Source organism: Chiloscyllium punctatum, chromosome 7 (assembly GCF_047496795.1).
Source record: "Chiloscyllium punctatum isolate Juve2018m chromosome 7, sChiPun1.3, whole genome shotgun sequence".
NCBI lineage: Eukaryota > Metazoa > Chordata > Chondrichthyes > Orectolobiformes > Hemiscylliidae > Chiloscyllium > Chiloscyllium punctatum.
The window spans coordinates 124,958,162-125,102,340 of NC_092745.1; positions in this window are offsets into that span (position 1 = coordinate 124,958,162).

Sequence of the window (144,179 nt, forward strand, 5' to 3'; positions counted from 1 at the left end):
GGTGAAGAAGTTCCTCCTCAACTCAGCCCCAAATCTGCTCGCCTTTATTTTGAGATGATGCCTCTAGTTCTAGTTTCACCCACCAGTGGAAGCAATCTCCCTGCTTCTATCTCATCTATTCCAAGGGACTTCCGATATTAGGTTAAGAGGAGACATTATACAAATTTTTGATTATACAAATTATGCTTGTGTTCTCTAGAATATAGAAGGTTAAAGGATGATCTGATCAAAATCTTCAAGATATTAACAGAAAAAGACAGAATAGGTAAAGATAAACTACTTCCACTTGTTAGGGATTCTCAAACTAAGGGTGTAGCCTGAGAATTAGGGCCAGACTTTCAGGAGAGATATTAAGAAGCACTTGTACACACAACGAGGTTTGCAACTAACTCTCTTCCACAAATAGCAGTAGCTCCAGGATCAGTTGTTAATTTTAAACCTGACGTAGATATACTTTTTTCTGGCTTAGTGGTGCTGGAAGAGCACAGCAGTTCAGGCAGCATCCAAATAGCTTCGAAATCGATGTTTCGGGCAAAAGCCCTTCATTTTGTTGAGCAAAGGTATTAGGGACATGGGCCAAATGGAATTAGGCCACAGATCAGCCATAATCTCATCCACAGTTCCTCCAGTTTTTATTGAGACAACGTTAGGCTGTTAAGTGGCAAGTAATGTTCACACTGCACACGTACCACCAACAAGAGAGAATCTAACCATCTAAACATTCAGTGTCATCATCTGCACATTCCCCTCAGAAAGTCCATAGCTTCATTCTACAGATGTACAAACACAAAGTTTGAATCACAAGGCAATTGTAAAGAATATTTAAGGACACGGACCATTAATTAACGGAATCACAAATATCAGTCTCACCGCTGATGCACGCATCTTATCAACATATGAAAATAAAACTATTCTCACAGGACCCACCTGCATTAGCATTGATCAGAAATTAAACTGCACCAGCCATGTAAATACTATGCCTCCAGTGCAGGTAAAAGACTGGGCATCCTGAGGCAAGTAGCACAGTGGCTCTACACTATCTATAAGCAACACTGTTGTGGTTCTGTTCGCTGAGCTGGGAATTTGTCTTGCAAACGTTTCGTCCCCTGTCTAGGTGACATCCTCAGTACTTGGGAGCCTCCTGTGAAGCGCTTCTATGCTGTTTCCTCCGGCATTTATAGTGGCCTGTCTCTGCCGCTTCTGGTTGTCAGTTCCAGCTGTCCGCTGTAGTGGCCGGTATATTGGGTCTAGGTCGATGTGTTTGTTGATAGAGTCTGTGGATGAGTGCCATGCCTCTAGGAATTCCCTGGCTGTTCTCTGTTTGGCTTTCCCTATAATGGTAGTGTTGTCCCAGTCGAATTCATGTTGCTTGTCATCTGTGTGTGTGGCTACTAAGGATAGCTGGTCGTGTCGTTTCGTGGCTAGTTGGTGTTCATGTATACGGATCGTTAACTGTCTTCCTGTTTGTCCTATGTAGTGTTTTGTGCAGTCCTTGCATGGGATTTTGTACACTACATTGGTTTTGCTCATGTTGGGTATCGGGTCCTTCGTTCTGGTGAGTTGTTATCTGAGCGTGGCTGTTGGTGTGTGTGCTGTTATGAGTCCTAGTGGTCGCAGTAGTCTGGCTGTCAGTTCAGAAATGCTCCTGATGTATGGTAACGTGGCTAGTCCTTTGGGTTGCAGCATGTCCTCGTTCCGTTGTCTCTCCCTTAGGCATCTGTTGATGAAATTGCGAGGGTATCCGTTTTTGGCGAATACCTTGTATAGGTGTTCCTCTTCTTCTTTTTGCAGTTCTGGTGTGCTGCAGTGTGTTGTGGCCCTTTTGAATAGTGTCCTGATGCAACTTCTTTTGTGTGTGTTGGGGTGGTTGCTTTCATAGTTTAGGACTTGGTCTGTGTTTGTGGCTTTCCTGGACTAGCCACACTACCATACATCAGGAGCATTTCTGAACTGACAGCCAGACTACTGCGACCACTAGGACTCATAACAGTACACAAACCAACAGCCACGCTCAGATAACAACTCACCAGAACGAAGGACCCGATACCCAACATGAGCAAAACCAATGTAGTGTACAAAATCCCATGCAAGGACTGCACAAAACACTACATCGGACAAACAGGAAGACAGTTAACGATCCGTATACATGAACACCAACTAGCCACGAAACGACACGACCAGCTATCCTTAGTAGCCACACACACAGACGACAAGCAACATGAATTCGACTGGGACAACACTACCATTATAGGGCAAGCCAAACAGAGAACAGCCAGGGAATTCCTAGAGGCATGGCACTCATCCACAGACTCTATCAACAAACACATCGACCTAGACCCAATATACCGGCCACTACAGCGGACAGCTGGAACTGACAACCGGAAGCGGCAGAGACAGCCACTATAAATGCCGGAGGAAACAGCACAGAAGCGCTTCACAGGAGGCTCCCAAGCACTGAGGATGTCACCTAGACAGGGGACGAAACGTTTGCAAGACAAATTCCCAGCTCAGCGAACAGAACCATAACAACGAGTACCCGAGCTACAAATCTTCTCCCAAACTTTGAACTTATATAGGATTACGATAGATAGATTTTAATGACTCTGTGACACTGCTGCTCCTTTGTCAAGGTTAGGTTGTTTTTTTTTAAGAGGGGTCATAAATGCAGAAGTTCCGATGTGTCTGGTTTGAATGAGTTTTAGGGCCAATTTGATTATAGCTAGTAGATACTGCCTCAGGCAAAAAGTTTTCAAGTGTTTAAAAAAAATTGTACAATGAATGGGGAGTTCTCCCAGCTCGGCTTTTACTCTGGTTTGGTTTGGTTTTAGCAAGCAGTCAGTTTTGCGGCTGCTTTTCAATGAAACAACACCATGCTGATTCTCTCTCTCTCTCTCTCTCTCTCTCTCTCTCTCTGTGACATCTCTCTGCAAGAACCTGTGTTTGATATTACCTTTTTTGCCAAGGGGTAGTTACGGGGATGGTGCAAGTGTTTGGAACAGCATCATTGAATTTGCGATAGAATTAATTGGATTTTTAAATGGTTATATGATTCTGAATTTGGTTTTCTTTTGTTCATGTATAAATACATTTTGTTTTGTTTCAAACTAAATGCTTGAACCAGCTACAAACCTCCTAGAATATCCATGTTACACCTGCTTAAAACAACAAGCAAGGTTAGGGTCTGGGCTACCTTCTTGAAATGTTTTGAAGTTGGGGGTTCTGGCCAGATCCATAACAACTGGGCTGAAAATATTGTGTGTCTGCCTACAGCACGTGCACTGTAGTATCTCAAGAAGGGACCTCACCACCATCATCCCAGGGGCACCTAGGAATGAATGATAAATGATGGCCTAGCCAGTTAAACTCATATCCCATGAAAGAGTGAACCAAAACACTGCACAGTTCCACCTTTGCTTCAAGTTATTTTTTAAAAAAGGTTATTTCCATTCAACACAGCTCTCCAACTTTCATTTTTCAGTTTATGTTTCAAAGCAAAATATATGTGGTCCTTACACTTAGACAGATGAGACCCTGGAAGAAACAACTTCCAGTTGTACAGCACATTTCATAATAGCTGCATCCCCTGAAATGTTTCATATGCGATGCATTATTTTCATAGTCTACTCATTGTTATAACATGGCAAACATGGCAGCTAAATTATGCACAGCAAAACACCATTGTGATAATGACCAAATGATCTGTTTCACTGCAGACAAAAAATGCTGGAAATCACAGTGGGTCAGGCAGCATCCATGAAGAGAGAACAAGCTAACATCTTGGGTCTAGTTGATGAAGAGTCATCTAGACTTGAAACATTAGCTTGCTCTGTCTCCATGGATGCTGCCTGACTCACTGTGATTTCCCACATTTGTTGTTTTCAATACAGATTCCAGCCTCTGCAATAATTTGCTCCTATTTTACTGAAGTTCATTGAGGAATAATTATTGAATGAGTGTAACTTTCTTGGTCTGTTTGCAATACTGTCATCTGACTTTTACATTCACCTAAGAAGCTGATGGATTCTCAAGTTAACATTTCATCCAAGAACAAAGAACAGTATAGCACATGAACAGGCCCTTCAGCCCACCATGCTGTGCCTAGTTGCATGCATGACACCTTCCGAATCTATTGCCTAAACCTTTTGCCTCTACACAGTACATAACCCTCTATTCTCTGCCTATTCATGCATCTGTCAAGATGCCTCTTAAACATTGCTATTGTATCTGCTTCTACTACCTGCTTTGGCAGCATATTCCAAACATTTATAATCTTCGGTGTAGAAAACTTGCCTCTCACATCACCTTTGAACTTTCCTCCTTTTGCCTTCAATTTCTAAAAATTGACATTTCTATCCTGAGAAAAAATCTCCAACAATCGATTCTATCCAGGTCTTTCCTAATTCAAGGGCGGCACGGTGGTACAGTGGTTAGCACTGCTGCCTCACAGCGCCAGAGACCTGGGTTCAATTCCTGGCTCAGGCGACTGACTGTGTGGAGTTTGCACATTCTCCCCGTGTCTGCGTGGGTTTCCTCCGGGTGCTCCGGTTTCCTCCCACTGTCCAAAGATGTGCAGGTTAGGTGAATTGGCCATGCTAAATTGCCCGTAGTGTTAGGTAAGGGGTGTATGTAGGGGTATGGGTGGGTTGCGCTTCGGCGGGGCGGTGTGGACTTGTTGGGCCGAAGGGCCTGTTTCCACACTGTAAGTAATCTAATCTAATCTAATTTTGTAAAGCTCTATCAGAAAATGCATGTCCAACAGTACAGCACATTGTAAGTTCTGCACTGGAGTGCCAGGCATGATCGCATGCTCATGTCCTGGAGTGGGTCTGTGATTGCATGACTGTTTGACCTGGTCAGCACAGTGGCTAAGTAATTCGCACTGCTGCCTCACGTTCCAGGGACCTGGGTTCAATTCTACCCTTGGGCGATGATGTGCGTGGAGTTTGCATGTTCTCCCCATTTCTGAGTGGGATTATTCTGGTTTCCACCCACAGTCCAAAGATGTGCAGGTTAGTTGTATTGGCCATGCTAAATTGCTTACAGTGTGCAAAGATGCGCAGGCTAGGTGGGTCAGCCATGTAGAATGCAGGTTCACTGGGGTGGGTTGGGTTGGGTTGAAAGGCTCTTTAGAAGGTCAGTGTGGACATGATGGGCTGAATGGTCTGCTTCCACACTTTAGGGATTAGAAGACTCAGAGGCAAGATTGCCCTATTGATGTCCAGGCTGTGAAGAGACACAAAGAAGATATCTTCACAGTTTATTATTATTCCAACGTTGCATGTGATGGTTTGGGCACAGGACAAACATGCACTCATCTGCATGCTTTGTTAAGATGTTTTACATTAATGCCACAGTGTTTAAGATTAATGTTCTGTCGGTAACAAATGAAGTGAATTATTAAACATATTATCGTCTCTGATTGCACAAACCTACTTATAGGATAAGAAATTAATTATCCAACAAAATATCTCAGTTGAGGGAAAAGAATAGGCACACTTTTAAACCAACAACACAAAATGCACAGGAACAATGTGTAGCCATAAGGAAAATAAATGTAAATGAAGCAAAAACAGTTTCAAAATGAAAGCATAAGCGATTAAAATGGAAAGAAGAGAGGAGCAAACTATATATGAGACAGAAATAGAGAAATAACTTAGTAATTTACTAAAGTTAAGTTGTCAGGTTGAAGGACGCTAGACCTGGTTTCTGTTCTATGTGAGAAGAAAGAATCTAGAGAGAAGCAATTCTACAAATTAAACGCGTTCATTCTGAAGATAAGTAGATGTACCATTGAATCAATATTTTAACACACACACCAGCCAGTTTCACAACAGTTTCTACCCTACTGTTGTTAGAATAGTGAATGGACTCACAAATTCTTAACATGCGCCTGTACCTGTGTTTTTGTTTTTGCCGCTGTTTCCCTATTATTTACTACCTTTGCTACTTAACTCTATGATCTGCCTGGATTGCTCACAAGACAAAGCTTTTCACTGTGCCTCGGTACACGTGACAATAAATTCAATTCATGAGGAATAGACTGATACGATATCTGACTTTTAAAAATGCAAATAATATCCGAGTTGGTTCTAAAATCAATGTAGATATGATATCTTAAGAGGGGCATAGGAAGAACAAATCTTCTGGGCACTTATCTCAGTGGCTGGAGGAAATTAGTGCAGAAACATGCTGAATGCTGATCTCCATTGGACTCCCAGTGAGATTTTTGTTGGACTGGAAGTAGTTAACCATAGCTGCTGCATTTTATAGAAAGGGCAACAAACTTCACCTAGGCAATAACTTTAATGAGAAACAGCCAGCATGGATTTGCAAGAGGAAGATCCTGCCTGTCAAACCTTCTCTAGGGGGAACGTTACAAATTAGGTAGACGGTGAAAGGCCCAACAAAGTGCTTGATTTGGAATTCTCAGAAAGATCTTGACAAAGGTGCACGTCAAAGATTTCTAAGCTGAGTAGTAAAAAAAACCGCAGGAGCCCAGAGGAGAAATATGATACGTTGGTTACAGAACAGGAAACCATCAATGCTCACAAGAGGTGTAATATTAGACTGCAGATGGGAGGGGGAGGTGTTGAGTGGAGTCCGACACAGGGGTCACCACAGAGTCCTCTGTTCATTTTAATCTATATTAATGAGCTAAATATTAAAACCAAATGGAGGATTGTTAAAATATGCAACTAATGGTAATATCCAGGAAAGTAGTGGGTGCAAGTAAAGTCAAGTTTTTTTAAAAAATAACAATTTAGATTGATTATTTGCATAGAATTTACAGTGTAGAAAGAAAGCCAATCAGTCCAACTGGCCCACATCATTGCTGATGCTTTGCACATGGGTTTTTTTTCCAGCCTTTTCAGGGTAGTGTCCTTGGCCCCAACCATTTTCACCCGCCGCAGCAATGCCACCCTCCATTACAAAGGCAGAAATGGGGATGTTCGCCAATGATTTGCACAATGTTCAGCGCCATTAGCAATAACTCAAAGATGGAGGCAGTTCAAACTCAAAAGTGGCAAGACTTGGACCAACTGTGGGCAAGTGGCAAGTGACATTGAATCCCTACAGTGTGGAAACAGACCATTCAGCCCATCAAGTCCACAACAACCCTCTGAAGAGCATCCCAGCCCATTCCTGTATTTCCCATGGCTAATCCAGCTAGCCGGCCCACTCCTGAATACTATGGGGCAATTTAGCACGGCCAAACCACCTTTCCTGCACGTCTTTGAACAGTGGGAGGCATCCCACCCGGTAATGTTTTTCTACAATCTCTGCCATCTGGGAGAAGGTACAGAAGCCTGAGCACACGCACCAGCCGATTTCGTAACAGTTTCTACCCTACTGCTGTTGGAATAACGAATGGACTCACAAACTCTTAACATTCGCCTGTACCTGTGTTTTTTGGTTTTGCCACTGTTTACCTATTATTTACTTATCTATGTTCTTAACTCTTTGATCTGACTGTATTGTTCGCAAGACAAAGCTTATCCCTGTGCCTCGGTACATGTGACAATAAATTCAATTCAATTCAAGGGAACCCACACAGACATGGGGAGAATGTGCACATTCCACACAGACAGTAACCTGAGGCTGGAATCGAATCCAGGTGCCTGGCGCTGTCGACAGTAGTGCTAACCACCGAACCACTATGCCACATACATGCCAGGCAATGACCATAACTAATACAAAGAGAAACTAATAATTCCCCTGATATTCAATTACATCACCTTCACTGAATCTCTCACTATCAACATCTGGCAACCATTAACCAGAAATGGAATTGAACTAGTCATATAAATGCCATAGGTACTGGAACAGGTCAGACACGAGGAATTTTGTAATGAGTAACTCACCTCCTGACTCTCAAAAGGCAATATAATTGACAATGAAAAAAATCAGAAGTGTGATGGAATACTCCACACTTGCTTGAAAAAGTGCATCTTGAAGAACACTCAAGAAGCTTGACACCTTCCAGGACAAAGCAGCCCATTTAATTGGCATCACATCCACAAATATCCACTCCCTCCAAAACCCACCCTCAGTAGCAGCAGTGCGTACCATCCACAAGATGCATTGCAGAAATGCACAAAGGCTCATCAGACTTTACCCTCCAATGTCATGCTCATTGCTGTTGTAAGGAAAGGGCAGCAGATCCATGGGAACACCATCACCTGCAAATTCCCCTCCATGCCACTCTCTATCTTGACTTAGAAATATACCACTGTTTCTTAAGTGTTAGTGGGTCAGTCTTGGAATTCTCTCTCTAATGGCATTGTGGGTCTACCCACAGCACATGGACTGCAGTGGTTCAATAGGGCAACTAGTGATGGGCAATGAATGCAGATCCACCAGAGATTCCCACATCCTGTGACTGAATAATATTTCAAGCCCCCTGATTATCATATCAGCTGAACATGCACACAAGTAACCATCTGAACTTCATATTCAAAGGCATTAACATTGCTGAATCCATTCACAATCAACATCCTGGGTGCTTACCATTGACCAGAAACCAAAATGACCACAACTCTATCTTACCAGTGATGTCACATCTGATGAAACCTACTCAGTCTTTTCCAATGTCTGGACAATTAGATGAGAATCTCTACAGTGTGGAAACAGGCCCTTTGGCCTAACAAGTCCACATCAACCCACTGCAGAGTAACCCACCGAGACACATTTCCCTACATTTACCCCTGAGTATTGCACTTAACACTGTGGGCAATTTAGCATGGCCAATTCACCTGGTATCCACATTATTTGGAATGTGGGAGGAAGCCAGAGCACCTGGAGAAAGTGCAAACTCCCCACAGATAGCTGCCTGAAGCAGGAATTGAACCATGGTCTCAGGCACTGTGAGGCAGCAGTGCTAACCACTGAGCCACCATGCCACCCTTTGAACCAGCATGCTGCCCTTAGTGCCTTAGAATTCAATTCATTCAGTATGACATTGAGCAAAGGCTGAACACACTGGACCTAACAAAGGATACTTGGAAATAGGAGCAGGAGTTTGCTATTTGGACAATTGAACCTGCTATTGGACCAGACAGCCATAAAATGCAGGAGCACAATTAGGCCATTCAGCCCATTATATCCACTCCACCACTCCATCATGGTTGACATGTTTCTCAACCCCATTCTCCCACCTTCTCCCCATAACCTTGGTTCCTTTGTAATATATGAACCTAGCTGTCTTTGTCTCAGATACACTCAATGACTTGGCCTTCATAGCCTTTTTTGGTAATGCATTCCAAAGATTAACCACCCTTTGGCTGAAGAAATTCCTCCTCATCTCAGTTCTCAAGAGTCTTCCTTTCACTCTGAGGTTGTGCCCTCAGGTTCTGGTCTCCCCTACTAGTGGAAACATCTTCTCCACATCCACACTATCCTGGCCTCTCAGTATTCTGTAAGCTTCAATCAGAAGCCCCTCTTCCTTCTAAACTTCACTGAGCTCTTCCATTCAAACAGGTACACACCTTCACAACACCCTGAGGGTAGGACTGAAGGCTGTGCGCTAGAGATTGACATTGGTCTACTCAAATAACTGCAATACAACTGCCTAAAAATACAAAATGTTCCCTTGACAGGTCATAATCAAGCAAGAACAGGATAAATCTCACTCAGGAAATGACAGCTCTAGCATGGTCCTTCCAATGGTTGCTGCATAAGAAGTAATCAATAATGCAATCAAACATCCAATGCTCACCAATAATCTATGGATTGATTCGAAGTTGGTTCAACTTGGGTTCTCTTAAAATTTACCTGCCCTCATTCCAGGTATAATACACACACAGCCATTGGAGCTTTATGCCAAAGGAAAGCTGATAGTAGCTGCCCACAACATTTAGCAGTAGTCAACAGATTCCTTCAACAAAGAGGTCAAGCAAGCTAGGGATTGGTTAGCTCAGTTGGCTGGACAGCTGGCTTCTGATGCAAAGTAATGCTAATCGGTGTGGGTTCAATTCCTGCATTGGTCGAGGTTACCATAAAGGACTCTGATTCTCAACCTCTCCCCTCACCTGAGATGCGATGATCCTCTGGTTAAAGCACCACCAGTTATTACTCTGTCATGAGGGAGTGTGACAATGGTGACTTGAACAAGGAGTCCCAAAAGGTCAGAGTGAGAGATGGAAGGCCAACTATATGAAGGCAGGATAATTGTGGTCACAGAAGGCAATTTTCACTGCCTTTGGACTTGCCTATATCTTACATTGCTTCAATATCAACCTACCCTCCACTGTAAGCTATCCATTACCCAAATTTTGAAATGACTGATTTAATTGTGTTTGAATCCATTCAAGCCCTGGATAACACTCATACTTGGCCTGGCAACAAAAGTTAATAGTGCCACTTTTTTTGGGCACTGACTGGTCACCTTGAACACAGCCCAATCCCCACCCTAACCAGGCAATTCGTTCTCGCCTTTAATGATAGCACTGGGTGGTTTTGTATCATCAGTTTCTGATGTTGGATACCTCACTGATATTGCTCTAAAAAGATGTGAACAGTGATTGGGTGATCTGTGCTGCTCAGCTTTACTCCTGTTTTCTTGAAGTCCCTTACCATCTACAACGCTCAAGTTGAAAATATGGAGACACATTCATTAGGTGTTTGGGTGGGCAAAGCTGGGCCATCATTTAACAGGCCCGAAAGCATTCAAGACCAGGGTATTTGCTTGATTAATGCCCCTGAGGTGAAAGTGAGGACAGATAAGAGCAGGAACGTTACCAGAGTCCTTCGTGGTAACCTCGACCAATGCAGGAATTGAACACGCACCAAATAGCATCACTTTGCATCAGAAGCCAGCTGTCCAGCCAACTGAGCTAACCAATCCCTAGCTTGCTTGACCTCTTTGTTGAAGGAATCTGTTGACTACTGCTAAATGTTGTGGGCAGCTACTATCAGCTTTCCTTTGGCATAAAGCTCCAATGGCAGTGCGTGTATTATACCTGGAATGAGGGCAGGTAAATTTTAAGAGAACCCAAGTCGAACCAACTTTGAATCAATCCATATGCTGCAGTTGCTGGAGATCAAAGTAAAAAAGTGTGGCGTTGGAAAACCACAGCAAGAACATAAGTTATCATCACCCTGAATCACAAATCTTCTCAAAAATCGCTAAACCATAACAAATCAGGCAGCATCTGAGGAGCAGCAGAGTCAATGTTTCGGGCATAACCTTCATTCCTGATGAAGGGCTTATGCCCAAAACATCGATTCTCCTGATTAGTGTCCCTGCCAACTTTACAATTGCTAACGACTCTGGCAATAATACTCTCAGCTTGCAACCTATCGGGTCTGTTGCCACGGTTCATTGTTGTAACCCTTAGCTTCACTATGTACTTGGAATGTTGGAGGATACATGAAAAGGAGAGTACAATTAGAGAGGAAGTGGTGTAGTGGTACTGTCACCACTCTAATAATACTGTTATGGGGACATGGGTTCAATTCCCACCATTTTAGCTGGTGAACCTTAAGGGTGTTAAGAATCTAGCTTAATGCCAATGATGTAACTATAATTGATTACTGTAAACCCTATTTGATTCACAAACATCTTTTAGGGAAGGAAATCTGCTGTTAGTCTGACTCCAGACCAATAGCAATGTCGTTCTCTCTGAACCGCCCTCTGGGCAATGAAGAATATTCAGAAAATACTAGATGAGCCAATGATGACTGCATCCTATGAATAAATCAACAAAGTCTGGATTTTCTGAGCAAAAATTTTAATCCAATAAAATGACGTCATAAATTAATGAGAATTATAAAAATATATTATTTCAGATATTAATCATGCAGGATTGGTGAATATGGATGGTCTGGAGGGAACAGTAATTACATCGTCATGTAACAGTGGTTTAACTAACGCACTCTATAAAGACTTTATCTTTTCATCTCAGTTTCTTAATTTTAGTGTGTTGCATTTCTGATTTTTATAATGGATCAGCCATTTTGACCAGACTGATTGACATAAGATGATAGAATCAGAGCCAATATTTAGGAAGGTGGAGGCAGAAACTTTAATAAGAAAAATATTATCATGAATGAACAAAGCATTCAGTGAAACAGATCTCTCTGTTGTTTAAACTCCAGATAAGTTTTATGCCACTTTGTGTATATCAACTCACACCATCAACATATCTGGATGTTCCTTCCATTTCAATTGAGGAGCAGTTGAGGACTCTGGGTCTGTACTCTGTGGTGATTGAAATAAGGTCAGACAGACCTTATAGATTATAAGTTCCCTGATTAGGGCTGTTAACCTGATCCAATCAGGGAGCCCTGGTTGACAGATAAGAGCAGGAACGTTTGGCATGTGAATGAAGAAGACACTGTTGCCCTGTCTCATCTGGACGAGAACACCCCCTACATGCCAGATGCTGGCTGCATCAATTCATAGCACTATAACAAAAGATATATGTATTGATCAACAACAAGGAGAATGTTGGGTCTTTAATCTCTCTAATTGCGCTGCAGTAACTATTAGAAACTGGTAGAAATTATAAGTTAGAAATTAGAATCTGTTGCTTTAAACATACACATATCGAATAACTGGGGATATAAAGTCGTCATGTATATTAAAAAAAAGCAGGAATGTAACCGCTGTCAGGTGGTGGTATAGGGGAGAAAGTTTAAAAAAAAAGAAAGGAAAAGAAAACGAAAGAACAGGTGTGTCAGATGTCCTGAAAAAAGAAAAAAAAATGAAAAAAAAAGAGAAAAAAAGAAAAAGGAAAGAACAGGAGTGTAGCCAGATGGTACATAGAGGCAGACCGAGAGCTGGAAGACATGTAGGCCGTCCTCAGCGCTATCATCCTGGGCAGGTCCTAGGGCGGGCTGTCCTAGAGGTGGCCGGAAGGTGTGAAGGGCAGTTAGGGAAGCTGGAAGGTGAGAAGGCTGCCCTGATCACTGTCGTCCTGGGGTGGAGGTTGGGGAAGCAGGACGGGCTGTCCTAGAGGTGGTTGGAAGGTGTGTCAGAGCAGACTGAGAGCCAGAAGAGGCATGGGGTGGACGGAGAGCTGGAAGGTGCTTAGGGGCAGGCTGCCTTAGAGTGGCCAGAAGGTGGGAGGGACGATTGACTTGCTGGATTGCTGAGGGTCTGTATTGTACACATTGTTTTTTATGTAATTGGACTGTTTTGTAATGAGTGAAACTGGATTTTGAGGTTTTTCCTCATTTCCCTGAAAACTGGTTGAACGTTAGGGTTTGGGGCCTGGCTTTGCCAGTTCTCTCCCCTGTAAAATTGCTGTTTCTCTGTATACAGCTGTTCATGTTAATTGTTTTGTAAATTGTGAATTGTTTAATAAAATAAAAAAAAATAGGAGTGTAGCCAGTTGGTATGTAGAGGCAGACCGATAGCCAAAAGGTGGATAGGCTGTCCTCAGCGCTGTCATCCTGGGCAGGTACTGGGGCGGGCTGTCCTAGAGGTGTGAAGGGCGGTTAGGGAAGCCGGAAGGTGGGTATGCCGTCCTGATCACTGTCATCCTGAGGCGGGGGGGAGGAGGTTGGGGAAGCAGGACAGGCTGTCCTCGAGGTGGTCAGAGGAGACCAAGAACTGGAAGAGGCATGGAGTGGACTGGGAACCGGAAGGGGCTTAGGGGCAGGCTGTCTTAGAATGGCCAGAAGGGGCGTAGGTCTTGCTGGGTTGCTGGGGGTTCTGTATTCTATGCACTGTTTTTTATCTATTCAGACTGTCTTGCATGTATTTGTTACTGTTACTGGTTTGTGATGACTGAAAGTGGGATTCGAGGTTTGTCCTCATTTCCCTGAAAACTAGTTGAACGTTAGGGTTTGGAGCCTGACTTTGTCATTCCTCTCCCTTGTAAATTGCTGTTTCTCTGTATACAGCTGTAAATATTAATTGTTTTGTAAACTGTGTACTGTTTAATAAAATAAAAAAGAACAGGAGTGTACACTATGTTGCTGTAATGTGGTGGTTATCACATTAGCCTCAAGCATGAATCTTCACTAGTTTGACACCAGGCAGAAATAGAGAACTGTTGCTTTATCCCTATGGGCTTTGTTTGTTACTGGTTCCCAGGCTACATGGATGTTTTCCTGGTAGTGGAAATCCTGGATAAAATTATTTGCACAATCGTGTCTTCACTGAGTCCCCGCACTTACACACACATGACCCAGGTGCAATGGGGGAAATTAAGCACTATTGCTGTGCAGCGGAACTGTGGGGATAGAGAAAAAAAAATAACAGGCGTGACTCACTCTGAGAAATGGTTCTGAAGGAGCTGGGTCAGAGTCAAGAATTCTCCATGTGTAAATAAAGGGTGACTTGGTGATGGGATACTGGCCCCTGTGGAGTTATTTCAGTTGCAAAAGCACATTACTGAAAAAATTCACTTGCTTTTTTGAGTTGATGGAAGCATTTTTGCCATTATGTCATTGCTTAGGAAGCTTGACTCGTTTGATCCTGTCGTTGAAGATTGGCCTCAGAATGTGAAAACAATGTGTTTTTTTTTCCCAGACAAATGACACTGGGGCAGATGAAAATCAACGAATGATCCTCCTGACAGTTTGTAGACCTGCAGCTTTTTCAGTTATTAGGAGTTTAACTTTTCCTGAGCCACTAGATCAGGTCAGAAGTGGGATGTTCACTGATGATTGCACAATGTTCAGCAACAGTACCAACTCCTGAGATACTGAAGCAGTCTATGTTCAAATGCAACAAGACAATATCCAGGCTTGAGTGGACAAGCGACAAGTTACATTCACAGGTTACAATTGCCAGACTGTGACCACCACCAATAAGAGACAATCTAACCATTCCCCCTTGGCATTCAACGGTGTTACCATCACCAAATCCTCCACTATCAACATCCTGAGGGTTATCACTGACCAGAAATTCATCGCATAAACACAGTGGCTATGAGAGCAGGTCAGAGACTGGGAATACTGCAGCGAGTAACTCCCCTCCTGACACGTCAAAGCCTGTCCACTGTATACAAGACATAAGTAAGGAATCTGATGGAATACTCCCCTCTTACCTGAGTGGATGCAGCTCTAAGAACTCTTGAGAAGCTTGAGGGTAAATAGACAAAGTCTTTTCTCTGGGGTAGGGGAGTTCAGAGGTCCAGGGTGTGAGGGGAAAGATTTAGAAGGGATCTAAGGGGCAACATTTTCACACCAAGGGTGTCTCCATTGAATCCCCACAGTGTGGAAACAAGGCCTTTGGTCCAACACACCTACACTGATGCAGACCCATTCCCCTACATTTACTCTTTCACCGAACACTACAGGCAATTTAGCATGTCCAGTCCACCCTAACCTGCACATTTTTGGATTGTGGGAGGAAACCAGAGCACCTGGAGGAAACCCACGCAGACACAGGGAGAATGTGCAAACTCCACACAGAGAGTCACCTGAGGCAGGAATTGAACCCAGGTCTCTAGCACTGTAAGATAGCAGTGCTAACCACTGTGCCACTGTGTCGCCCTCCCATAAACAGTAGCCGTGGGAATCGCAGAGATGGAGGTGGGTCTGGGTGAGATGCTTTGTGGAAGGTTAGTATGGGCGGAATGGCCTGCCCCCACTTTGTTGGGATTCTAGTAAAGGAACCAAAGGTTATGAAGGCATGCACTTTAGTGGATGTGATGAAAGTCAGATCAGCCATGAACCAATTGAATGGTCGAGTAGACTTGAGGGGTTGAATGGCCTGCACTTGTTCCTGTTTCTTATGGTAAGACCAAAAACAAAAAGTGGTTTAAAGGTTATTTTTGACGAGGATCTTAGAGGACAAAAGTGGAGTCAAGAGTATGAGGTATGGAGAATGGGAATATGAGCTTCACACTTTAGCCACTGAAAATGTCATCACCAAAGGTAGACTGGTGAATATCAGGAATCAACAAGAGAGCAGAATTTGAGGCACACTGCTCAGGAGATAGGGAAGGGCAAAACCAAGGAGGAATTTGCAAACAAGAATGAGAATTTTGAAATAGGTGTCTTACTGAACTGGGAATTAATGTCATTCAGCAAGTACAAAAAAGGGAATGAAGTAACAGGCCGGCGGAAATATCAGGAGAATGGTTACCCATTAAAAGGTTCATTATATTTGGCTTCACCTCACCACAAATCAGCAAAGCATCAATTTTCTCTGGCACGGTGGCTCAGTGGTTAGCATTGCTGCCTTACCGCGCCAGGGTACCAGGTTCAATTCTCAGCCTTAGGCGACCGTCTGTGTGGAGTTTGCATGTTCTCCCCGTGTCTGCGTGGGTTTCCTCCAGGTGCTCCGGTTTCCTCCCACAGTCCAAAGATGTGCAAATCAGATTAATTGGCCTGGCTAAATTGCCCATAGTGTCAGGTGCATTAGTGGGAGGGAATGGGTCTGGGTGGGTTACTCTTCGGAGGGTCGGTGTGGACTGGTTGGACCGAAGGGCCTGTTTCCACACCATACGGAATCTAATCTAATCTTTAGACTGTGGGAGGTAACCCACACAAACACAAGCAGAATGTGCAAACTCCGCACAGTCAGTCACCTGAGACTGGAACTGAACCGATGTCCTCAGTGCTGTGATGCAGCAGTGCTTACCACTGAGCCGCTATGACAGCCCTAATCAGGAAGCTCAGCCTTAAATATACTCACTGCCCCCACTGCTCTCTGTGACAAGGAGTTCCAAAGACTCACAACCCTCTCACAGGAGAAATTCCTCCTCATCTTAGCCTTAAATTTCATACCTTTTATTCTGTGTCTGTGCCCTCTGGTCCTAGACTCTCTCATGAGAGAAGCATCCTTTCAGCAGTTAGCCGGTCAATCTCATTGTGCCCTCTGGTTTTAGGCTCTCTAATCTCTGATCTGCTTTTGTAACTCAGCTTCCTTTTATAACAGTTCCATGAAGAGCTTGAGGATGTTTCATTTTCTTAAAGGCGCCTTATAAATGTGAATGTTTGTTGTTTTCAATCTAAATATTCAATTCCCTATTGAAAGCAGCTTTCGAATTTGCCAGCATCACCCTTTCAGATAGTGTATCCCAGATGACAACAGTATGGCTCATTAAAGATTTACTGCCCATCTCCCCCTTGGGCCTCTTGTCAATGATCTCAAATCTATGTCCTCTGGTAACCATCCCATCCACCAGTGGAGACAGTTCCTCTTTATTCTATCAAATACTCACTTAACGTAAACATCTCTGTTAAATCTTTGCAAAATATTTTTCCATTCGAAAAGGGGCATGCAAGTATTTGAGTCACGTTTTCTATATTTCTGGCAGGGTTTCATGTTGCGATGCTGCTGCTACAGGGCAGCATCAGGGCTCCTCATTCACCATTTGTTCATGAGATCTGTAATTCCTATTATGGAGGTGGTCAAAGGGACGGGGGTGGTCAAGGGGAGGGCTGTTGAGGAGGTTCAAAGAGGAGGGGGAGTTGCATGGGAGGATCAAAGGGGGGGGCGTTGAAGGAGAGGGGTTATCAAAGGGGATGGGTATTCAAAGTGGGAGTCGAAAGGAAAGCAATAAAATCATTTTCCGAATGTTTTGGATGAATTCAAGCCTAAGATCTCCTTTTGCTCACAGCCCCACTCCGAATAGGTTTATGCCACCTTCCCCCCCTGACCCCGCCTCAACCTGACACCTCATTGCCTCCCTCCTGCTCACTACCACATTGACTCACTGCTCACTGGGGAGGGTGGTTGAAGGGGAGGGTGGTTGAAGGGGAGGATTGAAGGGGAGGGTGGTTGAAAGGGAGGGATGGTTGAAGGGGAGGATGGTTGAAGGGGAGGATTGAAGGGGATGGTGGTTGAAGGGGAGGATGGTTGAAGGGGAGGGTGGTTGAAGGGGAGGATGGTTGAAGGGGAGGATTGAAGGGGAGGGTGGTTGAAGGGGAGGGTGGTTGAAGGGGAGGATTGAAGGGGAGGGTGGTTGAAGGGGAGGATGGTTGAAGGGGAGGGTGGTTGAAGGGGAGGGTGGTTGAAGGAGAGGGTTGAGAAGGAGGACCAAAGGAGAGCAGTCGAAGGGAAGGGAAGTTTGAAGAGGTGGGGGGTCAATGGGAAAAAGGTGCTGTTGAATGCAGAGAGAAAGCGGTGATTGGACTGACACTGTGAAATATGAAACTGAGCAGATTCAGTGCTGGTTCCTGTGACCAATTGCATGTTGATGATCTCAAGTGGCACCAAGGTCAAGTGCCAGTGTGGTGTCAGGTGATGCCCTGTACTTTGGTGCAATCCCACATGATTAACAATTTATTAATTTATTTATGTGGGTTGAGTCTTGTTTTGCTCAACTTGACTATATCACAGACTGAAAGAAGCATTTCACAGAATCACAAAATTGTTCCATGGGAGAAGGAGGCCACTTAGCCCATTGTACCCTCTTCAAACAAGCATTGTTATCTTCTACCAAATCCCTGCTTCCCCAGTACCTTTGCACACTATGTCTGGATTTCTATACCATCTTCTACTTCCTACCTCTCTCTTTTGGATGAGAGATTAGCCCAGGTCTCTCTGATGAATGTAAAAGATACCATGGAAACCAGTTTGAAGAATAGCAGGGGAGTTGTCCCTGGTGTCTTGGCAAAATTTATTGCTTGACCAAAATTGCTCAAACAGATTATCTGATCATTATCGTGTTGCTGCTGGTGAGACCTTGTGGCACACAGATTAGCTGTAAAGTGCTTTGGGATGTCCTAAGGATGTGGTAAGTACCGTATATCTTCATCTGATATTTACTTCCACAAGAAAATCTCTGCTGTATTTCTGCAGCTCTCCTTTTCATACATCATTCTCTTTGTTTCTCAGTGATTTAGAGACCACATCCTTCTCACTGCTTCTTCCTCTCTCTTTCCCCAACTCTCACCATTAGAAAGAAGTGCCAAGTAAGTGTGACAAACACAACCACTTTGTCCACAGCCACTGAAGAGATTGTGTGCGGTCAAGGTAATACTGCCAGCCGAGTAAGTGCGCAGTCAGAAAATCATTATATTCTCCAGAAACTATGGGCCATAGATATTGTCCAGTTATTGAGTAAACTGTACGTTTGATCTTGTTAGGAGCAGTGTTGGCCTGGCATTGTAAAAGATGTATCTTAATTAAATCTGGCTGTCATCAGTGCCTCTTGCCTGATCGTTACCAATTGACAGTGTCAGGGAGCTAAGTTCTTTATTGCTGGTAAACGCTTAGAAACATTTGCTTCAATGAAAATTTATGTTTTGCATGAGTCAATTTGCAGAAACTGAAGTATAAGTTTGAGCCAAGGGTCATTGACCCTCTGCTTTCTCCAATGTCTGACTTGTTTCTGGTAGTTTCCTTTTTGTCAGATATTGTGAGTCCTGTGTTTACTGATCTATACTGGCTCCCAGTCAGGCAATTCTTTGCATTGAAATATTCTGATCCTTATCTTCAAAACTTTCTATCGTCTCACAACCCCTCTCCCTCCACTCCTTCTGCTTCTCTCTGTGATCCCCTCCAGCTCAATGTCTGTAATGATTGATAATGAATATGCGTTTCCTGACTGAGGCTGTTCATCTGACTCAATTGGGGAGCCCTGGCTGACAGAGTTTTGCTCACACTGGGAGCCAGCTCTGAGCTAGCTGGATCAGTGTCATGTACTATGCATAAGTAAATAAAGGATGACTTGGTGACAGGGTACCAGTCTTTGTGAAATTATTTCAATAATTCTCTGAAATATCAGCACTCTTTCTGGCCTCTTGAGTAATCCTTATTTTAATCATTCTGTCCTTCCCCACATGTCTTTCACTGGCAGGTTCCTGAAGTGTGCAATTCCTTCCCTGACTGTTTCTCACCTTCTCCCTCACAATCCTGTTTTGAGACACTCCTTAAAATCCATGGTGTGGAGGTGCTGGTGTTGGACTGGGGTGGAGTCAGAAGTCACACAACACCAGGTTATAGTCCAACAGGTTTATTTGAAATCACAAGCTTTCGGAGCGCTGCTCCTTTGTCAGGTGAAGTCAACTCCACTTGCAGGTGACTTTACCTGAAGAAGGAGCAGCGCTCCAAAAGCTTGTGATTTCAAATAGACCTGTCGAACTATAATCTGGTGTTGTGCGACTTAAAATCTATCTTGTTGACCAATTATTGACCATCTGTCCAAATATCTGTCGGAGGCCCAATGTTTTATAATGGTCCTACATTGCCCCTTGGATGTTTAATCCCATTAAAGGTGCTGTATAAATACAAGTTAATGTCATCCATTTTAGCATTTTTACAATGGAATGAATAATCCCAGTACAAAAATAGTAAGACATTGTCCTAGCTTGGACTCGGTGCCAAATAGCATTCAGGCCACACAAATGCCAGGCAATAGCCATCTCCAACCAGAGACAATCTAACCATATTTGCTTGATACTCAATGGTGTTACCATTAATTAATCCCCTACTATCAACATCCTGGGGCTACCATTGACTAGAAACTGAACTAGACTCACTATATAAACACAGTGGCAGCAAGGGTACGTCAGAGGCTAGGATACTGCTGTGAGTAGCTCACCTCCTGTCTCCCCAGAGCCTGTCTGAGAGGGTACAAATCAAGAGTATGATTGAATATTTCTTATTTGGCCAGATGAATGTAGCTCCAACAACATTCAAGAAACTTGGCAATCCAGGACAAAGCAGCCCTCTTGACTGGTATCATATCCACAAGTATCCACTCCCTCCACCACCGATGACCAGTAGCAGCAGTGTGTACTCTCTACAAGATGCACTGCAGAAATTCACCAAAGATCCTCAGAAGGCATCTTCCAAACCCACGGCCACTTCCACCTCGAAGGACAAGGACAGCAGATACATGGAAACATCACCCCCGGAAATTCCCCTCTGAGCCAGTCACCATCCTGACTTGGAAATTATTATTGATCCTTCATTGTCACTGGGTCAAACTCTGTGAATTGTCTTCCTAACAGCATTGTTGGTCTACCGACATTAAATAATCTGCAGTGGTTCAAGAGGCAGCTCAAAGCCACCAGGGATGAGTAATACCCAGAGGGGAGTGGTATGGACAGTGGGCTGGAGGCCCGAGCAGAGTGGGGTGGCCCGTGTGTCCGGAGAGGAGCAGGGACAGTTGGTGGACTGGGGACAGTGTGGGTGGTCAGCGGCTTGTGAACCTAATCAGACAACGTGTGGAAGCCCCTGCACTGACCTACTGCAGACCCTGAAGAGAAAGACTACGATATTTATCTTTTTAACTTTAATATTTTTCTAACTTATACTATGATTGACTGTAAAGTAACATAGCTTTTTTTTATTTCTCTATTTTGTATTTGAGATTTGTACCCAGGTACTTTATGCCTAAGATGGTACTGTGTGGGGTGCCACTGTAAACTTTTCACTGTACTCCTGTACCTGAGTACACGTGGCAATAAAACCTAAGTGTTATCCTAATTCTAATAAATGGTGGCCCAGCAAGTGAACTGTTGTGACACTTTTGTCCTTCCTCCACAGATTCTGAGTGCCCTCAGATATTTCCAACATCTGTTGTACTTTGCTTCTTTTCTGCTTGGCAGCTCAGTAAGCGTGGCCAAGCCCTGGGACCTGGGTTCGACTCCAGCCTCGAGCGAGTGTCTGTGTGGTGTTTGCACATTCTCCCCCGTGTCTGCGTGGGTTTCCTCCGGGTGCTCCGGTTTCCGCCCACAATCCAAACGATGTGCAGGTCAGGTGAATTGGCCATGCTAAAATTGCCCGCAGTGTTAGGTGCTTTAGTCAGGGGTGATATGTGTCTGGGTGGTTTACTCTTCGGTGGGTCAGTGTGGACTTGTTGGGCCAAAGGGCCTGTTTCCACACTGTAGGGAATCTAATCTAATCTAGCCTTTATCGGTTGCTGGATGGATTGCAGTTTGGTCAGTAACACGAAATGGATGTATTAGAAATAAACGTTATAGGCCACTTGCTGACTCAGCTTCACTCAGAGTAAGACTCCCTCCACTGTGCAGAAAAGTCAAACGCTGATCCCTCAATCCACTGTTGCACTGCAAACAACAAATAATCCTAATATCCTTTTCCTTACAAGATTTCTAAGTCCTATTTCCTTGCTTACTTAAGGTGTTTTGAACTATAACAGACAGATTTCAGTAATTTATCAATTTACTGTGAATTGTATAAATTTAAAAATAATTCTACCCATCTATTTCTCATTTAAAAGCACTTCATCAGCCTTGAACTAATGTTAGAATTCATTCGCTGAATATTAATCTTCCCTTCATAAGTAGGATTATGCCTATTGATCTCCATGGAGCAATAACTTATTTTGCTGTCTCCCTATTGTCTTCATTCATCAAAAGTGAGCAATGATTGGGAGCAGCACTCTGAACAATATATCTGGACTGAGCAGGCTGGTGTTGCTTTTCCCCCTAACAATGAGACTGAGAGGTGACCCCATAAAGCTTTCAAAAATAACCGAGTTCTCATTTTCTTAAGCCATCCTCAGTACTCTATCATCACTGACAAATTGTTTCCCCTCTCAACTTTCCATGAGAAACTAAGATCTTGAGATTTAGGAGCAGAATTAGACCATTCAGTTCATTGAGTCTATGCTCTCATGGCTGACATGTTTCTCAACCCATTCTCCTGCTTTCTCCCGGTAACCCTTGATCCCCTTACTCATCAAGAACCTATCTATCTCGGTCTTAAATTGACTTGGCCTCCGCAGCCTTCAGTGGCAAAGAGTTCCACAGATTTACCAACGTCTGGCTAAAGAAATTCCTCTCCATCTCAGTTTTAAAGGGTCAACCCAATAATGTCAGCAAGGTGGACCTCGCAGAATGTGAGCTCCCCAATTGGGCCTGTCCAATCAGGGAGCCCTGGCTGACAGATAGAAACAGTAGCATCAGACAGCCTGGCTGGCTCTGAGGGAGCTGGACCAGTGTCAAGGACTCTCCAAATGTAACTAAAGGCTTTCCTTCAGATATACCTTTCAGCTCCACTATCATTGTCGTACATTTTTATTAATAAATAAGTACGGCTTTTATACCTTAAGATATGTGGTTTTCAGACACATCTGGAATGGAGTAACAACTTGGATTTATGTCAAGTCTTTAATTTGCTAAAATATCTGATTCTCTGGCAAAATGGCCAAATAGAGGAGGGAGATACAGAGAAGTATAGCACTTAGACTGGTCTCTCTGTCTCTGATTTTAGCAGAAAAGCAAATTCTCTCTCTGAGAACTGAATTGACACCTATTAAAATTGCTGAAAGATGATTCGTATAAAAATGAGATTGTAACAAGGTCAGCTAGGTGGACCTCCCAGTATATGAGTTCCTTAATTGGGCCTGTTAACCTAGTCCAATCAGAGAGCCCTGGCTGACAGATATATATAGGAGCATCAGACAGCCTGGTTGGCTTTGAGACCTGGCTCTGAGGTAGCTGAACCAGTGTCAAGGACTCTCCAAATATAAATAAAGGGTGACTTGGCAACAGGATACAGGCTGCTGTGGAGGAAAGCACGGTCTTGTAGGAATTCACTGTCAACAATTACCTTTTAGGTGGGGTCAGTATTTCTGGCATCATGCCATTATTGGGGATGCTTGACTTGTTCGATCCTGCAAATGACATTGGGACAGATGAAAAGCAATGAGTAATTCTCACGTCAGCCTGTGGAACCATAGCTTTTTCAGTTATTAGGTGCTTAACTTTTCCTCATAACAAGAATTGAAACCTTTCTGGACCTGGCATACTAGGTCACATTAGAGGATGACATTTTATTATGGGGAGCAAGAGTGATTGTCCCAAGCAAAGGTCACCACCAGATATTGCTGAACTCCACCAGGGTCTTCCCTGGTGGGAAGATCACACAAAGTTATGTGTGATGGCTGGGATTGGGTGCAAACCTAGTCACGTTGGTGGGACAGTGCCCAGAGTGCCAACAAGGACAAAAATTACCACTTGAAGCTCACTGACATTCCTGGGAATGGCCAGGTAAACCTTGGATTCAGTTACATGTCAATTATGCAGGTCCTTCCATAGGCTCAATGCTCTTAGTCATTATGGACACCCCTTCAAACTGGTTTGACATGCATAGAATTCATTTGTCAAATGTAGAAAAACTGGTCACTTACCAGCAGAGGATTTGAATATTCCCTAAAGTCCAATGGTATTTGACTTATAAGGACAGTTCCATATCATCCATCATCCAATCATCTGGCAGAATGAGCAGTGCAAACTTTGAAGACAGGCTTAAAGAAACAGCCTACAGCTTTACTAGATGCCAAACTGTCCCAGTTCCTGTTTGATTGTAGCATCACCCCCCTCATGCAACTACTGGGATAGCTCCAGCAGAGTTGCTAATGGGGAGAAGACTCCGTATCAGGTTCCGTCTGACCTTCCCAGACCTTGGGGAGGGTGAAACGGCATCAGGAATATCAATTAAAAACTGAAAAACGGACAGAGGCTTTAAATTGGATACAAACACAGAAATTGCTGGAAAAGTTCAATAGTCGAAAAGTGTGGTGCTGGAAAAGCACAGCAAGTCAGGCAGTATCCAAGCGGCAGGCGAGTCAACGTTTCACGCATACGTCCTTCAAATTCCTAATGAAGTGCTTATGAGTGAAATGTCAACCTTCCTACTCCTTGGATGCTGCCTGACTGGCTGTGCTTTTCCAGCATCACATTCTTCGACTCTGATCTCCAACATCTGCAGTCCTCACTTTCTCGTAGGAAAAGCTCTAGGTCTGGCAGCAACTGTGGAGGGCAATCAGAGTGAAAGTTTTTGGACATCGTGTGACACATTGGCTCAGTGGTTAGCACTGTTGCCTCACAGTGCCAGGAACTGAGGTTTGATTCCAGTCTCTGGCAACTGTCTGTGCAATTTGCCCGTTCTCCCCATGTCTGCATTGGTTTCCTCTGGTTGCTCTGGTTTTCTCCTACAGTCCAAAGAGGTGCAGGTCAGGTGGATTGGTCAGGAAAATGCAGGGTTTTAGAGATACAGTAGAATGTCGAGTCTTTGTGGCATGCTTTCGGAGGGTCTGTTTGGTCTCATTGGGCTGATTGGCCTGTTTCCACAATGTAGGAACTCTATGACTCTTCCTTTGGATTGCCAATCCTGGACACAAGACCTTGCTAAACAAGAGAGACAGTTTACTTCAGGGGCCAAGTTTTGGTGCGGGAATCATGGGAATGGTCCCATCCAGTGATGTATAAAGTTCAGGTAGGTATGATGGATCTGAATAAGAACATAAACCACATGAAAGCAGCAAACTGCGCAGTAGCAAAAATGTGCTCGGTTCCTCGACAGTCTTTCCAACTGCTCCACCTATTCCAAGAGGTTCATCCTCTCCGTCAACTGTTGAAGATACTTTGGAATCTGAGGTGGACATGGTGGATGCCTCAATGCCTTTGCTGCCTGAACAAGAGAATGTATTTCTTCCAAGAAGCTCCGAGTGCAAGAGGTGAGTTACTGTGCATTACACACCGTCCGCAACTGAAACAGAGGAGGAAGAACCTGACACTCCGCTAAACACCCCAGGAAGAACTACCAAAAAAAACGAATCAGCCTACATCCTTGGACTGAGGTGGGGGATGCAGTGATTGTAATGATGTCAACCCTGATTGGGAGAGTTATTCTGGTTCAATCAAGGAGCTCTTGCTGACAGATAAAAAGAGAATTGTTCACTGGCCACTCGGGTGTTTCCTTTCTTCCTGGTGGTGGAAATTGAATAAAGATTCGTGCACCTTGTGTCTCTCACTGTGTTTCACACCTGCACACTCACACCATGGTTGCTGGGGAAAAAATAAGCACTACCGCAGTTAGGCGGTAATGTGGAGGTTATATATATAAAAAAAAGAAGAAAAAAAAGAGGAGTGTCTGATCACACAGCATTAAGGAAAAAAAATTAAAAAAAGAAAGAAAAAAAATATACAGGAGTTGGGTCACTGGCCTCTTGGGTGTTTTCCTATCTTCCTGGTGGTGGAAATTGAATACAGATTCGTACACCTTGTGTCTCTCACTGTGTCTCACACCTGCACACACACAACACAAAAAAGAAAAAAAAGAAAGAAAAATAAAAGAAGAGAATTGTTAGGGCGGCACAGTGGCACAGTGGTTAGGACTGTTGCCTCACAGCACCAGAGACCCAGGATCAATTCCCGCCTCAGGCAACTGTCTGTATGGAGTTTACACATTCTCCCTGTGTTTGCATGGGTTTCCTCTGGGTGCTCTGGCTTCCTCCCACAGTCCAAAAATGTGCAGGTTTGGTGAATTGGTCATGCTAAATTGCCCATAGTGTTAGGTGAGGGGGGTAAATGTAGGGGAATGGATCTGGTTGGGTTGCTCTTTGGAGGGTCGGTGTGGACTTGTTGGGCCAAAGGGCCTGTTTCCACACTGTAAGTAATATAATCGAAACAAGAATAAAAAGAACAGAATTGTGAGGTGGCTCAGTGGTTACCACTGCTGTCTCACAGCACCAGGGTCCTAGGTTCGATTCCAGCCTCGGGTGACTATCTGTGTGGAGTCTGCATATTCTCTGCGTGGGTTTTCTCTGGGTGCTCTGGTTTCCTCCCACAGTCCAAAGATGTGCAGGCCAGGTGAATTGGCTGTGCTATAATTGTACGTAGTTTTGATCATAGAAACCTGAAAGGATTCAGACCAAAGATTAAAAAAGAACAGAATTGTCAGGGAGACAGTGAGATCTGCAGATGCTGGAGGTCAGAGTTGAGAGTGTGTTGCTGGAAAAGCACAGCAGGTCAGGCAGCATCCGAGGAGCAGGAAAATTGACATTTTGGGCCGGAACCCTTCATCAGGAATGTCAGGGGTTCTGTTCACTCTGAGAGCTGGCTGTGAGGGAGCTGCATCAGTATGAGTGAAGGACTCTGCTCTTTTTCTTCCTGTATTAAAGAGGAGAGGAGACTGATTCTGTTGGTGTCTTCCCATTGAGGAGGAGTTTATTTTGAAGATTTTGTTTCTTCTTTATTGTTTATCGTGATTGTTTTCTGGCTTTTTTTTGCTTATTTGAAGCTGTGCTCAGCTGCACAGGCAGCTGCTGCTACAGTTTGGGCCTGCACCTACTACTGGAGCCTGGACCTCGCCTGCACCCTAGCACCGCTGCTGCAGCATGAGCCTACCTACACTTGGGGCCTTCTCTGACTGCTGCTGCCTGGACCTGCTCCCACTACTGCTGCCTGGGCCCCACCCGTACCCAAGCCTTCTTCCACTGCTGCTGCCTGGATCCCAGCTCCATTGCCGCTGCCTGGGCCGCACTTGCACCAAGGCCTACTAAGAAAAAAAGAGAGAAAATAGAAAAAAAAACAGGATTGTCAGCGGGACAGTGAGGTCTGCAGATGCTGGAAATCAGAGTTGAGAGTGCGTTGCTGGTCAGGCAGCATCCAAGGAGCAGGAAAATTGATGTTTCAGGTCAGAGCCCTTCATCAGGATTGTCAGTGGTTCTGTTCACTCGAGAGCTGGCTGTGAGGGAGCTGGATCAATATCAAGGACTCTCCATGTGTATATAAAGGGTAGCTTGGTGACGGGATACTGGCCTCTGTGGAGTTATTTCACACACTGAGGTTATGCCTAGCACTCCCCCTAGTGGAAACATCTTCTCCACCTCCAACCTACGCAGGCCTCTCAGATGGTGGTGAAAGGCTTTCTTGAAAGCCCCTTAGTGATTGATCAAGGCCAGTCTAAAAGGCACAGAGTAATCAATCATATTGCTTTGGATCTGAAGTCATACACAGGTCTGCCCAGGCTTGGATGGCATATTTCCTTCACATGGATATGAGACAACAAGATCAGTTTTGACAATGATCATCATTGTTGAACGTAACATTATGTCCCAGATTTATTCAATAAATAAAATTGCTATTTCCTGGCTACCATGGTAAGACTTGACGTCCTATCACTAAAACATTCATCATAGCCTCTGAGTTATTAGTTCCATAAACAAAAGCACCATACCATCATTTTATATGCTGTAGGGCAGATAGAAACACAGAAACATAGAAATTAGGAACACATGTAGGCCACTCAACACTAGGAGCCTGCTCCACCATTCAGTATGGTCCAACTCAGTACTCTGTTCCTTCTTTCCCCACGCATCCTTTGATCTTTTTAGTCCTAAGAATAATATCTCCATATTTCTTGGAAGTCTTTGAAGTTTTGGACCTACTCTCTGGGTGAAGAAACTCCTCTTCATCCCTGCCCTAAAATGCCTCCCCGATATCCCCCTCATTCTTCCATGGTAAATATAGTCTGGACAAATACAGTCTCTCCCAGTGTGTCGGTAATGCTATCCTAAGAAACTGTACCTATATCTACCACTTCCTTTGGCAGCTCATTCCATGCTTGCACCAACCTCTGTGTGAAAATCTTGTCCCTCAGGTCCCTTTTAAATCTTTCCCCTCTCACTTAAACCTGTGCCCTCTAGTTTTGGACTCCCCTACCCTGGGGCAAAAAAAAACACTTTATCTATGCATCTCATAATTTTATAAGCCTCTATAAGGTCACTCCTCAGCCTCTGACACCAGGGAAAAAAGTCCCAACTTATTCAGCCACTCAAATCCTCCAATCCTGGTAACAATCTTGTACATTTTTTTTCTGTACCTTTTCCAGTTTAACAACATCTTTCCCATAGCAGGCGACCGGAATTGTACACAGTCTTCTAAAAGTGACCTCCCCAATGGCTTGTATAAGATGCCCTAACTCCTCTACTCAATGCTTTGACTGATGATGTTAAAAATCACACATCAGGTTATAGTCCGACAGGTTTACTTGGAAGCACTAGCTTTTGGAGTGCTGCTTTTTCATCAGGTAGCTGTGGAGTAGGATCATAAGGCACAGATTCAGACATTCAATCTCTCCACCACTGGTGCTCAGTAGCAGCAGTGTGTACTATTTACAAGATGCACTGCAGAAATTCACCAAAAGTCCATAGACAGAACCTTCCAAACCCATGACCACTTCCACCTAGAAAGACAAGGGAAGCAGGTACTTGGGAAAACCACCAACTGCAAGCTCCCCTCCAAGCCATTCACCACCCTGACTTGGAAATATACTGCTGTTCCTTCACAGTCATGTCAAAATCCTGGAAATCCCTCCCTACCAGCATTGCAGGTCAACCCACAGCAAATGGACTGCAGCGATTCAAGAAGCCAGCTCACTATCACCTTCTCAAGGGGTAAATAGGGCTAGGCTATCAATGCTGGCCAGCCAGTGACACCCAAGTCCCACAAATGAATAAAAAAATACACCAACTTTATAGCAGAAGAACAGACTCAAATCTGATATTAGATATTGCAACGTTGCAAGTTTTGCAGAACATTTCATTTCGTTGTCCTGCTGGGAGGACCCCTTGGTACCAGTGAGGTGATCATCACAAGCAAAAAGCAATCCTCAAATTGCATAAAGAGGCAGCAAACATGTCTGCACCACCAAGAGTACAGTCACGAGAACAACTAAAAACATCCAAGTTAATCAACAGGTTGAAGTGAACAGTCTCCACACTTTGGCACAGATTTCCCAGCATATTGGAACTAAAAACTTAATCACTTGATTTGAGGTTTGGTGCAAAAACTCCATGGAAACCAACACTTCAAGGGAATGACTGATGTCCAGAGATTCAGAACACAGTCAAGGGGAAATCATTTGGTTCAAAGATCCAGGATACGGCCAAACAAAATTCCCTATTTCAGCCGGCAGCTGTGCCCTGCGAAGAAAATGCATGAGATTGAAGGGCTTTCTGAGTTTGTAATGGAGCGTTTGCCAAGTTCAGCAGGAAACATGACCTTATCAAAGGAAACCCAAGAAATGAAAGGTCCTGCAGTTCAAAGAACTTTCAGAAGTCAAACTGTGAAGAACAGTTTCAATGTCAACAATTTTCAATTCACTCCAAAGAGAATGGGTTCTGGAATAATTGTGACTGTCTGTAAAGGCTTGGGGATTGTGGGGCTGTGGTGAGTGTAATGTACAAATTTATAACAATGACAATGGGCAGAAAAGCTTGGGGAAGGTGTTCCGTAAGAGTTTAAGGATCTGAGTTGATAAATGTTAAGGTGTTCGAAAAGCAACACACAATATGATGACATCACATAGGCTTGGCTGAGTGGCTATCTCATTCTTAAAGGAGAAAGACCCAATAGCGAGGTCATTCTGACAGTCTCAGTCAGAATGTCTAACATACTAATGTGACCTGGACTTAGTTGGTATCTTACAATAATTGACATCTTGCTAAAGACAAGAGCCTCTTCCCAACAAGACTCAATCTGTTCACACAGTCCACTGCTGAACTCCCAACTAGCTCTGGACTGAACGGCTCAGCTAGAGAGCTGACCACTCCCCTTTCATTATGCAGGTCACTTCTAAAACATGACCACATTGGCCTGAAGTCTCATCTGATTAGATTACCTACAGTGTGGAAACAGGCCCTTCGGCCCAACTCGTCCACACCTACCCTCTGAAGAGTAACCCACCCAGACCCATTCCCCCTAACTAACGTACCTAACTCGACGGGCAATTTAGCATGACCAATTCATCGAACCTGCATATCATTGGACTGTGGGAGGAAACTGGAGCACCCGGATGAAAACCCTGCAGACATGGGGAGAATGTGCAAACTCCACATAGACAGTCACCTGAGGCTGAAATCCAACCTGGGTCCCTGGTGGTTTGCAGATGACACTAAAATTGGAGGTGTATTCGACAGCGAAGAAGGTTACCTCAGATTACAATAGGATCTTGACCAGATGGGCCAATGGGCTGAGAAGTGGCAGATAGAGTTTAATTCAGATAAATGCATGGTGTTGCTTTTGGGAAAGCAAATCTTAGCAGGACTTATACACTTAATGGTAAGGTCTTAGGGAGTGTTGCTGAACAAAGAGATCTTGGAGTATAGGTTCATAGCTCCTTGAAAGTGGAGTCACAGGTAGATAAGATAGTGAAGAAGGCATTTGGTAAGCTTTCCTTTATCAGAGTATTGAGTATAGGAGTTAGGAGGTCATGTTGTACAGGACATTGGTTAGGCCACTGTTGGAACATTGCATGCAATTCTGGTCTACTTCCTATCGAAAGATGATGTGAAACTTGAAAGGGTTCAGAAAAGATTTACAAGTATGTTGTCATGGTTGGAGGATCTGAGCTATAGGGAGAGGCTGAACAGGCTGGGGCAGTTTTCCCTGGAGCATCAGAGACTAAGGGGTGACCTTATAGAGGTTTACAAAATTATAAGGGGCATGGATAGAGTAAATAGACAAAGTCTTTTCCCTGGGGTCAGGGAGTCCAGAACTAGAGGCCATAGGTTTAGGGTGAGAGGGGAAAGATATAAAAGAGACTTATGGGGCAACGTTTTCACACAGAGGGTGGTACGTGTATGGAATGAGCTGCCAGAGGAAGTGATGGAGGCTGATACATTTGCAAAATTTAAGAGGCATTTGGATGGGTATATGAATAGGAAGGGTTTGGAGGGATATGGGCCGGGTGCTGGCAGGTGGGACTGGATTGGGTTGGGATATCTGGTCGTCATGGACGGGTTGGATCGAAGGGTCTGTTTCCATGGTGTACATCTCTATGACTCTATGACTGTATAACATTGAGTCCTCATCTCTCTGACTAGTGGAAACATTTTCTCCATGCCCACTCTATCCAGGCCTCTCAGTACTCTGTAAGTTTCAAACAGACCCTCCCCATCTTTCTGAATTCCATCAACTATGAAAGAACTCCACATAGCCTGTTATCCCATCACTAAGTCACCCTTTATTTACATGTAGGAAGTGCTTGATGCTGATCCAGCTCCCTCAGAGCCAGCTCTCAGAGTGAACCTTTGATCTCATTACTCATCAGGAACCTATCTATCATTACAGCCCTCCCCCCTTTGAGAGTGAGGACAAATTCAATTTTTTTTGTAGCTCTTCCTGGGGGTGGTTCAGCACTGGGCCAGGTTCCTCTAACAGGCAGTGTGTGATGTGCAGTAGCTCACCTTTTGCGGTTGGAGCGTCTCGAAAGAATGTCATTCGCATTTTCAGCAGCAAAGTCTATCTGCCACATCCACCTCAGATTCTGGGCTTGTCAACTCTACAGTAGGTCACTTGGGGTGCCTGGAATACACATTTTTCCCAACTAAAGCATACACCCACCATGGCAGAAACATCCAAGGACTATGTCCTACTTCTCCAAGTGCTCCTCGTTGGTTTTCCTGGATATTAGCACATCATCTAGATAAACGGAGACCAAGTGTGGACCTTGCAAAATGTTCTCTGTCATCCATTCAGAAATTGCTCAGGCTGATAATACCACAAATGGCAGTCTTGTGTATTGGTACAAACCCTGATGGGTATTAATTGCAGCATATCTCCTGGAATCCTCATCTAACTGCAATTGCAGGTACACATGGCTCATGCCCAGCTTTGTGAAGGACAGCAACCCATGTCAGCCTTTGTGTCCAAGTCCTCGATACAAAGGATTGGGTATTTATCCAGCTATGTAAAGTAGTTTAGCATTTGTTTAAATTTCCCACAAAAGCAAACTGACCCATCAGGCTTCACAATCAGTATGACCGGTGCTACCCATTCTGCAAACTGGACTGGTCTGATGATTCCTTCACTTTCCAGCCTCCTGATATCTGCCTCAATTGTTGCCCATAAGGCAATTGGCACTGGGCAGGCCTTGCAGAACCATGGGATTGCTTCCTGGTCAGCATGCAAGGTGGCCTTGGCACTTTTGACAGTCCCAGACCTTCCTGAAAAACTTCTGAATATTTAATTCAGATCCCACTCGGGCGGCCATTTTCTAATCGAAAAATACTGAGTCAATCAAGGTGAATCTTTCTCAGTCAATTTCATCCCATCAGGCTTGACCCTGAGCCTTTTACTATAATCAGTTGGAACTGAACCAGTTGCTTCTCATACAAGAGCAAACATTGTACCCTTCATCTGTAAAGGTTCCCTGGTACAAGTTCTCAGTCCAGCCAAGGTCCTGCGCACACGTAACGGTTGGATTCCAGGGTGACGGTTGTTGAAGACAGGTTCAGCAAACACTGAAACAGCCACACCTGTATCAACCTCCATTAAACCATTTAACTAGATGTTTATTTTGATTGGTTCTGATTTGGATGTTGCTAAGCAATGTAACTCCTCCAAGCCAGATGTAGGTGGATTTTCCAGGGTGTGCACTCTCTTGCACATCAGCCTGAGTTCTCTTACTCAATTTAGATCTTGTGGGACTGTTTTTCTGTCTTAAGTACGCATACCGGCAACAGCTACAATGGGTTAGCAAGCCTGAAGAAAATGGCAACAACTTGGCCAAGGCTTATCTTTGTTTTGTTTTGGTGTTTTGTTCTGGGCTGACCTAGAGTCCCTCTATTCAGGATATGTTCAGAGTGAGGTTATGCAATTGCGTTCACTCAGGTGGCATTCCCCAAGCTCAGCTAGACTGATCTCCACTTGCACCAGCATACCCTGTAACATATATGCTCCATTTGCTGCATTCTCCAATGATAAAGCCAGTTGTAGAGCCTGTTTGATGTCCATTTGGGTTTCAGCTGGCAGGTGCCTTTACAGGTTACATTACTAATCCCATGTACTAATCCATCACTCAGTATCTCATTAAGGGTTAAACCAAAGTCACATGCCTCTGCCAGTTAGCTTAACCTTGTCAAAAATCCAGACACAGTTTCCCCTGGTTCTCAAAATGATGAGTAAATCCAGTAGCATCTCAGATTTAGAGGAGATTTGGGGTCTTAATATTCCTTATCTCAATCTGTCAACTCTTAAAAATTTTTTGTTTTTTTAAATTCATTTATGTGATGTGGGTATTGCTGGATGTCCAGCATTTATTGCCCATCCTTAGATGTATAGAGTGGTGAGTCTACATTGGTGGTTCGGAAGCGATTGGACAGAATTATTAATAAAAGGATTTATGCACATTTGGAAAAGCATGGCCTAATTAGGAGCAGAGTCGAGATCAGAGTGGTGCTGGAAAAGCACAGCAGGTCAGGCAGCATCCGAGGAGCAGGAAAATCGACATTTCAGGCAAAAGGCCTTCATCAGGAATAGAGGAAGGAAGCCTCCAGGGTGGAGAGACAAATGGGGGGGGGGGGGGAAGGGGGGAGGGGAGGGGATGGGGGGTGGCTGGGGAGAAGAGAACAATAGGTGAATGGGGTTGGGATGGAGGTGATAGGTCAGAGGGGAGAGTGGAACGGATAGGTGGGAAGGGAGATTGGTAGGTAGGACGGGTCATGAGGACAGTGCTGAGCTGGAAGGTTGGAACTGAGATAAGGTGGGGGAGGGGAAATGATGAAACTGGTGAAGTCCACATTGATGCCCTGTGGTTGTGCGGGTGTCCCAGAGATGTTCCCTGAAGCGCTCTGCGAGGTGGCGTACATGGTTGAAGAGCTTCAGGGCAGAGAAGATGACCTGGGGGTTGCAGTGAGAGAGAGACTCACTGAGATTCTTGTAGAGAGAAGAGAAGAACCTCTTCAAGGTAGGCATCCTTGGGGCAGTCAGCATGACTTCGTACAAGGCAGGTCATGTCTGACTAATTCGATTGAAATCTTTCAAGAAAGTGACAAAGGTGATCAATGAGGGTAGAGCAGTGAATGTTGTCTCCATGGATTTTAGTCAGGCTTTCGACCAAGATCCTCATGGTAGGCTCCTCTAGAATATTAAGATGCATGGGATCCATGGTGACTAGGCTGAATGGATTCAGAATTGGCTTGCCCATAGAAAGCAGAGGGTAATGGTAGCAAGGTGTTTTTCAAGCTGGAGGTCTGTGACTAGTGGTGTTCTGTAGGGATCCGTACTGAGACCTCTATTGTTTGCGATGACTCATATGAATATGTAATTGGGTGGGGTTAGTAAGTTGGCAGACTGTTGCGAAGTTGAGTAGAGTAATTGTAAACTAGGAGTCAGGAAGTTAGAATATGGTTTTTGTAAAATTGTAAAATTGTAAAATGCTAGGGGTCATGGGAAGCATTGCAGGGTTTCTTTAAAAGTTGGTGTCATTTCCGGGCTTAGAGATTTAAAATGTCTGTGAGCACAGCAGCTGGAAAGTGCACAGAGAGCATCTGAATTGAAACCCTTGTATCAAAAGGCTATACAGTTTGCATTTACCAATCAATTTGAACCAGGCGATTAGCTATCTAAAACATATTCAATTTACACTTGATGTTTTTGACAACATAGGACCAATTCTATGTAAGAAATGTTGTTATGTCATCAAAGAACATAGAACATTACAGTGCAGTACAGGCCCTTCGGCCCTTGATATTGCCAAGGGGAACCAATCTGAAGCCCACCTGACCAACACTACTCTAGTCTCGTCTATATGCCTATCCAATGACCATTTAATTACCCTTAAAGTCAGCGGCCGTCCTATCTCTGACATCTGTCCTATATCTATCACCCCTCAATTTAAAGCTATTGTCCCTTCATGCTAGCCATCACCATCTGAGGAAAAAGGCTCTCACTGTCCAACCTATCTAACCCTCTGATTATCTTGTATGTCTCAATTAAGTCACCTCTTAACCTTCTTCTCTAATGAAAACAGCCTCAAGTCCCTCAGCCTTTCCTTGTAAGACCTTCCCTCTATACCAGGGAACATCCTGGTAAATCTCCTCTGAACCCTTCCCAAAGCTTCCACATCCTTCCTATAATGGGTGGCACGGTGGCACAGTGGTTAGCACTGCTGTCTCACAGCGCCAGAGACCCGGGTTCAATTCCCGCCTCAGGTGACTGACTGTGTGGAGTTTGCACATTCTCCCCGTGTCTGCGTGGGTTTCCTCCGGGTGCTCCGGTTTCCTCCCACAGTCCAAAGATGTGCAGGTCAGGTGAATTGGCCATGCTAAATTGCCCGTAGTGTTAGGTATGGGGTAGATGTAGATGTAGGCATATGGGTGGGTTACGCTTCGGCGGGGTGGTGTGGATTTGTTGGGCCGAAGGGCCTGTTTCCACACTGTAAGTAATCTAATGCAGTAACCAGAACTGTATGCAACGCTCCAAATGTGGCTGCACCAGAGTTTTGTACAGCTGCAGCATCATCTCATGGTTCTGAAACTCAACCCCTCTACCAATAAAAGCTAACACACTTAACAGCCCTATCAACCTGGGTGGCAACTTTCAAGGAGCTATGTACCTGGACACCGAGATGTCTCTGCTCATCTACACTAACAAGAATCTTACCATTAGCCCAGTAAGCTTTATTCCTGTTACTCCTTCCAAAGCGAATCACCTCACACTTTTCCACATTAAGCTCCATTTGCCACCTCTTAGCCCAGCTCTGCAGCTTATCTGTGTCTGTCTGTAAGCTGCAACATTCTTTCTCACTATCACAACACTACCAACTTTAGTGTCATCTGCAAATTTACTAACCATCCTTCTATGCCCTCGTCCAGGTCATTTATAAAAATGACAAGCAGTGGACCCAAAACAGATCCTTGCAGTACCCCACTAGTAACTGAACTCCAGGATGAATATTTCTCATTAACCATCACCCTCTGTCTTCTTTCAGCTATCCAATTTCTGATCCAAACCACTAAATCTCCCTCAATTCCATGTCTCTGTATTTTGTGCAGTAGCCTACTGTGGGGAATGTTACTGAACACATTACTGAAATCCATATACACCACATCAACTGCTTTACCCTCATCCACCTGTCTGGTCACCTTCACAAAGAACTCAATAAGGTTTGTGAGGCACAACCTACCTTTCACAAAACCGTGTTGACTATCCCTAATCAACTTATTCCTTTCTTGATGATTATAAATTCTATCTCTTAGAACCCTTGCCAACACTTTACCCACAATACTTTACCAACATTAGAGGAATAAACGAAGGGGGCAGTTGAACAGTGACCCCAGAGCTAACTATCAACTACCAGAACTAATGGTCCTCAGCTCTCGAGAGGGAATCATTGGCTCTCACCGTTCTTTGGCTCTCACACGCAGAGGACAAGCAACAAGAGTTCGACTGGGACAACACTACTATTACAGGCCAAGCCAAACAGAGAACAGCCAGGGAATTCCTAGAGATTTAGCACTCATCCACAGATTCAATCAATAAACACATTGACCTGGACACAATATACCGACCACTGCAACGGACAGCTGGAACTGACAACTGGAAGCGGCAGATTCAAACAACTACAAATGCCGGAGGAAACATCACAGAAGCGCTTCACAGGAGGCTCCCAAGCACTGAAGATGTCACCTGGACAAGGGACGAAACATCTGCACCAGAAATTCCCAGCTCGGTGAACAGAACCACAACAATCTAATTACTTGTACGAAACAGTATTTTTGTTAACGACAGAAATCTGATCCTTATTTTCTGTTAACCTGGGTCTGAAAAGGCAAACAATTTGGAGCATTCTGCATATTTTTAAAAGTCTTTAAATTTTGTGACAAATACAGGAAGAGCAGGAAATGATTTCCAATGTGCTCCTCCCAATGCGGCATAACAGTGTGCGGTCGCTATGTATGGAGCAAAGCTTGAGGTGTTGGTGACTGACAAAGATCCAGTGTTGGAGTCACTGGCTGTGACTCATAGAACGTAGAACAGTACAGCACTGGAACAGGCCCTTCGGCCCACGATGTTGTACCATGCCTGACACCAAATTGAACTAATCCCTTCTGCCTGCCCTTGATCCATATCCCTCCATTCCTTTCATATCCATTCCAAGCAGTGAGTTGGAATCACTGGGTATCCACTCTGACTTTCAATTCAGGGATTGTCTCTGCCTAGCTTGTATTCAGCAGTTTGGAATACAGGCAATTACATCTCAATGAGACAAGATAAAATCACAAAGTAAATGAAATTGTAAGTTCAAATATACCAAATCAGTCCCTCACCACTCAGAAGCAAGACTTAACATCTTGACATTCAGCACTTGACTGGGTAATGGTGCATTTTGCTCTTGACAATGGGAAGGTCTGACCACAAATCTCACTTGATTCTCCCCAATTTTCTTATTCATGCCTATGTTGTTCAGTGCCTGGGATAATTTCACCCATTGGAAAAATGCACATGGTTGATGACATTGTTAAATTAAGCATCAAAATAAAACCAAGGACTGTGGATGCTGGAAATCTGAAACAAAAAAAAAGCAGCAATTGCTGGAGAAACACAGCATCTGCTGAGGGAAAGCAATGCCAACATTTTGGGTTCAGTGTTGAATTTAACAATTAGAGAGACACTGGGTTGTAGAGTAGGAATCAGACCTGTGTAATGCGGCATTTTGCGAAAAATCCCATTATCAAATATGTGTCTAATTTCATATTTCACTCAGCAGCTTAAGATCAATAACAATGAGTCTCTGTGAAAAAACAATGACAAGTAAGCTAAACAGAATAGTTTCATCCTATAAAACCAATCCATAGCTCAGGTACAATGGGTTGACTTTTTTTTCTTTAAGCGTGAGAAACAGGAGCAAGATCCATTTCTATGTTCAAACCTATTCCTGGGGTGAATTGAATTGAATTGAATTGATCCAGGCATTTGTTGAAATGTTAACCTGTACATGGGTAAATGATGAGGTAAAAACAATGACTGCAGATGCTGAAAACCAAATACTGGATTAGTGGTGCTGGAAGAGCACAGCAGTTCAGGCAGCATCCAACGAGCAGCGAAATCGACGTTTCGGGCAAAAGCCCTTCATCAGGAATAAAGGCAGTGAGCCTGAAGCGTGGAGAGATAATCTAGAGGAGGGTGGGGGTGGGGAGAGAGTAGCATAGAGTACAATGGGTGAGTGGGGGCGGAGATGAAGGTGATAGGTCAAGGAGGAGAGGGTGGAGTGGATAGGTGGAAAAGAAGATAGGCAGGTCAGACAAGTCCGGACAAGTCAAGGAGACAGTTACTGAGCTGGAAGTTTGAAACTAGGATGAGGTGGGGGAAGGGGAAATGAGGAAGCTGTTGAAGTCCACATTGATGCCCTGGAGTTGAAGTGTTCCGAGGCGGAAGATGAGGCGTTCTTCCTCCAGGCGTCTGCTGGATATGATGGGTAAATGATGGCCTAGTGGTATTATCACTAGAGTATTAATCCAGTGACTCAGGTAATGCTCTGTAGGCCTGGGTTCCAATCCCACCATGACAGAAGGTGGAATTTGAATTCAAAAGAAACCAAGTATTAAGTCGGGTTGCTGATTGTCAGGAAAAGAAAACATCTGGATTACTTTAGGAAAGGAAACTGCTGGCCTACGTGTGACTCCAGAACCACAGGAATGTGGTTGACTCTCAAGTGACCACTTAGCAGTTAGGGATGGGCAAATAAATACTAGCCCTATCCACATCCTATAAATGAATGAAAAAAGTCTTCCCTAACTGGGATGGAGACAGGTTGAACTAGGAGCAGCATGAAGGCTTTCACAACTGGAGGATTGCCTAACTTCAGACAGAGTAAAGAGGAAGTAACCACAGGGTTAATCCAACGTGAAGTTGCCCTCTCAACTGTTTCTTTTTCAAAAACAAATGTAGTTGAAACAATGAGAAAGCAGTTAGGTCATGACTGGTCGGGGAGGATGGAATTCATCAATGGGATAGTCTTTGTCAGCATTTTCACCAGGAAAGCTGCCTGCAGCTTCTTGTTGAGTTACTAGGTGACCGTCTCAAAATAACACCGAGAACAACTGGAAAATCACAGTGTCAGATTTGCCAAGGCACTCAATAAAATCTCACTGATTGCTGCCTTTCAAATATGGTGTTGGGAAACTAGCTCACTAGCCATTGTTTTCAGTGGTTAACCCACTCTCCTGCTGGTATCTGGAAATCCTGCACAAACCTTGTTTCCTGTTGTGATATCATAGAGGTGAAAATGTGTTGCTGGAAAAGCGCAGCAGGTCAGGCAGCATCAAAGGAGCAGGAGAATCGACGATTCGGGCATGAGCTCTTCTTCAGGAATTAGATATCATAGGGGTATAGCATCAAGCAGCCAGAGGGGTATCTGATCCTGAGAATTCTCTGATGGTTTCAAACTGCCCCTGAGATTTGTTCTGTTTTCAACCAGTGATCCTTTCAATGCTCTCCATCTCCCATTATCATTTTATCTTCAGGTCAGAATTCTAGGACAAGATGACCATGAGGGGATGAGAAAAAATTGTCAGCATCTACTAGAGAGGACCAGATCAGTAAAAGTGACTTATTGAAGACTCATATAGCCAAACAAGGGAAGATTATAATGAAACAGTTTTAATTGTTCTGGGCAACTTAGATTTTCCTGGTATGGACTGGGGTTCTATGAAAGGTGCTGAAAATGTGTTGCTGGAAAAGCGCAGCAGGTCAGGCAGCATCCAAGGAGCAGGAGAATTGACGTTTCGGGCATGAGCCCTTCTTCAGGAATGAGGAGAGTGTGCCAAGCAGGCTAACATAAAAGGTAGGGAGGAGGGACTTGGGGGAGGGGCATTGGAAATGCGATAGGAGGAAGGAGGTTAAGGTGAGGGTGATAGGCCGGAGAGGGGGTGGGGGCGGAGAGGTCAGGAAGAAGATTGCAGATTAGGAAGGTGGTGCTGAGTTCGAGGGATGGGACTGAGGCAAGGTGGGGAAGGGGAAATGAGGAAACTGGAGAAATCTGAGTTCATCCCTTATGGTTGGAGGGTTCCTAGGCGGAAGATGAGGCGCTCTTCCTCCAGCCGTCGTGGTGCTATGGTCTGGTGATGGAGGAGGCCAAGGTGCACACCTTCTATGAAAGGTGCACAATATTGACAAAACGATGCTGAAGAGTTAAGTGAAAGGATTAGGCAAGAAAGGTCAACACAGGTAGGATTGCTATGAGACCTGATATTCAGCATCTGCAAGGAGATTATAAGAAGCTGACTAAATTTGGATTAGTTATTCCAATTAATTATTATTTGTGTTACAGGTAGACAGGGTGGTTAAGAAGGTGTTTAGTATGCTTGCTCAGACTTTTGAGACCTTTTGCCCAACCTTGAGTTGGGACATCATGTTGAAGCTGTACAGGATGTTGTAGAAGCATCTTTTGCAGTACTGTGTCCAGTTCTGGTTGCCCAGTTAGAGGAAGGATATTATTAAATTCGAGAAGTTTGCCGATGATAGAGAGCTTGAGTTATAAGGAGAGGCTGGACTTTTTTCACTGGAGGTTGAGAGCTGATCATATAGAGGTTTATAAAATCATGGGGTAGAGATAAGGTGAATGACAGGTATCTTTTCCCTAGAGTGAGAGATTTCAAAACTAGAGGGTATATCTTTAAGGTGAGATGAGAAAAAATTTAAAAAGACATGAGGGGCAATTTCTTTTTACGTAGAGAGTAGTTTGTGAATGAAATGACCAGCCAGAGAAAATGGTGGATATGGCTTCAGTTACAACATTGAAAAGAAGTTTGGATAAGTACATGAACAAGAAATGTTTGGAAGGTTAATAGCCAGGAACAAGCAGGTGGGACTAGTTTAGAGCGGAATTACGGTCAACTCAGACCAGGTGCACTGAAGGGTCTGGTTCCGTGCTGTGAGAGATACCAGGAGTGCTTACACAAACAAAGGATCAAGGGTGATTTTACGGAGGTATACACAACACTAAATTGTAGAAATAAGCTTTTATTATTTTGTTTTTTTAAATTAATTTGTGGGATGTGCGCATTGCTGGTTGGTCCAGCAATTATTGCCTGTCTCTCATTGCCCCTTGAGAAGGTGGTGGTGAGCTGCCTTCTTGAGCCGCTGCAGTCCTCCTGCTGTGGGTTGACCCACAATGCCCTTAGGGTGGGAATTCCAGGAGTCTGACCCAGTGACACAGAAGGAACTACGATATATCTCCAAGTCAGGATGGTGAGTGGATTGGAGGGGAACTTGAAGCTGGTGGTGTTCTCATGTATCAGTTGTCCTTGTCCTTCTAGACGGAAGTGGTCATGGGTTTGGAAGGTGCTTTATGAAGTTTAATATTTCGTTAGTATTATTATTTGCGAATCTGGGTTCTAAAGTGGAGGGAAAATGGATTTTAAATTTTAGTTCTGTGAAGTAGAATGAGTTTGATTTGAGAAGTCAGGAAGTCACTTTGAACATGGAATTAAAAATAATGTCATATGACTTAAGCTAAGTGATAGGAAGCCACCTGAGGAGATAGATGTAAGGTATTTGCTGATGTGTGTTTTCTTCCTCCAGAGACAGACAGGAGCTTGAAGCAGGCTCATACAGAGGTGAAGAGGCCCGTAATCATAGAAGTATTGCTAACATCAGGCTTAAAACATCAAGGCTGGGTAAAGTCCAGAGGGGCGAAGGGATCAATGAAAAGAAAAGACTAGAAGCAAAAGGCTGTGAGGGTGCCAAAAAGAAAGCTGTCCTACAAGGACATTCATGATGGCTTAGTGGTTAGCACTGCTATCTAATAGCATCAGGGACCCTAGTTCGATTCCAACCTTGGGCAACCATCTGTGTGTAATTTGCATGTTCTCCCCACGGCTGCGTGAGTTTCCTCTGCATGCTCTGATTTCCTCCCACAGACCAAAGATATACAGGTTACGTGGATTGCCTACAGTGTTCAGGAATGTGTTGGCTTCGTGGATCATCTAGAGTGCATGTGAGGTGACAGGATACAGTGGGAAGAGCTGGGTCCACCTGTGATGCTTTTCACAGATTGGTGTGGACTTATAGAGTCCTAGAGATGTACAGCATGGAAATAGACCCTTCAGTCCAACCTGTCCATGCCGACCACATATCCCAACCCAATCTAGTCCCACCTGCCAGCAGCCCGCCCATATCCCTCTAAACCCTTCCTATTCATATACCCATCCAAATGCCTCTTAAATGTTGTAATTGTACCAGCCTCCACCACTTCTTCTGGCAGCTCATTCCATACACGTACCACCCTCTGTGTGGAAAAAGTTGCCCCTTAGGTCTCTTTTACATCTTTCCCCTCTCACCCTAAACTATGCCCTCTAGTGCTGGACTCCCCGACACCAGGGAAAAGACTTTGTCTACTTATCCTATCTCTGCCCCTCATAATTTTGTAAACCTCTATAAGGTCACCCCTCAGCCTCCAATGCTCCAGGGAAAACAGCCCCAGCCTGTTCAACCTCTCCCTATAGCTCAAATCCTCCAAACCTGGCAACATCCTTGTAAATCTTTTCTGAACCCTTTCAAGATTCACAACATCTTTCCGATAGGAAGGACACCAGAATTGCACGCAATATTCCAACAGTGGCCTAACCAATGTCCTGTACAGTCGCAACATGATCTCCCACCTCCTGTACTCAATACTCTGACCAATAAAGGTAAGCATACCAAACGCCTTCTTCACTATCTTATCTACCTGCGACTCCACTTCCAAGGAGCTATGAACTTGATGGGCCAAATGACCCTCTTCTGCAGTGTAGGAATTCTATGATTCAAGGCTGCTGAAGGTATGAGTTTAGTTATGAGCTATGAAGGTATGAGCTATGTAATGTAGTAACAGAACGTAGAATAATACAGTACAGAACAGGCCCTTTGGTCCTCAATGTTGCACCGACCTGTGAACTAATCTAAGCCCATTCCCCGACACTATCCTATCATCATCCATATGTTTATCCAAGGATTGTTCAAATCTCCCAAATGTGGCTGAGTTAACTATTTTGGCAGGCAGGCATTCCACACCCTTACTACTCTCTGAGTAATGAACCTGCCTCTAACATCTGTCTTAAATCTATAGCCCCTCAATTTGTAACTATGCTCCCTCATACAAGTTGTTGACATCATCCTAGGAAAAAAACTCTCACAGTCCACCCTATTTAATCCACTGATCATCTTGTATGTCTCTCTTAGCCTTCTTCTTTCCAATGAAAACAGACCTAAGTTTCTCAGCCTTTCCTCGTTTGATTTTCCCTCCAGACCAGGCAACATCCTGGTAAATCTCCTTTGTACCTTTTCCAATGCTTCCACATCCTTCCTGTAATGGGGCGACCAGACCTGTACACAATATTCCAAGTGCGGTCGCACTAGCGTTTTGTATAGTTGCGGCATGACATCACGGCTCTGGAAATCAATCCCTTTACCAATAAAACCTAACACACTGTATGCCTTTTTAACAGCACTATCAAACTTTGGGTGGCAATTTTCAGGACTCCAAGATCCCTCTGCACATCCACACTAGCAAGAATCTTTCCATTGACCCAGTTTTCTACCTTCCTGTTATTCTTCCCAAAGTGAATCACCTCACATTTAGTTGCATTGAACTCCATTTTCCACCCCTCAGCCCAATTCTGCAGCTTATCCAAGACCCCCTGCAACCTGCAACATCCACACTGTCCACTACTCTACTGACTTTAGTGTCATCTGCAAACTTATTAACCCATCCACCTATGCCTGCATCCCAGGCATTTATAAAAATGACAAACAGCAGTGGTCCCAAAGCAGTTCCTTGTGGCACACCACTAGTAACCAGACTCCAGGCTGAATATTTTCCATCAACCACCATACGCTGCCTTCTTTCAGAAAGCCAGTTTCTAATCCAGACTGCTAAATCGTCCTCAATTCCATGCCTCTGCATTTTCTCCATCAGCCTACCATGTGGAACCTTATCAAATGCTTTACTGAAGTCCATGTACACTGCATCAATTGCCCCATCCTCATCCACATACTTGGTCTCCTTCTCAAAACGTTAAGTGAGGGTTTATGAGACAAAACCATGTAGACTATCTGAAATCAAATTGTTGCTTGCTAGATTACTATAAATCCTAGCTGAAAATGTGTTGCTGGAAAAGCGCAGCAGGTCAGGCAGCATCCAAGGAGCAGGAGAATCGACGTTTCGGGCATAAGCCCTTCTTCAAGAATGAGGAAAGTGTGTCTAGCAGGCTAAGATAAAAGGTAGGAGGAGGGACTTGGGGGAGGGGCGTTGGAAATGCGATAGGTGGAAGGAGGACAAGGTGAGGGTGATAGGCCGGAGTGGGGTGGGGGCGGAGAGGTCAGGAAGAAGATTGCAGGTTAGGAAGGCAGTGCTGAGTTCGAGGGATTTGACTGAGACAAGGTTGGGGGGAGGGGAGATGAGGAAACTGGAGAAATCTGAGTTCATCCCTTGTGGTTGGAGGGTTCCCAGCCGGAAGATGAGGCGCTCTTCCTCCAACCATCGTGTTGCTATGGTCTGGCGATGGAGGAGTCCAAGGACCTGCATGCCCTTGGTGGAGTGGGAGGGGGAGTTGAAGTGTTGAGCCACGGGGTGGTTGGATTGGTTGGTCCGGGTGCCCCAGAGGTGTTCTCTGAAACGTTCCGCAAGTAGGCGGCCTGTCTCCCCAATATAGAGGAGGCCACATCGGGTGCACCGGATGCAATAGATGATGTGTGTGGAGGTGCAGATGAATTTGTGGCAGATATGGAAGGATCCCTTGGGGCCTTGGAGGGAACTAAGGGGGGAGGTTTGGGCGCAAGTTTTGCATTTCTTGCGGTTGCAGGGGAAGGTGCCGGGAGTGGAGGTTGGGTTGGTGGGGGGTGTGGACCTGACGAGGGAGTCACTTTCTCCTCAAATATTATAAATCCTAGCTCTTATCATCCTTTCCAAACTTTTCCTCCAGTAGAAGTAAGTCTCACTAGTCTGTAATTACCTGAGTTATCTCTACTGCCCTTCTTGAACAAGGCATAACATTTGCAATCCTCCAGTCCTCTGATACTAAACCTGTAGACAATGACAATTCAAAGACCAAAGCCAAAGACTCCATCACCTCATCCCTAGCTTCCCAGAGAATCCTCAGATAAATCCCATTCATCCTAGGGGACTTGTCCACTTTCACTCCTTCTCGAATTGATAGTATCTCTTCCTGACTAACCTCGATTCTTTTTAGCTTAATATCTCGTATTTCATTCTTCTCCTCTACAATATCCTCCTTATTCTCCTTTTCCTAAGTGAAAACCAATGAGAAATATTTGTTTAGCACCTCTCCAATCTCCACAGGGTCCACACACAGCTTCACACTTCTGTCTTTGACTGGCACTATTCCTACTCTAGTCATACTTTTATTCCTCACATACCTAGAGAAAGTTCTCCTTTATTATACCTGCTAAAGACTGCTCATCTTTCCTCCTTGCTCTTCTGAACTCTTTCTTTAAATCTTTTCTAGCTATTCAGTAACTTTGCATCGCCTCATCTGAACCATCTTGTCTCATCGTCACATAAGCCTCCTTCTTCTGCTTAACAAGAGATGCAATTTCTGTAGTAAACCACGGTTCCCTTACCTTATAACTTCCTCCCTGCCTGACAGGGACATACCTATCGAAGACATGCAATAATTGTTCCTTAAGCCATCTCCACATTTCGATTGTCCCCGTCGCCTGTATTTTGCTACCCCATTCTATGCGTCCTAAGTCTTACCTAATTGAATTATAATTGCCCTTCCCCCATCTATAACTCTTGCCCTGTGGCATGTACCTATCCCTTTCCATCGCTAAACTAACGTAACTGAATTATGGTCACTCTTCCCAAAGTGCTCACCTACCACTAAATCAAACACCTGGCCTGGTTCATTACCAAGCACCAGATTCAGTGTGGTCTCCCCTCTTGTCGGCCCTTCGACATACTGTGTCAGGAAACCCTCCTGTACACATTGGACAAAAACTGATCCATCCGATGTACTAGAGTTATAGTATTTCCAGTCAATGTTGTGGAAGTTAAAGACCCCATAATGACCATCCTATTCCTTTCACTCCTACCTAGAATAATTTTGCCAATCCTTTCCTCCACATCTCTGGAACTCTGCGGAAGCCTTTAAAAACCTCCCAGCAGTGTGACCTCTCCTCTCCTGTTTCTAACCTCAGCCCATACCATCTCAGTAGACAAGTCCTCGTCAAAAGTTCTTTTAGTCACCATTATACTGTCCTTGACTAACAAGTCCATACCTCCCCCTCTTTTACCCACCCTCCCTGTTCTTAATGAAAGATCTAAACCCTGGAACCTGCAAAATCCATTCCTGACCCTGCTCTATCCATGTCTGCGAAATGGCCACAACATTAAAGTCCCAGGTACCTATCCATGCTGCAAGCTCACCTACCTTATTCCAGATACTCCTGGCGTTGAAGTAGATACACTTCAAACCAGCTTGCTGTCTGCCAGCACACTTCTGTGACTGTGAAATCCTGTCTATGCCTTCCCTAATGGGTTACATTACTACATTGGGAACACTTCAGCTGATGAAAAAAGCATCTAGTAAATATGCAATGATTTATTGAAAGGAAACTGATTAAAGCCATGTCAACTAAACACACACCCATTGCAAGGAGATAGGAGTGACTCTACCTCTGAAGATACCTCTGACTCTACAGCTGGGATAAAAGCGATGAATCTTTCTTTTTGATGTTTGTAATCTATCTTTCAGATTTTCCTTATCCAATGAATATCCATGGTTTTATTTTAGTACAAAAACTATATTCTTTCATGAAAAGTTCAATGGTAGCCTTTTATGTATATGTTCGATGAGTGACTTCCACAGTAAACAAAAGAAAAATATAAATGGTACAGTCTATCAAATCAGTTTTTGTCCTGGGATCTGACCTGTATGGTATTAGCATCAACTGGAATCATAACAATATGAGAAGGCTCCAGCAAAAATGACCTTTCTTAAAACTTAACTCTTTGACCTAGTTTGTGTTCAACAGATGCTTTTGGTACAGTGATGATGTGCTTAACTCTGAGCCAGGAGACTAGAGTTCAATTCTAAGTGTTCCAGAAGGATGTTGTAACAAGTTGGTTAAAATGGCTGATGCTCAAGAACTTCATGTGTCCTTCTTTTAGCTCGACATTAGATTGTATCTTTCTTATGATGCTGTAAAGGACCTCAGGATATCATACTGTTTTAAAGGCACTATATATGTTTGCACGTTACTGTGTGAGTAACACTCTGAAGATGACCTTTGCACAGATGTTAGATGATCCACCCGTGCTGTGTGTCCTTGACACTGACTGTATCTGGTCTTGGGAGCCAAATCAAAATCCTGGAATTTCTGCAACATCGAGAAGAAAACAAACCAGTGTTTCACACCTCCAAGTGACTTGAGTTGTCACTTCTAACTTAATTGCCGTCAATTAGAACTCAACAACTTTTGGATAATTTCCTCACAAGGGATTTCTTTCAGACATTGCCGGTGACAAGCTCAATTTCAAACAAATGATGGGAAGTAATATATCTTCCTATTCAGCATAATCATCAATATCTACTCTCTGCAATCTTGAAAATAATTACTGCTCCAGCTTTATTTAGATTTGTGTCAAAGTGCGGTTAATCTGTTTATTTTCAGTCATAGTCATCAAGACATAGAGTCACACGGCATAGAAACAGACCGTTCAGTCAATTAATTCATGCTCACCATAATCCCAAACTAAACTAATCCCACTTGCCTGCATTTGACCCCTATCTCTCCAAACTCTTCCTATTCATGGACTTAACCAAACGTCTTTTAAACGTCGTAATTGTACCCACACCCACCACTTCCTTTAGAAGTTCAGTCCACACATGAGCCACTGTCTGTGGAAAAATGTTGTCCCTTGTGTCCTTTTTGAAGCCTTCTCCTCTCACCCTAAAAGCTTGCCTCCAGGTAGTCCCCCACCTGAGGGAAAAGACCCTTGTCATTCACCTTATCTATTCCCCTCATGATTTTACAAACCTCTATAATATCACCCATCAACCTCCTATGCTTCAGTGAAAAAGTCCCCAGCCTATCCAGCCTCTCCTTATAACTCAAACTTTCCATTCACAGCAGCATCTTGGTAAATATTTCCTGCACTCTCTCTAATTTAATAATGTCGTTCTTATAACAGAGTGACCAGAACTGGACACAGTATTCCACAAGAGGCCTCACCAACATCCTGTACAACTTCAACATGATGTCCCAACTCCTATACTCAATGGTATGAACAATGAAGGTAAGCAGGCTAAATGTCTTCTTAACCACCCTGTCCACAAGTGACACAAATTCCAAAACATTACATACCTGAATGTCTAGGTCTCTCTGTTCAATAACACTACCCAGGGTCCGACAATTAATTGGATAATCATAGAATTACAGAATCCCTAAAGTATGCAAACAAGCCATTTGGTCCATTGAGTCCATGCTGACCCTCCGAAGAGCTTCTCACCCAGACACACATCCCTACCGTTTCCCCGTAACCCTGCATTTCCCATGGCTAATCCATCCTAAACTGCACATCCCTGGATACAATGAACAATTTAGCGTGGCCAATCCTCCATCCTAACCTGCACATCCCTGGATACAATGGACAACTTAGCATGGCAAATCCATCCTAGCCTGCACATCTTTGGACTAAGTCCTGTTCTTGCTTGTTTTACCAAAATGTATTACGTGTCAAGAGCAAGTTAGGTATGAAAGATTGCAGCAATAAAGCTGATGTATTGATATAAAACATCTTAATGTGTTTGGAAATTGCGACAAAAGATCGACACTTAGTAGGAGGCTCTGATTAAATTGTTTCAGTTCCCTATGTGTCCAATGTTCAAGAAGTGGCTCAGTGGTTAGCACTGCTGCCTCACAGCACCAGGGTCCCAAGGTTTGATTCCAGCCTCAGGTGACTGAGTGGAGTTTGCACATCCTCCCCGTGCCTGCATGGGTTTCCTCCGGGTGCTCCAGTTTCTTCCCACCGTCCAAAGATGGGCAGGTTAGGTGAATTGGCCATGCTAACTTGCCCCATAGTGTTTGGTCAAATAGTCAGAGGGAAATGGGTCTGGGTGGGTTACTCTTCGGAGGGACAGTGTGGACTGGTTGGGCCGAAGGGCCTGTTTCCACACTGTAGGGAATCTAATCTAAAACAGCAGGAATTTTCAAGGGTTTCTTAGCCATAGAGTCCTAGAAATGTACAGCATGGAAATACGCCAGTTGGTCCAATCTGTACATGCTGATCGGATACCCCAATCCGATCTAGTCCCACCTGCCAGCAAACTGCCCATATCCCTCCAAATCCTTCCTATTCATATACCCATCCAGATGCCTTTTAAATGTTGCAATTGTACCAGCCTCCACCACTTCCTCTGACAGCTCATTCCATACACATACCACGTTCTGCGTGAAACAATTGCCTCTTAGGTCTCTCCTATATCTCTCATCTCTCCCCCTAAACCTATGCCCTCTAGTTCTAGACTCCCCCATTCCAGGAAAAAACTTTGTCTATTTATCCTATCCATGCCCCTCATGATTTTATAAACCCCTATAAGGTCACCCCTCAATCTCTGATGCTCCAGGGAAAACAACCCCAGCCTACTCAACCTCTCCCTGCAGCTCAAATCCTCCAACCCTGGCAACATCCTTGTAAATCTTTTCTGAACCCTTTCAAGATTCACAACATCTTTCCGATAGGAAGGAGACCAGAATTGCATGCAATATTCCAACAGTGGCCTAACCAATGTCCTTTACAGCTGCAACATGACCTCCCACCTCCTGTACTCAATACTTAGACCAATAAAGGAAAGCATACCAAACGCCTTCTTCACTATCCTATCTACCTGCGACTCCACTTTCAAGGAGCTATGAACCTAATCAGTCCTTGCTTTTCTAAATGCATGTACATCCTGTCCCTCCGGATTCCCTCCAACAACATGCCCACCAGTGACATCAGGCTCACTGGTCTATAATTCCCTGGCTTGTCCTTGCCACCCTTCTTAAACAGTGACACCACCTTAAACAACCAGCAATCTTCCGGCGCCTCACCTGTGACTATCGATAACACAACTATCTCAGTACAAGGTCCAGCAATCACTTCCCTAGCTTCCCACAGATTTCTAGGGTATTCCTGATCAGGTCCTAGGGACTTACCCACGTTTATGTGTTTCAAGACATCCAGCACTTCCTCCTCTGTAATATGGACATTTTTCAAGATGTCACCATCTATTTCCCTACATTCCATGCATTCCATGTCCTTTTCCACAGTAAATACTGATGCAAAATACTCATTTAATATCTGCCCCCACTCCTGCGGCTCCACATAAAGACCGCCTTGCTGATCTTTGAGGGGCCCTATTCTTTCTCTATTTTGCACCTTCTCTGGTAGGTACTTCCACATACTGAATCAGAAAATTTTCTTGTACACACTTAACAAATTCTTCTCCATCTAAACCCATAACTCTATGGCAGTCCCAGTCTATGTTTGGAAAGTTTAAATCCCCTTCCATAACTATCCTATTATTCTTACAGCGAACTGAGATTTGCTTACAAATTTGTTTCTCAATATCCCACTGACTATTAGGGGGTCTAAATTACAATCCCAATAAGGTGATCATCCCTTTTTTATTTCTCAGTTCCACCCAAATAACTTCCCTGGATGTATTTCTGGGAATATCCTCCCTCAGCACAGCTGTAATGCTATCCCTTATCAAAAATGCCACTCCCCCTCCTCTCTTGCCTCCTTTTCTATCCTTCCTGTTGCATTTGTATCCTGGAACATTAAGCTGTCAGTCCTGCCCATCCCTGAGCCACGTTTCTGTAATTACTATGATATCCCAGTCCCATGTTCCTTACCATGCCCTGAGCTCATCTCCCTTCCCTGTTCGGCCTCTTACATTGAAATACTATTTTACTGGGTGTTGCATTCATCAATGTTAAAATCACAGGATTGTGAATGGCACAGGGAGCCATTTGGCCCATGATACCTGCTCCAGTACTATTACCTCGTGCCAATCTCCTGCCTTTTTCCCATCTTCCTGCACTCCATGATCATCCAAGTAACCTTCCAATGTCCCTCTTGAATGCTTCAATTGAACCAGCCTCCTGCACATTTGCAGACAGTGCATTTCATACCCTAACTATTCGCTCCGTAAAGTTTTTTTCTCACATCACCTTTTGGTTCTTTTGCACATCATTTTAAATCTATGCCCTCATATTCTTTCTACTTTTCTAAGAAAGTGTTGAATTTAAGACTACAGATATACCGAAAATTAAAAAGGTGCAATTCATTTTTCGCCGGTGGAAAGAGCGTGCAGTGTATTGGAACAATGAGTAAAGAAACTTTCTTATTCTTATCTGGAGAATCAACAACCATTACCACTCATCTGTTACTCCTGTGCCAATAAGCAAATGCAGTGTAACCTAAAAGAAAATCTATCCAAAACTAGTATAGACAAAAGCTGAAAGAACTGCAGCTGCTGTAAGTCAGAGACAGAAACAGAAATTGCTGGAAAAGCTCAGCAAATCTGGCCCCATCTGTGTAGATAAATCAGAGTTAACATTTCAGATCAAGCAACCCTTCCTTAGAAATGATGGTAGTTGAATGGTAATGGCTACTAACTATCCCCATCAACAGATCATTATTCACTCCTTTGTCTGTCCAACTGTTCTTCTCTCTCTTTGCACTCTATACCCACCTATTAGATACTTCTTCCGCCCTCCCCCCCACCCTTTCATCTGCATATAAACCAGCTGTGAGGCTGCGAGGCGGGTGCAGGACCAAGGGCTTCAGATACCTAGACCATTGGGATGTCTTCTGAGGAATGTGGTTCCTGTACATGAAGGACGGGTTGCTCTTGAACTGGAGGGGCACAAATGTCCTGCGTGGGAGATTTATTTGTGTGCTTCGGGAGGGTTTAAACTAGTTAGTCAAGGGGTTGGGAACCAGAGCTACATATCTGAGAGGGGGGTAGTTGTAGATGGGGCAGTGACAGGATGTCGTGAATCTATCGGGAAGGTTTTTCATGCGATGAAATAATGGGATCGGTTAATGTGTATCTGCTTTAATGCAAGGAGGGTCAGAGGTAAGAGTGATGAACTTAGAGCATGGATCAGTACTTGGGACTATGATGAGGGGGTGTAGCTTTGCTAATCAGAGAGTGCATTACAGCTACAGAAACGAAGGTTGTCAAGGATGGTTGGTCTACTGAGTCAGTATGGGTGGAAGTTAGGAACAGCAAGGGAGTAGCCACCTCACTGGAGGGTCCCTACAGACCCCCTAATAGCAGTAGGGAGATTGAAGAAATCAGAGGATGGCAGATTTTGGAAAAATGCAGATGTAGCAGGTTGTTGTTATGGATGACTTCAACTTTCCCAAGATTGACTGGAATGTCCTTAGTGCAGGTGGTTTGGATGGAGCAGCTTTTGTCAGGTGTGTTCAGGAGGGTTTCCTTACTCAGTATGTAGACAGACCGATGAGGGGAGAGGCCATTTTGGATTTGGTGCTCGGCAATGAGCCAGGACAGGTGTCAGATCTCACGGTGGGAGAGCACTTTGGTGACAGTGATCACAACTGCCTCACATTTCCCATAGGAGAAAGTGAGGACTGCAGATGCTGGAGATCAGAGCCGAAAATGTGTTGCTGGAAAAGCGCAGCAGGTCAGGCAGCATCCAAGGAGCAGGAGAATCGACGTTTCGGGCATGAGCCCTTCTTCAGCCCTTCCTCTCTTGAAGAAGAGCTCATGACCGAAAGGTCGATTCTCCTGCTCCTTGGATGCTGCCTGACCTGCTGCGCTTTTCCAGCAACACATTTTCGGCTCACATTTACCATAGCCTTGGAGAAGGAAAGGAGCCCTTACCATGGGAAAGTATTTAATTGGGGAAAAGGAAATTATGATGCTACCAGATAGGGGTTGGGAAGTACAGATTGGGAGCAATTGTTCCACAGAAAGGGCACAACCGGCGTGGAGACTGTTTAAGGAGCATTTGTTGCGAGTGATGCACAAATGTGTTCCTCTGAGACAGGCAAAAAGGGGTAAGGAGCCTTGGATGAAGAGAACAGAGGAGGTTCTCGTCAAATGAAAGAAAGCAGCTTATGTATTGTGAAGGAAGCAAGGGTCTAGCTCAGCTTTAAAGGATTACAGGCTTACTAGAAAGGTACTCAGAAATGGACTGAGGAGAGCCAGGAGGGGGCAAGAAAAGGGTTTGGCAGGAAGGATTAGGGAGAACCCAAAGGAATTTTACTCATACGTGAGGAATAAAAGAATGATCAGGGAGAAGGTAGGACCAATCAGGGATAGTGGAGGGAACTTATGCGTGGAGTCGGAGCAGAGAAGGGAAGCCCTAAATGAGATTTTAGCTTCAGCTTTCCGAATGAAAGAGACCTTGTTGTGAATGAGAACTTTGAGGAGCTGAGAAACAGGCTTGAACAGATCAAAATTGATGAAGTTGATGTGCTGGAAGGTTTGGCAAACTTTAAGATTGATAAGTCCGCAGGGCCAGATCGCGTTTATCCTAGGTTGCTCCAGGAAGGGAGAAAGGAGGTTGCTAAGCCACTGATGAAGATCTTTGCTTCCTCACTCTCCATGGAAGTTGTACCGGAGGATTGGAGGGAAGCGAATGTTTTTCCTCTTTTCCAGAAGGTGAACAGGAAAATCCCTGGCAAAACAGACCAGTCAGTCTTAGGTTGGTGGTCAGCAAGGTTTTGGAAAGAATTCTGAGGGATAGGATTTATGACTATTTGGAAAGGCATAGCATGATTAAAGGCAGTCCGCATGACTTTGTGAGGGCCAGGTCATGCCTCATAAACCTTATTGAGTTCTTTGAGGAGGTGCAAAGATAAGGTCGATGAAGGTTAAGTGGTGGATGTGGTGTATGTGGACTTCAGCAAGGCATTTGATAAGGTTTCCCATGATAGGCTCATTCATAAAGTCAGGAGGCATGGGATTCAGGGAAATTTGGCTATCTGCATTCAGATTTGGCTGGCTGACAGAAAGCAGAGAGTGGTTGTAGATGGAAAGTATTCTGCCTGGAGGTCAGTGGTGAGTTCTTGGGCCTCTGCTCTTTGTAGATTTTATACATAATCTGGTTGAAGAGGTTGAGGGGTGGGTTAATACATTTGCCGATGACACAAAGGTTGGAGGTGCCGTTGATAGTATCGAGGGCTATTGCAGGCTGCAGCGTGACATAAACAGGATGCAGAGCTGGGCTGAGAAATGGCAAATGGAGTTCAACCTGGATAAATGCAAGGTGATGCATTTTGGAAGGTTGAACTTGAATGCTGAATATAGAACTAAAGCCAGGATTCTTGGCAGTGTAGAGGAACAGAGGGATCTTGGTGTTCAAGTGCATAGATCCCTCAAAGTTGCCACCCAAGTGGCTAGAGTTGTTAAGAAAGCATATGGTGTTTTGGCTTTCATTAACAGGGGGATCGAGTTTAAGAGCCGCGAGGTTTTATTACATCTCTACAAAACCCTGGTGAGGCCACACTTGGAATATTGTGTTCAGTTCTCATCACCCTACTATAGAAAAGATGCTGAGCTTGAGAGAGGATGCAAAGAATGTTTACCAGAATGTAGCCAGGACTGGAGGGCTTGTCTTACAGAGAGAGGTTGACTAAGCATGGACTTTTCTCTCTGGAGAGAAGGAGGAAGAGAGGTGACCTGATCGAGGTGTACAAAATAATGAGAGGCATGGAAAAAGTCAATAGCAAGAGACTTTTCCCCAGGGCAGGATTGACTGGCATGAGGGGTCATAGTTTTAAGATATTAGGAGGAAGGTATAGAGGAGACGTCAGAGATCCTTTACGCAGAGAGTTGCGAATGCATGGAATGCGTTGCCAGTGGTGGTGGTGGAAGCAGAGTCATTAGGGACATTTAAGCGACTGCTGGACATGCACATGGACAGCACTGAATGAGGGGTGCATAGGTTAGATTATCTTATTTTAAATTAGGAATAATCCATGGCACAACATCGTAGGCCGAAGGGCCTGTTCTGTTCTGTACTTTTCAATATCTATGTTCTAAACCAACATTTTCTTAGCTACTATCAGTTCTGAGGAAGTGTCATTCAACCTGAAACGTTAACTCTGATTTCTCTCTACACATGTGCTGAGCTTTTCCTGCAACTTCTATTTTGTCTAAAAGCAGTCCAGGATTGATGCCAGGTAAAGGGTCACAGTTTTTTTGTGAGACCAGTGGACGCAAAAATTGTGGGACAGTTCAATGCTTGAAGAGGCACTTTCTATAGTAGTGGAATCTTGGCAGCAGGTGGCAGCAGTGAAGGAGGGTGCCAAGCAGGGGAGCTCAAGCAGTTTTACTGGGAGCTCCAACAGAAGTGACAACAGTGAGGGAGGGCAGTTAGAGCTGACAAACTCTTTCTGGACAAAGAACTATCATTAAGGAAAGAAGGAACCATACAACAGTACACCAAATCATAGGTCCTTCGGTCCTCGATGTTGTGCCAGTCTTTTATCCTACTCTAAGATCAGACTAAACTACATACCCTTCATTGTATTGTTTTCCATGTGCCTATTCAAGAGTTGCTTAAATGTCCCTAATGTATCTGACTCTACTACCCCTGCGGGCAGTGCGGTTATAGGAGTTGCAGGAAGAAAGGCTGAACATCAAGGGATTTCTCAATCTAATGTAAACTGCAGGCTTCACTCCATGTGAATACTTGCTTGTTTAGCCTTAATTTACCACCAACTTTGTGAAGGCCCAATGCCAGTAGAATGAAGAATCCCTGCTTCATGATCTTTGGACCTTCTGTGTGTTCAGACTGTATCAAATGGACCAAATGGTTTCCTCCAGCTGTATGTATCAAAATCAGTGAATTCGAAAGTCATATTCTGGATAGGATTCCTTGCATGAATCCACTTCAATAAATACCCTGGTCCTTCACATCCAAGGAGGCGTTATTAACCTAATCAGATCTGCCTGTTACCCCACTGGTTTAATGGAGGCATTAAAGTACTTAACAGATCTACATTTGCACAGTGTAATTCTCAGACCCAGCTCTTTCAGACATTACACAAGCAGCCAGAGCAGTGTGAGAAAAGACACATTACAAACAGTGGAACTTCATCATAAAATGAAGTACTTATCGCCTTTTCGATAATAAGCTTGAAGGAGGCCAGTAAATTATTATGTCTTAGTCACATTAAGGCACGTTCTTTCTTTAACAAGATTATCCTGCTTAAGAGATAGTTCTTTTATAGCTTTCTGCTACCTAACTAGCCCTCCGGGATGGATTATAAATGCACCCTGATTTACACCCGATGGTGATTTATTCGATCTCAAAGGCAGCTCTGACTCTTAAAGGATTCATCATAAATGATTTGTTGAATTCATGTTCTGATTACCTTTGATAAAATCTTCATCCTGAATGTTAGTGGAGTGTGTTTTGGATAATGCGATGTGTAAGAATAGATCGTTGCTGAGATTCGGGTGAAATCAAGACCATTTTTAATCTTGCATGTTTTTCTGTTGATTTCCCCACACCAATGGATAAAATACTGTGTCTGTGCAGTACGATGGTTAATGATCTTCTGTACATTGACCTGGCCGTCAGCCGTGGTGATAGCCTAAAACTCAACCAGTTCCTTTGGTGTGGGAGATGGAATGAACCCGAGATTGAACAACTGATAGATTGTCTCCCAGTTGTTGTTATTCTGACCTGGTTGTATTGCTAAAATAAATAATAACTATATTTCTCCCCATCCCTTGCTGTGCATTGTGCTACAACATGGCTGACACACCCAAAATTTTCAAACCAGATTAGTCTCCGTTTGCTCAAGGATGGTGGCATTATGGTATTCAGGCCAAGAACATAAGGGTGAAGAGCAGAAGGAGGCCATTCAGCCCCTTGAGCCTGCTCTGCCATACGATACAATGGCTGATCTCATCTCAGCCTTTCCTGCATGCTCTCTACAACCGTTCAACCTGTTACTAATCAAAAATCTGTCATCTCCTCTGCAAACTAATTCAGTATCCCCAAGCCCACTAGACACTGGTGTAGTGAATTCCCACAGAATTCAAAACTCGAATAAAAGTGTAATACTGCAGATGGTGGAAATCTGAGACAAACACAGAGAATGGCAGAGGAGCTTAGCAGATCTCAGGGGAGAAAAAAAAATGAGTTAGCACATTGAGTCTGGAATGACTTCTCTACAAAACAGAACTCAATTCTGAAGAAAAAGAGGAAGAGTCATATCAGACTCAAAGCTTCAACTCAATTTCTTTCTCCACTGATGTTTCCTGACCTGCTGAGATTCCCTGCTATTCTCTGTGCGTCTTCCACAGAATTCAAGTCTTTTTAATCTTATATTCACAATCTACTGCATCTGTATGCTTACTTTCCAGATTTATTGCTTGTCTTGTAATTCTACCAGATAACGGGGTGACATTAGCACCAATGTCCCCAGTGCAAATCACATTACCATTACCCCAGAGTAGAACAAAAGTAATACATGGAAATGAATATACTGGTCATACTGGTCCTCCACTTTGAAGTGTATGAGTCCCACAGGTATCATTTACTTGTTTCACTGATGCTTACTTCATAGAATCATTGAAGTGTTATCCTGCTGCAGAAGGCCATTTGGCCCATCATGTCTGCACCAGTTCTGTTACTTAGTTGCTATCTGCTGCCTTTTTCCCAAATTTCTGCACAACATTTCTATCCGGATCACCACTCGATGCTTCCATTGAACCTGCTTCCTTCACATTTCCCGGCAGTGCATCCCATACCTTGCTGTGTGAAAACGCTTTACCTCATGTCAAAAGTGTGGTACTGGAATGCACAGCTGGTTTGCAGTCCTCACTTTCTCAAGGTTTTCCTCATGTCACCCTTGTTTTGTTTGCACATCACCTTCACCTGATGAAGGGGCAGCGCTTTGAAAGCTTATGATTTAAAATAAACCTGTTGGACTTTAACCTGGTGTCGTGTGACACCTGAACATGTCCACCCCGATCCAACACCGGTACCTCCACATCATGGCTGCCATTGTTTTGTGACAAAATTAAAAATTTTGAGGCAGCACCTCAAAAGCTAGTGCTTCTAAATAGACCTGTTGGTCTATAACCTAGTGTTGTGTGACTTTTAACATTGTCCACCCCTGTCCAACACTGGCTCCTCCTTATCATTGTTTTGTGAGTGTGAGGTCAGGAGTATTTGGTGGAGCCTAATACACATTCCCATTGGTGAAAAATCTCAACCTATCACAGACCAAAGAGCTGACAGAGAGTCAGTGCATTCCTTTGCCTCAACATGGCTGCCTGTGTGTGTGTGTGTGTGTGTGTGGTTTGTGGAATTGGGGGAGAGGGAGGTGGGGGGTGTTGGCGAAAAACTGTCAGCCAATCAAAGGCCAGCAGCATCCGTGCCCCCCCTGGATTTCCAGTTGAGGCCTACTTTTTAAAGATCCTGTCATGGGATGCTGTCTTGGCCGGCATTTATTGCCCGTTCTTCAGTGCCCAGAGGGCAGCTAAAGCTCATCCACGTGAGCCACATCCACAATAGATCAGGACAACTGATTTCCCTCCCCAAAGGATGTTAGTGAAACAGATGGGTCTTTACATCAATTGACAATGGTTGTACTGTCATCATTAAGCTCACAACTCACTGTAATCAAATTTCACCAGCAGCTACAGTGGAATTTGAACCCAGTGTGTTCGCCTAGAGTTCCAAGTTGTAAATTCATTGACATTACAATGACGTTTTTACCTCCCAGTCAACTCTTTGGAGGATCTAGAGATGAGATGGAAAGTCATTTTCATACTGTTCTTAGGGGTTAGGGTTTAGGGTTAATCATTGACACAGGTTCTCAGATGTTACCCTCTTGCCTCTCCCATCCATGCCTCTAATTTCTCCTGGAGTGGGACAATCTTCTCAACCTGACAAAAACTCAGGCTTCCCAGTCGAGAAGCTACGTACTTCCCCAGGAAGAGAGTCAAGTTACAATCCTCAAGTGGCCATCAATTAATCACTTTCGACTTTAGATTTGTGGTGAAGATTAGAGTGGTGCTGGAAATGCACAGTAGGTCAGGCAGCATCTGAGGAGCTGGAAAATCGACGTTTCGGGCAGGAGCCCTTCATCAGGAAGCACCACTCTAATCTTGACTCTGATCTCCAGCATCTGCAGTCCTCACATTCGCCCTTTAGATTTGTTGTGGCCATGGATCTTCTCTCCAAGACCCTCATGGTTCAGGTGGAGAGGAGGGAGCCGAGTGTCCCACCAGGAGAATATCATCCACTTCTTTCCCTATTTCGCTGCTTCTGGGGAGGGGAACATCGGACCCATCAAGTCTGCTTCCCTCTTTTCGCAGATGCTGCCAGACCTGCTGAGTGTTCCCATTGTGTGCTGCTTTTATTTCTGATTTCCAGCACCTACAATATATCCCTTTTCAGAAACCACTTGTCAGTAAAGGTAAAGTCACCACAGTCCTACCAGACCATAGGGCTATTCTCTCTCATTAGAAGGAGGCAACTGGTGGTGGTTTAACCTGAGGATCATCACTTCTCATGCAACGGCAGAGATTGGGAAAGAGAATTCCTCTTGGTAACCTCAGCTAGTGTGGGAACTGAATCCAGATTGTTGGATTCTGCATTGCAAGTTAGCCAAGCAACTGAGCTAGCCAACAACCTTCCATTAGCTAACCAACCATCTTCCACTATGCTGGCAGTCCCATACAATTGTGAATTGTTCCTCTTGAATCTTCTGAAGTCAACGTTTTGCTTCTCTGTTAATTTTATTAACCTCTGGATAAGTGCACAGGCATGCTCATTCCTGATGAAGGGCTTTTGCCCGAAACGTCGATTCTCCTGCTCCTCGGATGCTGCCTGACCTGCTGTGCTTTTCCAGCACCGCACTCTTGACTCCCAGCTCCAGCATCTGCAGTCCTCACTTTCGCCATGTTGCAAGATGTCCATGGTTTAGCAATTCCATCAAAAATAAGAAGCAAAAATAAGAAGGTATTCTTAAAAAGAAACTCCTTAAAAGTTCAGTCGAAACAGCGAACAGGTAAGTTGCTATAAGTGGACTTACAACCTTGTGCTCAGCGAATGCACAGCGTTATCATAATTGTAAGCACCTTATATACGATTTTGGCGGAACTGTTGACCCATTTCACACAAGAGCAGAATGGGCTGGCGAAAAAAGCAGACAGAAAAGTTTAAGATGCCTTAGGTGCTCATACATATAATCTTGCCTCATCATCAGAGTTGTCAGGGGGATTCTTACTTCAGAGGTACAGTGCCAACATTACTTAGCAGTCATGCTCTATTTATATCAGTTCCAAAAGAAGACGCTGCATGTATACAACAGCAATTCAACATTGAAACGCTCCGAGTGATTTTTAATGCAACCAACCTGGTACATTCAGAGTGTAGGTACTTTTGCGAAGCTGCCAATTTCCACACAGCAAGCTCCCACAAAATAAAGGATAGAAACATGCAAAACAGGAAAAGGCCATTCAGCCCCTTGAGTCTGTTCCGCTGTTTAATATTATCAAAGCTGATATTCCGAGTCAGGAACCAATTACCATGTTTTCCTCACACTCTTTGATCCTTTCAGCACAGAGAAAGTTTGGCAAATGGAGTCCAATGTGAGAAAAAGTGAAGTTGTTCATCGTGGAAGGAAGATGAAAAGAACAAGAGTATTATTTAAATGGAGAGAAACTGCAGAAAGCTGCAACACAGAGGGACTGGGTGAAACACAGAAAGACAGGACACAGGGACAGCAGGCAATCAGGAAGGTGAGTGGAATGTTGGCCCTTACTTCAAGGGGATTGAAATATAAGACAACGGTACAAGGTGCTGGTGAGACCACATCTAGGCTAACGAGGAACCTCGATTATCTGGCAAGCTTGCAATGTCCCAATGCTTGGCTAAACTATGTCATCCAGCATTTGATTGTCTGGAATTTGCTTAACCAAACAAAATACTCCCCGTGCGTGTCCTTCGGATAATTGAGGTTTTCCCTGTACTGTGAGCAGTGTTGGTCCCCTTATTCAAGGGAAGATATCATTTCATTGGAGGCAGTTTACAGAAGGTTCACTAGGGTGATCCCTGGTGTGGAGGGATTGTTTTAAGATCAAAGGCTGGGACTCTACTCACTGGAGTTGAGAAGATGAGGTGATCTCATTGAAATATATAGGATTCTTAAGTGGCTTGAGAGGTAAATGCTGAGAGGATGTTTCCCCTCATGAGAGAGTCAAGGACCAGAGGATAAAGTCGCAGAATTAAGGGTGCCAATTTAAGACTGAAATGAGAAATGATTTCTGCTCTCAGTGCATTACGTGCCTTTGGAACTCCTTGCCACAGAGAGCTGTGGGGATAGAGTCCTTGTGTATATTTAAGACTGAGATAAACAGATCCTTCATCAATAGGGGAATCAAGTTTTACAGGGAAACTACAGGAGAGTGGATGTAAGGAGTGTTGGATCAACCATAATCTTATTGAATGGCAGAGCGGGATCAAGTAGCCGAATGGCCTACTCCTGTTCCTATTTCTTGTGGTCTTAACTATAACTAACTCCGTCTTGAAAACGTTTAATGTTTTGGCCTCAGCTATTTTCTGTAGCAGGCAATCCCACAGACGCAATATGATTGAGCTGGCTGTTGCAAGGTAAATCAAGGCTCAAGCAAGAAACACCAAGGTACAAGGTTCTCTGAATTAGATCTAATCTAATCTAATCTGAATTAAAGTCCTGAAGCATCTGTCTCAGGAATGAGTAAAGGACACTCTCTGTTGTGAGCCATCAACACCATTTGCGACTTTAGATGACTACAAAGCTATAATGGAAAAGCAGGGTTTAGATCAGAGTGGTGCTGGAAAAGCACAGCAGATCAGGCAGCATCTGACGAGCAGGAAAATTGATTGGGGGGGGGAGGTGATGTGTGTGTTTGGGTGTGTGTGCAAGGTGTTGGTTTGGGGGGGAGCTGCTAGTGGGGGAGAAGGTAGCAAAGAGTTGACTAGGTGAATGGGGGTGGGGATGGAGGTGATAGGTCAGAGGGGAGGGTGGAGCAGATAGGTGGGAAGGGAGATTGGCAGGTAGGACAGGTCATGAGGACAGTGCAGAGCTGGAAGGCTGGAACTGAGGCAAGCTGCGTATATAGCCCCGAGGCCATAAAAATCTTGACTTTTGTGGAGATTTGAACAGCAGCAAATCAGATGTCATGAGAAATCACTTTCTTGAAATCTGCCTTTTGTTTCCCCAGCAGTTTACTCAATTTGCAAAGCAAATAACTTGTAAAACTAATGATAACAAGGGCAGGCGATGTGCCTTTTTAAAATCCTCTGTTGCCATGTTTGTCAGTCCCGACACAAAGAGATAGGACTGCTGGGAATGTCATATCGCATTGTCCCTAACCTCTTCAACAGCTTCACTGACAGATAATGGTTCCATTATAAAACTCAGTAATCTTCATAATGCAAATTTAATATTAATATGTTCAGTTTATTCTGTGGAATAGAACGCATTCATGTACATCACCTCCATCCCCCACCCAATCATCCAATAATCAAATGGATATAAGTGATAACATAGGCATCAACACCAGAAGTAATGTGCACAGCAGTATTTCTGGGAGGGAGTAGGGGTGTCTGGTGTTGGGGTTGAGGGGATAATTCACGGACGTGACTAGTTTAGCAACATTAGCTCATAACCTTTCTTTTATTTAACTCCCTAATCACGAGTGAACTAGATTAGGAAACAAATTTATTTAAGTTGAAAGAACAAATAAATATCAGTAATATTTATGCGCTCAGTGGAGATCCTTATTCAAGAAGGAAAATAACAGAACATTGCAATCTCGTAGCTATGCGAAAACAGTTGGAGCATCCACCAACAGTATTTGTAGCTCTGGAGTACAATAAACATGTGAAAATATCTGCATAGCCACAGCAAATTGGATTCCTTCAGACTCATTTTAGCTCAGTTAGCTGGACAGCAGAGTGTGGATCAGATTGGTGCCATCAAAAGGGATTTAAAGAGGGAGAGGACATTCAATTGAATTAAACTGAATTGAATTGATTGTCACGTGTATTGAGGCACAGTATAAAGCTTTGCCTTGCGAGCAATACAGGCAGATCACAGAGTTAAGTTGCATAGATAGTAAATAATAGGTAGACAGCAGCAAAAACACAGGTACAGGCGAATGTTAAGAATTTGTGAGTCCATTCAATATTCTAACAACAGTAGGGTAGAAACTGTTTCGAAACCAGCTGATGCGTGTGTTCAGGCTTCTGTACCTTCTCCCGGATGGTAGAGGCTGTAGAAAAGCATTGCCAGGGTGGGATGGATCTTTGAGAATGCTGGCGGCCTTTCCTTGACAACAGGCCTGGTCGATGGATTCTATAGATGGGAGGCCTTTGTTGTTGTCTGGGCAGAGTTCACTACTCTCTGGAACCGTCTCCAATCTTGAATGGTAGAGTTACCCTATCAGGTAGCAATACATCCAGACTGAATGCTCTCGATGGCGCAAATATAAAAGTTGGCAAGGGTATTCGCCGTCATGCCAAATTTCCTCAGATTGAAGTGGATAGGATCTCAAATGGTGTTGACAATGTGGATGTGAAAAGGATGTTACCTCTAGTTGGCGAGTCCTGAGCTAGTTTAACATTTAGTGGATTCAGTTTCTGGCTCCTTGACTTCCCCATGTTGGGATTGTGACATTGTAGGCAAATTAACCCTTGGCAGAAGTAATGACTGCAGATGCTGGAAACCAGAGTTTAGATTAGAGTGCTGATGGAAAAGCACAGCAGGTCAGGCAGCATCCGAGGAGCAGCAAAATCAATGTTTCGGGCAAAAGCCCTTCATCAGGAATGAGGCTGGAAGTCTCGGGGGTGGAGACATAAGTGGGTGGAGGGGAGTTGGGGCTGGGGAGAAGGCAGCAAAGAGTACAATGTGGGTGGGGATGGAAGTGATAGGTCAGACGGGAGGGTGGAGCAGATAGGTGGGAAGGGAGATTGGCAGGTAGGACAGATCATGAGGACAGTACCGAGCTGGAAGGTTGGAACTGGGGTAAGGGGGGGGGAAGGGAAACGAAGAAACTGGTGAAGTCTACCTTGGTTCCCTGGGTTGAAGTGTTCCGAGGCAGAAGATGAAGCTTTTTAAAATTAGATTAGATTCCCTACAGTGTGGAAACAGGCCCTTTGGCTCAACCAGTCCACACCGATCCTCCGAAGAGTAACCTACCCAGACCCATTTCCCTCTGACTAATATGCACCTTTCTTCCTCCAGGCGTCGGGTGGTGAGGGAGCGGCGGTGAAGGAGGCCCAGGACCTCCATGTCCTCGGCAGAGTGGGAGGGGGAGTTGAAATGTTGGACCACAGGGTGGTGGGGTTGATTGGTGTGGGCGTCCCGGAGATGTTCCCTAAAGCGCTCTGCTAGGAGGTGACCAGTCTCCCCAGTGTAGAGGAGACCACACCGGGAGCGACGGATACAATAAATTACATTGGTGGATGTGCAGGTGATATTTTGATTGATGTGGAAGGCTCCTTTGAGGTCTTGGATGGTGGTGAGGGAGGTGTGGGCGCAGGTTTTGCAATTCCTGCGGTGGCAGGGGAGGGTGCCAGGACGGGACGGTGGGTTGTTGGGGGGCGTGGACCTGACCAGGTAGTCACGGAGGGAATGGTCTTTGCAGAAGGTGGAAAGGGGTAGGGAGGGAAATATATCCCTGGTGGTGGGGTCTGTTTGGAGGTAGCGGAAATGTTGGCGAATGATGCAGTTTATGCGAAGGTTGGTGGGGTGGAAGGTGAGGACCAGGGAGGGTCCTGTCCTTGGAGGGGTTGGTGGAGGTACAGGATGTAGACGAGATGCATTGGAACTGGACTGAAGACGAGGAAGTTGCTCATTTGTGTTCACTATAATATTTGTAATGTATAGTTTGTATACTTGCTATCCCCTTTCTTTATCAATTGGGTCCTCGCTACTGAAAGAGTGCATTTAACTCTAGATATAGATTAGGTGAATGGCAGGTGTCTTTTCCCTAAGATGGGGGCTTTCAAGACTAGAGGGCATTTCTTAAGGTGAAAGGAGAAAGATTAAAATAAAAGGGGAATTTTTTTAACACAGAGAGTGGTTTGTGTGTGGAATGAACTTCCAGAGGAAGTGGTGGATATAGGTACAGTTACAACATTTAAAAGACATTTGGATAAGTTCATGAATTAGAAACATTTGGAGGGATATGGCCAAGTGCAGGGACTAGTTTAGTTTAGGATGAGGGTCAGCATGGACTGATTGGACCATTGAGTCTATTTCCATGATGTATGACCTATGACTCTATTTCCTCTTAGACCAGAGGAGACTCAGGTTTCTTTGTTTCAACATTTATTCCTGCGTGCATTGGAGGTTTACCCTTTAAGAGCATGGTGTAGAGCTCAAGTTCCTGCCACAAAAACAAAGGTTTTGTATTGTTTTTACTGATAACAAGCTTCCAATCAAATATTTCTGTTAATAATAATTCCCAATCAAAACACTACTCAACGAGTTACCCATAGCTCTACCCAACTGCATTCGATAGCTCACATTCCAGTTAGCATGTACAATTATACTTTCCAATCATATTCAAACTAATACATATGATTATATCATTTAATCATATTGTTTGTTGGCTGCAAGTATGTAGTTGTGATTAGCAGAAACCCTAGACTGTTCACTTTATTCCCTTTCAATAGTCTGAAATGCTCGTGAATCCCCATATCTCCTTATTGTCGCCTCCTTTCTATCTGGGAAGGTCTGTATTTGGAGTGTATGTCACCTCTGGATCGAATATCATCGACTATGGCTGGCAGAGACTGGCTGATGGTGGTTCCCTCTGTGGGTGGCACACAGGAATGGCATTGATCTGAGACTGACTGATGTCTTTTTCTTCCAGTGGGCTCTGTTTTTCCTTCACCCGGGCATGTTTTTACCCTCTACTTTTTCCACATCTTTTCTGGCAGCTTTTATCCAGGTATTCCAGTCAGCAGTGAGAAGTCCCCCTTGCACTCACCATGAGGGATGTGGTCATCACCTATTTGGCTCATATGATTCAGACAATGGGAGTCAGCACTGCCTCAAGACAGTGAGTATGCTGGGGGCTCCTGATCTCCAGTTTTGGTGCAACTGTGTCACTTTGGGGGCGGGGTGGGGGCTGGGTATGGGTGGCAATGGTGTTATCGCTAAGCTATTAATTCAGATCAGCTATGAATCAGTTAGTGTTTTGGAGATCTGAGTTCAAATCCTGCTATGGTAGATCAATTAAGAATCTGGAACTAAGAATCTAATAAGGACCATGAAACATTGTCAATTGTCATGGCAGATGGTGGAATTTGAATTCAATAAACGTCCATTGTTGATTGTCGGAAAAACTCATCTGGCTCACCAAAGTCAGTTAGGGAAGGAAATCCAGTCTCCTTACCTGTTCTGTCCTACATGTGACTCCAGACCTACAGCAATGTAGTTGACTCTTTATGCTCTTTTGGGAAATCATGGATAGCAAACAAATACTGGTCCAGCTAGAGATGCCCTCATTCCATGAATGAAGAAATAAAAGACATGTGTTCTGTCCTGTTTCTCTCACAGAGAGGATGTTGTTACCCTGGCAACGACGTGTCCACTCCAGGCAAGTAGAGTGAATTGCTTTGGGTTTTATTAAGTTAGTTAAAAGAAGCATGAGTAGTGAATGGGGTCAGGCCCACACAGAAGCAAGGGGCTTTGGGCTTTGCTTTCAGTTTTGATCTTGAGCTAGCTGGCTGACAGAATTAATAGGCAGAACTTCCTCTCTTTGCTGCTGAAGTCCTAGAGGGCCCAGAGTTTTCTTTCAGTACTTTTTTGTGCTGGACTGAAGAAAGGCAGCACATGAGAATAAAACTGTTTTGTTAAATTACCTTCCCCAGGCTGTGTTTGTAGGATGCTGCCTGTGTTGGAGTAGTTGATGATTAGTGGTTAAATCATATATTATCTTGTTAAGTACTTCAATCGAGTTAAAGTTTGGCTAGATCTTATTTTCATTTATAATTTAACTGTGTTGTAAGAGTAAAGTACGTTTTGATTAAAGCTAGTGGTGGACCAGTCAAATCATACCTGGAACACAGTGCCTTACATTTGTCTTTCAATAAGAATAAAGATTAGGATCTGAGCTCTCTCCTTACTATATTTTGGAGGGAGTTTGATCTGGTCCATTACACAAGGTGGAAGTGGGTACTGCGGATGCTGGAGATTAGAGTCAAGATTAGAGTGCGGTGCTGGAAAAGCACAGCAGGTCAGGCAGCATCCAAGGAGCAGGAAAATCGATGTTCCTGCTCTTTGGATGCTGCCTGACCTGCTGTGCTTTTCCAGCACCATTCTAATCTTGACTCTGGTCCATTACATAGTCTACTTTTCTATTCATCCATTATCCTGTCAGAAGGTACTGACTTTTTTTTTTCTGAGGCAGCAGAGGTGGAACGTGTTCATCTGCTTTTCATGGCTTGCATGAAAGTTGCCCATGCCTCGTGACTGGAAAGAAGGATGCTGATTTTGCAAACCTTGTATTTGCGAAGCTTTGCATTTTCTTCAGGTCTCCTCCCATAGGAAGGATGTTGCGAAACTTTAAACAGTTCAGAAAAGATTTGCAAGGATGTTGCCAGGGCGTTTAGATTAGATTAGATTACTTACAGTGTGGAAACAGGCCCTTCGGCCCACACCGCCTGGCCGAAGCGTAACCCACCCATACCCCTACATCTACCCCTTACCTAACACTACAGGCAATTTAGCATGGCCAATTCACCTGACCTGCACATCTTTGGACTGTGGGAGGAAACCAGAGCACACCCACGCAGACACGGGGAGAACATGCAAACTCCACACAGTCAGTCGCCTGAGGCAGGAATTGAACCTGGGTCTCTGGCGCTGTGAGGCAGCAGTGCTAACCACTGTGCCACTGTGTCGCCCACATGGTTGGAGGGCTTGAGCAATAGGGAGAGGTTGAATAGGTGGGGGCTGTTTTCCCTGGAGCGTCAGAGACTGAGGGGTGACCTTATAGAGGTTTATAAATCATAAGGGGCATGGATAGGGTAAATAGACAAAGTGTCTTTCCTGGTGTGGGGGAGTCCAGAACTAGAGGGGAAAGATTTCAAAGGGATCTAAGGGGCAAACATTTCACACAGAGGGTGGTGCGTGTATGGAATGAGCTGCCACCAAAAGTGGTGGAGGCATCTGGATGGGTATATGAATAGGAAGGGTTTAGAGGGATATGGGCCAAATGCTGGAAAATAGGACTAGATTAATTTAGGGTCTTGGGTTGGCATGGACAAGTTGGCCTGAAAGGTCTGTTTCCGTGTTGTACATCTCTATGGCTGTATGACTCTCTAAGTCTATGTTGTTGGTCCACACTTGACCACTCAACGTAAACATGAAAGCTCTACCCTTGGCCATCTTGGTGCTGACTTGGATGGTTGCGGAGGAATTATTTTAAACAAACAGTAAACCACTTCTCTCAGCTGGATATAAACCCAATCCCTCACACAGATGATTTAAAAGCAAATTTGATATGGGGGCTGTCCTTCACCAAGTTGGACATGAGCCATTTGCAGTTACAGTTAGATGAAGATTCCCAGAGGAATGCTGCAATACCCATAGGGGTTTGTACTAATGTACGAGACCTCCATCTAGGGCATTGTCAGCCTATGCAATGTTCCAGTGGATGATGGTTAACATTTTACTAGGTCTACCCCAGGTCACTATTCATCTAGATGATGTACTAATAATAGGGAAACCAATGAGTAGCACTTAAGGAGCGTGGACATAGTCTTCAGACATTTGTCCCAGGTGGACATATTGCCTAAGAAGGAAAACACGTGTGTTCCAGGCACTCCAAGTGACCTACTTGGGTTACAAAGTAGGGAAGGCCGAGTTACAACCATTGAAAGATAATAAGAGGGTGATCAAAGGTACCCCGGCTTGCACATCTCTCCAGGTCTTTCCTTGAGCTGGTGATTTATTACAGAATGTGCATACATAACCTAGCTTCCATCCTGGTACCTTTGCATCAACTCCTAAAAACCCAACCTGCCTTGGAAATGGTTGCATCGCCAAGTAAAGAAACAGCTGTCATCGCATGTTAGCATGCGATGATTCCAAGTGAGATCTACTATTGACATACGATGCTTCCCTGTCCAGCATCGCGGTAATATTAGCTCAGAGGGGACCCAATGGAGAGGAATACCAATAGAGTATGCATTCAGGCTAGTAAGCCCTGATAGAGAAGGAAGGTTTAGCAGTTGTATTTGGAGTCAGGAAGTTCCACCAATACCATGATGGATGCAAATTTGTAGTAATAATGAACAAGAAACACCTGCTAGGGCGAGGACTTGAAGAGGTTAGGGCCATAACTTCAAGCCAAATTCAGCAGTGGGTTCTAATACTCTGTGCGTATAATTACAATCTGGAACAATGCATACCCCACCCCCCCTCATCCTGGAGACCAAGTAGCAAATGCACATGTATTGAGCCACCTCCAGCTGGCAGATACACCACTGGAAGAGTCCATAATGGTTTGAAATTTTCTCAACATACACCCAGTCACAGCTGACAATATCAGTCTTTGAACACAGAAAAATCTGATCTTGGCAAAAAGAAGCAACTAGTGGTGATGGTGGAAACCAGAGGGACGTCAAAACCAGAATCCAAGCCTTTTTCGACCCTGAGAGACCAGATCACAGTAGAGGATAGTATTTTATTATCGGGGGCAAGAGTGATTGTCCCGAGCAAAGGTCACTGCCAGATACTGGCTGAACTCCACCAGGGTCATCTATGGGTTTCCAAAATGAAGATGTTGGTGAGAAGGTATCTCTGGTGGCTGAGATAGAATGCCAACATGGCTGTGTTGGTGGGGCATTGTCTGGAGTGCCAACAAGGACAGAAATTACTGCCAGCAGCTCCCCCACATTGGTGGGAATGGCCGGGTAAACTCTGGGCTCGGTTACATGGCAGCTATGCAGGTCCTTTCATGGGCTCAATGTTCTTGGTCATTGTGGATGCTCACTCAAAATGGCTGGATGTACATAAAGTTCATTCGTCAAATATGGGCAAGATAATAGAAAATTTGCGAGCACCTTTTGCAATACAGGGGCTCCAGGAAGTATTAGTCACAGACAACAGGCCATCATTTAACAGGAGGGAACTTGAGTATTCCCTGAAGTTGAATGGTATTTGTCATATAAGGTTAGCTCCATTCCATTCATCATCCAATGGGCTGGCAGAAAGAGCAGTCATACCTTTGAGAGCAGGCTTAAAGAAACAGCCTCCAGCTTCACTTGATACCAAACTGAACAGGTTTCTATTGATTTTAGCACCATCTCCTCATGCACCCACAGGGACAGCTCCAGCAGAGTCGCTAATGGGGAGATGACTGCACCAGGTTACATCTGATCTTCTCAGACATTTGGGAGGAGGGGGAAATGGCATCAGGAACACTAGGGTTGAACCACTGACTCTGCTAAGCAAGGGAGACAGTTTACTTCAGGAGATTAAGTTTAGTGTGGGAACCACGGAAATGGCCTTGTGTGGGTAAGAGGCATGGTTTACACAAGGTCAGGATGAGTGAAGCATGAAGTTCAGGTCAGTGTGATGCTCCTGAACAAGCTCGTGGACCATAAAAAAAGCCACAAATTCCCGAACAGTGAGGGAGTAAAATCTACCCAGATCCTCAGAACATTCAGAAAGGCTGTCAGAACCTACTGATTCTCCCTCTCCGTCAAGCATTGAAGAGGTTTCTGAATCTGAGATGGACTTGATGGATCTCACCACATCGATACCTTTGCTGCCAGAAGAGAATGACTGTTTTCCAAGGTGCTCCGGGTACGAGAGGTAAGTTACTGTGTGTTTCACGCCACCTGTATCACAGGCAGAGTTGGGAGAACCTCACCCAGTACTAAAACGGCCCAGGTGGGGCTACAGAAGAAAAGAACCAGCCTATGTCCTCGGACTCAGAGCGGGAGGGATGCAGTGATTGTAATGAGGTCAGCCAGGTGGACCTCATAGAATATGAGTTCCCTGATTGGGGCTGTTAATCTCGTCAAATCAGGGAGCCCTGGCTGAGGAGGATTGTCAGGCACTCTGACACTCTGAGAGCTGGCTCTGAAGGAGCTGGTCTAGTATCAATAGACAATAGACAATAGATGCAGGAGTAGGCCATTCAGCCCTTCGAGCCTGCACCGCCATTCAATATGATCATGGCTGATCATTCCTAATCAGTATCCTGTTCCAGCCTTATCTCCATAACCCTTGACTCCACTATCTTTAAGAGCTCTATCCAATTCTTTCTTAAATGAATCCAGAGACTGGGCCTCCACTGCCCTCTGGAGCAGAGCATTCCACACAGCCACCACTCTCTGGGTGAAGTAGTTTCTCCTCATCTCTATCCTAAATGGTCTACCCCGTATTTTTAAGTTGTGTCCTCTGGTTCGGCACTCCCCCATCAGCGGAAACATGTTTCCTCCTGACAGAGTGTCCAATCCTTTCATAATCCTATACGTTTCAATCAGATCCCCTCTCAGTCTTCTAAACTCAAGGGTATACAAGCCCAGTTGCTTCAGTCTTTCCGTGTAAGGCAATCCTGCCATTCCAGGAATTGACCTCGTGAACCTACGCTGCACTCCCTCAATAACCAGAATGTCTTTCCTCAAATTTGGAGACCAGAACTGCACACAGTACTCCAGGTGTGGTCTTACCAGGGCCCTGTACAGCTGCAGAAGCACCTCTTTGCTTCTATACTCCATTCCTCTGGTTATGAAGGCCAGCATGCTATTAGCCTTCTTCACGACCTGCTGTACCTGTCCCTGCTGTACCTGTCCCTGAAAAGTCAGGGACTTTTCACGTGCAAATAAAGAATGAATTAGTGATTGGATACTAAACGCTGCGGGGTTGTTTCAAATGTGAAATAACTTTTTTCTGAGGTCTTACTGTGTCCAAATTGGCTGCTATGCCTCTGATTATAACAGTAACCGTGTTTTCAAAGTTATTACGTTGGCTACAAGGGGGTGGCTGATGGTCAGGAAAGAGGCTACATAAATGCAACCCACTTCTCTTTAGACAAAGATCTGTGACCCACTGTTAATAATGATGCAGGACCCACTGTAAATTTTGGGGCAATCATGGGGGTTAAATGTCAATGTGTGACTTGAGGGAGCCTGCGAATGTTGAGATAGTCCCAGATCCCCAACATTCTCCTCGGTACTCTGTGCTTAACTCTATGTTTGAATACTGCGCATTGACAGGAACAATTGACCTGCAATGAAAACAAACTCAAAATGGACAAGTTGGACACAATTCCACAGTAAGTGTATGGCTTTTAATTGTCTGCGTGTTATTTACTGGACACTGCATGAATATTTAACTCAAGTTGTATATGTGTAGAACGGGAACCATTGATGTCATTTTCCCATCACCAACGAGGCTCTGAATGGAAGTGTCAGTCTGGAGATGTGTAATGTTAATCTTTTTAATTAATGTTTCACCACATTAATACTGACAAACAGCCAGGGAGAATTGAATAGGCAGTGTCTCTGCGTACAACTATCTTCAAGCATGTTTCTATTTTGAGCCAACACTCAACTTTATTTCAAACTGAGGAAATATTGCTTTCTTTATTAACCTCTTCCTTTACTGGCTTAGTCCTTACTGTGGTAACACTTTTTCAGCTGTATTCTACCCTCAGCCATAACTCTAGGCTTCACAGGGAATATAATAGGTGAGTTCCAGTCGAGCATTTTGGCTGGTTTGGGTTCAGTTTGATGCATGACCCTTGCTGGCTGAATAAAACTACAGAGGATGGACGTCTGTGTGAACAAGACGGAATTAACCTAAAACGGGCGTGAGTTCAGAATGTTTCCAAAATGATGAGAAGCTGCAGGGACCTTGACTTGCTTTGAATCTGGAGCTTTGCACCATTAAAGCCAATTTCCTACTTCTGAACGTTGCTTTTCCAACTTATGAACATACACACAAGCAACAAGTGTAGGCCATTTGGCCCTTCAAGCCAGCTCGACCATTCTATAAGATCATGGGCTGATCTTAACATGGCCGACTTTTTTTTAAAATATATTTTTATTTTAGAAAGAGGCCTTTTTTTCTTTTGAATATTACAACAAATACAACAATTCAAACTAATATTAAACAAAATGCTAATTGGATATATGAATATCAACTAATAAGTAAGCTAGAAAAGAAAAGTCTTAACAATAATAGCAATGATAATAGTCATAATGTAGCTCAGCAAAACAAAGCAATAGCCCTCAATCATCAAACGCATAAGTTTATACTTATTCGTATGTTCATAGTCCCTCCCCTCTGGATACCAGATTCATTACATAAAATTGCCATGGCTATATAAAGGCTCTTAGTATTACGGCAGACAAATCTGTACATAGGCAGTTCAAAAAGGGTCATCATATCTTATAGAAATTCTCAGTTTTATGATGCACCATACTCGTAAGAAAGTCCAAGGGGCTGTGCTCCATGACTAGCTTATACCAGTACACCAGCCCCAGGGGATGTCCCGATACCCACCCCAACAGAATGTTCTTGCTGGCACAAGAAGTGAGAATACTGAAAAGCCTTTTTTTGTGTGCATCTAATGAACAGGAATTAACAAAGCCAAGAAGAAGAGATATCAGGTCCACCTCCACCTCCACCCCCAAGGCCTTCTGTATTGCGCCTAGCACAGTGCTCTAGCATGCCCGCAGACTGTGGCAGGACTAAAGACCAGGTAAGCATGCCCATGCTCACTTTACATTTAGGGCACACTGGAGATTTAGCAAGGTGGCCTGGGGCCAGATGGACCCTGTGGAGAAATTTCAATTGCAAGGCCTGTGTGCTGTCGCAAATCGAGATCCTTCTTGCATTTTCCCAGATATCCTCCCATATTTCAGAAGAGATCTCAGTGTCCAACTCCCTCTCTCATACCTTACAGAGCCATTCGGTCCCATCCGAGGATCCCTCTCCCAATGGATGATAAGTGTTCTTAACAGATACTGTATCCTCAGCATTCAACACCCTCTTCTCCACGTCGGACCTATAAGGATCAATTTGAAGTGTGGTTTCTTTTTGTATTAAGTTTCTAATTTGAAAGAAACGACAGATGTCCCTTCTGGGCAATTCATTTTTCCCAGCCAACTGGTGAAGGACATCAGTATGACCCCTTCAAATAAATCACCCAGGCAAGACATGCCCCTAGCTGCCCATTATTTAAACCCAGCGTCCACCAGCCCTGGCTGAAAGCCTGGCATACCAACTATGGGTGTCAAAAGTGATGTTTTGGCAATATTGCCATCACTTTGACGAATTACTCTTCACGGCCTGACAGTATCAATGACCATTGGGCTCTGGCAATATTCCTTAACCGTTCTCATTTTGTCTAAGAACAGCAGGCTAATAAGGGGGCAGCTTACTTGAGATGTTTTGATTCAAGATCGGAGCGGTGCTGAAAAAGCACAGCAGGCCACGCAGCTTCCAAGGAGTAGGAAAAATCGACGTTTCGGGCAAAAGCCCTTCATCAGCATCACACGAATCTTGACTCTAATCTCCAGCATCTGCAGTACCCACTTCTGCCCTGAGATGCTTCGATGTCCCACCAAAGTGAGTGAGGGTCCCCCTGGGCCCAATCATTCACATAAGATAGCAACGAGCTTAACTGATAGTTTGTAAAACCTGGGAGGCCCACTCCTCTCAGTCTGTAAGGTAACTGCAACTTAGTCAATAACCTGGCTGACTTTAACCTCATCTCTTCATTCCTGCATAGTGCCCGATAACCTTTCATCCACATGGTCATCAAAAATCTATCTCCTCCATCGAAATAGTTAAGGATTCTCCATCCACTGCCTTTTGAGGAAGGGAATTTCAAAGACCCACTGAAGGAAAAAAAATGTTTCCTCTCTTAAATGGATGACCCTCCCAGTTTTAAACAGTGATTCACCTAATTCCAGATTTTCCCACAAGAACCCCGACAGTGTGGAAAGAGGCCTTTCAGCCCATTGAATCTGCACTGACCCTTTGACGAGCAATAACACCCAGACACAGCCCTCCCACCCTATCCCCATACTTACCATGGCTAATCACTGGACACTACAAGGCAATTTAGCATGACCAATGCACCAAATCTGCACATCTTTGGACTATGGGAGGAAACCAAACTACCCAGAGGAAACTCACACAGACACAGGGAGAACGTGCAAACACTACACAGGCAGTTACCCAAGGCTGGTATTGAACCTGGAGTTCTCTGCCACAGCAAGCATTTGAAGTGAAAACATTGAATGCTTTCAAGAAGGAGCTATATATTGTTCCTAGGGTGAAAGGGATCAAAGGATATGGGGAGAAAGTGAGAAAAGGACATTGAGTTTAACAAGTGTCGACAAGTCAGCAACCCGACTTAGATTAGATTAGATTCCCTACAGTATGAAAACAGGTCTTTTGGCCCAACATGTTTCTGATGAAGTACACGACAGGCAATTTAGCATGGCCAATTCACCTGACCTGCACATCCTTGGACTGCGGGAGGAAACCGGAGCACCCGGAGGAAACCCACGCAGACACGGGGAGAATGTGCAAACTCCACACAGTCAGTTGCCTGAGGCAGGAATTGAACCCAGGTCTCTGGTGCTGTGAGACAGCAGTGCTAACCACTGTGCCACTGTGCTACCATGTGCTTTGTACCATTGAGTTTCTTTTTAATTATGTGGAGGCTAGCCAAGACCAGTTGGACTGAATTTCCTGCATGAGGTACTGAATATGTTATACAAATTCAAATTGATGGGAGGAGCAACTTAGGTTGCAGAGTTGGAAGATTTTGTAAACCTCTATAAGGTCACCCCCCAGCCTCTGACACTCCAGGGAAAACAGCCCCAGCCTATTCAGCCTCTCCCTATAGCTCAAATCCTCCAACCCTGGCAACATCCTTGTAAATCTTTTCTGAACCCTTTCAAGTTTCACGACATCCTTCCTATAGGATGGAGACCAGAATTGCACGCAAAATTCCAGAAGTGTCCTGACCAATGTCCTTTACAGCTGCAACATGACCTCCTAAAACTCCTGGACTCAGTGATCTGACAATAAAGGAAAGCATACTAAGCGCCTTCTTCATTATCTTAAGTACCTGCAATTCCACTTTCAAGGAAAAATGAACCTGCACTCCAAGGATTCTTTGTTCAGCAACATTCCCCAGGACCTTACTGTTAAGTGTATATGTCCTGCTCTGATTTGCCTTCACAAAATGCAGCACCTCACATTTATCTAAATTAAACTCCATTGCCATTCCTCAGCCTATTGGCCCACCTGATCAAGTATTGTATTTAGTAACCTTCTTCACTGTCCACTACACCTTCAATTTTGGTGTCACCTGCAAACTTATTAACTATACCTCCCATGTTCATATCCAAATCATTTATATGAATGACGATAAGCAATGGACCCAGTACTGATCCTTGTGGCTATGTTGATTATCCCTAGTTGGTCTTTCCTTTTCCAAATATATGTAAATCCTCTCCCTCAGGATTCTCTCAAACAACTTACCCGCCATGGGTATCAGGCTCACGGTCTACACCTGTGACTATCACTGATACAAATGTCTCAGGCAAGGAGCCCAGCAATCACTTCTCTCGCTTCCCACAAAGTTCTAGGGTATACCTGATCACATCCTGGGGAGTTGTCCACTTTTGTGCATTTTAAGACATCCAGCATTTCCTCCTCTGTGATATGGCCATTTTTAAAGACATCACCATCTATTTCCCTACAGTCTATATCTTCCATGTCCTTCTCCACAGCAAACACTGATACAAAATACTCATTTAGTATTTCCCCCATCTCCTGTGGCTCCACACATAGACTGCCTTGCTGATCTTTGAGGGGTCCTATTCTCTCCCTAGTTACCCTTTTGTCCTTAATGTATTTATAGAATCCCTTTGGATTCCCCTTAACTCTATTTGCCAAAGTTATCTCATGCCCACTTTTTGCCCTCCTGATTTCCCTTTTAAGTATACTCTTACTGCCTTTATACTCTTCTGAGCATTCACTCGATCTATCCTGTCTATTCCTGACATATGTTTCCTTGTTTTTCTTAACCAAACCCTCAATTTCTTTAGTCATCCAGCATTCCCTATACCTACCAGCCTTCCCTTTCACCCTGACAGGAATATACTGTCTCTGGACTCTCATTATCTCATTTCTGAAGGCTTCCCATTTTCCAGCTGCCCTTTGTCTGTGAACATCTGCTCCAATCAAGTTTGAACGCTCTTGCCTAATACCATCAAAATTGGCCTTGCTCCAACTTAGAACTTAACTTTTAGATTCAGTCTATCCTTTTCCATCACTATTTTAAAACTCAGAATTATGGTCGCTGGCCCCAAAGTGCTCCCCCACTGACATCTCAATCACCTGCCCTGCCTTATTTCCCAAGAGTGGGTCAAGTTTTGCACCTTCTCTACTAGGTACATCCACATACTGAATCAGAAAATGTTCTTGTACACACTTAATACATTCCTCTCCATCTAATCCCTTAACACTATGGCAGTCCCAGTCTATGTTTGAAAATTTAAACTCCCCTACCATAACCACCCTATTATTCTTATAGCTAACTGAGATCTCTTTACAAGTTTGTTTCTCAATTTCCCTCTGACTATTATGGAGTCTATAATACAATCCCAATAAGATGTTCATCCCGTTCTTATTTCTCAGTTACACCCAAATAACTTCCCTTGATGTATTCCCAGGAATATCCTCCCTCAGCACAGCTGTAACACTATCCTTTATCAAAAACACCACTCCGCCTCCTCTCTTGCCTCCCTTTCTTCATTTCTGTAGCATTTGTATCCTGGAAAATTAAGCTGCCAGTCCTGCCCATACCTGAGCCACATTTCTGTAATTGTTATGATATCCCAGTCCCATGTTCCTAACCACGCCCTGAGCTCATCTGCCTTCCCTGTTAGGCCCCTTGCATTGAAATAACTGCAGTTTAATTTATCAATCCTACCTTGTTCTCTGCTTTGTCCCTGCCCGCCCTGACTGTTTGACTTGCTCCTTTTCCCAATTGTACCAGTCTCAGATTGATCTCTTTCCTCATTATCTCCCTGGGTCGTTTCCCCCGCTGCCCCCCCGCCCCCCCTCCTCCTTACTAGTTTAAATGCTCCTGAGCAGCTTTTGCAAATCTTCCTATCAGTACATTAGCTCCCTTCCAATTTAGGTGCAATCCATCCTTCTTGCACAGGTCACTTCTACCGCAGAAGAAAGTCCAATGATCCAAAAATGTAAAACCTTCTCCCATGTACCAGTTCCTCTGCTACACATTTATCAGTTCTATCCTCCTGTTTCTGCCCTCACTAGTTTATAGCACCAGGAGTAATCCAGATATTGCGACTCTCAAGGAAATCCTTTTTAAATTCCTGCCTAACTCTGTTATCTTTCTTCAGGATCTTATCCTTTTCCCTTCCTTTGTCATTAGTTCCAATGTGTACTATGAACTCCTACTGGTCCCTCTCCCCTTTTAGAACTTTCTGCACCCTCTCTAAGACCTCCCTAATCCTGGCACTAGGGAGGAAACACACCATTCTGATTTTTCACTGCTGGCCACAGAAACGTCTATCTGTGCCTCTGACTAGACAGTCCCCTACAAAATCGATCACTTGGAACCTGACGTACCCCTCATTGCATTCGAACCTGTCTCGTTACCAGAAACTTAGTTGTTTGTGTTACATTCCCCTGAGATTCCATCACCTCCTACATTTTCCGAAACGGATTACTTGTTTGCAATGGGGATTGCCACAGAAGACTCCTGCACTACCTGCCTCCCTCTCCTACCTTCACTGGAGTTAACCCATCTACCTGACTTTATCCGTAGCTTTTCTCTCTTCCTATAACTGGCATCCATCACGCCACCTAGCTGCTGTAAATTCCTTACTGCCCCTAACTGCTGCTCCAACCGATCCATACACTATGACAGGATTCACAACCTGATACACTTCCCGCTGGCGTAATCATCAGTAATGTGGAAACTCTCCCTAAACTCCCACGTCTGGCAGGAAGAGTATATCACTCTACTAAAGGTCATCTTTCCTCCTTCACAATCAACAAAACCAGAAAATAACACCATCTTATTGCTCTAAAAAAACATTGTTCCAGGCTAACTTTGTAGAACATAGAATAGAACATAGAAAAATACAACGCAGTACAGGCCCTTTGGCCCACGATGTTGCGCCGATCCAAGCCACCTAACCTACACTAGCCCACTATCCTCCATATGCCTATCCAATGCCCGTTTAAATGCCCATAAAGAGGGAGAGTCCACCACTGCTACTGGCAGTAGTCATAGATTATATTTTTACGATTCAATCAAATGATGGATCTCAGAAAACATTTAGTCAAGAAAGAACCCACTCTCCTCACTATTGTAGATTTACAGCAAGTTTACACTTAAAAAATATGCCCTTATCCATTCCTGTGCCTGAGCTCTCCCACATAGGTTCCTCCAAGGTCAGCTGTGAGTTTTGCCGTTTGTTAATTTTTCCTCGATGCACTCTGATGTCCAACGACACTTGAACTCAAATAGCAACGGTAGTCGCCGTGCAGATTCACTGCTGTGTCAAACAGTCATGTAGGTTTCTTTCCCTGATCATGTGGTCACTGCCTTTGTCTGTCTTCCTCCTTTTTAAAGTGCCATTGTTTTGATCTTTTTTCCCCCAAAGTTCCAAAATAATGCAACAGAATATAAAACAGCAATTGCTCCTCCTGGAATTTGAGGAAATCACCTCCAACACCCAAAATACCTCAATAAGGGAGCAGATCTTACAGTTACAATTTTGTCTCATCCTCCATCTTGGATAGTTTTGAGATTTTGCAGAGAGCAAAAGGATGTAGGCAATGTTCTTCATAGAAAGCTATATACTGGGTTGCAATCAGAATAACCTTAGGATTTTATTGAAATAATTTCATAAAACATAGAAAATAGGCTCAGGAGTAGGCCATTCGGCCCTTCAAGCCTGCACCACCATTCATTATGATCATGGCTGAACATGCAATCTCAGTATCCTATTCCCACCCTCTACCCATGTCCCTTGATCCCTTTAGCTGCTAGTGTCACATCCAGCTCCCTCTTGAATATACCTAATGACTGTCCCACCATAACACCCAGGTCCCATTGTACCTCACCTTTGCCTAAACTGCCACCATTCAGATAATAATCTGTCTTCCTGCTTTTGCAACCAAAGTGGAAAGCCTCATGTTTATCCACATGATATTGCATTTGCCATGTATTTGCCCCCTCAGCCAACCTGTCCAAGTCACACTGCATCAGTACAACATTCACAGGCAATGACATGGTGAGAATGTACAGTAGGATTAGATTAGATTAGACTAGATTACTTACAGTGTGGAAACAGGCCCTTCAGCCCAACAAGTCCACACTGACCCTCCGAAGAGCAACCCACCCAGACCCATTCCCCTACATTTACTCCTTCACCTAACACTACGGACAATTTAGCATGGCCAATCCACCTAACCTACACATCTTTGGACTGTGGGAGGAAACCAGAGCACTCAGAGGAAACCCACACAGACATGGGGAGAATGTGCAAACTCCACACAGACTTTTGCAGCCACAGTGTAGTGACCCTCATGTCTAATAAGAGAGCAGCCCACAATCTGGTAAGACAATGGTGCCTTTATCTTACAAACCAAAAGGAATGGCCTTTAAATTGACATGTACTGATCTGACTCATCTTGTAAACATTTTTTTTATTCACGGGCATCGGTGCCCAGGCCAGCATTTATTACCCATGCCTAATTGCCCACAGGCAGTTAAGAATCAATCACATTACTGTGGGTCTGGAGTCACACATAGGCCAGACCAGGTGAGGATGGCAGTTTCCATCCCTAAAGGACATTAGTGAGCCAGATGGGTTTTTCCCAACAATTGACAATAGGTTCCATCATCATCATCATTCAAACCTCCATCCCAGATTGTTTTACTGAACTAAAGTTCCAATACCTGCTGTGGCAGGATTCGAGCCCAGGTCCCCAGAGCATCCTCCAAGTCTCTAGAGTAACAGCCCAACCATGATACCGCTAGGCCATCACCTCTTCAAAATGGGAGCTCCAGTATGAACACTTTTCTTTCTGGGTTTGCTGTGGGTCTCGAGTCATATGTCAACCAGCCTGGGTAAGAACAGTAGGTTCTCTGTCCAAAGGCAAGAATTTAGTGAACCAGGTTGGTTGCAATGATAATTAAATGATCACTGAGAACAGATGCCTTGGTGAGATGGAAACCCATGACCCAGTGAACTAGCGAGGGCCTCTGCTGGATTGCTAATATTAACCACTTACCCACCATTGATGCCAAACTGTTGCTGTCATTAACATGACTCCAGTCCCCCACACTCCCAGCAACCAAACCATTCTTTCAAATTTCTGCTCATTGTAGAATTCAGCTCGTGCTGAACGGTTGTCACATTTCACCAAATAACAAGTTTCTTCAATCCAAAGCCAACTCAGCGTGCAGTACACTTGGAGGCATGTCAACATGATAAGGCGCTGTATGAATCTAGTTTTTTTTAACAATGTAATTGAAAAGTACAATGTCAGAGCTCCTTTACATTAATTAGATAACTATGGTATAACTACTGTTTGTATAAATTTAAAAGAGAATGTTCATTTACAGAAAGCTGGATTATGAAGCCTGAAGCGAAGATTAAAAATGTAATTATAATTCGATTCTCAAACATGTGTCAACTTGGGTCTGAAGAGTAATTACCTTGTTAGATATTAATTTTTTTTAATCTTCACTTTTACTCCTGTAATAGTTGCTGGGAAAGAAAACCACGCAGTTTGTAAAAGGGGCTACAAATCTCTGTCACTCAGAACACGTCTCACCCACTGTATTAAATGTTCAGTTCCCACCAGAAAGAGCACATCAAACTCTTGAAGCACCCATCAAGACCATCATCAACTATTAAATCAGTCAACTGAAACTTGAATAAGTAGGGCAATTATCAGAGAGCGGATTTTGCTAAGAAAGGAACAGTATGACAAGAATAAAAGAAAAGATTTGCTTTTTGATGGTACTTTTCACATCTCTCCAAAAGTTCACCTGTAATTATATCCATTGAGCACAGTGAGCACTGATTTAATTTTCTCATATCACACAGTTCCACAAATAGGGTCCATGTGGAGATTAAGACAGAAAGGCTTAGCTCCTTTAATTCTGGTCTCTTGAACAGCTCTGAATTTAATTGTTCCAGCATTGGTGACCATGTCTTCAGTGGTCGAGACCGCAAACTCTGGAATTCCCTCATCAAACCTCTCTACCTGTCAAGAGAATCCTTACAACCTAACTCTTAGGCCTTGTTTTGCCCATCTGTCTCTTGTTTGCTTTATGTGACCCCCATGTCAACCTTTGTTTCATGCTGCTCCTGCATAAATTGTGTAAGGGAGGTAGAGCACTTTTGGATTAGCTCATCCAGTATCGGTCGTCATTACCCGATTGCCAATGGCCCTACAACACGGTCTTCGGGAGCCGTACATTGTCCTGGCTCTCCAATGACTTTGACAAGACTTTGACATTCTGACCAATATGAAGACAAAGAATACAGCAACTCCTCCAGGCAAACCTTATCCCAAGCTCAAGATTACCAGAATCTGTTAGCAGAGGATAGGTTTGCTAATGTGGGCAGCTCACTGTCTTGAGCTCTCAACAACAAAGGAACATGAGCAAGGATTGTCAAAGCAAGGTAGCCCTCGGCAAATCTGCTTGGGAATGAAGAGTACTCGGTCTACCTGCCAAACTGAAAATCAATAGACCAATAAGGTAGCATGGTGGCTCAGTGGTTAGTACTGTTGCCTCACAGCATTCGGGACCTGGGTTTGATTCCACTGTTAGGTGACAGACTGTGTGGACTTTGCTCATTCTTGATGAAGAGCTAATGCTCGAAACATTGACTCTCCTGCTTCTCAGATGCTGCCTGACCTGCTGTGCTTTTCCAGCACCACACTTTTTGACCCTGATCTCCAGCATCTGCAGTCCTCACTTTCTCCTGCATTCTACCCGTATCTGTGTGGGTTTTCTCTGGGTGCTGTGGTTTCATCCCAAAGTCCAAAGTTGTGCAAGTGAGATAGAATGGCCATGGGAAATGCAAGGTTACAGGGATAGGGTAGAGGGCTGTGTCTGAGTGGGATGCTTTTCTGAGGATTGGTGTGGATTGAACGACCTGCTTCCATACTGTAGGAATTCTATGCTTTCTTACTCACTCTACTCAGTGAATCTTGGACTGTACACCTGCGTCGTGAAAATCGAGAAGGTCAATTCTGCTTGAGCCATCTTCAGAAGGGCCAGCTGATCAGGTGGCTGAAAAAAATACCAGACACTGAGATGCTCGGCTGAGCTGGCCTGCCAAACATTCGCATGATTTCAGAGACAGCACCAACCGAGTTGGGTTAGTGATGCAGGCAGAAAGCCTGACTCATGCTTAGAAAGATGGGATCTTCAATGGAGAGTTCGGATCGGGGTGAGCACTCAGGAGAGACAATAGAGGGGTTGCAGAATTTCTCAGAAGGCTGCATGAAGGAACTTCAAAGAAGGCAGCTCTGCATGACTTTCTTGAGGGCAACAAGGAATGGGGAAGAAGCACTAAATCAACCAGTGACACTCACATCCAATGAATGAGTATTTTAAAAAAATCAACACCTGCTTGGTGAATTGAATTGGAACGACACTTAAGAAGGTCACTGTGATCCTGGATAAAACAAGTTGCATAATTTTCCTGTGCAATTAGAGAGTGAGGTCATAGTTTTTGAATAAGTGGCAGCAGATTTGAAGCAAAGATGAAGACGAATTACTTCTCTCAGTGGGCCACGAATCTGCAAAAGTCACTCCCCCAGAGTATACAGGATGCTGGAATAATGAAAACATTTAGGGAGGATTTAGACAGATCTTTTATTAGTAATGGTTGGCAAAGTTATGGAGAGCAGGCAGGAATGTGGAGTTAAGCGCTCAATGAGAAAACCGAAGAAAGGCGGAGGCTGGAAATAAGAAACAAAAACAGAAATTGTTGGAAAGCCTCAGCATGTCTGGCAGCATCCGTGGAGAGAGAAAAACAGAGTTAATGGTTTAGGTCCAATGACCATTTCTTCAGAAGTGAAGTTGAAGCCTGGATGAGATCAGTCATGATCTTATCTAATGGTGGAGCAGGCTTGAGGGGCTGAATGGCCTCCTCTTGCTCTTGGTTCATATGTTAACTGCATTCTGCATCAAATCCCTCCATCAGCACCCCACTCTTTCATAAGTGCGAAAATTTTATGGTCATGATACTTGACTAGTGATTAGAAGGCCTGGCTAAATAATCCAGGGATATAAGTTCAAATCCCATCGAGCATTGCAAAGATCTTATTTCAGGCTTATTTAAGTAACTGAATTTAAAGTAGATACTAGCAATGATAAACATGAAGGAATTTGTACTATTCTCAAATCAATCTGGCTCATCAGTGAGCATTGGAAATTAATTTGATGCTTACCTGATCTGATGGACATATAATAACAACATAGATTTTCCATGGCCAATGTAGATTCTTAATTGGTCTTTGAAATGACTTAGCAAGCAACTCAGTGTTATCAAAAAATAATCCGATGGAACAGCAGAATCTTTGCAGGGACTGCATTGGCTCAAGAGTCAGCTCTATCACCTTATTGAGGGATAGGAAATGAATGTTTAGAGAGTGGTGAGCAGGTGGAATTCTCTACCACAGAAAATTGAGGTCAAAATAGTGAATGTTTTCAATAAGGAGCCAGACATCGTTCTGAAGAGCTAAAAGGATCAAAGACTATCCTTCTGGCAAGAGAAAGCAGGAACAGGGGACTGGGTTGGATGATCAGTTGAACAGCAGAGTCGACTCAAAGGGACGAATGGTCTACCCCTGCTCCTATTTTTCATGTTTCACATGCTGATCTTGCCACTGACTTCTAATCCTGTGAATAAATTTTTAAAAATCTGTTGTAATGTACTTGATTTGAACAAGAGCAGCCATGTCATAGAGTAATGTTCTGAGGAGTTTGTGACAGTCAAAACATGAAGCTTCCATTAAAAAAAAAGAGACAGGTGGCTGGTTATTCCTCAGCTCCACTTAAAAAAAATGGCATATGTAGTGCCCGTGGGATTGTTATGTGAATATACAGGAGGCAATCAGTGACTTGCACTGTAGATGCCAAGGGCAGTAATTCATGAGAATCTCTGTGGGATATTGTGTCATGCCATTTCACTTGTAGTTGCCATCACACCATATTCCATGGCAAACCTGTCAGTTACAAAATACATTTTATATCTAATTTTGAATTAATCATCTAAAGCAGTGAAACCTTCGGGTGTCAAGCATGCACAAACTTCACATCAGATGTATAAAAAGAATAAAAGAATTTCATTTATGTGATCTGCTTTACAACTCAAGGACATCCCAAAGCTCTTTACAGCCAATGGAATGCTTTTTGAAGTGTATTCATTGCTGTAGTCTGGGAAACTGTTTGATTTGAATTGATTTCATTTATTGTTGTCACATGTACCTGGGTACAGTGCAAAGTTTTGTTCTGCCTGCAGTACAGGCAGATCATGCCATAGAAAGTGTATTAGGGTAATAGAACAGAGCGAGGGTTACAATGTTACAGCTGCAGACAAGGTGCACAATGAGCAAGATCGACATTAAATTTGAGAGGTCCATTCAGAAATCTAACAGCAACAGTGAAGAAACTGTTCTTGAAGCTCTTAGTAAGTGTTTTTAAGTTTTTCTGCCTGACGGAAGGGATTATCACTGGGATGGGTGGAGTCTTTGCTTACGTTGACTGGCATCTCAAGGCAGTGGGAAGCACAGACGGAGTCAATGGATGATAGGCACTTCCTTATAAAGAGGATCTGAAAACAAAATCACCTAAAATAAAACAAAGAAATATGGGTGCTGGATATCTGAAACAAAACCAGAAATTGTTGGAAAAAGCTCAGCAGGTCTGGCAGCATCTGTAGGAGGAAAGCAGACGTTAATGTTTTGTATCTGGAAACTCCTTATCAGCACTCACTGCTTCATCTCAACCAGTTCTGATGAAGAGTCACGGGACTCAAAATATTAATTATGCTTTCTTTCTACAGATGCTGCCAGACCTGCTGAGTTTCTCCAGCAATTTCTGTTTCTCTTTCTGTTTCTGATCATCACAAGTTCATTTGTTTTTAGCTGGTGGTCAAACTATTCGCATCACATTTTTCTGATCTATCCCCATGCACTTATTTTTTGCACATCGTCATTCCCCTCTTAAACATTGCAAAATTTAAAATGTGCTCAAGTGCTATGCAAGTCACTGGAGTTTAGCAACAGTAGCTGTGTCATGTTCTTTTGGGTCTACTAACTCTGCCAATTCCACACAGCCTAATTTCTCAGCCTTATCTCCATACCCTCACCAATAACAATCTGAAAATCCATGTCTTGAAAGACGCAATTGCCTTCTTCAGCAGAGGTAATGGCCTAGTGGTATTATTGCTGGGCTGTTAGCCCAGAGACCCAGTAACATTTTGGGGATCTGGGTTTGAATCCCACCACAGCAGATAGTGGAATGTGAATCTAATAATTATCTGGAATTAAGAATCTAATGAATCCATTGTCAATTTTTGGGAAAAGCCCATCTGGTTCATTAATGCCCTTTAGGAAAGGAAATTGCCATCCTTACCTGGTCTGGCTTACACGTGTCTCCAGACCCACAGCAATGGGGTTGACTCTTAATTGCTCTCCGGACAATCAATGCTGGCCTAGCCAGTGACACCCTCTTGCTGTGAATGAACAAGGGGGAAAAAAAACATTATGAGAGATCTAAAGAGAGTCAAATGCAAAGAGCTGTTTAATTGACAGAAGATTCAAGAACAACGGACACTGATTTCAGATGAAGCCTTGCTAATGTGTGGAAAATCACTTTTATATTTTGTTTAGCTAGGGTCTGGAATGAGATTGGGTTGGGTTGGAGTTAAGGAGTTAGGCTTCGCTTAAGGGGTTAGGGTTAGCCTGGGAGTCTGCTGGAGATAAATTGAACTATGGCTCCTGGCATCTACACCTTGTTGGAGGAGAGACTGATAAGTCTCCACAACTTTTTGTGTGAATCAGTGACACCTGATTCTCTCTGAAAGATTGAACTCTGTCTCTTTGTTCTTCTGTACTCCAAGAGGAAATAATTTCTCTGAATCAACTATCTCCAGTCCACGGAACATTTTAACCACCTCCACTGGGTGTCCCCTTAATCTTTAACATTAAAGAAAGTGTTCACAAAGGCAAGCATATGGAAGCTCCCCTTCTCATTTAGCATTTGAAACACAGCTGTCATTCAGATCAGGCTCTGCTGTACTCAATGTAAGGCCAATGTAGCCTTTGAGGTGCAGTGCCCAGAGCTGAATGCAATGCTTTAGGTATAACCTGACAAAGGAGCCTAACTGACTAATTCACAGCATCTTTGCATTCAAGTTCTTCATCTCGGCCATCCGGGATGTCCTGGAGTGGAATTGCTCCTCCTGGGAGCAGGTATGGTGGAGGCGTATGATGAGGCTAGGACATCCAACTTCAAGGACAGCAGTTTCCCTTCCCATGTGATCAACAATGCCTTCCAGCGCATCTCCTCCATTTCCTGCGCATCTGCCCATCAACCCCACCCCTCCCAACGTAACAAGGATGGAACCCCCCGGTCCTCACCTTCCACTTCACTAACCCCCGGATACAGTGCATTATCCTCTGCCCTTTCTGTCATCTACAATCAGACCCCACCACCAGAGATATATTTCCCTCCCCACCCCTACATGCATGCCATAGAGACCATTCCCTCTGTGACTCCCTTGTTAGGTCCATGCTTCCCACCAATGCAATTTCCACTCCCGGCACCTTCCCTTGTCACCACAACAGGAGTAAAGCCCATGCCTCCCCCACTCACCTCCATGCAAGAGCCCAAAGGATCCTTCCACATCCAGCAGAAATTTTTGTGCATTGTGTCCATTGCTCTCAATGTGATCTCCTTTACATTGGGGAGGAAAGATGCCAACTTGTAGAATGCTTCAGGGAACATCTCTGGGCACACACATCAAATAACCCCAATTTCCTGTGCCGACCACTTCAACTCCCTCTACCACTCCACAAACGATATACAAATCCTGGTCCTGCTCCACTGCTAAATCCAAGCCACCAACATCTGGAGGAAGAACACCTCATCTTCCATCTTGGGACCATATGGCACCAACATTGACTTCACCAGTTTGCTTATCTCCCCTCCCCCCACCTCATCCCAGATCCAACCTTCCAACTTAACACCGCCTTCATGATCTGTCTTACTTGTCCATTGTCCTTCCTTCCTATCTGCTCCAACCTCCCCTCCAATCTACCATTATCAACCCCCACCTCCATTTATCTATCATCTTCCCAGCTCCCTTTCTCAAAACCTACTCCCACCCTCTCATTTGTCTCTTAGCCCCCATTCCCCACCCCTACTCTCCCCCAACATTCCTGATGAAGGGCTTATGCCCAAAATATCAACCCTCCTGCTCTTTGGATGCTGCCTGATCAGCTGTGCTTTTCTAGCACCACACTTTTCGACTCGGATCTCCAGCATCTGCAGTCCTCACTTTCTCCCACCCTAATCCTGATCAAATCTCATTCGAGACCCTAGCCAATCAAAACAAAAGAGTGATTTTCCTTGCATTAGCATAGCTTCTTTTGCCTGTATTTTAAATTAGTGTCTATAGTTCAGGAATCTTCTGTCAATGAAACAGCTCCTCCCAATTGACCTCCCCTAGACTCCCCACGATGTTGAACATCTCTATTAAATCCTTGTCATCTTGTCTATGGAGGGCGGCACGGTGGCACAGTGGTTAGCACTGCTGCCTCACAGCGCCAGAGACCCGGGTTCAATTCCCGCCTAAGGCGTTACTGACTGTGTGGAGTTTGCACGTTCTCCCCGTGTCTGCGTGGGTTTCCTCCGGGTGCTCCGGTTTCCTCCCACAGTCCAAAGATGTGCAGGCCAGGTGAATTGGCCATGCTAAATTGCCCATAGTGTTAGGTAAGGGGTAAATGTAGATGTAGGGGTATGGGTGGGTTACGCTTCGGCGGGGCGGTGTGGACTTGTTGGGCCGAAGGGCCTGTTTCCACACTGTAAGAAATCTAATCTAATCTAAAAAAAAAACTGTCCCAGCTACTCCAATCTACCATAAAGCCAAATTAACCCTCTCAGGAGCCATTCCCAATGCTTTATGTATCATCCTGATGTGTAGAGTCCAGAATTGGGCACAATACTCCAGTTGAGACTAAACTGGTATTTTATCAAACCATAGTACAACTTCCCTGTTTTATGCACCTATTTATAAAACTCAGGATGATGCCTATCTTTTCCCATCTGTCCTTCAACAATTTGTGTAGATACATTCCACTTCTCCTTTTCCGAAAGTTAGTATGCACACACAACAAGTGATTAGGAAAGCAAATGGGGTATTGCCACTTATTGCAAGGCAAATGGAATATAAGAGTAATACATTTTTACTGCAAATGTACAGAGCCGTGGGCATACTGTATTGTCTTATAGTGTACAGTTTTCATCTCCTTATTTGAATAATTTATATATTTGCATCATAACCAAAAACAGAAATTGCCGGAGACACTCAGCAGGTCTGGCAACATCTGTGGAGAGAATGCAGACTTAATGCTTCGAATCCAATGACCTTTCTTCAGAACAAGCTGGAAGAACAGCACCTCATTTTCGGCTTGGGGACCTTCAGCCTTCAGGACTCAATGTCAAGTTTAATAATGTTAGAGCCTGAGGAACTTCTCCCATGTCCTTCAGCCCAACCCGCACTTTGTCAACACAAGGCTGCTTCCACCAACAACCTGTTGTCAGCCACTAATGGTCCCTGATCTAAAGGAGGGTCACTGGACCTGAAACCTTAACTCTGCTTTCTCTCCACAGATAAAGTCAGTCATTTTGAGTTCCTCCAGCAATTTCTGTTTGCGTTTCTGATTTACAGCCCCTGCAGTTATTTGGTTTTTGAACTGTCTCCCATACTGTTCAGAGAAGGTCCGTTTGACTAATTCCTGAAGGGCTGAACTAATGAAGAAAAACAGAGCAGGGTTGAGCCTATTGGAAGTTAGAAGAAGTAGAGGTCATCTTGTTATAATCCTCAGGGGACTTGACAAAGTGGACTCAGAAAATGGTTTGGAAAGGTGAACTGGGGGGAAGCAGTTTAAGATTAAGCCCTCCTTTTAAAAGTAGAGAGCAGGAGACATTTTGTCTCACAGACAAAGTCGGTTTGTGGAATTCTCTTCATTAGAAGGCACTGGAGATTGGTTCACTGAAGGTATTCAAGGCAGAATTTTTAAAAAAAGGAGTCAAAATTTATTGGGAGGGAGGCTAGTTGTGATAGGCAAGAATTGCAAGTTGACTAACAGCCAGATCAACCACAGAGGGGCATAAGTTTAAGGTGAGGGGGGAAAGATTGAATAGGGACCAGTGAGGCAACTTTTTCATGCAAATGGTGGTGAGTGGGTGTGTGTGAGTGTCTGTGTGTGTGTGTCTCTGTCTGTGTGTGTGTGTGTGTGTGTGTGTCTGTCTGTGTGTGTGTGTGTGTGTCTGTCTGTGTGTGTCTGTGTGTGTGTGTGTGGAATGAGTTGCCAGAGGAAGTGGTGGAGGCTGGTACAATTACAGCATTTAAAAGGCTTCTCGGATGGACACACGATTAGGAAGAGTTTACAGGGATATGGGCCAAATGCTGGCAAATGGAACTAGATTAGATTGACGTATCTAATCAGCACGGATGAGTTGGACCAAAGGGTCTGTTTCTGTGGCTGTAGAACTCAATGACCCTATGACTGCAAGATTGTACTGCATGAGAGCAGGCACAAACTGCCGAATTTCCATTTTACCAGTGTGTCTAAGTTAACTTGAAGGTTATTACTATTCTACTCACCACTTAGAAAAATGTCTGATTTGTCTTTCTTGGGTTGAAAATGGATGATCTCGCTCTGACTCATATCAAACTCCAACATCCTACGAGCCTTTGCAAATAAAACTCCTCTGAACGTCACCTCCTTGCTTTGTGCATCAAACTTCGTCTGATTCTCTCCAGCTGCTGATTTATCTACCATTTGAAATAAAACTCTCTTGCTGACAACCCGTTTGGAAGTGGAGGTGGGGGGGAGCAGAGGTTGGTAGTTGAGTAGACTGTACAGCTAGCATCGAGCTGAGAATAATGTTACAATGAGGGATTTGATCTGCATTTGGGACAAAATAGTCTTTGGGCCTATTTGCCTCCTCATCCTACTTTTCTGAAAAATCTATGGCCTGAGCCACAATTCAGCAATAATGAAAGATGCAACCTGCAGGAAAAGAGGATTGACCCTGTTAAATCCTTTTCCAATATTGAATACTTCCACTGAATCGTCCCTTAGTGTTCTCAGTGATTAATATCCAAGTTGTCAAACATCTCATTGGAACATCATGCACCAATCCTTTGATTTGCTTGGATAACCCTAAATAGAGTCAGAGAAATGTACTGGCACAGAAGTGGGCCATTTGGCCCATCTTGTCCCCTCCCACCCAAAAACACCCAGATGCCCTTTCCAATCCCAAATTCCTGCCCACAACTCATAAAACCCTGTAGTTTACAGCTAGATTAATGTTATGCAAATTATTTTTCAATGATACAATTGGCTTGGTAAATTAGATCAATTGAGATCCTGCTCTTCGGATGCTGCCTGACCTGCTGTGTTTTTCCAGCACCACTCTAATCTAAACTCTGTAGTTTACTGTGCTTAAGGTACAAATCCAGATACTTATTAGAAGAGTTTAGGGTCTCTCCCTCCACCACAAACTCAGGCAGTGAATTCCAGAACCGTTTGCAGAGCGAAGCTTATCCTCATGTGCCCTCTATATTCTCTTACCAAATTGTTTGAATCTGTGACCCCTGGTTTTGAACTCCCTGCCAAGGGAAGGTTCCAGCTATTCTATCTCCCCCCCTACAATTTTTAACACCTCAACCATGTCACCCCTCAGCCTTCTCTGTTATAAAGGTATAACTGCCTCTCTACATAAGGGTGACAGTGAACTTGCATGGTCCTACTGGGACAACGGAATGAGGTCATGGCACAACCCAAAGGACTAGCCACACTACCATACATCAAAAACATTTCTGAACTGACAGCCAGACTACTGCGACCACTAGGACTCATAACAGCACACAAACCAACAGCCACTCTCAGACAACAACTCACCAGAACGAAGGACCCGATACCCAGCATGAGCAAAACTAATATCGTGTACAAAATCCCATGCAAGGACTGCACAAAACACTGCACAGGACAAACAGGAAGACAGCTAACGATCCGTATCCATGAACACCAACTAGCCACGAAATGACATGACCAGCTATCCTTAGTAGCCACACACTCAGATGACAAGCAACATGCATTCGACTGGACAACACTACTATTATCGGACAAGCCAAACAGAGAACAGCCAGGGAATTCCTAGAGGCATGGCACTCATCCACAGATTCAATCAATAAGCACATCGACCTGGACCCAATATACCGGCCACTGCAGCAGACAGCTGAAACCGACAACCAGAAGCAGCAGGTACAAATCACTATAAATGCCGGAGGAAAGATCACAGAAGCGCTTCACAGAAGGAGGCTCCCAAGCACTGAGGATGTCACCTAGACAGGGGACGAAAAGTCTGCAACACAAATTCCCAGCTCGGCGAACAGAACCACAACAACGAGCACCCGAGCTACAAATCTTCTCCCAAACTTTGAATGGCCCTACTGGATCACAGGAAAATAACTGGTAATTGTTTAACCTGAGGGTTACCACACTTCAGGTGAGGGCCAAGACTGAGAAAGAGAATCCTGCATGGTAATTTCAGCTGGTGCGGGAATTGAACCCACATTGTTGGCCATCACCTATACAGCAACATTTCAGTGACTTTCAACCTTCTCCAGAAGAAGCTGTCTAGCAATGTGTATCATCTTTTAGCTATCCTCTCACCTTTGAACATAAGACTATAGGATGTGAGAGCAGCAATAGACCATTCTGCCCATCGAGTCTGCTCTGCCATTCACTAAGATCATGGCTGACCAGATAATCTTCAACTCCACTTTCCTGCCTTTTCCCCATGACTCTTGATTCCCTTACTGATTAAAAATCTGTCAATCTCAGCCTTGAATATGCTCAACGACGCAACCTCGACTGCCCTTTGTGGTATAGAAAAACAAGTTCTCCTCATTCTATATTAAATGTGGAACACCTTAATCTGAGATTATGGCTTCTGACCCTAGACTGTCCCTAAGAATCTTATATGTTTCAATAAGGTTACTTCTCATTCCCACAAACTCCAACAAGTGCCAACCTACTCAACCTCTCCTCATCCCTCCTTTGCCAGAAACAGTCCAGGGAACCTCCTTCGGACTGCAGTGTCCATCTATCTTTCCGTAGATAAGGAATAAAAATGCTATGCAGGAATCATCAGCAGTGCTTCACCAGGAGGCCCACTGAAGATGTTACCTGGGAGGGTAACAAAACATCTGGAAACGAACCTTTCAGCTCAGCGAGCAAACCTACATCCAACTGTTAAAAGTATTCCAGTTGTGGTCTTATTCGGGCCTTATACAGCTTTAGCAAAAGCTCCCTACTTTTCTACTCTTATCCCTTTGAAATAAAGGCCAACAATCTATTTGAATACTTTCTTACCCGCTGAACTCGGATGAAATATCCTTGTAACTTACGTACGAGAACCACCAAATCTCTTTGTGTTGCAGCTTTCTGCAGACTTTCCCCATTTAAATTATATTGAGTTCTTTCTTTCTAGCTGTTGAAGTGCAGAACCTCATCTTTCCCTACAGTATCTTCCATCTACCAAGATTTTGTTCACTCACTTAAACTATTGTGCAGTTTTGGTCTCCTAGTCTGAGGAAGGACATTCTTGCTATTGCGGGTGCCCAGCGAAGATTCACCAGACTGATTCCCAGGATGGCAGGACTGACAGATGAGAAAACACTGAATCGACTGGGCTTGAATTCACTGGAATTTAGCTGAATAAGAGGGGGGGATCTCATAGAAACATAGAGAATCCTGATGGAACTGTACAGCTTTGATGTGGGAAGAATGTTCCTGATGTTGGGGAAATCCAGGACTAAGGGTCACAGTCTAAGAACAAGGAGTAAGACATTCAGGGCTAAGATGAGGAAGAATTTCTTTACTCAGAGAGTTGTGAATTTTGAAATTGTCTGTCACAGGCAACTATTTGGGTCAGTTCATGAAATATATGCAAGAGAATATATTTCTCTTGGCTGGCATGGTGGCTCAGTGGTTAGCACTGTTGCCTCACAGTGCCAGGGACCTGGGTTTGATTCCAGCCTCGGGCGACTGTTTGTGTGGAGTTTGCACATTCTCACCGTGTCTGCATGGGTTTCCTCCAGGTGCTATGGTTTCCTCCCACAATCACCAAAGATGTGCAGGCCAGGTGAATTGGTCATGCTAAATTGCCCATAGTGTTAGGTGCATTAGTCAGAGGGAAATGGGTTTGGGTGGGTTACTCTTCGGAGGGTCGGTGTGGACTTGTTGTGCTGAAGGGCCTGTTTCTACACTGTAGGGAATCTAATCTAAGACAGCTGGATGTGGCCCTTGTGGTTAAAGGGGTGTGGGGTGAGGGCAGGAATGGGATACTGAGATTGCCTGATCAGCCTTGATCATATTGAATGCTGGCACAGCCTTATAGGGCCAAATGGCCTACTCCTGCACCTATTTTCTATTTCTTTCTGGAGTCTTACAGTGTCATCCTCATCATTTGTCTTCCCATCTATTTTTTTTTGCCATCTCTAAACTAGGCTACAGTACACTCACTTCCTCCAAGTCATTGACATGTATTGTAAATCATTGTGTCTGTGCATCAAGTTGTAGCAGCTTAGCAGCACTGGCTCCAAGCTTGGAGAAAATGGGTACTGCAGATGCTGGAGATCAGAGTCAAAAGGTCTGGTGCTGGAAAAGCACAGCAGGTCAGGCAGCATCCGAGGGGCAGGAAAATCAACCTTTTAGACATAAGCCCTTCATTGGCTCCAGGCTTGTACAGATAACCCCAAAGATCAAATTGTTAACTCCAGGTTTATGCGCATTCACTCTATGCTTCAGGTGCACATTTGGGAGTGAGTGCATATGACCTTTGACAGATGTGTCCGAGATTATTCTGCCTTCCAATGGACGATGATGTGTAGGAGGTGATGATGATTACAAACTGGCTCTGATTTAAACACTGCCACTCTGAAACATTGCTTATTCTTCTGTATTCATCAAAACTTTTAGTTTGCTGCGAACTTTCCCATGAATCACATACAGTCATCTGTACTCATTGTCAAGTCCAATTCTGGCACAATATGCTTTCGTGAGAACAAATTGAATGAACAATAAATGTGTCTTTTGTGTTGATGATAAAGAAATAAAAAAAAAGAGACATTTGAGAAAAATGAGTCACTGTAATGTTCAGAGATTATACAGCTCCCAGAATTTCTCTTCCAAAACCATTTCATTTGGCAGTCTGACTCATCCTCAAAAACCTCCTAAAAATTAGGTTTTGTCTGTGACTTCACCCTTCACCACCTACGCTTCTGCCCGTTGCTACTTGGCTCAATCCCAGTCTCATTCAGCAGTCCTCTCCCTTATGTTTGAGTGAGAAGTTTGTGAGTTCCAGCCCCACTCGATGAATTGAGCGTGTAAATTGACGTTGACCCCTCAGTGTGATACTGGGTGCACTCTTGACTGCAGCTGCTCACTTGGTACAGTTTGCTCACTCTGATGGAGTTCATACTTCTCCATAAAGGTTGAAAAGAGCTTCCAGCGCACCCACTTCTGGGTTCAAGTCTCACTCCATAGCCTGCGTACAAAAAAAAATTCACAGGTTTATTAATGAGGGAGTGCTGCATTGTCAGAAATGCCATCTTTCAGACCAAATGTTAAAAATTATGGACAGGTCCCGCCCTCAGAATTGGTTGTAAAAAAATCCCACAGCGTGTTCCAATGAAGAGTACAGAAAAATAGAATCAAAGAACCCCCAAGATGTGGAAGCAGGCCATTTGGCTCATTGAGTCCAGACTGATCGTCTGAAAGGTATCCCACCAAGACCCACCTCTCCCTGCTTTTCCCTGGCCATTCCATCTAACCTGCACATGTTCGGATTGTGGGAGGAAACCGGAGCACCCGGAGGAAACCCATGCAGGCACAGGAAGAATGTGCAAACTCCATAGCCTAAGAATGGATTTGAACCCAGGTTCCTGGTGCTCTGAAGATGCAGTGCTAACCACTGAACCGCCTTGGTGCCCCTTAAAAACATAGGAACAGGAGTTGGCCATTCAGCTGCTTGAGCCTGTTCCATCATTCAGTGAAATCATGGCTGATACGTAGCCTAACTCCATATACCTGCCTTGTGCCCTTATCCCTTGATACTCTAGCTAAATAAAGATCTGTATACCTTTGGTTTAAATTTAACAATGGATTTATTATGGAGTGCTGTTTGAGAATGAGAGTTCCAAACTCCCACTACTCTCTGTGTGTTGAAGTACTTTCTAACATCTCTCCTGTATGGCCGGGCCCTAATTCCAGAATCTTCAACCAGAGGAAACAGTTTTGCTTTACCCTATCCTTCTCTGTCAATATCCTGAAAACCTCAATTAGATAAACCTGTAATCTTCCAAACTCTAGAGAATAATGTCCTAATTTGTCCAACCTTGTATCTTAACTCCTGAAGTCCAGATACATCCATCCTGCATATATCTCCCTCCAGGACCAAAACATCCTTCTGAATGTTTTCCAAATCTGCTCACAGTGCTCTAATTGGGCTTTAACTAGGGTTTTGCAGAGCTGCAGCATCGCGTCTGCATCCCTAGACTCAAGCCCTTTTAAAATGATGGCTAAAATTCCGTTGACCCCTTATTGTGTTTGTCCGACCAAAATCCATTCCCTCACATTTCTCTGCATTGAAATTCATCTACCAGATATCTGCCCAATTGGCCAACTTGTCAATGTCCCTTTGAAGTCACTCGGTGTCATCCACGCAGCTCCCTATTCTTCTCAGCTTAGTATCATCTGCAAATTTAAAGATTTTGCCCTCAGCACCCATCAACAAATTATTTATATAAATTCAAAAAAGCAAAGCTCCTAAAACCGATCCCTGGGGAACACCGCTTTCAACTCTTCTCCAATCTGAGAAATGCCCATCCATACTGGGGCCCTCTTTCCAATGTTTTAGCTAACTTCTACTCCACGCTGCAAAGACCCATCAATCCCAAACATTTCTCACTTACTAACCAACCTGCCTTGTGGCACTGTATCAAATGTGTTCTCAAAGTCCAAATATACAATATTTACAGCACCACCATCATCCACTGTCTGTGTCACCCCATCAAATAGCTCAGTAATATTTGTCAGACATGACCTGTCCATATAAAGCTGTGTTGACTGTTTATGTTTAGCTTATTTTTCTCTGATTCTATATTTACCTCATCCTGCATTATGGCCTTCAGCAGTTTTCCCACTATTGATGTCAAGTTGCGGTTTTCTGGATTATCCTTTGTCCCTTCATTAAACAGGGTGTCACATTGGCCCTGGGATTAATCCTGTGTTCAGAGAGACTTGGAAAATTTCTGTGAATAGTTCTGCAATTTACATCCTTCTTTCTCTCAGCAATCTAGAATGTATCCAACCTGGGCCTGGAAATGTTTCTACCTGGAGTGTTGACAGCTTTTTTTAGCACCTCTGCTTTATCTCTTATTATCCTGTCCAGTTGCTCAAGACCTGTTTGTAAGTTTGCTCGCTGAGTTGGAAGGTTTGTTTTCAGATGTTTCGCCATCATACTAGGTAACATCATCAGTGAGCCTCTGGTGAAGCACTGGTGTTATGACCTGCTTTCTATTTGTGTGTTTAGGTTTCCTTGGGTTGGTGACGTCATTTCCTGTTGTGGTGTCATTTCCTGTTCTTTTTCTCAGACGGTAGTTCCAGAACTATGAAGAGCAGAGGAAAATCACCTATACAGTGTAATCAAAAAGAACAGGTACCCAATGAAAACAGTCCACCGATTTCTCAGCAAAAAACCTAAGCAAGCAGACAAAATGCATCCAGAAACCCTAGCCACTCTCTCCTACATCAAAGACATCTCAGAAAAGACTACCAGACTACTCAGACCTCTTGGCATCATGATAGCCCACAAACCCACCAACACACTAAAACAGCAGCTAATGAACTTGAAAGAACCTACAATGAAAACAAGCAAAATGAACATCATTTACAAAACACCTTGCAAGAACTGTAACAAACACTACATTGGACAAACAGGCAGAAAAGTAGCCACCAAGATACATGAACACCAGTTAGCCACAAAACAACATGACCCTCTCTCACTACTACCCTTACATACAGATAAGGAAGGAGACCACTTCGACTGGGACAACACAAGCATCCTAGGACAAACCAATCAGAGACATGTACGAGAATTCCTAGAAGCATGGCATTCGAGCCAGAATTCTTTCAACAAACACATTGTCTTGGACCCCATTTACTACCCTCTGAGAAAAAGAACAAGAAATGACATCACCATAAGAAATGATGCCACCAACCCAAGGAAACCTAAACACATACATAGAAAGCGGATTATAACACTAGTGCCTCACTTGGAGGCTTACTGATCATGTTACCTAGTATGGTGATGGAATGTCTGAAAATGAACCTTCCAGTTCAGCGGACAAACTTATATCCAGAATCTCAATCTGAGCTACAAATCTCCTCAAAGCCACCTAACCCACATTTTCAACTGGACCATTGTCACCATTTTCTAACTTGGTAAAGTCAAAAGCAAAGTATTAATTTAGCTCAACTTCCACACCCTTTGCTTCATTGAACAGTTTACATGCTTGTTCTTTATGTGTTTCCCACTTTATCCTTAACCTCTCCTTTACTATCTGTTGGAAGAACGTTTTATTTTTATTTTAGTGCAGCCTGCCATTCTTCCCTCATGCTTCCTCTGAGCCTTCCTTATTCCAGTCTGAGCCTCTCCTAAAATTTGAAACACTCTCCCTTATTTCTGTGCCTATGCTTGATCCGATGTGCATCATATGCCACCTTTTCTTATTTTTGTCAATATCCTTAGCCATTCAGGGTGCTCGTTATTGGAGACTCCACACTTATTTCTCATGGTTTGTACCCAGCTGGCAATCTACTCACCTCTCGTTTGAAATTCTCCCATTTTTCATCCTTGATTTTATCACCACGATGCATTTCAAACCAGCTTGCTTCAGTTAGACCCCCAGAGTGTTCATGACATTGTCCTTTGTAGAAGTTGACTGCACACATATTGGCTGCATCGCAACAGCGATTAGACTTTTAAAAATACTGAAGAAGGTATTCTGAAGAAAGGTCACTGGACCCAAAATAGTAACTTGGACTTCTCTGTACAGATGCTGCCAGTCCTGCTGAGCGTGCGTTTTTTTTGGATTACTTACAGGGTGGAAACAAGCCCTTTGGCCCAACAAGTCCACACCGAACCGCCGAAGCACAACCCACCCAGACCCATTCCCCTACATTTACTCCTTCACCTAACACTATGGGCAATTCAGCATGGCCAATTCACCTGCCCTGCACATATTTGGATTGTGGGAGGAAACCGGAGGACCCAGAGGAAACCCACACAGACACGGGGAGAATGTGCAAACTCCACACAGTCAGTCGCCTGAGGCGGAAAATTGAGCCCGGGTCTCTGGCGTTGTGAGGCAGCAGTGCTAACCACTGTGCCACTGTGCCATCCACGAGCAGTTTCTATTTTTCTTTTGCTCTGCTCTATGATTTATACAGCGGTCATGAAAAGAGCTCCATAAGTGCAAGTCTTTCTGACTTTCACCTGGATTATTCAGCTGCCTTTTCACTTTACGAATGTTAATTGCCATCATTTCTCAGTTGAAGTGGGTGAGTGTCACTGCAGTCCAGTAGTTATTGTCCATCCCTCATTGCCCTGTAGAATTGCTGGTAGACCAACAAGCATGACGCCAGACTTACAATCATATGCTTGCCTCTCATCTTCCATCCAAAATAACCTAACAAGACACTGAGTTGCATTCAAGAAGGCAATTCACTGCCACCTTCTCAAGGGGCAATTAAGGATGGGCGGTAAGTTCTAGCCATGTCAGTGATACACATATCTTGCAAATGTGTAATAAGGGATAAAGGCTGCAGCTTACCATTTATACACAAGCCAAATCTGGAAGCTCTCCAGATCTTTGCTGTCTTACCTTGTTTTGTGGAATTCACTACCCCAGCTTGCAGTGGTTACCAGGATATTGAGTAAAGTTAAGCAGGAGATAGATGGATTTTTAATGCGAAATGGGGTTGAAGGGTAACAGCAAGCGGGCAGGAAAGTAGAGTTCAGGTCGAGATGAGATCAACCCATAATTGTATTAAATAGCGGAGCAAGCTTAAGGGGTTCCACTTGGCTACTCCTGCTCTTAGATTTTACATTTATTTAAGAAAAAAATATTATTTTGTTGGAAACAGTTCAGAGAAACTTCACTAGGATGCCCCCAATAGGAAGGGATTGTCTTATGAGCAAAAATTAAACTCGTTGTGACTCTACTCACCGGAGGTTAGAAAATTGAGAGGTGATTTCATTGAAGCATATGGGATTCTAAAGAAGCATGACAGGGTAAATGCTGAGAGGATGCATCCCTTCATGGGAGAGTCGTGGACCAAGGGATATAGTCTCAGAATTTAGGGGCGTCAATTTAAGACTGAGACAAGGAGGAATTTCCTCTCTCAGAGGGTTGTGAGTCTTTGACCCTCCTTCTTACAGAGTCCTTGTGTATACTTAGGGCCGAGATAGAGAGATTCTAGATTAGTCCAGGAATTAAGGGTGACAGGGAAAGTGCATGTGAAGCATGTTGGTTCAGCTGTGATCTTGTTGAATGGCAGAGCAGGCTCAAGGGGCCGAACAGCCTGCTCCTATTCCTATTTCATGTGGTCTTACAGTCTGTTATGTTCCTTCTGTAAGTGCACACACAGACAGCTTCATTACATAGAACATAGAACAGTACAGCACAGTACAGGCCAATTGGGCCACAAAATTGTGCCGAACATTTATCTTAATCTAAGACCATCCTAACTTACACACTCCTCAATTCACTGCCATCTATTGCTTGTCGAGCAGTTGTTCAAATATCCCTAATGTCTCTGACTCTACTACAACCGCTAGCAGTGCATTCCATGCACCCACCATTCTCTGCGTAAAGAACCTACTTCTGACATCTCCCCTGAACCTTCTTCCAATTACTTGTTGGGTTCTTCCAATAGTCTGAGGTTCAATATCAAATTGCCCATTTTCCTTTTTCATTCTGCTAAGCTGTTTGCTTCCTTACAATGCCCGGAGTTAAAAAATGATCTGGGCGGTGTTGAGACTCCCAATTTTCCAGCAATTTGGTATGAATAGGTATTGCAATTTATCCATAGTTCTTATTCCTGAGGACCCTTTGTTTTCTTGAGTGTACTGTGAGTTTCATGACATGAAGACAATTGCTTAAAATGCTGCAGATGCCGGAAATCTGAAACAAACACAGAGAGTGCTGCAGAAACTCAGCATGGCTGGCAGCCTCTAAGAAGAGAGAAAAACAGACTTAATGTTTTGAGTCTGATATGACTCATTTCCAGAGCTGAAAGGTGTTGGAAAGCATTTTTTTTAATACTTTTGATGGGAAGGACAAGAGGAACAGATGGTGTAGGGTCTTAGTGCAAAAGACAAAGAGGTTGCTAATTGTTGGGAAAGAGGAAAAGATGAGTGTAAATAAAGATATGAAAGGAAGAGAATCCTCTTCTGTTCTGAGAACAATGAATACAGCATATAAACAAGACAAGGCCGTGAGGCAAGTAAGAAAAATGGAGAATAGATATCATGCTATCTTTATCTTTCATAATGCTGCCTATCTCCTCAAACAGGCTGGAAAAATGCTGGAATCTACTATGTACCTAAACAAAAAGCAATTGCATGATTAAATGCCAGGCTGTGAAAACTCTTACATGGAGCCCATGTCGGTGACAGTCTTGATTGTAATGTAACCTGAAGGGGGTGCATGACAACTCTTAATTATTCTTTCAGTGGATGTCCAGTTGTTTTCATGTAGAGTCAGCCGTCCTTCCAACTATTTGAAGGAGCGGTAGCAAAGGGTCATAAGTTAACGATTGTCGCAAACAGAATGACAGGGGAAGTCAAAAGAATTGTTTACACACAGAGGATTAACAGAACAGGAGCTGGTCTACCTGTACTCTATTCAGAGCAAGGCAGGCAGCATGTCGAAACAGTTCTGCCTGTTTATTTTACTCACTCAGGTAGGCAACCAGACAGCATTGAACATGTTGTTTCTATCGCAGTGCGCTGTTAAGATCTGGAAAGCACTGCCTGAAAGGGTAGTGAAAGCTGATTCAACTTTCAGCAGGGAATTGGATACATCTTGGAAAAAAACATAATCTATAGAGTTACAGGGAAAATACCATAGAGTGACAATAATATAACTGCCGATAATATACCTCCTTCAAAGTGATTGCACAGGCTGGTTGGGCAAATGGCTTTGCTGTCCTGTAATTTCATAATTTAACCTTCACTGTTTTAAGAAGATGATTGAAAGGTATCTGTTCTCAGTGCACAGCACATTACTATGCTCTTAGTTAGAATTAACCTTTCTCAGCAAAAGGTTCATTCGGCTTTTACCTTGAGAATGGTTGTGTCGTGGTTATGTTATTGGATGAATTGTCCAGGCAATTTAACTTCAAATCCAACTTGAGAACTTGAATTCCTTTTTTTAAACTCCAGGTTATAAAATCTGAGAAGTGCAGGGAAGATCTTTCACACAAACAGACTGGGGCTGTTTTCCCTGGAGAGTCGGATGCTGAGGGGTGACCTTATAGAGATTTATACAATCATAAGGGGCAAGAATAGGGTAGAGTCCAGAACTAGAAGTCATAGGTTTAGGATGACAGGGGGAAAATTTAATTGGGACCTAAGGGGCAGGTTTTTCACACACACAGCGGTGCGTGTATGGAATGAGATGCCAGAGGAAGTGGTGGAGGCTGGTACAATTATAATATTTAAAAGGCATTATGATGGCAATGAATTGGAAGGGATTAGAGGGATATGGGTGAAGTGCTGGCAAAGGGGACGAGGTTAATTTCGGATGTCTGGTTGGCATGGATGAGTTGGACCGAAGGGTCTCTCCTGTACATCTCCATGACTCTGTGACTCTTTGACAAAGGGTGCCTGGAGTGCACTGCCAATGGAAGTGGTGGAAGAAGAGACATTAGCAACATCTAATGAGTATCTTGACAGGCGCCAGAATGGAAGGAGAACAGAGGGATCAAAACCGCGCATGGGCAATAAATTGCAGGTCTTGGTGGGCCAAAGGGCCTGCTCCTGTCCTATATTGTATTATATAAAATGTGAGCAACACATAGCCATAGTGTCAAAGGGTTATTGTGGAAACCCAACTGGTTCATAGATATCCTGTAGAGTAGGAATCCTGTATTTAGCACCCTACAACAGTATGACTTCAGTTCTACACCGATGTAATGGATTTACTTTATTCACTCATGGGATGTGAGTGCTACTGGCTGGCCCATGATCTGTTACCAATCCCTACGTACCTTTAAGCTGTCTTCTTGAACAGTTGAAGTCCATGTGCTGTGGGCAGTGTTGTTGGGGAGAGAATCCAGGGATTAAGACCCAGCGACAGTGAAGGAACCAGCACTGAGTGGGCCACATTAAAGGTTATTATGGAAAAAAGTACCTTATTAGAGGGGGAAGGTGATGGCCTAGTGGTATTATCACTAGACTGTTAATACGGATACCCCAAGAAATGTTCTGGGGACTTGGATTTGAATCATGCCATGGCAGGTGGTGGAGTTTGAATTCAATAAAATAAAAATCTGGGATTGGAGTCTAATAATGAGCATGAAACCATTTTTAGGAAAAAACCATCTCGTTCACTAATTCTTTCCCTTTAGAGAAGGAAATCTGCCATCCTTACCTGATCTGGCCGACATGTGACTCCAGACCCACAGCAGTGTGATTGGCTCTCAACTGTCCGCTGGGCAATTAATTATGTTTTGAGAGTGTATTACTGGAAAAGCACAGCAGGTCAGACAGCATCCGAAGGACAGGAAAATTGACGTTTCGGGCCCGAGTTCTTCAACAGCCCATTCCTGATGAAGAGCTTTTGCCTGAAACGTCGACTCTCCTGCTCCTTGGATGCTACCTTACCTGCTGTGCTTTTCAGGCAACGCACTCTCAACTCTGATCTCCAGCATCTGCAGACCTCACTGTCTCCCAATTAATTAAGTGTCCTGACCAGTGACATCCGCATCCCATGAGTGAATACAAAAGAACCTCCCCATGACAGAAGGTTGGCTTGCTCAGATGAAACAAAAAATGCATAAGTGGGTCAAAGTTAAAAATCACACAACACCAGGTTATAATCCAACAGGCTTATTTGGAAGAACTGTTGGACTATACCCTGGTGTTGTGTGACTTTTAACTTTGTCCACTCCAGTCCATCACCGGCACCTCTATGTCATAAATGGGTCATGTTTTCTGGTTGGCAACTTGGATTTTTATTTGTATTTGCTCGCTGAAATGGCATTAACTAACTATTCAGCTATATCAGTGTCATCTCAGAATAACTACAGATGGTCAATAAATGGCATCCTTAGACAATACTGTCCACATTCCAAGACTAAATGCAAAATAAATAGCTGGCCTGAAGACCGTAATAAATTCATTCGCTTTATTGATATCGCTGTTATCAGAATAATGATAAGCGATCTGATTTTTAACATTCAGAACAGATGGGGGAGCACTTTTCCCTGAAAGTACCCTTCCAGTCTTTTCTCTTTTCAATGCAGTGATGCTCTTTCCAAAATAGCTGGAAGTCTTGCACAGAGGGAACCTGTGAAGACTTACGAGAAATTCTTCAATCCCTCTGTGAATTGTTAATTAAAACAGTCACACAGAAATAAATTCCATCTTTCAAATTCATACTGGCCCAGAATGATGTAGCTCTCTTTATTGTCAGGGTAACAGCAGGAGACAGTGTCATCTGCCACTTTGACTCCTCTGCAATACTGGATCAGCACTCACTAGAGTTGATCAAATGTGGAATTGGAAAGGCACAAGCAGGTCAGATAGTTTCAGAGGAGCAGGAAAGTTGACGTTTTGGCTTGGGACCCTTCATCGGGACTGGGAGGGGGAAGGGATCTAGGAAATAAATAAATAGAGGGAGGGAGTTGGGGCTGAGGGAAACAGTGGTCCCTGCTGTTTGTAATTTTTATCTGTTTGTAATTTTTATTAATGACTTCGATGAGGGAGTCGAAGGGTGGGTCAGTAAATTTGCAAATGATACGAAGATAGGTGGAGTTGTGGACAGTGAGGAGGGCTGTTGTCGGCTGCAGAGGGACTTAGATATGATGCAGAGCTGGGCTGAGGAGTGGCAGATGGAGTTCAACCCTGCCAAGTGTGAGGTTGTCCATTTTGGAAGAACAAATAAGAATGCGGAATACAGGGTTAATGGTAGGGTTCTTAGTCAGGTGGAGGAACAGAGGGATCTTGGGGTCTATGTACATAGATCTTTGAAGGTTGCCACTCAGGTGGATAGAGTTTCTAAGAAGGCCTATGGAGTATTATCGTTCATTAGCAGAGGGATTGAATTCAAGAGTCGAGAAGTGATGTTGCAGCTGTACAGGACTTTGGTTAGGCCACATTTGGAGTACTGTGTGCAGTTCTGGTTGCCTCACTTTAGGAAAGATGTGGAAGCTTTGGAGATGGTGCAGAGAAGATTTACCAGGATGTTGCCTGGAATGGAGAGTAGGTCGTACAAGGATAGGTTGAGAGTTCTCGGCCTTTTCTCATTGGAACGGCGAAGGATGAGGGGTGACTTGATAGAGGTTTATAAGATGATCAGAGGAATAGATAGAGTCGACAGTCAGAAACTTCTTCCCCGGGTACAACAGAGTGTTACAAGGGGACATAAATATAAGGTGAAGGGTGGAAGGTATAGGGGAGATGTCAGGGGTGGGTTCTTTACCCAGAGAGTGGTGGGGGCATGGAATGCGCTGCCCATGGGAGTGGTAGAGTCAGAATCATTGGCGACCTTTAAGCGGCATTTGGATAGGTACATGGATGGGTGCTTAATCTAGGATAGAAGTTCGGCACAACATCGTGGGCCGAAGGGCCTGTTCTGTGCTGTATTGTTCTATGTTCTATGTTCTATGTTCTATGCTGTGCTGGTGATTGTTGGATGTGGGAAAGGTAGGTGGGATGGTGGTAGACATGAGCAGAATCTTTCAAACTACCTTCATAGTCAATAAGCCTTGGGTGGGAACGAGTCTATCAGTGCAGGTGTGTAAAAATATCAGAGCATAAATAAAAAGTATAAGAGGCAGGACTGTGGCTCAGTAGTTAGCATGGCTGCCTCACAGCACCAGGGACCCAGGTTCAATTCCAGCCTCAGGAGACTGGTGGAGTTTGCATATTCTCCCCGTGTCTGCATGGGTTTCCTCCAGGTGCTCCAGTGTCCTCCCATTGTCAAAGGTATGCAGGCCATGGGAAATGCAGGATTACACAGTTAGAGTAGAGGGTGGGGTGCGTCTGTGTGGAGTGTTCTTTGGAGAGTAAGTGTGCACTCGATGAACTGAAAGGCCTGTTTCCACACTGCAGGGATTCTATGAAATAACAGCAGGAGAATGCCATTTAGCATCTAAACCCCAAGACAGTCCAGCTCTTCTATAAGATCATAGCTGATCTGTCACAGGTTTCAACTGCTCCTTCATTCTGATTAGGAGTATTGAAATAAAGGAACAAGAGCAGGCCATTCAGCCCCTTGAGCCTGTTCCACCATTCAGTGAGATCATGGCTGATCCCTTAATACCTTTGCCAACAAAAAGAAAATCGGTCGGATTTAAAATTAGCAACTAATCTAGCATCAGCTGTCACTTATGGAAGAGTTACAAACCTCTACTACCCTTGATGGATGGGAGTGCTTCTTAACATCTCTCCTGAACCATCTGGCCCTACTTCTCACTCTGTGTCCTTTATTCTTGAATTCCCAACCAATGGAAATCATTTATCTTTATCTACCTCCTGTTGATAATTTGAAGACGTCTAAATTCTTCATAGTTCTCAACTTTCCCAAAATTAACCTACCTCTCCTTTTAGTATTTGAAGTGGTCTAGCCTCCACAGCTCACTGGGGGTAGAGAGTGGGATAGGTACATGAATGTATGTGTTAATAACAGCAGGATGGTGGGATTCTGCACAGCATTAACTGGATGTCACCTGAAGGCATCTAATTGATGTACTGGACAAGGAAAGTGCAGCATTAATGTTAGCCATGTCTTATCTCTTGGGGCTTTGCAAACCAACACATCTCCATCTGATTCAATGACTTTGTGATTGGCCACTGCTCATGATATCAATTCCATCATATTGTTTTGAACTCTGCTATAAGGTCTTAATCAAAAGATGCAAAGTACACAGGAGCCTATTGGAACTGACCTGTTTACAAATTCATAGAAACCTACGTTGGTCTCACTGCAGTCCATAACTGACCAGTGAACGATCATGGAAATTTTGACTCCTCTACCGTTTCAACAATCATCGATTTCAAGATCGACATTTGAAACAACAGCATGAAATGAGGACGCTTGCTAATTTTCACATCGTGTGAAAAAGAGCAGCAGGAGGAATGATGTCAGCAGTATCAAGTTTCAGATATCCTGCTAATTGCCCTTTCTATCAAATGGAACATTTGTTTTCACTCATGTGGAGTAGGCCTCTCTATCTCATCCAGCATTTATTGCCCATCCCCAGCTATCCTTGAGAACATGGTGGTGAATGACCTTCTTGAAAGGTTGCAGTCTATATGCTGTATGTAGACCCACGATACCAACATGATGAAATATTATCTCTGGTCAGGTAGTGTGTTCAGTAATCACACGATGTGTTAGTTTTAGTTTTACAAAACTGATTAGATCAATGAAAAGTTCCTTTAGGGTGGAAAGTACTTAAGGTAACTGCTTTATTCAGACAGGATGGGAGAGAGAAAACAGGAAACTGTAGGTCATAGCATCTGTCAAAGGGAAAATATTCCAAGCTATTCTAGAAGATATTATAACAGACACTAGGATAGCTTCAAGGAGCTCAGGCATGGTTTAGAACATCAGAACTAGGAGCAGGAGTAGGCCATCTGGTCCTTTGAACCTGCTCCACCAGCCAATAAGATTATGGCTGATCTTTTTGTGGACTCAGCTCCATTTACCTGTCTGCTCACCACAACCCTTACACCCTTTACTGTTCAAAAATCTATCTGTCTTTATTTTAAAAACATTCAACAAGGTACTCTCAGCTCTTTCACTGGGGTTAGGAATTCCACAGATTCACAACCCTTTGGGTGAAGAAGTTCCTCCTCAACTCAGTCCCAAATCTGCTCGCCCTTATTTTGAGGCTAAGCTCCCTAGTTCGAGTTTCACCCATCTTTCGAAACAACCTCTCTAATTGTATCTTATCCATCCCCTTCAGAATTTTATATGTTTCTGTAAGATCCTCTGTTCTTCTCAATTCCAATGAGTATAATCCCAGTCTACTCATTCTTTCCTCATAAGCCAACCCTCTCAACCCCAGAATCAAGCAAGTGGCCCTCCTCTGCACTTCTTCTGGTGCCAATGCATCCTTTCTCAAGTAAGGAGACCAAATTTTGTCAAGGGGAAGTCAAGTCTGACTAATTCTTTGGTGTTTCCTTTAAAGTAATCTGTGCTGTGGATAAAGGAGAATCAATGGACATCCTGTATTTAGATTTCCAGAAAACATTTGCTAACATGCCACTTCAATGGTTCTTGCAGGAAATAAAGTCTCATGGCTAATATATTGGCATGGATAGAAGATGTGGACTTGTTGGGCCGAAGGGCCTGTTTCCGCACTGTAAGTAATCTAATCTAATCTAATCTAATTAGTTGGCTTACAGGAAGCAGAGAATAGAAATAAGTGAGTCTTTTTCAGGCGGCAGGATACCATAGGAGTCAATGCTGAGGCCTCAACTCTTTACAAATTATAGAAGTGATTTAGATAAGACTTGGTAGAAAAATCTGCTGATAATGCAAAGATAAATGCTTGTCTATTATTTGCTATCTATGCCACTTAACTATATGATCTACCTTTGCAAGGCAAAGCTTTTCACTGTGCCTCGGTACACATGACAATAAATTCAATTCAATTCAGTTTGATAGGTAGGAAAGTGCTTTGTGAAGAGGAGCCTAAAAAATGGTATGGACAGGTTAAGTGAGTGGGCAATGATCTGGCAGATGGAGTATAATGTGCAAAAGTGTGAAATAGTTCATTTTAGCAGAAAATATAAAAGTGGATCATCTAGATGGTGAGACATAGCAGAGGTTTAACATACAGAGAGATCTGAGTGTTCTGGTGCATGATACGCACAAGGTTATTCTGCAGATACAGCAAGTAATCAGGAAAGCTAATAAAATATTTTGGTTTTATTGTGAGGGAAATTTAATTTAAAAATAGGGAGTTTATGCTTCAGTTATACTGAGCATTGGTGAGACTGTATCTGGAATGCTGTGTACAGTACTGGTCACCATACTTGTGGATGGATGTTAATTTGTTGGAAGCAGTTCAGAGGAGGTTCACTTGGCTAATACCTGGAATGGATTAGTGGTGCTGTAAGAGCACAGCAGTTCAGGCAGCATCCGAGGAGCAGTAAAATTGACGGTTTGGGCAAAAGCCCTTCATCAGGAATGCCACATCGGTATATGATGAAGGGCTTTTGCCCGAAACATCGATTTTACTGCTCTTCGGATGCTGCCTGAACTGCTGTACTCTTCCAGCACCACTAATCCAGAATCTGGTTTCCAGCATTTGTAGTCATTGTTTTTACCTAATACCTGGAATGAGCAAATCATCTTATGGGGAAAGACTAGAAAGGCCAGGCCTGTATCTTCTGGTGTTTAAAAGGGTTAGAGATGACACATATGAAATATGTAAGGGGACTTGGCCTGGTCAATGTTGAAAGCATGTTCCTTCTTGTGGGCAGGTCTAGAACTGAGAACAATTGAACAATAATAGCCAAAGTTGGCCACTTTAGTGGTCAAAGCTTAGTTAATGAGGCCTATATGGAAGATGAGAAGGCCTCTACTAGAGTGTTTCCTTTCGAAGTAGCAAATTAGTGGCTTTAACATCATGGCTTCAAAATATTCAGACATGAGATGACTTTTTTTTAACTGGAGAGAGAAGCATAGCTGTTTTCTTTTCAGAGGTCTGGTGACTTCTGACGAATTTTCTGACGAATCTGACGTAGCCAATGTGATTGGCCACCTGGGAGCCAATCACATTGGTGCTGGCAGGTAGAAGACTTTGTTGTTGTCAGTGGCTCACCCCACCACAGACCAATCAGCTACCTATTGCTAGCCACATCTCCTTTCATAAATAAGGCCAATTCTTCTGTAGTAAATTCTCCACTGTTTTAAGAAAACACAACATTGTAATGAGTGTATGGGAACTAGCTTCTAAAATGGGCAGTAATCCTTGGTTTTGAAACATTCTATTCCCTTTTTAATCCAAAATCAAAAAATAAGGAAGCAAGAATGGTTACTGTCTTTATACCATAGAAGTATAAAGAAAGAAATGACAGAACATCTTAGAAATTGTAAGGTGAGGACCAATATCTATATACTCCCAGTAAATTTAGTAGCAATGTCTAACTTGTATCTGATTGTTATTATGCAATAAACTACACTTTGTTTAAAACAAGAGCCTATTCTCATGTAGATGCACTGTTGATGTTCATATATCCCTGGATCAGAGTGGTGCTGGAAAAGCACAGCAGTTCAGGCAGCATCCGAGGAGCAGGGAAATTGACGTTTCAGGCAAAAGCCCTTCATCATATACCCCTGTCATACAAGTAGACCCTTCCACCCTATCAAAGAAAGAGGATGATGACAGCAAATTATTCCAGACAGAAGCTGGTTATGATTGGCATCACAGTACATGCAACAACTCTTCCATCTTTCTCTGGTGAAAACAGTCACTTGCTGTACTCCCTGCTGGCATTTATATATGTCTGGGAGGGAAAGGTTGGTGGTGGGAGAAATGAAGTCAAGGCAGGCCCTACCAACCAAATCGTTCACTATTTTTCCTCATTCTGTGTGTGATTCTGGGCAAAATCCAGATCAGAAAACCTACTCTAATAGTGTAAGTGCCAGATATGAAGTTAGAGGGCTATGGACATGGGGCTACAGAATGGGAATAGCTGGGCAGCTCTTTGAAGGGCTGTTACAGACATGAGAGGTCAAATGGCCTCCTTCTGTACTGTAAAATGCTATCACTGTATGATTCTATATCAGATTGGAACTCATTATTGAAATTGCTGCAATATTGGGGAAGGTCTGGTGCATCCCTAAACAACTAACCCGAACCCCACGCTAATTTTCCAGGAATATGTGTTCAAATACCACCACAGTGAATGGTGAAATTTGACTTCAGTTTAAAAAAATGGAATTAAAAACTAGATTAATGCCAATTACCAATAATACCAATCACTGTCAATTGTTTCAAAAGCCTACCTACTTTTTTAATGCTTGTTCGGAAAGAAAATCTGCCATTCTTCCTGGCTTATACGTGACTCCAGACCCACAGAAATGTGATTGCCTCTTAATTGTCCCATGGGCAGTTATGGATGAGAAATAAATGCAGGTCTAGCCACTGATGTTCAATCTCATGAAAAAATAATTTAAAAAACACAAACCCCTGTAATTGAACAGTAAAATAGCTAGAGCCAGGAGGCAGCAAGCTCAGGTATAATCTTAAGAAGCAAAGTTAATAATTTTCCCAGCATGCCAACTCTGAATCCGAATGCTACTACTTGACATTAATTTTCTAATCACTGCTAATTTGTAGCTAATTAACCTCCATTCATTTCATTCCATCACATTTCAGTGCCAAAACTGGACTCCGAGCTTCTGCCAAAGCTAGATGCTGAGCCGTTAAAAAGCCATCTTGCTTGCATCCAAATTGCTAATGAACAGTGCAAGGCAGGAAATGAATAAGGAAGAATGATATCCAGTGTGGTTTGAACCTTGGAGCTTACTCACATCATCTCCATTCATGAGACAAATCATCCAAAGTGGGACAAAAGGATTGATAACAATTGAGGAAAGATAAATTGGGAAAAATAAATAGATTGGAAAGCCCCAGAAGTATAGAACATAGGAGCAAGAGTAGGCTATTCAGCCCTTCATGTCTGCAATACCATCATGGCTGATCATCTAACTCAGTGTTCTGTTCCAGATTTCTCCTCATTTCCTTTAATTTCTTTAGGCTTAAGAACAACATAGACATATTTCTTGAAAGTCATCAACTGTTTCCTGTGGCAGAGAATTCCATAAGCTCACCACTCTGTAGCTGAAGAAATTCTTCCTCATCTCAGTTCTAAAAGGTTGTCCCTTCACTCTGAGAGTGTGCCCTCGAATTCCAGTCTTTCCTACCAGTGGTGATATCTTCTCCATGTCCGCTCTATCCAGACATCACAGTATTCTGGAAAAGCTCAGCAGGTCTGTCATCATCCGTGAAAAGAAATCAGAGTTACCATTTAGGGTCTGGTGACTCGAACCTTCAGTTAACTCTGATTTCTCTCCACAAATGCTGCCCGACCTGCTGAGCTTTTCCAGCAACTTCTGTTTTTGTTTCTGTCTTACAGCATCTGCAGTGCTTTCGGTTTTTATCTCAGTATTCTGTAAGTTTCAATGAGATACCTCTCCTCATTCCTGTAAACTTCATCGAGTACAAACCCAGAGTCCTCAACTGCTCCTCATTTCACAAGCCTTTCATCCCTGGGATCATTCTTGTAAACTTTCTCTGGACCCCGTCCAATGCCAACACATCCTAATGGGCCAAAAAGAGCAAGAAAAGACACAGTTTGTGGAAGTTGATTGGTAACAACAGAGCTATTGCCGACAAATGTGGCCTGAAACAACGTGGGCAACAATAATGGTCAAAAATTGTTGAGCTCAACATTGAATCCAGAGGCTATAAAGTTCTGTTCGGAGGAAGGGTCACCGGATCTGAAACATCAACTTTGATTTCTCTTCACAGATGCTGGCAGACCTGCTGAGCTTTGGGTTTTTTTTGTTTCCGATTTAAAACATCTGCACTTCTTTCGGCCATGAAGTTGAAATGTGATCCTCTATTGTATGTTGGAGGTTTACTGGAACTTGATAAGATACTGAAGGAAGAGAGGCCAGAGTGGGAATTGGATGGAAAATCAAAATGGCAAGTTGACAGGGACAGGTCTTGGTGAGTTTAAATTGAAAGGGGACACTTCAAAGTTTCCAATATTGAGGGCCTCCACACTTCTCTTGATCAGGAACAATTGGACAATATATACATTTGAGAATCTGGACATAGAAGTTTCATGGGTGGAGATTCAGTCAGATGGAGTGCTTGATAAGAAAATGTCAAAGACGGAGGAGTATTAAATAATTATAATCATGCGCTTTACTCAATTATGCCCACAAATCTGTGTCTTCCATGCTATGTAATTGTTTCCTGTCCAAATTATGAGTATCTGATTGCAAAAGCAAATAGAAAAGTCCAGGTCATAATTATGAATAACCTACTCAACAGAATTACTTCTGTAAGCACATGGTTTTACAACTGATTTTCAAAGGAATGGAATTATCTTGCTATAGTGATAGGTATTTCTGTAGAGTTGTTATCCTGTGTGTTTTGATATTGTGGAGCCATGGTTCCTATCATGAACAGAAAATGCAGTTAAATGAGGATGACTTTATCAGATCACTTTGATACTCAGAAGAGAACTCACAGTCTTCGAGGGAGGTAATTGCATATTCACAATTTTCACAAGAAACCAGACATAACAGATTGTGAGTGGAGATGAGAAAATTGGCAAATATCTAACAGCGAAATGTCCAGATCTTGATGTAGTTTAAAATTACAACAAAGACAAAATATTTTCCTAGAGAATAATCACACTCTAATTTTCATACAAATAGCACAGTGGCTCTTTGGGTAAGATCGTACCTAGCTGACATACTGGGAGCAGGGCGGCAGCGGTTCTGTAGTCTGTGGGAAATCTGGAAGAAAGTGTGACTGTCTCTCAGAGGTTTTTATCTCAGCCATGGTGGGATTCTAACCCATCCCACCAGACCATGAGCCTGAGTTTTGCTTTATCGCCACATGCGTTGAGATACAGTAAAAAGTATTGTTTTGCGTAATAACCAGGCAAATCATAGCTTACATAAGTACATCAGGCTAATAGACCTGACTGAAGAATATAGTGTTACAGCTGCAGAGAAGATGTGGAGAAAGATCAAATCTAATACAAGTGAGGTCCGTTCATAAATTTGATAACAGCGGGGAAGAAGCTATTCTTAAATCTGTTGGTATGTCTGTTCAAACTTTTATATCTTTTGCCCAATAGAAGAGGGTGGAAGAGAGTATAACAGGGCTGGGAGGGGTCATCGATTATAATGACTGCATTCTCAAGGCAGTGGGAAGTGTAGATGGGAGGCTAGGTTTTCTTGTGATGGACTGGGCTGTGTTCACAACTCTCTGTAATGTCTTGCGGACTTGGCTGGAGAAGTTGCCAAATCAAGCTATGATCCATCCGCATAGGATGCTTTCTATGGTGCAGCTGCACAAATTGGCAAGAGTCATTGTGGACATGCCGAGTTTCTTTAGTCTTCTGAGGAACTAGAGGCATTGGAGTGCTTTTGTGACTGTAACGTCAATGTGGATGGACCAGGCCCGATTGTTGATGATGTTTACTGCTAGGAACTTGAAGCTTTTGACCACCCCTATTAATACAGACAGGGGTGTGTCCTCCACTCTGTGTCCTGAAGTCGATGACCAGCTCCTTCATTTCGCTGGTATTGAGGGAGAGATTATTCTCTTTACACAATGCCACTAAGCTCTCTATTTCTTTCCTGTACTCTATTTCTTCATTGTCTGAGACCTGACCCACTACAGTGGTGTCATCAGCAAATTTGTAAATGGTGTTAGAGCTGAATTTAGCCACACAGTCCTGAGTGTATAAAGGCTATATTAAGGGGCTGAGTATGCAGCCTTGTAGGACACCAGTGTTGAGGATTGTAACGGAGGAGGTGTTCTCACGTATCCTTACTGATTGTGGCATGTGGGTCAGTCCTAGGTCTCAGAGTTTGGAGATGAGTTGGGTTGGAATTCTGGTGTTGAAGGCTGAGCTGCAGTCAATAAATAGGAGTCTGATGTAGGTGTCCTTATAATCCAGATGTTCCAGGGATGAATGCAGGGCCTGGGAGACGGTGTCTGCCGTGAATCCATTGCAACGATAAGTGAAGTGTAGTGAATCAAGGCAATCTGGGAGGCTGGAGTTGACGTGATCCATGACTAACTTCTTGAAGCATTTCATAATGATGGATGGTAGAGCCACTGGGTGGTAGTCATTAAGGAACACTGCCTGATTTTTCTTTGACACTGGGATGATCATCATTGTCTGATTATTAGTCCAGTAACATGACTCCTGCATAAATGCATCCCTTAGTCATGAAAATGGCTTGGTAGCACAGAAATTAAGCAGAGCTAAAAATAGATATGAAGTCAAAGCTTTTCATCTTGCACTCATCAGGACTGGTGAGCAAGAAACCAAATTTAGAAAGGGAACACCAATTTATATAGCATGAAGAGAGGGTGCTGTTTGGTTGGACCATTGTTGGTATGGAGATACAACTGTAATTTTTGATTTGATTTGACTTATTATTGTCACATGTACCAAGGTACAGAGAAAAATTTTGTTTTACATGCAGCACAGGCAGATCATACCATACAATGTGCATTAGGGTAATAGAACAGAGTGAGGAATACAATGTTATAGCTACAGAGAAGATGCACAAAGAGCGAGATCAACATTAAATTTAAAATTTGAGAGGAACATTCAGATGTCTAATAACAGCAAGGAAGAAGCTGTTCTTAAATCTGTCAATCTTAGCTTGCCAATTAACTTCAGGAAAGTTTCAGGTATCTGACTTGTTTTACCAATGTTTACATGTACTGCATACACAAGGTGGTAAGAAGAGACATATCGAGAATCCCCAGCTGCATATGTCCTGACTTCATCATGACCCAAAACCTCACTTGTGTGTGATCAATCACTACTATTAATGTCAAAGTTAGCTTAACCGTTTACTCCACTAGAATAAGTAAGATTGGAGAAACGATTTCCTCTGGTGGAGTGAATCCACAAGAAAGAATGTGAGAAAATGGCAATCTTAAAAGTAGAGCTCAGCTGTCTCGTACAGACGCCAAAAAAAAAACTTTTTTCTCACAAAAAATAGTGGAGTTCCAGAATTCACTCCCCAATGGATGTCATCTGGAACTGTGAGACTGAAGTGAATGTGCTTATGGTAGATAATTACTTCCACTTGAGATTGAGACCAAATGTCGAGCTCGTAGTTACAAGATAGTGAGCAAAACCAGTGAATTGAATTAGAATTAGCTTTATTGTCACATGTATTCAAATGAGGACAGTAAAAAGTTCACAAGTTGACACTTACAGCGCCATCTTAGGTACCTGGATACAGAATCTTCAATACAAGAGTTTGAGCTATAGGGAGAGGCTGAATAGGCTGGGGCTGTTTTCCCTGGAGCCTCAGAGGCTGAGGAGCGACCTTATAGAGGTTTATAAAATCATGAAGGGCATGGATAGGGTAAATAGACAAGGTCTTTTCCCCAGGGTAGGGGAGTAAAGAATGAGAGGGCATTTGTTTAGGGTGAGAGGGGAAAGACATAAAACGGACCTAAGGGACAACTTTTCATGCAGAGGGTGGTGTGTCTATAGAATGAGCTGCCAGAGGAAGTGGTACAATTATAACATTAAAAAGAATTGAATAGGAAAGGATTAGAGGGATATGGACCAAGTACTAGCAAATGGGATTCAATTAGGTTGGAATATCTGGTCGGCAAGGACAAGTTGGACTGAAGGTTCTGTTTCCGTGCTGTAAATCTCTATGACTCTGAGACTCTAGAAGTTCTTAAGGAAAAAAATTAGAAAGCTAAAGAAATAGCAAGTCCAACATTGCAGATCATAGGAATAAATTAGAAAATACAGAAATAAAATGTTCAGAACAACGGTCCTTCAAAACCAGACCATGCTGGCATCTAGCCGTTAGTCTGCACTGGGCCTTGACTCCAGACAGTGCCAGGCCTCACCGTGAGGCTCTCGAAGTTGGGAGACCACTCTGAGATCACCTCAAGGCTAGAGGTTCATGCTGAGAAAGAACACCACATCGGTCTACTGGGAGACTGCCACATGGTGCCTGGAGATTGCCGCGCGGGATGGGGGGGATCATTACTCTGGGTCGAGAGACCACCACACTGGCTGGGTGACCAGCATTCTGGGCCGAGAGACCATCACACTGGGCTGAGAGACCACCACACCTGGCTGGGAGTCCACCACGTTGGGCTGAAAGACCACTATGCAGGGCCTAGTAACCACTACACCAGTCCGGCAGACTGAGAGACCACCACACCAGGCTGAGAGACAATCATGCCAGGCCGGGGGGCTATCTCACCAGGCTGAGAAATGTTATTGCACACTTTGGGAACCTGAGCCTCCTGCTCCATAGCTAGGGATACTACTACTGCACCATGAGGGATGAGTTTAATCAACCTGTCTCTGTGTTATAGATCCAGCAGCTCTCGCTGTGCCATTGAGTTGACATGCAGCTTCTCTGCTCTGAGCTGGGATCCGTGAGGTATCTTCATTGCTGAAAGATTGTATTCATGTTGCCTACAAGCTCACTTCAAGCACAACTTATAATTCAGTTGCCTGCATCGGCTTGCTCCTGTTGCTTAACGTGCAAACACAAAATAAAATTACAGAAGTGCCAAGGGATAATGGTGGCAGAAAAATTACCATAGTTTCCAAATCTGAAGTTTTAATGCAGTTATAAACATTAGATCCAGTGGGAACACCACAAATAAACAGTGTACTCATTTTAGGAACTGATTATCATTCGTTTTCATGGAGATGTAGTCAATAATATATCACTAATACATTTTCATTTCTCATCAAGCGTCTGAGAAATGAGATGCCTCATCGACTAAAGCTCAATGTCTTGCAACTGATCTTGACGCAAATAAATTCAGGTTTGCCATGACTAGAAAATATGAGTGGAGTGACAGAGTGGAGAGTGACATACACACGCACACATATGTATGCGCGCGCACACACACACGCCGACACGTATACGCACAAACACACACACACATATGCACACACACATGCACACAAATATACTTGTATATGCACACACACACGCATATATGTGCACACACACACACACACACACACAGATACATATACGCACACACACATATGCGCGCACAGATACACGCACACAAACATACACATATATGCATACACACGCATACAAACACACACATATAGGCGCGCACATGCATGCACACACATACGCGCATGCACACATACACATGCAGGCATGCATGTATGCGCACACAAATGCACATAGCAAACACGTGTGTACAAATATCGATGCACATACAGAGACACGACACAGGCATGCAGCAACAAAGTCTATCAGTGGAAAGGAATTGCCCACTATCTCTTAATGTGAGAAATTTACTGTCACATCTGTGACAGTAGTTTATAAACTGGTTGGTGAGCCTTAACTTGCTCACTGTCTATTTTAATAAGGAAGGATTTTGATTAATTGGACCAATAGGTCAAGGAGTGGAAGTTGGAATTTAATGTAGGTAAATATGAGGTGTTGCACTTTGGTAAGGTAAATCAGGGAAGGACTTACACAGTTAAAAGTAGGGCCCTGGGGAATATTGCTGAACAAAGACACCCAATGGTGCAGGTACATAATTCCTTGAAAGCGGAGTTGAAGATAGAGTGGGTGATGAAGAAGGTGTTTGACACCTTTGCCTTCATTGCTCAGGAGTATAAGAGCTGGGGATATATTGTTGTGGCAATACAGGATATTAGTGAGGCCACTTTTAGAATACTGTGCACAATTCTAGTCACACTTCTATAGGACGGATGGTATTAAACCTGAGAGGGTGCAGAAAAGATTTACAAGGATGTTGCCAGGACTAAAGGGCTTGAGTTATAGGGGGAAGCTTTTTTCCTTGAAAGGTCGGAGGCTGAGGAGTGACCTTAGGGAGGTTTATAAAATCATGAGGGACTTGGATAGGATGAATAGCCAAGGTCTTCTTGCTTGGGTCAGCAGTCCAAAACTAGAGGGCAGAGGTTTAAGGTGAGAGGGGAAAGATTTAAATAGGACCTGAGGGGTCGCATTTTCATGCAGAGGGTGGTGACTGTATGCAATGAGCTGCCAGAGGAAGTCGTGGAGGCAGGTATAATTACAAGATTTAAAAGGCATCTGGATGGGTATGTGAATAAGGGTTTAGAAGGACATGGACCAAATGCTGGCAAATGGGACTGGGTCAGAGTGGGATGTCTGGTCAGCGTGGATGAGTTGGATCAAAGGATCTGTTTCCATGTTGTATGACTCAATGACTCCGTAAGTCAGAGAAGGGATGTTACTATTTCAAGCTTTGCTACTACTGAGAGAGGAGGTTGAGTGTGCTGAGGTAGGCAAGCTTCCTCATTATCTAAGGAAAAGGTGAAGTCACCATAGCTGCAGAAGACTATAAGGCTCTTCTCTCAATACAGATAGACAACTTGTGGTGAGTTTAACCTGTGGGTCACCTTACTTCAGGCGAGGGGTGAGGTTGAGAAATCAGGGCCCTCACGGTGACTTCAGCTGGTGCTGTAGTTGAACCTACACTGTTGACATCACACTGCAATACAACCCAGCCATCCAGCCAACTGAGCTGTGTGTCAGCATCACACACTGATAGCTTTACCTCGTTTAGGATGCCTGAGTTCTGACTGCCAGAGACAAATCTCCTCCAACCAACTCGAACAAGAGGAGGACAAGGGAAATGTTACATGGACTCCCTGGAGACCTCACTCAAGAAATGCAGCATCAATGTCAATGTGCAGGAGATCCCCGCTCAGAAAAAAACAACTCGAAGGAAACTCATGTGCAAAGAGACACAACTCTTAGAGAATGCCAGTCATCAAGGTGTGGCTCTAGGAACCCATGAGTAGTGACATAGAATTTTGTTGGTGGACAGTCATACTCATTAGCCTAGGTGATTCCTGCCACTGCCAACAATATAATGTCAACATTATTTGGCAGGGCAGCAACGGCTTACTGGTATGATCACTGGGCTACTAACCTAGAGGCTCAAGTAATGTTCTGGGGACATGGGTTCAAATCCCGCACCAGCAGATGGTAGAGGCTTAATTCAATAATCTGTCTGGAATTAAGAATCTAATGATGATAATGAAACCAATGTCAATTATCAGATAAACCTACCTTGTTCACTAATGTGCTTCAGAGAAGGAATGTACTCTCCTTACCTGGTCTGGGCTACATGTGATTCCAGACACACAGAAACATGGTTGACTCTCAACTGCCCTCTGAAATGGCCAAACAAGCAAACTTAGTTGTATCAATTGTTCCAAAGTCACCACAAAGAAATGAAACCAGACAGACCACCTGCATTGACCTCAGCATCAGAACACAGGCATGTAGCAGTTCAAGAAGGTAGTGCACCATCACCTTCTCAAGGGCAACTAGGGATGGGCAATAAAGGTTGTCCCAGCCAGCAACACCTGCGTCCAATGCAGAGTAAAAAAAGTGGTTCTACGTGTAGTGTTAGCCAGATCAGGCATAACTGACTGATATGTTCATCCATAATAATGAAAACATTCAAGTGGAAATAATATAATGAATGTTGAAGGATTCATGTGTTGAGTAAACATAGAAACATTTGACCCTTTGAACCTGCTCCACCATTCAATCCTACTGATCATTTAACTCAGTTGCTTTCATCCCATACTCTTTGAGCCCTTTAGCTTGAAGAACTATATCTAACTCCTTCACGAAAACATTCAACATTTTAACCTCAAACACGTTCTGTGGCAGAGAATTATACAAGTTCATCACTCTCTGCGTTAAGAAAATCCACCCCACCTCAGTCCAAAATGGTCTACCCCATATCCTTAAACTTTCACCCCTGGCTTTGGACTCCCTGGTCATCAGGACCATTCTTCCTGCATCTACTTTGTCAACTCCTCTTAGAATTTCATAGGTTTCTGAGAAGTCCCCTCCTCATTCTTCTAAACTCCAGGGATATCAGCCTATTAAATCTGGATTCTCTTCGTACATAGAAATAATGATTCTATTTACATTCTGTTCTGAGAAAAGATGGAATGCTTTATCTCCACAACGCAGGAACGCAGCCAAAAAGAAATTCCACAGAACATCCTAGACTGAATCATTAAAGATAGGAATACCCCAGTGTACATTAGTCTGGTACATGTATAGTTCTTGTGGCGGAATGCTCAACTGTGTTCCCTTGTGAAGAAAGATGGTTAATGTCTCGGATCCACGATGACTCTTCTTCAGGCCTTCAGTTCTGCTTCTCTCTTCACAGATGATGCCAAAACTGCTAAGTTTATCCAGTACTTTTTGTCTTTATTTCAGATCTCCAACATGTGCAGTATTTTGCTTTTCTTATGTCTCATTTTGTCATGCTTTCTCTTCCTTTGCGATTGACATCAAGAAAAGCTACCCTTTCTCTGGGATCTTTTTTAATCACTAAAGGGAAAGTCACCATCATTCTACCTAACCAGAGGACTGACTTTTCATTACAGAGTCACAACACCTCAGGACAGGAGAGAGGTGGAAAAAGGTGGCATGGTGGCTCTGTGGTTAGCACTGCTGCCTCACAGCACCAGGGTCCCAGATTCGATTCTAGTCTTGGATGGCTGTCTATGTGGAGTTTGCACATTCTCCCCGTGTCTGCATGGGTTTCCTCCGGGTGCTCCGGTTTCATCCCACAATCCAAAGATGTGCAGGTCAGGTGAATTGGCCATGCTAAATTGCCCATAGTGTTAGGTGCATTAGTCAGAGGGAAATGGGTCTGGGTGGGTTACTCTTCGGAGGGTCGGTGTGGACTGGTTGGGCCGAAGGGCCTGTTTCCACAATGTAGGTAATCTAATCTAATCAAGAGAGTCCATGATGGTCATTTCTAATGGTAAGGCAAACAGTCAAGATTAGAGTAGTACTGGATAAGCACCACCAGTCAGGCAGCATCTGAAGAGCAGGAAAATCATTGTAGACTTAATGAGTGACAAAACGTGTTAAGAGCTCTGAAACAAAGCAAACTTTGCTATAAAATCTCAGCAGATCTGTGGAGAGAGAAACAAGGTTAACTTTTTTGAAGATTAGATTCCCTACAGTGTGGGAACAGGCTCTTCGGCCCAACAAATCCACACCGACCCTCTGAAGAGTAACTCACCCAGACCCATTTCCCGCTGACTAATGCACCTAACGCTATGGACAATTTAGCATGGCCAATTCACCTAACCTGCACATCTTTGGATTGTGGGAGGAAACAGAAGCACCCAGAGGAAACCCACGCAGACAAGGGGAGAATGTGCAAACTCCACATAGACAGTCGCCCGAGGCTGGAATTGAACCCAGGTCCCTGGCACTGTGAGGCAGCAGTGCTAACCACTGAGCCACCGTGCCACCCATAGTTTGACAATATCTGCTCCTTGGTAAGATAAACCCACCTAGTCAAAGTTATTGTCAGTGTAAAACTTTAGTGAAGATAAATTTTAGATTATTAAAGGAACTTACTTAGTTTTACTATCTGTAATTGGAACCTTGCAATGAAATGTCCTTACCACCAGGAGCTTTCAAACCTACAAAATTATCACAGAGGGTAGAATATAATGACAACTATATTATTGTAGAAATCTTCTTACTTAAATTTACCAACAGCAGCACTGGACTGAATGTTCCTATATCTATAGTCTTTATTTTTCTGCTTGCCACTTAGTGTTAACGCAGAATATTTTTCTTGATATTAGTATTCACAGGGCCAGGCAATCACACACAATACTGTCACTATCATTGCGCAATTGGCACTGACACATTGCAGGTATGGATAGTTAAAGGGCTGCAGGGTGTAAATAATCCCTCACTGGCATATGGAGAATGTTTGAAAGATGCACAAATCCATCTCTCTCTCTTGTCACCGCTGAAAACGCCACACTCCAGATAGCACACCTGCTGAGGAACTTCAGGCACTGTCAACGCTGTCATTTTGAATGCCTGCTCATCTTCTGCTTACCTTCAGTGCTATTTCAGTTACCTCCAGGCCCTCAGTAGAGGCTATGTAAGTACGTGTGTTCGAAACACAGTTTCAATAATTTATTCTCCCCCTTGCTTATGATTATTCTGAACCAATCCTCAGTATCTGACACTTTAAATTTGCTTTACCATAGTTATAATGACCTATGCAGTAAAAGATTCTATTTGCATTCTGCTCCAAGAAAAGATGGAATGCTTTATCTCCACAATCCAAGAACAAATGTCAAGGAGAAATCCCACAGAACATCCTGGACTGAATCATCAAAGATAGGAATACCCCAGTATTCTATCACTTCGACTTTGTGTAGGTTTCCTTCGGACCATCCACGTACCTGAATGTGTGTAACTCAACAACATTCAAGAAACCCAGCTCCATCCAGGATAGGGCTGCCTTTTTGATAAGCATATTTTAAACATCCACTCCTTCCATCACTGACTCACTGTGACAGCAGCGAGTACACTTTGGAGTAACTCACTGAAGTTCCTCTGACTGTACTTTCTGTAAAAACTGCATCTTTTTATTTTGCTGCATTTTCCATTGTGGACTGAAATGTGAAAAGGGATATTTTAAAAGCCAAAGACTGTAGAAGGAACTCCTGTACTTTTTCAAAGCAAGTGTTGTGATTTTCATCGTAAGACCCATTGCACCCTGGTAATGCTCTCCTACAACCTCTTCCTCCAGGCAGAAGATACAGAAGCCTGAACTTATGCATCAACAGGAACAGCTTCTTCCCAGTCATTACCAGATTGATGAATGGACTCTCTAACCTCAAATAATGCTGATCTTGCAACATTGATCTCGCCTGGTGTTCACCCTGTTCAAAGTAACCTATGTCCCTCTGTCCAAGTCCTTTTGATCTGTACATCCTTGCTTACAACAATCTACTTTTACAGCTCATAAACAAAGCTCTTCACTGTACTTCAGTACACATGACAACAAGTCAATCAAAGAATCAGTCATAGAGTCAGAGAGTCATGCAGTTGCACAGCATGGAAACAGTACCTGTGATCCTAACTCGTCCATTCCAAACAGATATCCTTAATTAATCTAGCCCCACTTGTCAGCACTTGCCGCGTATCCCTCTAAACCTGCTCTATTCATATACCCACCCAGATGCCTTTTAAATGCTGTAATTGTACTAACCTCCACCACTTCCACCGGCAGCTCATTCCATACATGCACCACCCTCTGCATGAAAAAGTTTCCCCTCTCACCCTAAACCTATGTTCCCTAGTTCCAGACTCCCCAACCTCAGGAAAAAGATCTTGTCTACTTACCCTATCCATGACCCTCATGATTTTATAAACCTCTATAAGGTCACCCGTCAGCCTCCAACGCTCCAGGGAAAACTGCCCCAACCTATTCAGCCCCTCCTTATAGCTCACATCCTCCAACCCTGGCAACATCCTTGTCAATCTTGCCTGTAATATACCTGGAAAGTGAGCATGGCCACCATTGAATTTCTAAACTGCTGTTTGCAGGTGGTGGGGAAATTGTGTTGAGAAGATAACCAGAGACTTTATGATGGCAGACAAAGAAATGGGAGGAGAATTGAACACAGACTTCAGTTCTGTTTTCACAAGAGAGGGTAAAGATACCCTCCCAGCTATTGAAGGGAGCCAAGGAGAGGGTGGGATTGAGAGAGATCAGTATCAGCAAGTAAATGGTGCTCAGGAAATGAATGGGGTTAAAGGTTAACTGTTCACCAGGGCCTGATATTCGAGTCCCAAAGTTCTAAAGGAAGTGATGCTGAAAACATTGGATGGATGAGTGTCATCTTCCAAAATTCTGTAGATTCTGGAGAAGTTCCTACTGGTGATGGGGTTGCAAATGTAACTTTATTATTTAAAAGGGTGGGGAGAGAAGAAACAATGAATTACAGCCCACTTAGCCTCGGTGATTGGGATAATGCTAGAGTGTATTATAAAAGACATGATAGCAAAACATTTGGGAAGCATCACCAGGATTGGACAAAACCAGTATGGGTTTATGAAAGACAATCATGCTCAACAAATCTACTAGAGTCCTTTGAGGAGGCAACTGGTAGAATAGAGAAGGCAGAACCAGTGGTTGTGGTGTGTTTGGATTTTCAAAAAGCTTTTGATAAGTTCCTTCACAAGAGGTTAGTGAGCAAAAGGAAAGTACATGGGATGGGGAGTGGGGTACTATATTGGCATGGATTGAGAATGGGTTGACACACAGGAAACAGAGAGTGGGAATAGATGGGTCTTTTTTTGAGTGGCAGGCAACGACTTGTAGCATAGTGTGAGGACCAGTGCTTAGGCCGAAAGCATTCTGAATATATATCAATAGCCAGGATACGGTAACCAAATGCAACATTTCCAAGTTTGCTGATGACACACAACTGAACAGGAGTGTAATTAATGGAGGAGGATGCAAGGAGGCTTCAAGGTAATTGAGACAGGTTCAGTGAGTGGACAAAGAACAAGGCAGATGCAGTCCAACTTGGTTTAATGCAAAGTTCTACACTGCAGTGTGAGAAACAGGAAGAAAGAACATTTTTAAAATGGTGAATGTACAAAGAGATCTGTATATCCTTGTACACTGGTTGAAAGTAGACAGGCAGATGCAGTAAAACATTTGGAAGGCAAATGAATTTGAATTTGGAAATAGTGATGTCTTCCTGCAGTTATACAGGGCCTTGGTGAGGCCACACCTACAGCATTGCATGCAATGTTGGTTCTTTTACCTCGGAAAGGACCAATGCCACAGATGGATTGCAGCAGAGGTTCATCAGGTTGATGCTGAGGATGACAGGACAGGAGAGATTGGTTTTACTGGGCCTGTATTCACTCAGTAAAGAAAAGAGGATCTGATTGAAACATGAAATTCTAACAGGACTAGATGCAACAAAACTATTTTCCCCAGGTTGGGAAATCAACATAATTGTGGAAAAATGGTATTTAGACAGATAATTACCCATGTTCATACTGAATGGCTGAGCAGGCTTGAGGGGCTGAATGGCCTAATGCTCCTTCTAGCTTCAATTTTTTCTCACATGTCGCGGTAACAACAGCCCATTGTATCTAACCCTATGCCACAAGCCCCCTGGAAGAGCCCTTTTTCATGTGTTAATAGGTAAATGTGAGGTGCTGCTTTTTGGAAAGGCAAATGGGGGCAGGACTTATACACTTAATGGTGAGGTCCTGAGGGGTGTTTGTTGAACAAAGAGACCTTGGAGTGCAGCTTCATAGTTCTTTGAAAGTGGAGTCACAGGTTGCTATGATAGTGAAGAAGACATTTGGTATGTCTTTCTTTATAGGTCATAGCATTCAGTGCAGGAGTTGGGAGGTCATGTTGCAGCTGTACAGATATTGGTTAGAACATTGTGTGCAGTTTGGTTCTCCCTGCTATAGGAAGCAATTGTGAAGCCTGAAAGAGTTCAGAAAAGAATTACAAGGTTGTTGCCAGGGTTAGAGGGCTTGAGCTATAGCGAGAGGCCGAATAGACTGGAGCTGTTTTCCTTGGAGTGTTGAGGGCTGAGTAGTGACCTTATAGAGGTTCATAAAATCATGAGGGGTATGGATAAAGTAAATTGATAAGTTATTTTCCCTGGGGTGGGGGAGTCCACAACTAGAGGACATAGGTTTAAGGTGAGAGAGGAAAGATTTAAAAGAGACCTCAAAGGCAACCTTTACACGCAGAGAGTGGTGCGTGTATGGAATGAGCTGCCAGAGGAAATGGTGGAGGCTGGTACAATTACAGCATTTAAAAGACATCTGGATGGGTATATGAATAGGGAGGATTTAGAGGAATATAGGCCAAGTGCTGGCAAATGGGACTAGACTAATTTGGGATATCGGGTCAGCATGGGCGAGTTGGACCGAAGGGTCCATTTCTGTGCTGTACATCTCTGACTCTACCTTTGATTTTGAGTAAAATCTCCATCATTACTGTTCAACTGCATTCAGTTACACACAACTGAAATATAATTAACATAAATATGCTTTACGTAACCATGATCAATAGAATGGGCATTAACCGAGAGAATGAGGTAGCAGGAGAGTTAATTGAAACTTGGTTTGGTGGAGTCATTTGAGTACAGAAGTTTGGGATGTCATGCTGAGGTTGGGTAGGACATTGTTGAGGCCTCTTCTGGAATAGTCTGTCCAGTTCAATTCACCCAGTTTTCGGAAGAATATTATCAAGTTGGAGAATTATCAGAAGAGATTTATCAGGATGTTGCTGGGTATGGAAGGCTTGAGTTATAAAGAAAGGTTGGATATGCTGGAACTTTATTCACTGGAGCATAGGAAGTTGAAAGGTGATCTGAAAGAAGTTTGTAAAATAATGAGGGGCATAGATAGAGTTAATGATAGTTGTCATTCCCCGAGGATGGGAGATTTCAAGACGAGGGGCCACATTTTTAAGGTGCGAGGAGAGAGATTTAAAACAGACATGAGGACAATTTTTTTACACAGAGGATGGTTCGTGTATGGAATGAACTTTCAGAGGAAGTGATTGATGTGGGTACAATTGAAATGTTTAAAGGACATTTGGATGGATACGTGAATAGGAAAGGTTTGCATGGATTTGGGCCAGGAGCAGGCAGGTGTGGCTACTTTAGTTTGGGATTATGGTTGGCATGGACTGATTGGACCGAAGGGTCTGCTTCCATACTGTCTGACTGGATGACTCTATGATTGTAAGTACCTAGGGGTGCAGGCACATAGTTCCTTGAAAGTGGAGTCACAGGTGGACAGGGTGGTGAAGAAGACAAGGAAACTGCAAAAGTTGGAATCCAAGTAGACAGGCAGGAGACTGGAAGAATCCAGCAAGCCAGGCAATATCAGGAGTGGAGAAGTCAACATTTCGAGTATAACTCTTCTTCAGGACTGGGGTTAGGTGTAAGAAGAGCGGCAGATAAAGGCGGGGGGGTGTGGGTGAGGGCGGGAGCAGGGTGGTGAAGTAGGGATAGGTGAGCACAGGTGGAGGGTACAACCTGGTTGGTTGATGGGAGGAATGAATCCAATTCATGGTTGGAAGGAAGGTTTAATCAGAGGGATGACCTTATCAGATTTATAAAACCATGAGGGGCATGGACACGGTGAATAGCCAAGGTCTTTTTCCTACAGTGGGGGACTCCAAACCTAGAGGTTTAAAGTGAGAGGGGAAACATTTAAAAAGGACCTGAGGGGTTACTTTTTCTTGCAAAGGATGGAATGGATAGGATTGACCTGCCAGAACAAGTGATAGAGACAGATACAATTACACTATTTAAAAGGCATCTGGATGGGTATGTGAATAGGAAGGGTATAGAGGGATATGGCCAAATGCTGGCAAATGGGATTAGATCAGTTTGGGGTGTCTGGATGGTGCAGGAGTTGGACAGAGTGGTTAGTTTCTGTGCTGTATAACTCAATGACTCGGATTCTAATTGGTCTTAACAATTGTTTTCACATAGCAACAAGAAGATGGAGAGGCAGAGAGGTATAGTGTGGGAGTATAGATCTTTGACGTGTTAAGACAAAACTGAAAGTATTAGGATGAAGGGAATGGGGGCCAAGGGTATATATGAGGTCACAAAAGGAAGGAAACCAACTTTCAAGAGGTAGAGGGGTAGAGAAGGTTCCAGAAGTAGAATGTGGCAAAGCCATGAAAAGATTTAGACATAAAGATGATCATTTTAAATCAGAGACGTTGGGAGATTAGAAGCTAATGCAGACCAGTGAACAAATGATGATTGATGAGTCGAAATTTGGGGTGAACTGAGATTTGCAAAGGGTGAAGAATGGGATGTTGGCAAGGAGAGGATTGAAAAATAAACCCCAGATAGGATTTCAACCTTAAATTTTTATATTTTTCATTCTTTTAATTTTGATTAGGCTTAAATTGTCTAATTCGCAAATAACGCCCACTGTCTCAGTTCTTTTCTGCTTTAGAAAAATAAACGGATATTACCCTAATTATCCTGTCAGGTGCAATTAAGCTGAGATTCCAATCTTTGAATGTGCCCATTGTGAAAGTAATCTTGCCCTTCATTGCATTTTTTAAGCATGGATTTAGATCAGATTTCTTCTGGAACACAGGAAATATTTTTATGATGATTATTTCAAACTGTTTACACAGTAATTGATATACTATGTAATAATAGATTAAATTCCTAAATCTATTCATTGCATAGTGCATTGTGGCTGTCTGACTCTTGCTTTCCTTCTGTAATTTTAATACAAGCACGTCATCATGATCATGAATTTGGATACCCATTAACAATAGTGCCTTTCACCCACTGCCTGGTCTACTTTGATTTGTGGATGCTGAAGGCCTCAATTTTAAAATTCCAAATCTTGATTCCATGTTCCTCTATGAACTGCTCCTTCTCTACCTCAGCAATGTGCAGCAGCCCTATAATCCCAGCATCTCTATGTTCCCCAGATTTGGCCTCTTGAACCATATCCGTCCACTGCTAGTGGCTGCGCTTTGTCCTGTATTGACCCTAAGTTTGGAAGTGGGTGAGGTTCCAGGATGAGTGCAGATCTGGAAAGATTCAAACTTGATGAGAAGACTTTTAAAATTGATGCCAAGGTCAGATCACACTGGGTTAAAGTTCACAAACTCTCTCCCTCACAACAAGGTGGGCATACTTACATCCCTTGGAGTGCAGCAGTACAGCGCATCAACACCACCCACTCAAGGACCATTGCCTGATCAGGAAACAATGTACATCACCCTAAAGGAAAAGGTAGCGGGAGAGGTCATTGAAGCTTTGTTTTGTGATGTACCTTGGGGTGCAGGTGCATAATTCATTGAAGGTGGAGTCGCGGGTAGACAGGGTGGTGCACAAGACATTTGGCAAGCTTGCCTTCCTAAGACCTGGAGGGCTTATACCCAAATTATTGACTCTCCTGCTCCCGGATAGTGCCTGACCTACTGTGCTTTGCTAGCACCACACTTTTCAATGCTTGTGTTCCTTGGTCAGTGCATTGAGTATTGGAGCTGAGATGTCATGTTGCGGCTGTACTTTTAGAATACTGCATTCATTTCTGGTCTGTCTGCTATAGGAAGGATGCTGTGTTGCTGGGACATCAGGACATGGGGGGTAAATTATAAAGGCAGTATCCCCCACCCTTCCTTTCCCTGTGGACCCCTCTTCACTTAATCTTCCAGAAACAAATCCCAACCCACATTATTTAACATGTAGCGTTGGTTCTCTATGATATTGGAATTATGGTGGTGTCTTTCTAGGAGAAGGCATTAACTCCTCAGTGGCACAAATAATCATGGGTCGAGATTCCAGGGAAAGGGCCAGGTAGCACGAGCTCTCTCATAGACTCTCCAGCCCAAACAATGTCACAACCAGATTCCATTTCAGTTTAACATTTTAATTGATAGAGAGCCTCCAGTAGAGCAACATTGAACATCGGCCTTGCATCTTTGCAGCAGTCTATTTCGGACTGTTACATGAATAGGAAAGATAGAGAGGGATACAAGCAAATGAGACTGATTAGGTTTGGAAAACTTGATCAGCATGTGTAAGTTGGCCTGAAGGGTCTGTTTCTATGCTGGATGACTCTATGACCCTGGAACCTGAACCTTTTGTGTTTGGATTTTAAGACAAGAGTGCTGTCACAAAATGATTGAGGTGTAGAAAGAAGCCATTTGGCCCATCATGCCTATACCAGCTTGATTAATCAGTGCCGCTTGCCTGCTTTGTCCCCATTCCCCTGCACACCATTCCAATCTAAAATACTGTCAAAGAGGAAGTGGTGGAGGCTGGTAAAATTACAACTTTTAAAAGGCAACTGGATGAGTATATGAAAAAGAAGGGTTTGGAGGGATATGGGCCAGATGCTGGCAAATGGGATTAGATTCATTTAGGATATCTATTCAGCACGAACGAGTTGGACCGAAGGGTCTGCCTCCATGCTGTACATCTCTGTGACTCTAATACTGCCCTCTCGAAAGCAGAGATCCACTCAGTCATGGGTGGACTACCATGAGTGATTCTCGAACTGGTGCTGTGCTCACTTGTAAGCTCAGGACTGTGGGATTCACGTGCTTTTGGAAAACAAATATTGCTCAAGTGGGAGAAAAACAGGAAACGAAAGTAGTAACACTCGGAAATAAATGTATTACTCTCACAGGAATTCCATTTTGAGTTCACAAGATGAGTCAGCCTGGTAACTGATATTTTTAAGCTTTGGAGTTTTTCTTCCTTATATTATTCATCCAGTTTGTCTAACATTCTCTCTGAGTTGGTGGATGTATTACACAGTATGAAGTAAAGTGGTGCTGTAACATTTACTACTTACAACATTGGTTGACATGAATGTTTTCCCAGTTCTACATTAAGTAATGTGACCTTGTAGGGTTGATGCTAAGAGTCAATGAGTTCACAGTCCCAATTTTGGGCAGCACGATAGCTCAGTGGTTAGCACTGCTGTCTCACAGCAGCAGAGACCCAGGTTTGATTCCAGCCTCGGGCAACTGTCTGGTGTGGAGTTAGCACATTCTCCCCGTGTCTTTGTGAGTTTCCTCCAGGTACTCTTGTTTCCTCCCACAGAGCAAAGATGTGGAGGGTAGGTGGATTGGCCATGCTAAATTGCCCATCGTGTTCAGGGGTTTGTAGGTTAGGTGCACTAGTCAGGGATAAATGTAGAGTAATAAGGGAATGGGTCTGGGTGGGTTACTCTTCGGAGGATCGGTGTGGACTTGTTGGGCTGAAGGGCCTGTTTCCACACCGTAAGGATTCTATGAACCTAACATGGCACGATGTGACACTAAGCTCCACCTTGTCTGCTCAAAACTTCTAGGTTGTCATTAGCAACTCAACTAGTGCATTAATACCCACCATCCTGACCTGGTTTGGCCCAACAATGAATCTCAGCTTGGACTGAAAATGGCACTTAGCAATTGGCTAGAATATAAAACTCACTAGACCATAGGGCTGCTTCCCTTTACAGAGAGTCAACTGGTGATATTTTATCCTGAGAGTCACCACACTTTAGGCAAGTGGAGAGATTGGGAAGGAGAGACGTCATGGTAACCTCAGCCTGTATGAGAATTAAACACATGCTGTTAGTATCTCTGTACATCACGAACCAGCCATCTAGCCAATGGGCTAAGACATTAGAGGAACATTCAAATGTTGAGTTCTGAAGATGAGTCCACTGGACCTGAAACATTGACTCTCATTCCCTCACAACAGATGCTTTCAGATCTGTTGAGTTCCTTCAGCATTCTCACTGTCTGTTATAAATTCTATCTTTGCCTTTCTCCACCTCCTGGAAATTCCTGGACAAAAGTGGCATTGCTACAGCACGTGGACTGTGGCAATTCAAGAAGGTTGCTCTCTACCAACTTCTCAAGGGTGACCAGTGATGGGGCCAGCCAAGACCTAAGGGGCAACTTTTTCACACAGAGGGTGGTATGGGTATGGAATGAGCTGCCAGAGGAAGTGGTGGAGGCTGGTAGAATTGCAACATTTAAGAGGCATCTGGATGGGTATATGAATAGGAAGGGTTTGGAGGGATATGGCCGGGTGCTGGCAGGTGGGACTAGATTGGGTTGGGATATCTGGACGGCATGGATGGGTTGGACCGAAGGGTCTGTTTCCATGCTGTACATCTCTATGACTCTATAACATTGTCCACATTTCACGATCGAATAAAAAAAGTACGTGCTGCATAGTCACCACAAGGCAGTTGGAAAAATGCAGTAAAAGTGGATGTCAGCATGATTACCTTTCCAGGGGGTTACAGAACAAGTAGAACTTGGACTGTTTCCAACAAAAGAAGCGACATTCTCCTTCGATGTCCTGACATCTCTGCCCCTTTGTAGCTAATGAAAGTCACTAAGCTGTAGCTGAAATCTTCCCTGCAGATTTCTGCATTTCATTTCAGTCGAGGGCATTTAAAGTCACTCGTTATTATATTCTGGATACCACATTGGCAAAGAGACCCTGAATCAAGGGAATCTAAAATATTTGTAGAAATGACAATGATAAATTCCACAGATCCTGTTAGTTGTGATCTCATGCCAGAGGTCCAACTTTTGAAGCTACTTTCAAACACTGATGACAGGATTTGGGCCATGTTCCTGCTTGAACATTGTTTGAATACTGAAAGATATTTTTCCTTGAAGCCGTTCAAGTCACACGACAAAGGAAGGCATCGGCAATGTGACCTAGATCGAGAGCAGAAAGAGGCTAGTAGCTGATTCTGTGCTTGGCTTCCAACACTAGCGTGGACCCACAAAATACAGGCAGGAGTGTACACAGACCTGAATCAATTCTGGAGCATCTCCCCAACATCATTGCTTTCTGGGCAGTGCCATCCAACTAAATGCCGATGGAATTAAAGCAATTGGGTAGAATGTAAAGCTATAGAACAATATGCATTTGTAAAGTCATTTTCATAACCTCAGAACAAAGCACTTCTGAAACATCCTGACTCTTGTAATGTTTGATCAATAACAGTCAATCCATATGAAGCAAGGCTGATAAAGCAAGGCATAACGTGATTATGACCAGATTATCTGCCCTTGTGATGTTAGTTTGAAGGCTAAATATGGTTCAGGACATCACGGCGAACTTCCCTGGTCTTCTCCCCAAGTATTGCAAATGAAAAGGTAGAGTCATGGAGTCATAAAGTCAGAGGCCCTGGTTTACTGCTGCACACAAAAGATGGAATATAAAGCCTCTACAGTATGCAAACAGGCCATTCAGCCCATCAAGTTCACACCACCCCTCCAAAGAACTTACCTGAGCACAGTAACCCTGCATTTCCAATGGCTAACCCACCTAATCAGAAGAACATAAGAGCTAGGAGCAGTAGGCCATCTGGCCCTTTGAGCCCACTCCACCATTCAATATCACGGCTGATCCTTTCGTGACCTCAGCTCCACTTACCCATCCACTCACCATAACCTGTTGGCACATCCCTGGGCACCAAGGAAAATCTAGCATGGCCAATGCACATCTTTGGACTGTTTGAGGAAACTGGATTATCCAGAGGAATCCCACACAGACATGGGGAGAATGTGCAGGCTCCACACAGACAATTGCCCGAGGGTCAAACCGAACCTGGATCCCTAGCACTGTGAGGCAGCAGTGCTAACCAGTCAGCCACTGTGCCACCTAAGATGCTGCAAATCAGAAACAAAAACAGAAGATGCTGGAAAAACTCAGCAGATCTGGCAGCATCTGTGAGGAGAAATCAAAGTTAGTTAACCCTTCCAAATCACAGAATCCTTACAATGGGGAAGCAGGCCATTCAGCCCAACAAGTCCAACACCACCCTCTGGAGAGCATCCCACCCAGATCCAACCCCATACCCGATTCTGCAACCCTGCATTTCCCATAGCCAATCCACCAAACCTGCACATTTTGGGACTGTGTGAGGAAACCGGAGCACTTAGAAGAAGCCGGAGCACTCAGAAGAAGCCGGAGCACTCAGAAGAAGCCGGAGCACTCAGAAGAAGCCGGAGCACTCAGAAGAAGCCCATGCAGACACAGGGAGAAGAAACAAACTCCACGCAGACAATCGTCCAAGAGTGGAATCGAACATGGATCCCTGGTGCTGTGAGGCAGCAGTGCTAAACACAGAGCCACCTTGTCCACCCCAGTGTCAGAAGGCTAGTGTGGAACTTCAGAAGGCAAGTTGGTGGATTGGGCTGATAGGTGTTTAATGTGGAGATATGTGAGGTGATACATTTTGACTGGAAAGCCTTACAGAGACAATAAAAAAAGAAAGGGCACAGCCAGCATTTCAGGCTGCGTGGACCTGCGAGGTCCATTTGAGGTGATGACTTCCAGAACCAAAGGGCGATGATGCGATCGTTATGAGGGGGCCATTCACCCCATGCTAAACCTTTGAATGGCTACAGGCATGGAGCCGTACAGCTCAGAACGTGGTTGGGTACAGCTCTGAAGAGGATATAAGAACAGAGTTACCTGGGTGTACGTGTGCACAGGTTATGAAATTTGGAAGGACAGGGTGAAACAGCTGTTAGTGGAGCATACCATTTTTGAAAAATTTGTTCATGGGCATCTGATCAGGCCAGAGTTAATTGCACGTTTCTAATTGCCCAGAGGCCAGCTGAGAAAACAACTGCATTGTGATGGATTTGGAATCAGATTTTGACCAGAGCAAGTGAGGATGGCAGAGTTCCTTCCCTGAAAGGACACTAGTGAACCAAATGGATTTTCCCAACAATCAACAATGGTTTTTCAGTCATTGGTAGATTCTTAATGCCAGATTTTTAAATTGAATTTAAATTCCTCCATATGCCATGATTCAAACATGGGTCCCCAGAACATTACCTGGGTCTTTAGAGTAATAGTCCAGCGATAATACCACTGAGCCATCACTTTCCCCTTATGGTTTATTATCATATGGTTTATGAATAGGGCCACAGAGTGCAAGAGCAATTAGAATTTTGTGTCTAGTTCTGGGCACCACTGTTTAAGAAAGGTGTGAAGGCATTGGAAGGAGAACGGGTAAGGTTAATAAGAATCATTCCAGGGATGAGGAAGACTGATTGGGGATCTGGGACTGTTCTCCAGGGAGAGGAAAAGGCTGAGAGGAGATCTGATTGAATGATTCAAAATCACGAGGGAGCTGGACAGAGTAAACGCAGAAGAAAATGTCGTCAGTCGGGAAAGGATCGAGAGCGATCATGCACAGGTTTCGAGTCGTTCGTAACAGAAGCAAAAGCAATGGGAAGAAAAAAACCTTTCCAGACAGTGAGTATTTACAATCTGGAATGCATTGTGTCAGAGTCAAAAAATATGGTGCCAGAAAAGCACAGTAGGAGAGGCAGCATCTGAGCAGCAGGAGAGTGGACATTTCAAGCATTCGTCCTTTATTAGGAATGTTGGGGTTTGGTGGTGGGGGAGGGGGGGAGGTGGTGTGTGGTGGTAAGGGGACTGAGAAATAAGTAGGGTGGTGGGGCTGGGGGCTGGGGGCTGGGGGCCAGGGAGGAGGTCGCTGGAAAGTTGAAACGTGAATGCAGGTGTGGTCAATTGTGATTGGTCGCTGGATAGGGTGGAAAGGATAGGTGGGAAGGAAGATGGACAGGTAGGACAGGTCAAGAGGCCGGTGTTAAGTTGGAGCATTGGATCTGGGATGAAGTGGGGGAGGGGAAACAAGGAAACTAGTGAAGTCGACACTGATGCCGTATGGTTGGATGGTACCAAGGCAGAAGATGAGGCATTCTACCTCCAGTCATCCGGTGGCTTTGATTTGGTGTTGGAGGAGGCCCAGGACTTGCATGTTCTTGGTGTATTGGGAGGGGGAGTTGAAGTGGTTGGCCACAGGGCGGTGGGGTTGTTGGGAGCATGCATCCCAGAGATGTTCTCCCCATGAGTTGGCGTTCTGTCTCCCCAATGTTGAGAAGACCACATCGAGAGCAGTAGATGAGGTGCTTGGGTGCACAGGAAAATCTCTGCTGGATGTGGAAAGATCTTTTAGGGCCGTTGACGGAGGCGGGGGGGGGAGGTGTGGGCACAGGTTTTGCACCTCTTACAATAGTTAAAGAAATGTGCCAGGGATGGAGGGTAGGTTGGTAGGGGGCGTGGACCTAACAAGGGAGCCATGGAGGGTGTGCAGATAGAGGTGGGGAGGGAAATATATCCTTGATGGTGGGGTCTGACTGTCGGACTACGATGGAGGCTTTTTCAATTGGGGTCTTCAAAAGGGTGTTATGCAGGGCTGCTGAGAGAGGGAAGTGTCCTAGCTGCTGATTTGAATAGCTGGCACATTTGGCTGAATAAAAACAGAAAGTGCAAGAGAAACTCAGCAGGTCTCGCAGCAGCTTTGGAGAGAGCAACAGAGTTAATGTTTCCAGTCCAATCTAGCTCTTTAGAACTGATGGGCTGAATGGTCTCTTTCCACATTACAACAATTTTGTGATACTCCAACAGTGTAGAATTTGAGCTTCCAACATGCAGCACTCCCCAGTCTTGCACTGAAGCATCAGATTGTGGGTTTAAGAGTGGAACATGACATCACAATCCTCTGGCCAAGAGCCAAAAATGCTACAGGATGTTGAAAACAACAGGATAAACTCTCAGACAACTGAAAAAGGGTGGAATTAAGGACTTTAGTTATGGTGATAATGGCCAAATTGGCATTGATCTTAGCTTTCAACAGGACTCTAACTTATTTCTTGCCTTCCTGGGGACTAAGTCGTCAATGTCATATTGGTCTGTGGGACAAGGTCGTTCAGCTTGCCTGACCAGTAAAAATGAGTAATTGTGGGATGTGGAGGCTCGGAGTAATGGAGGAGGAGAAGTGAGGCACTGCTGCCTCACACGCCAAGGACCCGGGTTCAATTACATCTTGAGCAGCTGTCTGTGTGGCGTTTACATATTCTCCCTGTGTCTACATGGGTTTCCTTCAGGTGTTCCGGTTTCCCCTCAGAGTCCAAAGGTGTGTAGATTGGGTGAGTTAGCCATGGGAAATGGAGGGTTACGTGGATAGGTTGGGGAGGGCTGGGTCTGAGTGGGATGTTCTTTGGAAGGTTGGTGTGGACTCAATGGGCTAAATGGCATCTTTCCATACTGTAGGGATTCTATGAAAACTCCCTACTGCTTCCCGACAGTTCACCTACTGAGTGGGTACATCTGTGTTATTATTCTGGCCATTCTTAACCATTTCCTTCAGACCCGAGCATTGGAAAACCAGGTCCCAGGCCATCTCATGAATTTCCTACTTAAGTATGTAACATTCATGTAGATTTAGTATCCACTCCATAAAACCTTTTCTCGAAACTTATGAGTGCTGTGGTCTATAATACTGCCAAAATGATGAATATAAACCATTTTCACCAGTTTGATTTAATTGGTCCAGTCATTCAGCAGCTCAAAATGGCTTCCAGGGAAATATTGCAGCTATGACAAAGTGACGACCCTTAAGATATTAAAAATGCAAAGCTGGCTTGCTTCTGCATGTGCATCACGTAGCTTTCTTGATCAAACCTAATGTCAGCATTATTTTTCTTTTCATCACAACCATGTACAGATCACATAAAAGTATTTGGCAGCTCAATCATTCATCCATTTTGTACTGAGTGCCAGGGATAAAGTTTGCAAACTCAAGTTTAAAAAAAAAATCGCTAGAGATAGCTTTGCCTTGAGGAACTTTCACACAAACGACTTGGAGGTTCTCCATGCGTCATCTGTGCCCTATATATAGCACTCCCTCCTTCTGCCCAGTGTCAGCAACATTTCCATCTCTGCTGCTCTGAGTGAAGAACTTGACTCCCCTCCAAATCTGGGCTTGCAATTCTTTTCATTTCCTGCTGCATTTTTAACTTGATAGAGTCATGGAGTTTTACAGCACAGGAACTAACTTCATTCTAACTTGTCCATGCTGACCAGATATCCAAGATTAATCTAGTCCTTATTGCCAGCATTGGTTCTATATTCCTCTAAATGCTTCCTATTCATGTACCCACCCAGCCTTCACCACATCCTCTGGCCATTCATTCCATACATGCACCACTCGCTGTATGAAAAAGTTGCCCCTTTGGTTCCCTTTACAGTTTTTCCCTCTCACCTTAAACCACTACCCTCTAGTTTTGGACTCCACTACCCTGGGGAAAAAGACATTGGCTATTCACCCTATTGATGCCCCTTATGATTTTATAAACCTTTATAATGTCACCCCTCGGCTTCCAAAACTCCAGGGAAAACAGCCCCAGCCTATTCAACCTCTCCCCATAGCTCAAACCCTCCAACCCTTCCAACAACCTTGTAACTCTTTTCTGTACCTTTGCAAGTTTCACAACATCTTTCCTATAACAGGGAGCCCCGAATTGCAAGCAATGTTCCAAAAGTAGCCTAACCAATGTCTTGTACAGCTGCAACATGACCTAAATAGAAGTGTGCGTTTCGAGATACAAATAGGTCAGCCCTCATCTTACTGAATGATGGAACAGACTTGAGAGCTAAATCACAGAATCCCTTTAGCAGGGAAGCAGGCCATTCAGCCCAACAAGTCCTCTGAAGAGCATTCCACACAGATCCAACTCCATCCCCTGTTCCTATAACCCTGCATGTCCCATGGCCAATCCACCTAACCTGCACATCTTTGGACTGTGGGAGGAAACCGGAGGAGCAGATACAGGGAGAGCGTGCAAACTCCACACAGTCCATCGCCCAAGCCTGGAGTCCCTGGCGCTGCCAGGCAGCAGTGCTAACAACTGGCCACTTTGCCACTCTTCTCTTGGCCTGTTCCTGCTCCTATTTTGTTTGCTTGATCTTAGAGTGTCACAAGATGCTTTATCACTTACTGTTGAGTCGCTATTGTAAGAAGAGAAATGCAACAATTTGCAACACAACAAGATCTTGCAAAAAGCATTGAAGCGAATAGCTAGATCATCTATTTTAGATTTTCTTTGACAGATACATGGTGGTTGAGAGATTTATTTTGACACAAAAATAGTTTCCAAAATTTGGCTTTGGCTATTTGTTCTTTTAGTGGCCTGAAAGTATTCAGTCTTCATGCAGAACAAATGCTGACAAGCGACTTGATCAGAAAGGATCAGCTGCCACTTGGTTGACTAAAATTGATGGAAAGATCTAAGAGATTTCACTCACAATCACAACATTTAGCAACACATTGCACAGTAGAAAACAATTGTTAGATTTGGTGCATTTGATGCTTACAGGGCAGTAACGAAGTGTTCTTGTGGCATAAGCAAATTGAAACCATCTTAATCCCCTTTCCTCACTGTACTGGTGAATTTGACCACTTGGCACACTGCAAAGTTGTCGTTCCTCATCCATTCAGTAACTGGGTTGAGAAGATTGACTGATGTTGTTAAGAGTCAGAAACCATCGTTATGAGGTTAAAGTCGTGTGACCAAGGCTGAATCCCTCAATCAAAGGAGATTAAGCAAATTTAATTAAAATACTGAAGCATTTTTGACAGGTAATACGGTTCCCTGTGGTTGGAGAGAGTTGGTACCAAAATTTATCTCTTTAAACTTGGCACTTGATGAATGATGACAAATGACAGGAAAAATACCAATGTACTAAGTTCTGTTTGGAATGCTTTTTCATAAACAATATTTAAGGCAGACAGGCAGCTGTACCTTTTAATGCACAAATCTTTGTACTAGAGGAAGATTCAAGGCACTGGAGGAAGATGTGAGCATCGAGATCAGTCTTCGCTTCCTCTATAAAGAACCAACATTGAGATGGACCAACTAGTCTCTTTCTGGGTCTAACATTTCTACGGTGTTGCATGCACATTGCTCCTTGGGTCCTTCCAGCTTGAAGGAAGATGTTGCTTGGATAGGCTCTCAGAGAGTGTTTGTTGCTGTCTTTTCTAATTCATTTCACCAGTACAAACACACCACTGTGAGTAACCAAATGATAATGGAATGCCTTTCACTAACAGACCTGCTGATTTGGAGTGTGCAAGATACTCATCACATAATTAAGGGTGAAAAAACTGCAGATGCTGGAAATCTGATAAGACACAGAGCTTGCTGGTGAAGCTCAGCAGCTCTGGCAGCATCTGTGGAGAGAGAAACAGGATTGGGACTTTGATTCTGGATGGAAAAGTGTGCTTCCTGTGTGATCCTTCTTCAGAAGAAGAGTTCTAAAATCGTGTCATAGCAGACTTGAAATGTTACCTCTGCTTCTCTCGCCACTGATGCTACAAGATCTGCTGAGTTTTACCTGCACACTCTGTGTTTATTATTCATTTTACAACGCCGTTCATGTAACTCCAAGAATATTTTCAAAATCACAGTGTCAAGTCCACTTTTGGGTTGTAAAATTCAGAGTGCTGTGTAACGACATTATTTGTGAAAACAGGATTCTAAAAAAAGCTGACACTAGGGAGATGTACATTTGCAGAAATCTCTGTCAAAAATAAATTTAACAAAAGGTGAAAACCACCTAATAAACAGCTAATAATGAGAAGAAAAGAGAGCATATCAGGTTAAAAAATGTCACGCAAAGTAATAATTTAACTTTACTTTTAAAAAATTGTTGAATATTTCACACATGCATATGCAGAGGGCAAGCATCAGCACATTATGGTGTCAGTGAATATATTGTTTTAAAAAACATATTATAAAATACTAGCAAGGAGATCAAAGTCTTAATCTTTTGTTTTGCTCAAACTAGTCATTACACCCCAGTTAGGAGAAAGTGAGGACTGCAGATTTTTTTTTAGATTAGATTACTTACAGGGTGGAAACAGGCCCTTCGGCCCAGCAAGTCCACACCGACCCGCCGAAACACAACCCATCCAGACCCATCCCCCGACATTTACCCCTTCACCTAACACTACGGGCAATTTAGACTATTGCACATTCACCTAACCTGCACATTTTTGGACTGTGGGAGGAAACCCACACAGACACGGAGAGAATGTGCAAACTCCACAAAGAGAGTCGCCTGAGGCAGGAATTGAACCCAGGTCTCTGGCGCTGTGAGGCAGCAGTGCTAACCACTGTGCCACCAAGCCACCCACTGCCCACAGTGAAATCAGAGTCGAGAGTATGGTGCTGGAAAAACATCAGGATGAAGGGCTTATGCCCAAAACATCGATTCTCCTGTTCCTCGGATGCTGCCTGACCCGCTGTCCTTTTCCAACGGCATACTCTTGACATTAGACCATAGTTGGAATACTGCGAATGGCTTTGGGCCCTCTATCTGGCCTTGGAGACAGTCCAGAAGGTTCACTCGGTTGATTCTGTGGATGGAGGGATTTTTCTCATGAAGAGAGTCATAGGGCCTTAGAGTTATTGAGTGTTACAACGTGGAAACAGATACTTCAGTCCTATCAGTCCATGCCAACCATAAACCTAAACAAGTCCCACCTGCCTGCACTTGGCTCATATCCCTCCAAATATTTCTTATTCATGTACTTATCCAAAAGTCTTTTAAACTTTGTAACTGGACCCGCATTCCCCACTTCTGGAAGCTCACTCCAACACAAACCACTCACTGTGTAAAAGAGTTGTCCCATATGTCTTTTTTTCAAATCTTCCTCCTCCCACCTTAACAATATGCCCATAGTCTAGAAACCTCCTGCACTAGAGAAAAGACACTTGCCATTCACCTTATCTATATCCCTTCATGATTTTATAACCCTCTATAAGGTCAGCCCTCAACCTCCTATGCTCCAGTGAAAAAAGTCCCAGCATATACAGCCTGTCATTATAACTCAAACCTGGCAAAATCTTGATAAATCTTTATTGAACCCTCTCCAGCTTAATAATATCAAGTGTATAACAGGGTGACCAGAATTGGACACAGTACTCCAGAAGAGGCCACACCAACATCCTGTCGAACCTCAAAATGAGGTCCCAACTCCAACACTCAAAGGTCTGAGCAACGAAGGCAAGCCTGCTAAAGGCTTTCATTACCTCCCTGTCAACATGCGATGCAAATATCAAAGAATTTGACTATGTTGGGCCTGTACTCTTTGGAGCTAATAGGAATGAAAGACAACTTTATTGAAAAATATAAGACCCTTACAGTATTTGACAGGACTGATGCAGCAAGATTGTTTTCCCCTTGTGGGAGAGTCCGGGAGCAGACAGCATCATTTCAGAATAAAAGGTTACCCATTCAAGAGTGAGATGAGGAGGCATTTTTGCTCTCAGAGGGGAGTGAATCTGTAGAAATCTTTCCTGCAGAGGGCTGTCAAGGCTGGGTCATTTAGTTTATTCAAGACTAAGATTGGCAGACTTTTAATCAGTAAGGTTATGAAAGTTTATGGAGAAAAGGCAGGAAAGTGGAGTAGAGGATTATCAAATCAGCCATGATCACACTGAATGGCAGAGCAGGCTTGATGGGCTGAATGGCCTACTCCTGTTCCTAAGTCTATGGTCTTGTGGAATGGAAATCATCCAACCTGCATGTTTTGGGGTCCCTCCAGTTTTGTTAATATTTATTTATGAGTATTAGACATATAGACGTCGTGGTTAGAAGATGGGTTGTCATATTGAGCAGTTTGTTAATTTTTTGATGCTGAGAAACAAGGTCCTTTTTCTGGATTTATAAAGAGATTTCAAGAGACATCTTGGTAGGAGTTGGAACACCCCCATGTAAAAAGGAGACAGATGCGGATTCACAAGTAATTTTAAAAGAGAATTGAACAGAGCAGCATGGTGGCTCAGTGGTTAACACTGCTGCCAGGGACCTGGGTTCAATTCTACCTGCGGGTGACTGTCTGTATGGAGTCTGCATGCTCTCCCTGTGTCTGCATAGGTTTCCTCCAGGTGCTCCGGTTTCCTCCCACAATCCAAAGATGAGCAGGTTAGGTAGATTGGCCATGCTAAATTGCCCATAGTGTTCAGGGATGTGGGAGGTTAAGTGGATTAGCCATGGGAAATATGAAATACGGTAGGGGATGTTGTGTCTGGGTGG